Below are 120,165 nucleotides of genomic sequence, written 5' to 3'. Positions count from 1 at the left end.
ACTGATAACATATAACCCAGTACAATCTGCTTCATGTCCTGCTGCCTTGTAGGATACGCCTTTTTAGGCAAAGGCTAGGAGATGCCAACTCCGACTTAAAACACCCCCTGCCTTGAGGCTTTTGGCTGAGTAAAGGCTAGAGATGTTAAATGCATCTGGCTACTGTTTTGTAGAAGGCCTCCTAGTCAAAGACTTAAGGAGTAAACAGATTCTATCTATTGATCACCCCCGCACCCCTTTTTCATCTATTAGGCTGGCACAGATGTATTATTAATACATGGCGGAGGTCACATTTGGAGCCCTTTGTTATGGCTTAGGGTTTATTAATAGTAATGAGGCAATTGCTTGGGCTATTAAACAGTGTTCTGAGTACTATCTATGCTTTGAATCATGTTCTTAAACAAATTTAAAAATGAATAAAGTACCAAAAATTATAAAACACAAAAAACCATCATCACCAAGTTCTCTAAACCCATCATTCACTAATAATCGAAGTAACTTTTCTTCTGTTGAGTCTTATCTCTTGCAAAGTTCACCAGACCTACTTGCTTTTCGTGAGACTATTTTGAGTTCAGCTGTCTTATCTTGCGATCTTAGTGTTGATGATTATCTTCCTTTATTTCATTATAAGACTCCAATAGTCATATGCTTGGCCTGGGCATTTAATTCGTAAAAATTCACCCCTTTGTTGTGAAACTAGGTTTGAATCCAAAGACTATTCTTTCACGTGCCTTCGTTTAGCACCACTTTACTCTATCGCCTTTCTCTTTGTTATATATCGCTCTCCTTCATCTCAAAACTGCACTCTTTTTGATGTTATTTCTGATCTTATTGATCAAGCCCTCACTCTTTATCCATCAGCTAATATAGTTTTTGTTGGTGACTTTAAGGCTCACCACTCTGAATGGCTTGGGTCTAGTGTCAGTGATTCTGCAGGCATTAAAGCCCACAACCTTTGCCTCAAACCCTAACTCAAATAATCAACTTTCCAACTCGCTTTACAGACAACCCGAATCATTTACTTTCTCCACTCGACTTATGTCTTGTTTCTGATCCAAGTCAGTGCTCAGTTTCTCCACATTCACCCTTAGGTGCTTCTGATCACAGTTTGACCTCTCTAACTAATATCTCATTCTTCTTCATCACCTGAATCCCCCTATTATCGTACCTCTTACAACTACCTTAAAGCTGACTGGGATTCTTTTCATGATTTTCTTCCTGATGGCATTTGGGTAAAAATCTTTATTCTTCCTGTCGACAAATGTGCTTCTAACATAACTTCGTGGATTCAAGCTGACATGGAATATTTTGTTTCCTCTCAACAATTCCAGGTCAAGCCTCACCCTCCTCCATGGTTTTCCTGTGCTGCTTCAATTGCCACTGTGCTGCTGCAATTGCCACTGTGCTGTTGCCACTGTGCAATTGCCACTGTGCTGCTGCAATTGCCACTGTGCTGCTGCAATTGCCAATCGAAACCGTAACTTCTATATCTATCAGCAGAACAATTCTCTAGAAAACAGATGCCTGTTAATTACTGCAAGAAACCATTGTAAAAAGGTTTTGTCTAACACCAAAGCCCGCTATTCTCAGGTCATGAAATCTTGTATTTCATCTCAAAAATTAGGCTCTCGTGACTTCTGGAGAATCTTTAATAGTATTAATAATAAGGGAAAATCTTTAATTCCACCTCTCTTGTATGGTTAAGACTTCGTCACCTCACCTAAAGACAAAGCTGAATTGTTTGCTAAAAACTTTTCATCAATATTATCTCTTGATTCCACTAGTTGCGTTCTACATATTATTGACAACAAACAGGTTGATCCATTGCTTGACATTCATATCACTCCAGCTTCTGTATCTAAAGTGATTTCCTGACTAGATTCTTCTACAGATTGTGGCCCGGACAAAATACCTGTTATTGTCTAACAGAAGTGTTCTCCGGAGCTGTCGTGTATACTAAAAACTATTCAACAAGTGCTTATCTGAGTCTTGTTTTTCAGCCTGCTGGAAAGCGGCATCTGTTATCCTTATCTTCAAAAATTCTGGAGAGCGACCTGATTCGTCTAACTACCGTCCCATTAGTCTTCTTCTTATCATAAGCAAGGTTTTTGAAACTTTAATTAGCAAACACTTAATTTCTCATCTTGAATCTCATAACTTACTTTCTGACCATCAATATGGATTTCGATCATCTCGTTCTACAGCTGATTTGCTAACAGTAATAACCGATAGGTTTTATCGTGCATTAGATGAAGGTGGAGAGGTTAAGGTCATCGCTCTTGACATTTTAAAAGCTTTTGATAAAGTTTGGAATGCTGGTCTCCTCCATAAACTTTCTTCTTATGGTGTATCTGGCAACATCTTTAAGATTATTGAATCCCTCCTTTCTGATTGTAGTATAAAACTTGTCCTCCATAGACAGCACTCTTTTTCTTATTCTATAATTTCAGGGGTTCCTCAAGGTTCTATCCTTGGCCCTATATTCTTTTTAATTTACATTAACGATCTTCCAGATATTCTCACATCTAAGATGGCATTGTTTGCTGATGACAATTCATTTTTGTTTTGATAAGAAGCCAACACTCTCTGATTGCTTGGAGGGGGGCATTTGAGCTTGAAAAGGATCTCACTTCTGCGACAGCATGGGGCTCACAGTGGCTGGTGAACTTCAATACAGATAAAAGACAATTTTTTTTCAGCCAATCGTTATTGCAATAAGTTAGATCTTCCTATATTTATGAATGGTGATATACTTGATGAGTCATCTACTCTTCATCTTCTAGGATTAACTCTTACTTCCGATCTTTCTTGGAAACCATATATCAAATCAGTTGCAAAATTAGCATCTGCTAAGGTTGCATTTCTTTATCAAGCTCGATACTTTCTTACTTTGGATTTCTATTCTCTATCTCTATAAATGTCTACCATATCTGGGGTGGATCTTCTATTGATGCCCTTTCTCTTTTAGACAAGGTGCAAAAACGCATTGTAAACATAGTTTACAATAGAGTGGATCTGCTCTTTCAACCAACCTCCAACCATTATCACATCGTCGTAATGTTGCTTCTCTTTCTCTTTTCTACAAATTCTATAATGGGCACTTCTCTAAAGAGCTAGCGTCTCTTGTGCCATCTACTGAAATTTATTCTCGTGTTCCAAAAACGCTTATTCGTCTAGTTTTTTTCCTCGAACATCAGTTCTTAGGAATTTGCTTCCTTCATCTTGCTTTCCTGATTCATATAATTTGCAATCCTTTAAGTCGTCTGTCAATTGTTATCTTGCTCTACAATCTTCATCTTTTCTCTTCCAGTAACTTCCATCTTTAATTAGTGGTTGCTTGCAGGCTTGTTGGAAGCGAAGATGTTTAAAAAAAAAAACAAAAAAAAATTCACACTAAAGCTGATTGACAGTTATTTAAAAAGATTTTAAAAACATGTATTTAAATAAAATTATAACAAAAGATATCGAAAAGCCATAAAACCACAGAACTTTTGATTTTTATGTTTGGACTCGAACTATAATAGTTTTTTAATAAAGACCTAACACTTTTTTTAAAAAATAGTGTCTCAGTTTTAAATATTAAAATGATTACACAACTTTCATATTTCCATGCTTGAATAGTTAAACTAAAACCCAGTTATCACAATAAAACTTGTTTTGATAAGCAAAATCTTATAGTGATAACTGTTCTGCCACTCTTTAAGTTTTTCTTTTACTGTTTTTTACTTTCTTTTTTTTCAAAAATTTAAGTTTGTTCCCAATGCTAATAATCAAACTAATATTTTTTACGTTATTTTGAAATAAAAATTATTTATAAGTGATACAGTTTAAAATAACAAAGATTTCTTCTTGTGTTGCTGATTAGTCAGCTATTTAGCTCAGAACATTTCTGCTTTTCTACTTTTTGTGTCTTTTTACAAAAAGTAGAAACGCAGAAATGTTCTGACTCACTTTTGAGCCATCTTTTAATCACAATCTGTTCAGCAGCGTAACAACCAACTTGGAATATATGGAAAAATACTTCATTAAAGTCTTTGAAAACATGAAAGACTTGATAGTAATGAATTTGTATAATAAAAAGTAAATAAACAAACAGAAAAAAATTTAAAGGTAATAAAAAATATATGTTGAAGGTGGGATGTTCGACGCTTGCCTACTCATCCCGTTTATCGTCTTGGTGATAGATGTAATAATCACCCCGACGGATCTGCTTTGAGGATTCTAGGTTATTGAAAAAAAACCAGCGAACATTGGCAAAAAAAGAAACAACAAATAAAAACCTAGATCCTCTATTCGGCTTAGCATTTTAAGACCTAAGTTAGTACCACCAACTCAACACATTGGCTCACTTCATTGGTCACCAATATTCGAAGTGCCTTACAATACTACACTTGATCTTAGCCATTAGGCTGAGAAGCGCAAGTAGGTCAATTTAAGCTAAAAATGCTCCATGGTATTTTGCAAATAACTAAAGAAAAGTAATCAAATTCATCAATTATTTGTATTTTGTGGCGAGTAAACGAATCGAAGAAAATTTCAAGAAAAGAAAGCAATCACATTTTCAATGCATTGATCATGTAAAAATTTTTAAAATTTATTCTATGCTTAGCTAAAACTCAAAAAATGAAAGTTATAAACCAATATTTTTTAATTTTAGCAATTAATACTCATACCCTAGTGATAAGGAATCCACCTTTTTTTTTCATATTTCAGTTCTGTTTTGATCGTGTAATTTCATTTTAAAATGATATGCATATAAATATAATTAGCAGATATATATTTACATTTATTGACACAAGTGAAAAAATAATAATATTGGAATGAAAACCTATTCTATCTTTTTATTGATATAATATTACAGCAGATTAATATTATATATAGCATATATATTATTATATTTAATACAACAAATATTAGTGTAACAGATTATATTTCCTCTTGTATTATTAATAATTCAATTTTGCAATTATGCTAATAGAGTTTTTTTATTGTGAAACATTGACTTCCAAAATCATTCTGTTAGTTTATAAGTGCAACAAAAAATGATAGTGAGAGTGAGAGTGGAGGAATATAACGACAAGAGGCTAGTGAAAAAAAATAAGCTAAACCTAAAAACCTAATTTTACTATTAATTTTATTATTATTATTTTCATTATTACTATTATTGTTATTATTATCATTATTAGCTAAATATCGAGTTAGCTGGATGATGAAGTTGACAGACTTCTAAGAACAGACTGTTGATTTGATAATAGCACAAAAGATCTTCATGTTGGAATGAAAAAAAAGGAGCTGCATCTAAACTAAAATTAATATCTACAACTAAAAGACAAGCTGGTGATGAAAAGTTAATCCATTAAAATATGTCAAATGTCACCTTACTAAGTGATTTATTTTATCTTTACACATCTAGAGAATTTTTAATACTTTAACGGAGGATAAATTACTTAAGTTTTATGAGTTAGCAGTGAAAAAAGTTAAATGTTAAGTTTAATTAGCTAATTAATTGTTAATTAAGCTTCAACTAGCTATTAATTTTTTTAATATATGAAGACTTTCAAATAACAAAACCATAAAGTAACAGTTTACTCATTTCAAACACTTTGTTCAACAGCTTTCAATGTATTTAGTTAAAAAAATATATTTAAATATATCTAATAGTTGATATGTAAAAAATGGTGATTGCTCTATTAAATTTTTTATCAAACATTTTTAAAAATGTATATTGATAGCTTTTCGAGAAAAGTAAAAGCTTCCAGAAATATTGAACTGAAGAAAGAAAAAAGTATTTGAAGATTTCACATAAAACGTAAAATAAAGAACAAAATTTTAAGGGATTTAAATCGAACTCTTTTAGTACAAAATTTTACAACTCATTTAATTTAATTGTTACTCAAACTATGTTGATTTCTGTTTCAAAACTAAATTACAAATTTGATTGCAAGTTGTATAACAAAAATCGCATACATTTTTAATTATATTGAATCAATATAATAATTAATTAAAATGATTATTAAATGCTAAATCATATTGTTGTTTTATAAAATCTTGCTGCTTTTCAATTAATTATTTAAAAATCGTAGATTCAAAAAGTTCACATAAAAAATAAGGGCAAAAAAATTAATAAAAAAATAAAAGACAAGAAACGAAAATGGAAAAATAGTTGATCAAATAAAAAATAAAAACCTCTTAACCAATAAATCTTGTTAAAGAATTTTTTTTTCTAAACTAAACAAAGGAAAATATTATTGATTGAACTTCGATATACTGAAATTCAATGCCTTTTAAAAAAAATTAGCGTGATAGTAGTAGACACTAAGCAATAACTTAAAATATGATTCAAACAATATGACGCCCATTCACATTTCTAACGGTTGCTCCATCTAAATAGAAACAATTGTTGATTACATTTATTGCTTCAATTTTGGTTACTCCGCTCCAATTACTAATATCAGTTTTTACAGCTTCAGGATAAAACTTATCTAGGTTTTGCATAACGTGATAAGTGATATATTTCCAATACAAACAGTGATCACTAGCCATTACATCAATTTCCCAGCTCAAATAGTTTGGTCCAACAGATTTGTAATCTTCGTATCTAACATATTCGTACTTCGTATCAATATTTTTGAATAATCTACTAGAAATGACAAGGTCGTTACAAAATTCGATTACAAAAACAGTACTATGTTCCACAATCCAATGTCCGAAGCCTTGAGGGCGATGGCATCTACTCGAATGATCATTACTTTCATCCGCATGTGTTTGATTGCAAGGTGCTCTGCAAAACGGACACTTAGTTGTACATTGAAATAAATGATTTTTAATATCATTCTTGAGTTGCTTTTTCAAATTTAATTCTTCTTTAAATGAAAGTTTGACTTCGTTGTTATCTGCAGATTCAAATAATGAAGCTAATTTTTCGATCAGTTCTTTTTCATCCTCCATTCTTTCTTCAAAATTTGGCGTAAAAATATTATCAAAATCTACCTCTCCAATTCCTAATGTTTTTATTACTGAATATTCGCAAATATTTACTTTAAGGGTTTTGTTTCTATCGGGTTCAAACTTATTCAGGCATTCTGTTTTCAGTTTTTCAATAATTGCGTTTAATATCAAATTGAATTCTTTACTAATGTTTGATTCTTCATTATCATCAATTACTTGAGAAATTTTATCTTCAAAAGAGACGAATGGCTCATTGAAATAAGTTTTAAGGAACGATATTTCTTCGTCACTTGTTGGGTTTTTTGATACAACTTCTATTACATCACGAAGTACCAAGCCATGCACATGGAGCTTTTGTGTGATCCTCTTCAAAACTAGTTCTTTCAACACGCCTCTAATTGAAACTAAAGCTTGTTTCTTTGCTGCTGTTAGAAGAAGCGATCTTATTTGCCGAGCAGCGATTGTTATATCTTTTTCCTTTCGTAAAATTGATAAGAATAGCTCTTTGAATGACTTTTTCTCTTTTTTAATTTTTTCCATAGTATCAACATGCGCCAAATAACTTTCTTGTACCTTACTAAAATTTTCAACAGCAATTTGTGCTGCGTAACAAGCAAATACCGCTATGAAAGAGTTATTCAAGTTAAACTTTTCACTGGATTTTACTTCAGAGTGAGTGATCTTCAAAATATCAACTGCTTTTCTCAAATACTGTTGAACTAACACAATACAATCAAATTGTGGATAAGTTTGGAATTTCATTTGTTTAACGTCTCCTATATCTACCAAGGAAAGCAAAGTTGTTTGTATTCGATGAACAGCTGATGAAATCATGTTCTCAACTTCACATCTTAAATATTTTTCATTGGATTGAATAAACGACTTTATATTAAAACATATAACTTTAAAAAGAGATAAAAACGACTTGTTCCACTGGAGATGTTCTAATAAATTAATCCATTCGATTTTGAACTTGTTTTCGAGCATATCACCAAATCTTTTAATAGTACTGTTAAACTTTGCAGATTGCCCATAACTATTATAAAGTTCTTGCCTGAATACATTCCTAACATCAACGGAAAGACACTTTTTTTTTTCCTGCTTTTGCATTTTGTCAATGACATCATTCCAAAACTTTTTAAATTCACTCTCGCATTCCTACTCGTTGAATTCCACGTTACTGACATCTTGGCCTTCTCTCTTCTCCAAAAGGTCTTGCGCCACTGTTTTTGTGTAAAATTGCAAAGTAACCATTCTATTCTTTAGTTCTTTTTCAAATTCTAAACAGTTCAGTTGATCAGTGAAACATTTTTCAATGCATCCTTCACAATTTTTAACGAAATTGAAGTGAATTTGTTCCATTCTATTAATATAGCGTTGTTTCCATTTTTGAAAAATGGTTTGGTTTACTGTTTTTTTGTCGATAAATTTCGCGAACGCTTCTGCTTGTGCATTGTTTAATTCGATAGATTTAGCCCGAAAATCATAACTTTTTAACAATAAATATTCTTTACAAGCGGTTTCTTCGAAGTTAGACCTAAAAAAGGATTTAATTTCATTGTAAACAATTTCAAGATTTTCATTTAAACTACATTCTAATTTTGATCTCCATATGCTTATTTCGTTTTCAATTTCATATTTGACTTGAATCTCCGCATTGTTATTTAGACTTAAAACAAAATTTTCTTCTAAAATTCCATTCAAGACCAATTCTATTTTAATGCAAAAATCTTCTAAACTTTTACTTTTTGTCTTGCTTGAGAGTATTTTAGTTAAAATATGATCTCTTAATTCCGAGCAAGCTTCGCTATAAAATTCACTTGGTGGTGCCATTGAGCCAGATCCTTCCATTAGTTGTGGAAAATAAAAAATATCATTTTCTAGTGAAATGTCAACGATATCTTGAAAGTATCGATATCTCTTCTGCATTATATCAGCTTGTGCTACAACAACCTCATCCATTTGTTTCATAAAAGTATTTCGACCAGATATGTTTTTTTCTTACGCAGATGGATCACAGTTTTGATGAACAAACACGACATTCGGATGAAAATCTACCATATCCATTCTCATAAGCGCGCAAATACTTACTTCTAAAAAGTTCTCTATGTCATTTGGTAACTCTCCGCGCACATTAAGTATTGCAATATCTGAAATCCCAAGAACGAAGGTTGCTATTTCGTTATCGTGGGTATTGTTATTTTTGTACTCAGGAGCGCCTAATCCTTCTGTATCAACAACAAGGATTGCATTATTCTTGTCGTTTTCCAAAGAAACTGGAATTAATTGTAAATAAGCTCCTTTTGTGCAGCGCCCAGCACTCACAGGAAACTGTATTCCAAACATGGTGTTCAGTAAAGTTGATTTACCAGAGCTTTGAGTTCCAAGCACTGTTAATACAAAGATTCTTGGTTCATGCTTTAGGCCATAAAACTTCTTATAGGATTTTTTGAACACCTTAAATACATCTTTCAGCCAAAATACTGGGACTGATAATCCGTCACCATCTAATAGTTCCAACGCAACTCCATTTAAAAGCAAGGACGCTGCTAATTCAGGAAGCATGTTCATGCAATTGGTGAGTTCTTTGTTTAAATTGTGACGGTTTCTAGATAGTGTTTCATATATCCCACCAATCTCACGAATAATAGTTTCAACTCCTATAGATATATCCAATAAAATATTGCTTAGGTTATCGCAGAGCATTTGCAGATCCCGTTGATCTTTGGAAAATGATAATTCGTCGTTTATATTTTTGGTTTCCTTTTTCTTTAGTAAATTTAACTTCTTATTGGCAATTGAGTATTGATTGCGAACATCAGAAAGGTGCGTAAAAGACCAATCATCTAAATAACTTTTAACATCACTTAAATATCTGATCCTCATCATGTAATTACTTTTATATATCTTTCTCAGGAATAACGACGTAAGATCAGGAAGACCTTCTTTTATTATTTCGAACTGCTCCTTTCTAACAGTAAAGATTTCATCTCTGTACTTATATTTCTGATCAAGATTCCGAGTTCTACTTTCTTTTTTTTGTGCTTCTGCGTATCGTTTTATTGTAGACTGTATCGGAAATAATTTCTTTCTAATTTGTGCTCTCTCTTGAGTGTTTGACTTTTTCATTAGATCTACTTCATTAAGAAAGGAGTCACTGACAACTTTTGCTTTATTTTTTGAAACATATTCTGGAGTTACTTTGGAAAACCTTTCGTTTAGACTGAGTTTTTGTAAATTTTTTTCAAGAGTTTCTTCTATTTCAACTGTCAACGATTGTAATAGTTTATGATAGTTTTCATCAATTATCTTCCATTTAACATTGCGACAGATATTTTCAAACATAGCACGATTACTTCTTACATGTCCAGCTGATTCTTTTGTCATCAAAATTACCAGTTTTTTCAAAGATGATTGGCTGTTGTCATTAGTTAAAGCCTTTAGAAGAGCTAAATGTTGCTCATCTTTGAACATATCTATGCCACAAAGTGCGAATAACACATCCGAAGCTGAAGCAAGTAATGCGGCCAAGTGAATGTGGTGAAGAGCATTTCCTCTTAGGTTTAGCAAAGAAAAAGCTTCGGAAAATTCCTTTTTTTTGTGTGTTAACTTATGATACCATAGTCCTTCAACTGCTCCCTCTGATGTTTTTCTGTTCATATTACTTGAAAGAGCGTTTCTTGAGTAAAAACCACAACTCCCTAATTTTGGAATATTATTGAAACCTATTAAATCGTTACAGAGTTTTGATTTAGACCAGCTACTAATTGCCTGTTGACCAATACGCAACATTGAAATTACGCAAAGCGGAGATTTAGTAACATTTTCCTCAATTAACATATCGTTTTCGCGCCTCGCTACTATTATACTTTTAAGAGACAAATTCATGTATAGGTCTTGAGGGGACGGAAATATCACGGGGACAGAAAGGTGAAAAAAGGCAAGCTTTTGGTAAAGCTTGCTTCTTAACGAGAAGTCAGCTTTAAGAATTACATCATGTAAGATATCCATTGGGTGGTTAACTGCGGTATGCGTTCCAAGTTTTTCTTGCCATTGTAATGGTATATTGAAAGATTGATATTTCATCCTTGTAATATCCTGTAGCAATCTCATTGCTGCAATACTTTTACTTTTTGCTGGTACTGATGAGTTAGTTTCTATAATCCAGCCATAACTTTTTAATGCCCAAAGTATATCACTATCAGTGATTATGTCATTCATGTGGTAGAAGTTTTTAATGTCGTGATTATCACACTGACCATCAATATCTGGAAAATCTTCATCCTAAACAAAGATCTAAATTAATGAATAACTTATTAAGAAGTATTATGCACTTAAATAGTTTATTAACAATATATTGGATAAAAATGTAAAAAAAATTTTGTTACACAAACTTTAGTGGAAAAGACAGTTTGCTAAAAACATAGCTGTTTTTATACGCGTACACGTATTTCTACTTAAGCATTGTGTAAAATTTTTTAGTAATATTTTTTCTTTTTTGAATTTAATTAAGCTGTTAAACAAACGTATTTCTTAATTTCATGTAGCTATTAGTTACCAGTATGTTTTTAACTTTCAGATAAGCAAATTTATCTTTGTAATTTTTAAACGGCACAATGGGTTTGTCTGTTGCAAAAGAAACCCTGCAAGCTTTAAGCAATAAGATGAATGAGTAACTAAGAAGCCTATGCTCCTGCCATCTTCATTCCCAATACTTTACTGCTTATAGTAACGCCTTAATCTGCAGAGAAACTAAATCCATTATAATTTATCCTTTATTTAATTTTATATTTATGATAAAATTCAAATAAGTTTTTCAATACAAAAAATTTGTTTGAGGTTGCCATTGAGATTGCATTATGAAGGTCTTGTTCTAACAACGAGTTAAAAAATTTTATAGCTTGTTGCCCAAACGCTATAGAACTTAGACTCAGTAGGGGGCTCAGTATCACATTCGCTGAAATATCTTGAGACAAAGCTCGAAAAGTTAACAAGGCATAGGGGGATCAAAAACTTAGTAAACTTTTAGACTTGAGCTTTCTGCACATGCAAAATAGACATTTTTAGGCAGGATGATGCCCCATGCAAGGAATCTATTGATCAAGAACTTTCCTAAGATTTTGAAGAAACTGCTTAGCTGAAAATATAATTTAACTGACCAAGTACGGTTTAATTGACAGCGTGAAGAAACTTTAAAAGCATCCGGCAGCTGCAACCAGTGATCAATGTCAAGTTCGATACTGGTATTCTCAGGTTTGGTGTTGTCACTGCTGCTATCATCAGTAGACTTTTAGGTAATCTACCGATGTATTTTTTTTTTGTCTTCACCGAGAAGGCATCTTGAGGAAGATTAAATACTTCAAATTTAATAACAAGAAGGCAATTTGTTTCAAAGAGCATGCCATTAAGCATTCGAGAGCAGAGGAGAATTCCAGTTTCGCAAAAAGTACCATTAAAGGAATTTTTGTTCAATTTGCACAATGAGATCATACCTTTAGGAAACTCACCATCAAGGAAAATTAAATAAACGTGACAAGAGAGCCTGTAGCCTGTAAATTATATCTTTAATATGGCTTCCTGCATATTCAACTCATAAGTTGGAAGCAATGGTTGGAGTAAATGAGGTGGAATCAGAGTGTGATTGGGCCAAGAGAGATGGCTATATACAAACAGTTACGTTTTTGGAAAGTGAAACCTTCTTTAAAATCAATGAAAGAGTTTAAAAAGAGTTCCAAACATAAATAATAAGTCTATGAATGGACTGTCTGGAGTTTTTCTTTTGTCCGCTCAAAACGCAGATATATTTTTGCAATCCAGTGTTTAATCGCATAAATGTTGTTCTTATACCTCTTTGGCCTTATGTTTGATTTCTAAAACTTACTGTTATATTACTACCTGTGGGCTAAGTTGGTTTTATTTTCCCCTAATCTTGTGTTTTTATTTTTTAATAAATGAAGGCTAAAGGGGAAGTCCCACAGTTGTCCTATATTTTTATTAACAATAAAAATGAATTTTTGTGTTTAAAGAATTAGTAGCCCTTGTTTTTAAGCATGTTTATATACCTCGATAGTGCCTGACAACGATTTTCACTTGAGTATTGTCAATAGTAGTAAGTATTCACCATTACATGATGAAAGGGACATAAACGCGAAAATTTTTAATTGATATTAATTGTCTCAAAACTGTCATACAAAAAATGTTAATACCCTCATAAAGTTGAATTGAAAATGTTTAAATTGAATTGAAAATGTTTGAAATGAATTGAAAATGTTTGAAATTAATTGAAAATGTTTGAAATGAATTGAAAATGTTTGAAATGAATTGAAAATGTTTAAAATGCATAAATATTTAACATGTACATTTTGACGTTGAGGTAAATATTTTTTAAAAATTATACCAGAAACTAGTCCCCCATGTTCAAATACAAATAAAATCCATATGTATGCAAAAACACGATTTTTACTCACACATGACATAGCCTAATACTTATTATAACGAGTAACATTTTGCCAGAAAAAATGTTAGTTTACTTAAAGATTAAAACAAAGTCTTATGACGTAATCATCCCAGTGACAACTTTTTCTAATTTCACTTAAGTTAAAATTTATTTTTATTTATCTTTTATTATCCCGGTTGCTAAATAGCAGGTGTTCTTTGGGAAAAATAATTTGTAGTAAGCATCGGAGCGTTTTGTTGTTTCCAAATAACGATCCAAAAATCCTCATGCAAGATGAAGCTCCATTTCACACAGCAATATTATTAAGCAAATCTTGTCTAATTGAAAGTTTTTAGGATTTGTAGAAAAATGGAATTTCAGAAGGGATTTAAAAGAGGTCTGAGATAAGATCCAAGTAAAGAATAAAATATTTGGTACTGCAATCATAACCACACATTGAAAGAAATGCCTCTCAAATCCATTATTAGTATGTCACACAGTTCGAAAGTGCCATAAAAAATAAAGAATCATCCACAAATACAAATTTCTCTTCAATTTTCTTTTCTTTCTTTTCTTTCTCAATATTTTATTTTTATTATAATATGATTATGTTCAAAAAGAAATTTTATAAAATAAAAGAACTTTTATTTCTTATGCGTAAAATTTACGTTATCCTTTAAGTTTACATCTCTTTTTAATATTGAATATTTTTAAAAGCGAGTTCATGAGAACAGGAATTACACTTAAGAACTTCCATTTCTTTTATTTAAGATAAAGAGGAATTCCTTTTTCTGTCCGTGATGAATGGCAAACCATTCATTTGCTAGATAAATGCTAGCACTAGCTTGCAGCCGGGTAAAAACTACTGTTAGCGCTTATCAAGGTAAATAAACTTTTTAAAAACAATTTAAACTATATCACATTAAAAAATTTGACTGTTTTCAAAGGATAACTAATCGAGAGAAATGATTTTAATCATAAGAATTTTAAACCTGTTGATTGCCTTTAATCAAAAGAAGTTTAAAACTATTGATTGTCTTTAGTTATAAGAAGTTTGGACGTACGCAGCTTGCAAATGATTGCCTTGGAAGCTCTGTTCAAAATTATTTTCAGCTAACAATTGATTAAAGACTTTTATAATCTCTGAAGCATTTTTATAGACATCAGTCAGATCCATAAGATTTAAAATTTTAAAAAATTTGCTCATAAAAGAGCATCAAAATATTTAATTTTTTTCTATACAACCCCATTCATTATAAATTTAAACACACCTCTGTACTTTTTAAGTAAAAGTATTCCTTGCTCCATTTACTTTCACCAAACTTACAAACGGATTGAATTTGAAAACAGTATTTTCCTGGTTTGTCACAACATATCTTCGCCTCGTAAAGAAGTTTGTCATTTTTATAACTCATGAGAACATTTTCTAACTCAATGGAACATATTGACCAATCATCATCCAGCTTATAACAGAGACAATATTTCGAAACTTCATATTTCAGTACATTCCATATTAAGGTAACACTTTCTATTTTGAGAGATACCTGTAAAGAAAAAAGCATTTTAACTTTATATGGGTAAATTGTGCGTCAGAAAAGTATCTATTCATTTAATAGAAAACAAACTCAATAGTTAAATGATTAATTAGTTTTAGCAGGACTTTGGAGAGGAGGTTGAATCTTTAGAGTTTTTATTGCTTTGTTTGCAAATAATTTATTATTTACATTAATCTATAAAAAAAAGTCACAAGTATTTTAAATTTTCATGTAAATTTTTGGATAATCAGCAAAAATAAACATTTCTAGGAAACCTCATTTTGAATAAAATCACACAAGTTTTGCATTATTCACAAAATAAAAAAAATCAATTTTCAGCAAATAAAAAATTCAGTTTTAAAGAATCTCAAATTCATTAATGTCGACATTTTATTAAAAGTTTTTCTTTTTTTGCTTTTTAGTTCAACAGTCAAATATAAAATATATAATATTGTATATATTTATAAATATTTATATACAAGATTAAAAACTGATTCGCATATCCTCTAGAGAATATTAATAGAAACATTTCCTAAAAATTTGAAGTGAATTTATAAATTTTTGACTTTTTAAGTCCTCTTATGACTTGTCAGCGTTGTTTTTTTGCGCGAAATTATAGCTCTAGAAGTATCTCTGCGACAAGAATTTTTATCATAAGGTAGACCATAGAAAATTCAATATTGGTTAAAGACAGAGTTAACTTCAAAAAGTTTTTCATTAAACTTAAGTATTGCTGAAAAAACTCCAAGTTCTAAAATCGTTCTCCCAATATATATATTTTTTGCATATTTTTTTTTTTTTTTTTTTTTGTTATTTACCTCCCCAAGGCCGAGAAGGCCACTACAGATGAGGAGGCTACTTGTGGTTATATAACCCTCTCTCAACTTTATAACTCCGAAACACGAACCTTGACGAACAAGGCCGCTGCGCGGAGAAACAAGTTGAGCGCGGTACTACCAGGGACGTGGTGGGAATCGAACTCGGAACCTCTCGCTTATGAAGCGAGCGCTCTACCACTACACCACTACCGTGTGTATATATATTATTTTTTTTTTCTTTTTAATTTCAAAATCAGGGTGGGGGGGGGGGGAGAGGGTAATTTTGGTGAAGGCTTTTATGGGGAATTTAAATCTGAAAAAAAAATTTTTTAAAAACGATGTCTTGCTGGGCGGGCCAGCGTTGTTTTGATTAGGAAAATGACTAAAATGTGACTAATTAAAGGTAAAAAGTTTTAATTAAAAAAGAAATTTTAATTTTTGATAAACTCAATATTTATTATGATGAATTTTAAGAGAATTTCATATTTGGTTAAAAAACTCATATAAATGATCATATAAAGTGAGATTTTTTGAAGGTTGTTTTTAGAAAATTTATGCAAATTTTTCTTTATTTAGGCAGGAATGTTACCGTAGGGTGCCGTAGTCTTTTTTTCCTGCTTTGAGGGGGTATCGTCATCTCTAAGGTATTGGTTATAAATCAAGCCGTGCTTTTCCACTATACGTCGAAAACATTCAACTGTGTTTATTGTTTTATTGAGCAGAAGACTTAGTGTGATTTAATCTATCTATGATTTTGATTATTATCAATTTAAATAATTCCTGACTCATTTATGTAAAGTTTAAAATGAAAAAGTTATGTTTGATATGAACCCAAGATAAATGAGCCACGAACTAGAAAAATACAAATCTGTCTTTTTTGACCATCTCGAGCTTAAAGATACAGCTGATCAATCTCTTTTAGGAAAGAATATATTACTTGTGAGTGGAATTTACTTTTATAAATAAATTTCCAATCAAAAGAAATGCATTCAAGATGTGGGATACATTTTTAAAAATAGATTTGTTACATTTACGTTCCTAAACTAAATTAATTAAATTTTGTTAAATAGTTTGTAAACACTGCTAGCAATTGCACCCTCAGTTTTGTACTAATAACCTTCAATATATCAGGTTTTATTTATAATTGTACTCACTGAAAGTTTGTATTTATTTTAGAAATGCTTTTGCTTAATAAAATTTATTTGAATTAATGTAATCATGTTTCTTGGTTGGATAAACATAGCAACTTTCGCATAAATTATGGGTTTCTTTATTTGAATTGGTTTTTTACATACCGATATAATTTGCGGAACATCTAACTCAACGGTTTTCTGGAATATTGTTTCTGTGAGTAAATATTTTCTGTATCTATCATAAACCCCTAATATTTTGAAGGAATACTCCGTGCCAAACAAAAGTTGATCAAATACATAACTGTTTTCCTCTTTAGAAAGAGATATGCTCATCCATTTAACTTCCTTTTTTGATTTTTTGTATTTCAAAATGTAACTTTCTAAATTGCTTCTTTTTGATGTCCTGTTAGGGGGTTTCCATGTTAGCGTGACAACTCTACCATTAATTACAGTTGAACATAGTTTAATCAGTCCATCTTCCAAAGAGTCTTTAGCGTACGCTTCTTTAGTTTCTAAAAAGATATGAAAATTAAATACTGCTGTTTTAAAAATGTAGACGATTGGTTTATTATTATACTTGTTTTCTGCTGCGTAAATTCAAGCTCAAATATTTAAAAGGTTTAACTTTTAAAAAATTAATAACTGTTCTTATTAAATGTTGAATGTCGGCAGAGATTTTTTAATACGCGGATTTCATTTGATAAAGAGAAAGATAGAATTGAATAGTGAAATAATTTGTAAATATTTAAGAGAAAAAAGATATTTACTTTGCCCAAAGTAATGTGTTTAAAGTTTGCTTTGTTTTTCATTTTGCTTATAAGGCTCATTGGTATCATATGTAGATTTTGAAAAAAAAAATACGCTTTACTAAAAGTATTAGAGAAAAGGTTGCATCAGTACCCTATCTTTTTTTTTTTTTTTTTTTATATGTAACTTCAATTAACCTCATTACTTGTATTTAATGTGCTGATTATTTTAAAAATTATTCATTGATAGTTCAAGACAAAAATAAGTTATTGTTTTAAACCAATCTCCAATATTTGTATATTTGCTACAATATATTGTTGTAACATAGAATATGCTTTATTGAAGCTAAAACATCGCGTTTTGTTCACAGTGATAAACATGCAGTTTGAAGAGTAATTACTAAATTAATCAAACACATTAACTTACTTTGAAGAAAATTAAGAGCTATAAAAAATAATTGGGTGCTATCGATTGTGCAACTATATTCTTTACTTTCTGTCTGAAGTATGAAGTTCTTTAACATACCATCGCCAGATATGCTTTTCTAATTACTAATGAACTCTTGATAATTACTTATTTTGTGAGTTAAAATTCTGATAATTTGTATAATTTTCTGAAATGAAAAAATAAAAAAGCCACTACAAATGTAAGTTATTGGAACGTACTGTTTTCCTGGAGTAGAATTTTTAGGAAGAGAGTAACGAATAACGGAAAAATCCAAAAAATTTAGAATAATAAATTGAACTTCCACATGTGTCAGATCAAATAATACAACAAAGTATAACAAGCTGAATGTTTAAGATGAATGTCCCAGGTGAGAAAAATATTATGCTCTGAATAAAATTTTCAATGTTGTAAAAGTTAATGGCTAATGGTTATCCACTGAAGGCAAAAGGTTTAATATTTAAAAGTGAAAAGGAGAAGTGTTCTTGAAAAGTATAACCCGAAAAAGTGCTTGAAAAAATAACACAAAAAAGTTTCTTGTCTAAACTTCGTAAAAAGTTGATACCCGGGTTTCCCATTTTTCGATGAAGAAAACTGATAAACGAGATATCGTGTAAATACATCAATTAACACTAGTTTTAAGATTATTTCTATATAGAGGAAAGTTGATATATTTAAGAGTTGGAAAAGTAGAGACTTTCTATGGATTTTTAAGGAGTTTAACTTTTGAAAAAACATGATTTTTTTCAAATTAGCATTTCAAGAATCAAAATGTCGTTTTTTGGAAAAAACAAAAAGTTGAACTTTTTTAAAAGCTTCTATCATGTCTTTTCAAAAAAACTTAGCTTTTTCATACTTCGTTTTTCAAAAAGTCCAATTGTCATCATTTGAATATGTTTGACTTTTATAGCTTACTTGTTAAAAATATTACATTATGCTAATTAAAAAAAAAGACTTTTTATTGATGACGAAGTCTAAATATCATTTATTTGTCTATAGACAAAGTCTAAATATCATTTATTTGAAAAAGTTTTACTTTTATAGAAAAGTAAAACTTTTTCAAATAAATGATAGACTTTGTAAAAAGTCCGGCTTTTTGATATGCTGACCTTCAAAAATGCTTAGCTTTTTTCAAAAAATAACATTTAGACTTTTATAGTTTTGACTTTTTAAAAGTCAAAACTATAAAAATGTTTTACTTTTTCTAAAATTTCATAATCGGAGTTTGAAAAAGTTGAGTTTTTTCAAACGAGAAACTTTTCAAAATATAAATAGGTTTCGGAGCTTTGAAAAGACTAAAATAAAACGAAATTTATTTGTGAGCCTGCTAAAGTGAGTTCACAGAAGACGTTTATTATACCAATACTGCAGGATGTTGAATTGTTCTATTTCATATCCACAATCTCCATCACATTCGACTTCACACTCACGCCTCAGAAAAGAAATGACATTTATCTAACAATTGTTGTTCTTTTGCAGTAGAGATTTTTCAAAGCAACTATGCTTGCATCTTCTTCATCAGAAAATCATAATGAATCTTATTCAGATGAGGAGCTGTATATCGGGGGCTTATTAAGGGTGCGCAGTTAAAGTATGGATGCATTGTAGAATCCTTTATCATGTCAAAATTCTAACTTCGGGAAAGTTGCATCCCTTAATTCTTGGATCAAGGAGAAGACCCATTACATATTTTGTAATGCGTGCTTCACAATGTGGAAAACTGTCCTCAAACCTGTTAATTGTTTGTTCTGCCACCTGCCACTTGAACAACCACTGAAAATGCAAAGAGTTTTTGAAGCTGTTGCTATTTGTCTCGCAGAGTTTAGAGTTTTATCACATAAAAATAAACAATTACATTCTTTGTCTGAACCAACTTATGACGAAAATACTGAGATAATCTTTGGAACTTCTATATGGTTTTAATAATTTTAATTTCATCTTGGCTTTGCTTCAGGTTATAAACTGAGCTATCACTGGGTGACATTATTTCTAAGAAACCTTCTAAGTCAAGAACTGATTGCGACTGTCTTAAATCTGAGTTCAATCATTTTGCTTTTGAAAATCGCTAAAATGTTCAACTAAACCGATCAGCTTCTTAGACATTTGGGAATTGCTTTCATTGGTTGTATGACAGCCAAGTAAATTTGAAGATCAATGCACCATAATTTTGATCTCTTTGATGATGAACATTTTTTTTCACAATATTATAAAAGTTATCAGTCGCACCATTTGTTTACTTATCTGGTATTTGCAATTCCTGTTTAAATGAATCAATTTTTTTGCAATTATTTCTCCTGTGTGTTTTTCACTAAAAGATTCCATACTTATTAGAAACCTTTTAAGTTGAAAGCTTTAGTTGGTACAATCACAAGTAAATGATTGGAAACCAATTTTGCTTCTTGATGCCCATAAGTCACTTGTAAAGCCTACTCTATCCATAGTCCTTTTACCCATGTCAAAAAATTTTTTCAGCCTGTCTTATCTTGCTTTATACATCTTTCGTATTAACGAGCACGATATTGTTTGTGTGCAGAAATTGAATTACACCTTCCCTTTGTCACATATTGAATGATTTCATGGAAATTTTGATTTTTAACAATTCTAAATTTTATTCAAGAATAAAAAAGCATGTCCATACAGATTTTATTAGTATTAGACTTTGGTTTTTAGGGCTTTTCCAAATCTTGATAGGATGAATTGGTGTATATTTAAAAGGTTTTGCCATGGAGATTTCTGTTTTGTCATGGAGGGAAATACAAAAGCCTAAGTTTGATTACAGCTATACTTAGTTTGTTAGTAAGGAATATAAATTGTAATGAATATAATTTGATATGCTAGGAATGAATATAAATTGATAATTTCTACTGATATGTACTAAACTGGTGCTCCTCTAGAAATAAAAAATAATTTTTAGCTGGAATTTGGGATAGCTTTACAGCTACCAGATTTCTGTCAGTAACAGTTCAAGAACCTTATTTATGCAGGCCTCATTCATTCCACAGTATTCAGCGGCATCAAAAATTATATTTGGTGGAAAACAATTCTCTCCGCATTTCTTTTGCTTCATTTAGATCCTATGACATGTCATTATGGTTATCCTGACATGGACAAAACAATGTTTTTATAATGCGTAAAGAATATGTTTTGCTAGATAACTGCATCCATGATGTCATTAATATCTCCCAAGAGATATTTAGTATTCAAGATGTGTGTGAATGTTTAATTCCTTAGTTTTGTGAGGCGGGCGTTTTTAGTTTATTTATGTTCCAATTAGTTAGGTTTAGGGTTATGAGGATCATAACTTTCTTACTCTGTCTTCTTTTCTTTTGTGGTCTTTTATCTAATGTAACCACCTATAAATCTCCCTACCCCTGAATGCCTACCCTTATATCGCTAATGACGGTAACTAGCATTCCCCACTTCCAAGTATTCTCGTAACCTTCTCTTAACCCGACCCTTAGGCTTTAACTTTCATAGAAAACCAAATAAGAATGTAATACTCTGAGTTAGCTCTAAAGAATTTTTAAAAATTAATTTAGTTTCAACATTTGGCTAATACTCAAGAAAATAATATGGCTTCAATAATTTAAATATTTAATTAATAATTTTAATATCTAGTTTTTTATAATATTTTATGTTTTTAATTATAATAGTATGTTAACATTTCTAGTTTTAATTTCATGGAAAGGAAATAATAAAATGATAATAAAAATTCAAGCATACACTCTCTCATCTCTCAAGCAACCATACACTCTTATACGCATACTCACACACATACCCACACCGTAAATAAAGCAGTAGCGGACATCATAAGAGGCTTTGCTTCTGCTGGTTGATTTCCTCTAAGAATTTTTAAAGAAACTTTTGCAGTTTGTTTTTACACTTAGGCTTCTTCACGTTCTGCTAAATAAGATTGACTTCACTTTCAAAGCCATTTTTAATAACATCAATGGAGTTTACAAACTCCTGGTACTTGATGTTGGAAAGAAAACCAAAACTGCTCCGTTAGTTCCGGTCCGGCTGATCTATCCTTAACACAACTATTAGCTTCTCCTTCCATCCAGTTTAAAAATCAGCATTTTTCTTTCTCTCTAGAAAAAAAATTTGGTTGCATTATCTATATTTTTCCAATCTCAATAAATAATAAAGGGAAACATGAATAAATTTAATATGTTTATGTGAGGAGGGGTATTTTAATCTTATCTTTGAACTCAAATTTTTTTTCCATTGATATCTAAAACTAAATAAAGCAAACTTAAAAGTTTTTCTCTTTAAAGATTTAAATATTTATTAAATATTTTTTAGATATTATTTTCTTTTTTTAATATTACATATTTAAATATTATAACCTATTCTATTGTTAGGATATGTTATAATATCTAAATATGTAATATTAAAAAAAAAAAAATAATATCGCTGTTTTTAATTTTTCATCCTAGTATTACGAAGAAAAATTACAAACAGCGAACCCTACCCATGTGAGCGAAGAGTATTATGCAACTGTGTATACATGCAAATAAAAGAAATTATTCCAAAAAGACTTCGCTGAAATCCAACCAGAAAGCTGGCAAACCAGCGGAAAACAAAGTTTTGATAAATAAAAATTATGATGAAGATGATAAAATGAAAATTATGACGAAGATGACAAAATGAAAATGATGATAAATGATGATTCAGTTTTTGGAGAAGTTTTTTTTTAGTTATACGATTTATTAAAGGATTTAATTTTAATTTGTTGTGATGAACCAACAGTATATGTAATTTATAAAACGGAATTTTTGAAGAATATTTACTAAATCTTTTTGAAGAATATTTACTAAATCTTTTTGAAGAATATCTACTAAATCTTTTTGAAGAACATTTACTAAATATTTTTGAAGAATATTTACTAAATATTTGTGATTTTATGATTAACTATGATATTACGAAAATTTTTTCAATTGATTTTATATGATTTATTTAATTTTTATTAGGGTTCGGAAAATGTGTCTGCGCAGATCTGTGCAGACAAAATATGCGCATATCTGCGCAGACGTCGGCGCCGACGTCTGCTCAGACACTTTAACGGAAACGAAAAATTTAAATTATCTGAATCAAATGTTTGAAATTATTTTTGCATAACTTAATTATGCAAAATTAATTCTGTCTGAAAAAATTCATGGAAAACATCAAAATTTCGAATTATTTGACAACTCTTGATCGAGAGAAGCGTTCTGGCACTTATTTAGCATGTAACAAAACTGTTCAATGGTCGAAGGAGCGCCTTGCAGCGCATAAAAGATCAATATTTCCAAACGCCAGTATCGAGGAAAAAAGATTGTTTTCTAAGCGTAATTATGAATCGTCACATCTAGTCAATGATTCCCAGCAACTTCCGTCTACGTCTGATTCACCGACGCAGCGTATACATCCACCAATTAATGAAGAGCTCAAAAATGATATCAACACGAAGCTTGCTAACTTCTTTTACTGTACGGGTATATCATTTTGTTTAGTTGAATTGGAGGCCTTTAAGGATTTCGTTAAGTCGCTCAATTCATTGTACGCATCTGTCATCCCGAATGCTAAAGCCTTATCAGGATCTCTGCTCGACAAACAATACAAAAAATGTTCTACATCTGTAAATGAAATTTTGAATTCTGAAACAAACTTAACACTGACTGTCTGACGGCTGGCCGAATATAAGAGGCGGTCACATAGTGAATTTTTGTATTAAAGCCTTTTTTTTACACCTCAATAAATACATCCGGAATCATTCAAAGTTCATCTGCAGTTGCCGCGGCAATCTTACAAGTTATTGAGAAGATTGGCTCACAAAAATTTACCAGTTTCATAAGCGACAACGCTCCTGTTATGAAATCAGCGTGGAGGATCATCGAGGAGAAATATCCACACATCTCGGCTTGCGGATGCGGAGCTCATGGAGTCAACTTGCTTGTGAAGGGCATAGTTTCTACAACTGAAGCCACAAAAACAGTCAAAGATGCAGAGAAAATCATCAAATATGTGAAAAGTCATCACATCGTGGAAGCAAAGTTTGATGAAAGACGAATTGCAGCAAATATTTTTCTTTCATTGTCCATGCCTGTATCTACACGATGGTTTAGTTATTATAAATCAATGAGCAGTCTCCAGCTATCAAAATACGTTCTTATTAAGTTGGTAGACGAAGAAAGTACATTACTGAAGGAAATTCAACCAAAGAATGCACTTGCTGATGTTATGGCGTTGATAAAATCTAACCCATTTTGGGACCGTCTCTCTAAGCTTGTCAAAAGCATTCAATTTCCTTCCAACGTGATCGGAAAGCTAGAAAATGATGAAGCTCCATTGTCTCTCGTATATGATTACTTAGGTCAAATGTACAATTCATATATGGACGATAAAGAAATACAACAAAAAGTGCAATCTCGCCTCAATTTTCTCTTTACACCAGGTATTGGAATTGCTTTCGTATTATTGCCCAAAAATGCCGCAAAAGATTTATATTTGAATGAAGATAAAACCGATTTTATCACTGCTACAGTTAAATATGCCAAAAAGATCATCAGCACGCTATTGGTATTTTTGTATACCAATAGCGTACTGATGGACACAAATGACAAGACTGATTACATTCTTGAAGAAGGCGCAATTCTCAATGAAATTGAATATCAAGAAATCAGCGAATAGGCGCCAGCACTTTTTTATTACTGTAAGAATCTTTAAAAACTCCTATTGTTACTAATCACTAAATTTATAATAAAGTTAAAATATTACTTTAAACATTTTTTAAGTTTCAAACTTTTTTTTTTGATTTCATTAAAATTGTCTGCAAAGCAGTAAATTTTGTCGGCGCCGATGTCTGCGCAGACGTCTGCGCAGACAAATTACACTGCGCATATCTGCGCAGATCTGCGCAGACAGTCCGAACCCTAATTTTTATTATGTAACAGTATGAGACTTAATTTATTAAAACACTGCAAGAACTTCTCTACAAAAGACAAACAAACCAACATCAACAATCGAATATTACAATCAAGTCTAACGAAATATTCCTCGCCAATCTAAAAACAACAAAACGCTCAAGACTTCTTATCTTAGTTAAAATCAAGGGACGATTTTCTTCGGAAATGGGAGATATGTGAGGAAGAAAAATTAAAAACAGCGATTTGAAAAGACATACACACGGAGACTTATTTACCTGGCATTTAAATAAATGATAAAAAGACATGATGCAAGAAAGAAAAATTAAAAAGAGCGATTAGGGAAAAACGCACACACGGAGACTTATTTACCTGAAGATATAGTAACAAAAAACAAACAATAGAAAAGGATAAAAAGGTTAAAAATAGAAAATTATGGAGGAAAGTTGATAGAGAATAAAAAAGAGTTGAGGGGGTCATAGAGAAGAAGAAATTTTATTGTCAAAGGATTATTGATAACATTGTTAAAACGTAAGCATCAAAAAAAATAATTAATAAAAACAAATGCACATATATATAGTATTAGATAAAGAAAGAAGTGTGAGAGATATTTTTTGTATTTTCTAATTATAATGAATAAAAGAGTGCTAACACCATTACACATTAAGTAGAAATTTATATTGAGAACCATTGTAGTTAGAACCTACTGAGGAGGAACAACTTTAAACCCATAACAATTATTACCCATTGCCCTTGCCCTTCCCTAACCAAACAGTCCCTAGACTCTTAACCTCAAACTCCTACCTCCGTATTCCTTCCATTTAACCCTCGAATCTTTACCTCCGTTGCCCCCCATCCCACATATCTAATCGCCCCTCTATCAAACAAAAACCCACACACTCACAAGCATAATCTTCAGAACCTCACACTCACAAAAAAAACATATTCTTCAGCAACTTCGCAATACAATGAATATATATATTACGTATCACTGTGTCTAGAAAAATAGTATTAACAAATGCAACCTCTCAATTTTAAATTTATATTTTACGGCACAGAAAAATTCAGATAAGAAGTTTTAAATAAGTCAAGTTACTGTAGACACTTCACAAGATTTTAATTTCTTTATTATCTTTGGCTATAATTATTACCAAAGTATATAAAAAATATAGACGCTTTCAGAATGAGTTCATTTTTTAAATTTGGATAACTGTTTCCCGAGTTATGACGATTTATGTGCTGCCCAGTAATACCTATTTTGGCTTCAAATTTGTGGAGTTTTTCTTAGGATTTATGGCATTAAACTTAAAATTAAAATTTTTATTTACTTTTAATTGACATCGACGAGAAGACTTATAGTTGAGCACAAATGATAAAGTATATTCATTTTTTTTTTTTTAACAAAGGAATCAATGCATTAAATTACGCAAATTGTCTTTGTGATATAGTTGGCCCAAGGGTTTTTTTTTCCCTTTTAGGGCATATGTGTCCAAAGCTTTAAAATCACGGTAAAAGTAATAAAAATTAACTTTAGTTGAGGAAAAAGAGCTTTTTAAGTTGTCAGAGTGAGCAAGTTCATACCAATTTATAAATATCTAGAAACTATATTGGAATCACAGGGCCCGTTTTCCCCATTTGGGGCAATTGGGTGAAAAGTAACAATTCCTCTGTAAAAAGCATAAAAATTACTTTTTGTCAAAAAAAAATGTTTTTTTCGTACTATAAGAATGAACAAATTCATATAAATTTATGAAAATTTTAAAAATATCTAAGAATCTTATATCTCGTTTCACCATTTCGGGCAATTGGGTAAAACAAAATATAATTTCTGCGAAAGCCGTAAAAAACAACTAGTTAAAAAACAAGAGTTTTTTCAAATTATTACCGTGAACATACTCATATACACTTATGAAAATCAAGAAAATATCTAAGAACCCTTCAAAATTTTCTTGATTTTCAGTGTCCCATTTAGGGCAATTGTCCCATTTAGGGCAAAGTGTCCCATTTAGGGCAATTGAATCAAATGCAACAAAATCTCTGTGAAAACCATAAAAAAACAAGAGCTTTTTCAATCTTCAAAGGATTTCATAGTATTCATATGTTCCTGAAAGTAATATAATAAGAAATGTCAATAATAAATTTGACTATCATTAAAAAAATATGATAGATTTATCTTTGTTTACTTTAAATAGTAGGATCTGATATAACTATGACAGGATTATAAATTAATAAATACTGAAAAAAAATTCAGTAATTGTACCTTTAATAACAAGATCATATCTCCTTTATTAAAGTCAGATAACAATGGTAATGTGTAAAGTTCTTAAAACCAGTGTCATTTATTATATAGGAAACATTTAGGGGGGTGAGAGCTGACATTTTAAAAAAATATTGTTTTATTGTTTTGTGTATTATAAAATAAATATTTTGAGAAAATACTTTTTTTTATTTTAACTAAATGTTTTTGAAGAAACTTTCCATAAAAAAAAAATACTGGATTGGTGGAGAACTCGGCCAATCAGAGTATTTGTTCTACTGAGATATAAATAGTCAATATAAGCTGGTGCCATACTGAACATTGCGTCAAAAATTGTATGGTAAAGAGTTAGGTTTTTTATTGTAAAAATCTTGTTGTTAAAAAACTATTATGATCAATAATGGCACATGAACGAGGTAAGTTTGGAATTTGCATGGTAAAACGATCGATTTACACCTAAAAACTAATATTTTTACGAAAAACTTGATGTGACTTTCTTTTTTCCTCCTTTTTACCGTATACAAAAGAAAGTCCTAGCTTTACAAAAATAAATTAATTTGTTGTTTTAGGCCCAAAAAGATCTTACAAGCCATATTCACAACAGGATATGGATGAAGCATTGGATAAAATAAAAAAGAAGACTATGAGAATATATGCAGCATCTAAATTTTATAAAATACTTAAGACAACCCTTGTTCAACGAACACAAGGTCGAGCAAAGAGTTAAATAGGGCGTCCAACAATTTTTGATAAAACCGTAGAGGTTAAAATTAAAAATTAGCTAATTGATATGGCCAATATTGGTATGCCAGTCACAAAGAAACTTCTTCTTAAGGATGTATCTATTTTAGCACATAAAATGAATTTTGACCAAAAAGTAATTTGCACTCGTTGGGCACGCAATTTTTTCAAGAGACATTCAACACTTTTGATTCGAAAGGCTCAGATGATTCATCACTCATCAAGGTTCCAAATTCGATTAGGATCCTGACACACAGACAATAAATCATTTTTATCCATACACTCTGTTATTTTTTGGAACCACGTTTTAATATCTTGTTTGGAAACAAGTGTTTTGCCTTTTTTCAAAAGATGTTTTGATCTGTGTCCATCTATTAAAAATGCAACTGGACAAAAAAAACAATCAATTGTATAACATCACTGCAAATAGTGATTTGTATAACATCACTGCAAATAGTCAATTGTATTGCAAATCATCATTTGTATAACATCACTGCAAATAGTGAAGAAAGTTTTTCAGTTATGATAACAGTAAATGCAAGTAATTTATTTGCACCACCTTTGGTTTTGTATCCATATGAAGGGCGAATTCAACCAGAAATTGCAGCTGACTTACCTAAAGATTGGGTTATGGGTAAATTAGCCAAAGGTTACCAGATGTCCCAAACATTTTTCGATTATATATCTGGACCTTTCATTGAATTTTTAAGGAAAAATAATGTCCTATTGCCAATAATTCTTTTTTTAGATGACCACAAATCACATTTGACCTTAGATTTGGGACAATTTTGCAGGGAAAATGGTAGTGTCATCATTTGTTTGCCACCTAATTGCACCCATTTTGCACAACCATTGGGCCGAGTTTACTTTCATCTTGCAAAAGATATTTGGATCGACAAAGTCACAGAATGGGGAATGCAAAACCTTGGAGTTGCTCTACCAAAAAGGACATTTGCGCCCCTTCTCCAGATTGCAATTGCTAAAACACAGGAAAATCCAACTTTAATACCAAATGGATTTAAATGCTGTGATTTGTATTCTTTTTTACTAGAAAATTTGGATATTACAAAAGTCCCGTTAAGTGTACAAGAAAATAAAATTTGAGCATGTAGTCACAGAGGTCGCCTCGTTTTTTTTGAATAAAATATAGCTACTGCAAATTGACTGCAAACTGCCATGCAAAAAATTTGAGGCGGCCTCTGTGACCTGATGCTTAAAAATCATTTTTACTACTGTGAGTTTTATTCAAAGACCGACTAAATTCTGTGAAGAAAATGAAAATTCCGTAGTTCAATAACTTCTGGTAAGTTTTTATTTGATTCAATTTTACCGTACGATGGTTTTTATTAATTATCAAAATGGCAACATACACTCTTCGTCAACTTTTAACACATACATTTCCCACATGGCCTATATTCTTAAGAAAAAATTTTAAAGCCTGTGCCAAATCTTTTCAGTCTAAGTTTATTGCACTAAATAATGCTGGTTGTATGGTTAGTTTCAAAATTTTTCGAAGACCAGCTTTTTAGTTAATAAAAAACATTAACAAATGTGGAAAAAAAAGGAGTTTGCTCTTCACTAAATAGAAAGATTTTCTGGATAAAAAATAGAATGAAAATCAAATGTCTGGTAAGCTTGTTATTACTTTTAAAATAAAATGTCACATATGTATATATATATATATATATATATATATATATATATATATATATATATATATATATATATATATATATATATATATATATATATATATATATATATATATATATATTAATGTATATATATAAATATATAAATATATATATATATATATATATATATATATATATATATATATATATATATATATATATATATATATACACATTTAAAGTTAAAAGTTGTACACACATTTTATACATGTTTTAGGAGAAATACTGTAACAATGGGAACACCTGAAGCACCAAAACCTAGAAAATCTTTTTTAAACTTATGAGTAGGATGAAACGTAAAAGAACTGATAAATTCAGGGAAAAGAACTGGAAGAACTTCAACATGCTGTTAAAAGGTTTGCATCTAATCCCTCTTCTGCATCCAGGTCTAATTTATATGGTCCAAATTTATTATTGCATACTTTTTGCAATTTGAGACTAACAGACAGAACATGGGCTGAATTTAAAATAGTTGTTACACAAAATCATCATCTTCTTCCTCCAGGTTTAACCAAGTTAAAAGAATACAAAAAATTGACATATCCATATACAGAATATATACACAAACTGAAGTAAAATATAGTCTCTTTAAAATGATCAAACATTCAGTTTCTAGAGTGTTTGAGTATCTTTTGGAGGATGTAGATAATTCTATTAAATTTTTAGCACAGGAGGAATTTGATAAAATATATGTTATTTGCAAAGTAGGTGGTGATGGTCAGAGTGACCAATCTGAGTTTCAGAATGCAGCAACTATGAAGAGAGGTGTGGATCCACTGGGTATAGTTTAGTGTTTGTACTGTTGGAGATTTGAAGTGGAAAAAAGATACTAAGGAAAAATTGTAATACAAATAGTCCAAATGCAACCCGTCATCTTATGTTTTGTTTTGCCAAAGAGACTGCTAGTTTTATTCATGAGAAGTTTGAACATTTAAAAAATGAAATTTTGTCTTTAGAGAATATTAAGTTTACACTTCTTGACTATACTTTTGTTATAAATTCAAGTTTGTCAACTATTTATACCACAATGAATGGTGGTAAAACACTTAATGCTGTGGTATCAAAAATGCTTAAAAAATATATAGCATCTCAGTGCTGTCATGTATGTCAAACAAGTCCTAAGGAGTTTAATTTGGAAACCATTTGGAATAAAGATAAAAATGTAGACAAGAATATATTGAAACTTGGAATTTGCAGTCTTCATTTGTGGATATGCAGCATGGAGTGGGTTTTCAATAGTGCTTGCAAACTCTCAGCAGTGAAACAAGGAAGAAAATTCCAGCAAAAAACAGCCAAGAATTAATTGAAAACAAAAAAAAATTCCAGCACTTATTATAATTAAAAATAAGGGTATCTTTTGTCAGGAAGGGAAGTGGTACATCCAACACTGGCAATGTTGCACGAAAATTCTTTAATAATCCATCTGTTACTGGAAGAATTTTAAATTTAAATACCACTATGATCAAGCTATTTAGGGACCTGCTCATTGATATGAATTGTACAATCGCAAGACCGGATGTGAAAATTTTTAAGCAGAAATCTGTATGTCTGTTTGATCTCATTTCTAATGATCAGTTTTTAAAAGCCATTCGAATGTCACAGTCTGTGCATAGAATGGTAGTTCATGGTGTTTTGTTTATTAAATATTTTAAGTATCCAATAGGTTCTTTGCCTGAGAGTGCCATCGAAGCCAGGAACAAAGCCAACATAACTGCACGAGTAGGTCATGCACAATTAACTTCTTTTGCCGAAAATACTAGGGATATAGCTAATTATTTATTTATGACATCTGACATGTACCTATACTGTAAGAAGAACAAAATACAAGAAGTATAAAAGCTATACTGCCAGAAAATTAAGCTGATAACTGTTCTTAAGGTAAACATTGGAGAAAGCTATGTGTATCTTTAAATTTAAATATTTAATGTAATCGTTTAATTTTATTAATGATACATTTTAGGTGCTGGTGGTAGCCAATCTGATATTTCTGAGGTCTTTTCACATAATCAACACAGTATGTTTTTTTTATGCTTGCAAAAAAAAACAAAAAACTAATTGTTAGAAAAGTTGAAACATAAGAATCCCAAACTTTTAAGTTTGAGGAAAATTTGCATTAATGGGGCTCAAATAGACTCAATTTTGCCATGTTTTTGTTTTCCTCAAAGATGTGCCTAAAGTCCTATTTCTACTTAGTGATGCATAGTGCATTTCTTGAAGGCTAGATAAAAGTATGATATGTTGCTTCATAAAAGGGTTGCTGAGACATGTTTAGAGTAAAATTTTAATTATATCTATATATTACAGTGAGTAGAGTATTTTCTTAAATGTATAATTTTCTTGAATGTATAATTTTCTTGAATGTATAATTTTCTTGAATGTATAATTTTCTTGAATGTATAATTTTCTTGAATGTATAATTTTCTTGAATGTATAATTTTCTTGAATGTATAATTTTCTTGAATGTATAATTTTCTTGAATGTATAATTTTCTTGAATGTATAATTTTCTTGAATGTATAATTTTCTTGAATGTATAATTTTCTTGAATGTATAATTTTCTTGAATGTATAATTTTATTGAATGTATAATTTTCTTGAATGTATAATTTTCTTGAATGTATAATTAATAGATAATTTCTATAATAAATAGTTTATATCTTAAACTATACTATTTATTACAATAACAAAACTTTTTTAAATTTTAATGTTTGTTGTTAAATAATTTTAGGAAGTCAAAGAGTAATGGTTCGTATTAAGAAAAGAAATCAAGGAAGCATCATTAAACCATGCAACTGTAACCGATAAGGAACTTTTAAAAAACGGCTATTTTCATAGCCACATATTGTTAAAAACCTATTTTAGCATCAGAACCTTTATTCTGCATTTGAGGGGAATGGAACTTCTGGAGTATTTATTTTACTTTAATTTATAATAAAATACTTATGTTATTTCCTTTTTTATTTAACATGAAAATATAAGTTGGAGACTAAAAATGCCTGTAACCCCTTAAAAAGATAAACTGATATATTAGACTGATATATTAGACTTAGAGTTTTAAATATCAAAAACTATCGGTTTTATATCTTTTTAATCAAAAATCGAATTAGTCCGGATAAACCAACTAAAAAACCGGAATGAAACCGGTTTTAAATAAGACCGGACTTTTTTATAAATATAAATATAAACAAAAAATATCTCATAATTGATGCTTTGTTAATAAAATTACTTCAAAATGTTAAACAGTTCTCTAATAGTTATAAGGCTTTTTCCTTTTTTTCTATCAGCGCGACGCATAGTGCCCCGTTTGACGGTATATTATAATACAAGTCTTATGTAATTAAATAACAATGGTTAAAAAAAACATCACTACACTTAAAGAAAACATTTGAAATCAGTTGGATGACAAAATACAATTCCCCTGAAATTGTTGCCACCCTAAATATAATTTTATATTTCTAAAAGCTTGAAAGTGTTAAGTTATAAAAAAATATATATAAATCAACTAGTAACAATATTGCAATCAGATTTAAATGGCACCAAAAACATTAAATCGTCAAAAATTAACAAAATTGATAAGGTGGGCTAATAATTTGATCAGGGACTGTAATGTGGGTTATCTCAATAACCATTCTCAACATATAACCAAAAGAGGTTTTCCTAAACAAAACAGGAGAGAAGTGGAACCGAGATAAAAAACAAAACATGGAAGAGTGTGAGCTCGCTTACACAAATCTTCATCTAATGCCAATTTATTGAAAGAAGGTGTGTTCCGAAAAAAACCCGAGAAAATGATTTAGTTTCCATTGAATTCTGAGAAAAATTATTTGGAATTATAATTATAATAAAAGAATAAATTAATTCAAAAATGAATTTTGTAAATTTTCTTATATAAATAATTTAACATACCTTTGATCGAGAATCTTTTTCCGATATAATTCTCTATTTCTTTTACTATCCTCTTCATATTTTCTTCCTTATTTTCATATAGTTGATAGTATATCTTCCCTGCGATAATTAGACTTAATCCGGAACCACGAGGAGGTAGGTAATCTTTGACTTGTATAGGTATGACATTTTTATTGCACGATTTCGCATATGTGTATTCACTTATACAGTTTTCTGATTTCTCGTATTCTTCTGAAATTAGTAATAAAATAATTTCGGAGTTTGCAACACCTTTCGCCATTTCACTATATAAATTACCAGTCACGTTTTTTTTATCGATTCAAACCTTATAATCACATTTAGTCAAAAATTCATCTAACTCATCGGCACATTCTTTACCCGTTGTCCAATTATATGACACCATTATGTCCCATTTTTCGTTTTCTGCAGACATTTTGAGTTACCAAAGTACGAGAAAGCGATTATATTTCAGTTAACCCTCTTTAAGTAAAGGTTTTAAACCCTAAAAAAACATGTGAAAAGTTTAAACACGTTCAAGACAAAGCGTTGTTTACAAAAAGACTTAAATCAGCAACACAATAAGCAACATAACGAATATAATAATCATAAATCTAAAAAGTTTCATTTACACAAAATAAATGAGATTAAATAAAATTTTAACTGATAAGAAAGAAGATGTTAAATTGAAAATTAATTGCAACAAATTTCATCGAACATATTCAACTTTTACATATTAATTGCACTATAATTAATATATAGAAGTTGCAAATTTAAAGTGACATCCAAAATCATACCCTAACCACGTTTGAACTTTTTTTCAACTTTTGATAAAATACTTCATTCGTGATAAATAAGATCACAACATATTTAAAAGTCCATGAAAACAAACGTGATGAAAAAATAAACGTGACAAAAGTTGGTTGAACGAGAACTAAATGTTACAATGCAACTTTTTGTGTTGATAACAACTCCGTGGACTTTGATTGGTTAAATACAGCCCACAATGCATTTTGAAAGTTAACAACCAAATATTGTTAAAAACCAAACAACCAAATAACCAATCTAAAACATGTATAAGAAACAACCCCCTACTCGCATGTGACATGCTTTATTTGCCAGCAAAACAATGTTTTACTATCGCAATAGTGTTTAAATTTAATAATGCTTCGAAACATTGTAATAATTCAAATTTAATTTGATTGGTCAATAAGCGTTCCAATTTATATTTTCTTAACGTCGGTAAAAATGTTTAACAATAAATAGGATGAAAACTTCGTTCTATTAAAATGAGCATCAAATCTTTTTGTTCAATGATCGCTAATCTGGATGAAACATTGTATTGAATGGTGAGAAAATGAAGTGAGGTTGAGTTTTTTCTAAAACTGACGCAATTCCGATATCTTCAGCATAAGCTCACGTGAATAAACTCAAAAGAAAAAAAGTTAACATAAGCAAGAGTTTATAAAATTTAATCAATATATTGGGAAACCTTGTTGTACGTTTGACCACGCTTTAATTTCAGGGATTTTTTTTCAAGGCAAATATTTACACTATTCAAAGATTATTTTAATCTCACGTCTTACATAATATACATTGCTGACTTTTGTCTAATTCGACTAAAACATGTAAATATTAAGATTAGAAAAAGTCATTTGGGTGTACTCGAAAGATTTAATAGAAAAATATTTTAAAGTGCGCTTAAACTCGTAACTGGTCAAATTTTGCTTTGAAGCAGTCGACACCAATAGCTCTGACTTTTTTAAGTAGTAATTGGCCGTAGAGTATTAGTATCACAATATACTTTGAGCATTGAGCAGAGCGCACGTGTAAACGAAGAAAGTTAGAGATATTTTAATATATTTGACTTTTATATTTTTTTGATTATTGTTATAGAGAATGAAAAGATAATTACTATGGTAATGCTAAGGGAATTAATGTCAATTCAATCTGACATAATTTTAAAGTGCTTTAAAGAAACTTTCAGATGCTTCCAAGCAAAAATTGATCGCTTAGAAAGAGATGTTGAAGACCTTAAACCTGGCCTAAATTTTAACGGTGATCAACTTGAGACAAAGATAAGCAAAGTTGACAAAAAAATGGACGAAATTAAAACTTCGTTAATCGGAATCAAATCTTTTCAAGGAAAATTAGTCAGCGAATCTACCGAGAATAAAAGAAAAACAGTTGACTTAGAAGATCGAAATCGCCGAATCAATTTGCGAACTGTGGGTGTTGAAGAGGGACCCAATGAGACAAGCGAGAAGGTTTTAAAAAAACTGAAAACGCTTATTAATGAGGATCTTCAAATAAATGAACCAATAACCATAGAAAGAGCCCATCGGGTTGGAAAATTTGAAAACAAGCCGAGGACAATTATTTGCAAATTATTAAACTGGCAGGAAAAAGAAAACGTTCTGGCTAGGGCAAGAAATCTTAAGGGGAAAAATATTTTTATTAATGAAGACTTTAGTGAAGAAACTATGAGAATCCGCAAAGAATTATTTGCACAGAATTCAATGAAAATATGCAAAGGTAGTATACAACCGCCTGATCGTAAGAGAAATGCCGAGTATAAGCAATGCGACGTCAAACATAGATAAGTGAAAACAAATTTATTTTTATTGTTTTTTTTTTTTATATTACTTATTGACTTTGATTAAAAATTATTAAACGAGCTAATAAGAAATGAGTTCAACTAACAAGAATAATATAACAATTAATATTGAAAACATAGAGTCTCCAGTTTTAAGCTTTTGAGAGCTAACAAAAATGAATATAGTTTTTTGACTGAAATAAATATTAGTTGTCTCGACAACTCATACTATAAACCTGACAAGTTTAATAGAGAAAAAAAACAATAAAGATTTTAGTATCCTAAGTATAAACATAAGATCAATGAATAAAAACTTTGAGACTTTTAAACATTTTTATTACTCTATAAACTATCTTTTTGATGTTATATGTATCTCAGAAACTTGAAATTCTAAATAAAACTGGTAAGCCTTTTTTAATCTCCTCGCTTTATCGACCACCGTGCGGTAAGCAAATTAACTTTCATAATAGCCTTAGAGCAATTATATCGCAAATGAGCATTCAGAATAAGCATATTTTTTTCGCTGGTGATTTAAACTTGGATGCTATGTGTTATGCAAAGTTTGTAAATACAAAAAACTTTTTTAATTCACTACTTGAATTTATCATTATATCTACCATTTTTAAGCCAACGCGTATTACAAAAACTACTTCGTCCTCAATAGACGTATCCCGCATTCCAATGACGTAATGATGTAATGACATCAGGCAATGATAAAGCGTAAACATTAGAATATTGTAGTTTTAATTATTTCAAATTAACATGAGTGATTTTGCCTGTTGTACATTAAATAAAGGAGGAGGAAGTGGAGCTTATTGCTGTATTCCACAATGCAAAAGTTCATTTTACGATTTTCAAAAAAAAAAGTCAGGAATTGGATTTTTTAAAATACCCAAGAATACTGCTCTTCAAAATAAGTGGGCAAAAATTATTTCTCAATTTAGAAGAAAAGGTGGTAATGATAATTTTGTTATTAAGGACACGACTCTAGTATGCGAGCTTCATTTTAAAAATGAAGAAATTCAATTTTTATCCATTATTGGCAGAAAATCTTTAAAAAAAGAAGCATTTCCATCTATTTTTGAATTTAAAAAACAAGTTGATGTCCAAAAGCGTTGTTCGCCTAAAAAAAGAAAATTTATCGAAAACTATGATATTAAAAACGTTTCTAGAAATAAAGACAATTTTAAAACTAACGATAGAAAACTACTAATTGATTATGAGGTTGAGAAAGTTTGCTTATGTTGTGTTGAACTACAAAACAAAATTGATCTACTGGAAAAAGAAAAACACGAGTTGAAATCTCAAATAAGCATTTTAGAATCTAAAAATAAAAAAATAAAAAATCAACTGAATCAATATAAAAGTAAATATATACTTAGTTATGAAAATATGTCAACAGACAAAAAACTGTTTCAAAAATATACTGGCATTGAACATGAACAGTATATTAATTTGTACAACTTTTTAAAACCAGGAAAAAATGGTGAAAATGTACCACAGCATAGGATTATCTGAAAATTTGAATTGTGTAAAAATACCACAACTCAATTGTGTAAAAATACCACAACTGAAATTGTAAAATATAGTGTAAAAATACCACAACTGAAAATACCACAACACAATTGTGTAAAAATACCACAACTGAAAATTTGATTATGTAAAAATACCACAACTCAGGATTATCTGAAAATTTGCACAGGTTAGGTAATCAGGCAAAAACTGGTCCAAAAACAAAATTAAACACAGAAAATCAGTTAATAATGTTTTTAGTGTGGCTAAAAAATGGATTTACAATTTTGCACACATCTTGCTTATTTAAAATTTCAAAATCAACATCATCTCGTTATTTAATAAAATGGACAAACTTTCTATATTTTTCTTTGGAAAGTGTACCTATTTGTCCTTCACGCAAACAAGTTAATAAGTTTATGCCAGAAAGCTTTAAGATGACATTTCCATCAACAAGATGCATTATTAATTGTACTGAACTGTTTTGTCAGAAACCTTCATCACTGAGACACCAGAGTTCTTTATTCTCTAGTTATAAACATCATGTAACTTACAAAGGGTTGTTAGGTATTTCTCCTTCAGGAGCAATAACTTTTATAAATCAACTTTATGATGGAGCTATTTCTGACAAAGAAATTGTTGTAAGATCAGGTTTCCTTAATAAAGAACTCTGGAACAAAAATGATTCAGTTATGGCTGATCGTGGGTTTACCATTTCAGACCATTTAAACACAATCAATGTTAAATTAAATATACCATCTTTTTTAAACGGACAACTACAGCTAAGTAAAGAAGATGCTACAGAAAGTCAAACCATTGCATCATTGAGAATTCATGTAGAACCTGCTATTCGTAGAATTAAAGTATTTTGCCAAATAAGTAATGAAATTCCTTTGGTGTTTCATGGTTCAATTAACCAACTATGGACAGTAACTTGTCTTTTATGTAACTTTTTGCCACCACTTATCAAAAATCAAAAGTAAAAACATTTATTTACATATAGAGGGTAATATACTTTCTTTGGTATTTACATTATTGTCCAATACTTGTGGTAAAAAATAGTTAATGTAAAAATTATTTAACTTTGTAATTAATTCAAAAAAGAACTGATGGTCGAAAGGTGTTCTTATAATAGCAATTCCTTTAAATGTGTACACAACAAAGTCACAAAACTGGGAATTACTTAACCCCATAGCCATTTGTATTTGTGTATAATAACCAGTATAATGATCTTTTTTTAAATATGGGTGTCCATTGTCTAGTCCAATATAAAAATCATTGTCATTCAAACATTTGGAAATAGACAAGTGCTTTTTCATTCTAGGACATTTAATTTCAATTAAACCATAAGAATATTTAGCTCTTCATCATATACAAGACCATCCGGACTCGCAGATAACCAAAATAAATTAGGTTGTATTACAATTCCAGTTGTCCTAACTAAAACATTGCGATTTAATCTATTTTTCAAAACATCAAATATATTTCTCTCGTGCATGCGGCTCATAAGCAAGCCTGTGGTCTAAAGACTCTTGAATAAATTTAGGCAAATCAACTTTTTGTGAGTTATTAATTAACTGTTGAGCAAGAGTTTCAAATTTTCTTTTGCGTATATAAATTTTATGAGAAATACTTGAAGTTAAGCGATGTTTTCTTAAATTAAACCACAGCTGATTTTTATTTTGTGTAACTGTATTAGCTTCATACTATCTGCTTTGTTCAGAAGATACTTTTATTGATAACAAAAAGTCTTTTTCTTTCTCATTAAGCTCCCAATTGCAAGATATATAGCAATGATTTTTATTATAAAAGCCAAGAGGTAAAGGAGGTAGGGTATTAGACACATTAAAAGAAATTTTTTTTTTTTTTAATATATATTTGCTGTTTATATAATAAGAAAATATAGTTACAAAGAAACATTTACATACAAAAAAAGTTGATTTATAAAAAACAGGCAGGGGCTCAAAGAAGATATGGATGACTAAAGTCACCACAATCTTTTCATAGAGCCCCTATGTGGGCTTTACAAGTTTAAAATAGTATAAGATTGTTAAAAATACTATGTACAGTTCCAATATAATAAAAAGATAAAAACTTTCATAAATATTTACATTTAAAGAAAGAAAGTAAATAGTATCAATATAATTTTAACGATAGTCATTTAAAATACTGACAAATTATTTTAAAGATAAAAATAAGAGACAATCAAACAAAAAAAATAAAAATAGAAAAAACTAAGAATAATGGAATTCGATGTTCATTAAGAAAAATAAAAAAATTATTTATAATGTTAAAAAATTTCATTTTTTATTAGAAACTTAAAGGAGTTTAGTGATTTTACCGTATTTAAATGTTTAGTTTTTTGAAATGTGTTCCATAGTTTCGGTCCACGGTATGCTATTCCATATTCAGAATACTTGCTCCTAATTCTAGGCAATTTATAAGTATTCCATTGATTTATTCTAAGAGAGTAATTATTGTTAACATTTTTTGTAAATTTATTTTTAAAGGTTTTTGGAATCAGGCTGTTATTATATTTATACATAAAAATTAAGTGTTGGTAAATATTAACTTCATATATACTCATCCTTTGCATGTCTTTCATTAGTGGTTTTGCATGTTCATATTTTTTTTTTGTTATATATAAGTCTGCATGCATGTTTTTGTAGAGAAAATATTTTTTTAAGTTTTGTTGGTTGAGTACTAGCCCATGTAATATTGGAATAGTAAATAAAACAATGTATTAGGCCAAAATATACTAGTTTCAGACTTTCTGATGTTACATATGGGCGAATACGGTACATCAAACCAATTGTTTTACTAATTTTTGATTGGATATAATTTATGTGAGGAAGCCATGATAAATTTTCATCAATAAGAATTCCTAAGAATTTTATTGACTCATTTTTTTCGATTAGTTTATCATCTAAAATTAAATTTGGTAATTTTAAGGGAAGGTTTTCCTGTTGTGATTTTTTATGGAATAGAGTATACTTTGTTTTATCTACATTGAGTGACAGTTTATTAGCCTTAAACCATTCACTGACATTCCCTAATTCATAGTTCATGTCAGAGTAAAGTTGCCTAATGTCACTGTTCGATAAGAAAAGATTTGTGTCGTCAGCAAACATTATCGCGTAAAGTTTTGCTGAAGCATTATGCAAATCGTTTACATAGATCAAGAACAGCAAGGGACCAAGAATTGACCCTTGCGGAACTCCACACATAATTTTTAGTTCACCTGATTCCTTATTAATAACATATTGTTTTCTTTCAGTGAGATAGCTTTTTAACCAATCATAGATTTTATTTATTACTCCATAGTGTTTAATTTTTTCTAAAAAAATGAGGTGATCAACCGTATCAAATGCTTTTGATAGATCAATAAATAATCCTAGAGTAAAGTTATTGTTTTCGAATCCTTTAGTAATTTGGTCTACTATTTCAATTATTGCGTGTTCAGTTGAATGGGTTTTTCGAAAACCAAACTGTTTTGTGTAAAATAAATTATTTTCATTAAAATGGTTATAAACTTTATTATAGATTACACGTTCGAATATTTTGGAAAATACAGAAAGTACTGATACAGGTCTATAATTAGAGATTTCTGATTGATCATTGTTTTTGTAAATTGGGCATACTTTTGCCAACTTTAGTGCTTCAGGGAAAATACCTTCATTAATTAAAAATGTAATTTTTGTTTAAAATAACTATATTACTAGAGACGTCATCAAAGCCAGGTGATTTATTTTTTTTAAGAAAAGAAAAGGCTGTTTCATATTCTTTAAGAGAAAAGTCGCAATTGTGAGGTATTACGTCATTTAACGATTTAAGATATAATTGAAATGAGTTGGGTGTGGTTATAACTCTTTTAGCAAGGTTCGAGCCAATGTTTGTAAAGTATTTGTTTAACTCATTCGAGATTTTTAAAGGACAATAAATAACAGTTTTATTGATATTTATTCCTTGAGGCAGTTAAGCCGTAGTTATTTTGTTTCTTCCCATTACATTGTTAATTACATCCCATGTTTTTTTTACATCGAATTTGTTTTTTGTAAGTTCTTCACTATAATAGTTTTTTTTAGCTTTCATTAGAAGATTTTTGTAAAACCGTTTATATTTTTTGTTTATTTTTTCATTACCTTCACTTCTGTTTTTCAAAAATTTATTGTAAAGTTTTTGTTTATTTTTTGAACATTTTATTAGAGTTTTATTCATCCAAGGATTTAGTATTGTTTTTTTTTTAATTATTTTAAATTCATATGGGCAGGTTTTGTTATATATATCAAGAAATGTTTGTAGAAAAATATTAAAAGTTTTATCTGTATTATCACATTTAAAAACTTGATTCCACGTCTCTTGCTTTAGTTTATTAGAAAGATTATTCTTATTAATTGTTGATAGGTTGCGTTTTTTTAGAGTTATAATTTTGGAATCCCCTTTGGATGTAACATTTAAAAGATTTATTTTAATGTATATTGGGAAGTGATCACTAATGTCAGTTTTTAAAATACCTGTCTCAAATGAGGTTTCTATATAATTATTAATAAAAATATTCTCGATTGCAGTTGCAGAGCTTTTTGTTACCCTAGTTGGTTTATTTAAAACTGGTAAAATATTATATTTAAAAAGCATATCAAAAAAAGATTTTGTTTTTGGAAATTTTTTATAAGTCAAAGCGTTCAAATTTATGTCACCAGCAATATACAAACTTTTTTTTTCTTTATTTGTTTTTAGGACCGTATTTTTAATAAATTCTTCAAAACATTCAATTTTACCACTCAGCGGTCGGTATTCGCACCAAATAATTAATTAGGTAATTTGTAATTAGAATTAGAATCAAGTGTATTTTCATGCCAAGTCTCTAAGGGATATGACATCAAACGTGTAATTTATAATTTAAAATTAATTTATAATTTATATTTAAAAATTCTTTAAACTTGTCAAAGTTTTGATTTATGCTCCTAATATTTACATGTAATATAGAAAATGAAATTGTTTCTTTTTCCCCCTTAAATTCATAAGGATCAAAATACGGTGTTTTCATTAAATTCCTTTGAATTTCTTGAAAAATATTTGTGTTATTTAATAAATTGTCTTCAGAAGGGTCAAATTTTATATTTTCAAAACCTTGTTCAAAAACATTATTCGAATCCATTTTTAAATATAGTAAATATGAAAGAATTTAACTATTAATATATTAATAAATAAACTTTTCATCTTGAAATATTAAATTTTCTGTTCTTTCAGAGTTTTTATGTTGAAATTCACGGACAAATGGTTTTTATACACAACTTTAGCATAATAACCATTTTGTCTATGAATTTTCGCCTTAGCGAATAACTCTTTTCAAACTTTTCTAGTTGTACTACAATAATCTTCATTATTAAAAATATTGGTACCTTTTAGCTTTGATGCGTTATCAGTGATCGTTTTTTTGTCCTCGTAGTAGTGCAGTTTCAAAACAATTGTTCGTTCGTGATTCTCGTTCGAAACTCCCACTCTATGCGCTCGTTCTATTTTGATTTCTCTTTTGATATTAAGATTTTCAGCAAATAATTTCCTTATTTTTTTTTTTGGTTTTTTCCCAATCTTTTTCATCTTTACTCTCAGGCAAACCATCAATACGCAAATTGTTCCTTCGATTTCGATTTTCTGCATCAACAGATTTTAGCTTGAGGTCGTTGTTGTCTGTCGAAATTTTTCCCTGTATTATCTTTACGCTGGACAACTCTTTTTTAACTTTAATAATTTTTTCATTTACACTTTTTTACCTTATCGTCGCATCACCAACGAATGCCAAGCCAGCTTTGATATCGTCGAGATCCTTTCTCACTTCTTGAAGGCTTTTTTGAACTGAATCAAACTTTATATTAATCATTTTAACTGTTTCTGTAATGAACGACAATATGGTCTCTTTTTGTAAGTTCAGTAGTTCTCTCACCATTACCATTGAAACAACATCAGCATTGCTCATTTTAATTTAATTTTGATAAAAAAATTCCAATTTTAAAGATAATTAAATTATAAAAACTTAAAAATGGAATAAGAATACCTATCTTATTAACACAAATACTGTCTAAAGTTTAGATGTGTTTTTTTCCGTTTATTGTTATACATGTAACAAGGAATGTATCCATATCAAAATTTTTATTATTGGTCTTCAGGATACTGAATAATGAAGCTTCAAAGTTAAGTATTCTATCATAGGCGCTTTTCCTCTGCTTTAAATGAGAAATAGCAATTGTCAAATCTTTCTAGCTGGAGTGTAGCGTTTGGAAAACCGTTGCATATTTTTTAAACTATTGCAACATTTACACAAATAAAAGATAAAGATAGATAATTTACACAAATAAAACATTAAAGATAATTTAAACAAATAAAACAATTAAAACATTAAAGATTAAAACATTAAAAATAATTTAAACAAATAAAACATAAAAAGATAATTTACACAAATAAAACATTCAGCCTAAAATGTGATAAAAATATTTCTGCTATAATTTTTCTACAAGATGATTGTAATTTTATGTATATTGTTTCAAGTCTCAGTTCTAATTGTAAAAAGAATGAAAAAAAAAATCACGTAGTAAAATCGAAACCAACATTAGGTTTAAAAACAATCTATTAAACTCTGACGTAAGATGCTCGCAATAGAAATATTTAACACTTCGTCAAAATACTTTTTAGTTTTCACATGCTATAAAGCATAATATTGTTCAATTTCCAAATTATATGAAACATGTTATTATCAAAAATAAAAAAAGTTTATGTATAATAGGAGATATAAAAATAAATATTTTATAAAACAACGAACATGTGATAACAAAAACTTTTTTGACGGCATATTTTAGGTTTCTCCTATATTTTTTTTCTTGTATATATGTATGTTGATTATTTTTGATGATTAGTTACTTAAAGATATCTCACTGCTCCTTAAACATATATAAAAGTATAAAATTTATAAAAGAATGCAGCAGTACTCACAAATCAAAGTAAAAACAGTTAAAAAAACATCAAAAACAAGCTTTGAGACAAATGTACGACAAAGAAAAAGTTACTTATGCTCAATCTTTATTATTGAAACAAATGAAAGCACAAAATGTTTTTGAATAAATATTTACAAAAATATACTTTTTATGTCTAAATACAAAAAATATACTTTTTTTGTCTAAATACAAACTAGATGTGGTGTTATTGCATTTTACGACGAATGTATAATACATGAGTATTACATAATGCAAGAGTGAAGTTTGCCATAATACTTTCTCTGTTAAATCAATCATAATTTACTTCCTTTAAAATATTCGACAATAAATTAATATAATAAAAATTTGAGTATAGTCTAGCAGAGGCATTTTAATTTCTCTGATAATGAGGTATTAAAACGCCTCTGGTCTGGTAGTTTGTTAGAAACATAGTAAGTGAACTTTATCAAAAAAAGGTAATGACGATAAAAAAAGAAAGCGTTGAAAATAAAAGATGATGATGACGATGGTAAACATAGCAATACAATGATTTTATCAAGACTGTGTAAGGGGCGAATTACGTGAACGCGAATTGAAAATTCCGTAAAAAATTCTGGTCTTTAAATTTTTAGTTTCTTAAAAAACCGTGAACTCATTTTTTATGAATCTTAAAAATCAACAATTACTAATTTTATTAAGACTCTCACAACTTAATTTTAAAATTTAGAAAAAGGGTCCCTAATTTTGCTGTCGTTCCCCTCCCCCCTTACCGGATTTAGGGAGCGGTGAGGGCAGCTGTATCTAAAAAATTTCTACAATTAAAACATTCCAACGTTTTCAGGTAACTATTTTTATAAATGTTATAGACTAAATAACGTCTTCAGGTAATTATTTTTACATGCGTCACTCGTTTTTCTCACTGTTAGAATCCAACTTACTTTAGCAACAACTCACTTTAGCTTCCAAATAATTATTCTACGAATAATGTTACACATAGGTGACGGGGGGCCATGGTGGCTCAAAAAAGGGGCATGGGCATTTTTTTGCGGATCCTACCTTGGCTGAAAATACGCACCATATAATGCTGAATTGGCTCAAATTTTTGTTCTACTTCTTTATTTTCACGGGCCCTAAAACATTGCCGGGTCTCGGGACAATATACCCCTAGCGACCCCCCTCCCCCCACTCTCTACGTCCATGTTGTATACTTACACCAGTAAGTATCATATAATAAAAAAATAATAATAATAAAAATTAAAAATATATTTAAAAAAAAATTTATTGGAATGAAAAAATCGATACCTAAAAACAAGATATTAAAATATATATATATATATATATATATATATATATATATATATATATATATATATATATATATATATATATATATATATATATATATATATATATATATATATATATATATATATATATATATATAATATTATAACGCTTATAATACAAAACACTGCCAGAATATTCCAGCGTGGTATTATTTGTTTTGTTAGTGGTGGTTAGTTATTATGAATCTGCAAAAATTTTATGATGGTAGTAAAGGGTTGAAGAATAAAAGAAACTCATTATTTCATAACTATGGCTTTTAGACTTTATTGGGTTTAATAGACCAGTTCAATCGAAGTTCTGCCATTATTAATATCGCAAGAAAAAGTCCTGGAACGAACTTAGAAGGGTAAATATTTATTTTTTCAGTTGCGAATAAACCAATCAAAACCTTTGACTTAATTTTTATTTCCCTTCTAAACTCGATCCAGTTTTTTTTTAATTTTCCGTAACGCGGCTCGAATTGGTGAATTTGCAAAATGACGTTCTAATTTACAATCATTTTGAGCAAATTAAAAAAGTTTAAAAACTTTGAAAATTAAAGATCTAAAATATATTAATTTGAAAGCGTATTAGATCAAGTGAACTAAATATTTAAAACTACGGCATCATCTTACCCAAAACTAAAGATAACCATTGTAAATTAGACACTTTTTTGAAATGGCAAAAAGAATTTACTTTAAAGTTCTATTATGATATCGAGAGAAATGATGTAGTAAGATTACGTTGCTTGCTTTGCAAGCAATGTTATTCTCGTATTAAAAACATAAAAAAATTTTCTATTTCGTGGATTCGCCTTTGAGCTCCGTCAATTAAAAAAGACAGGGTAAGAAGCCATTGCAACAGTAAACAACATAAGGATGCCCATCTCACCGATTATCGGAGTATATCGGCTTCGGAAGGTTTTAAAGAATATATAAATAAAAACACTGATATTAAAAAAGGGCTACGAGAAATGGGTAAAAAAGATTGTGACTCACTTAAAAAGAAATTCAATGCAGTTTACTACTTAGCAAAAAAAGAACGTTCATTTTCCGATTTCCCTGATTTGCTAGAGCTAATTAAAAAAAACGGCGTTGATCTTAGCAATAGTTTTTCAACTAATCAAGCTGTTGGTATTTTTACAGATTACATTGGTAAAATTGCTAAAGATTGATTCAGAGAGGGTTTCATAAAGTCAAGATTTTATTCAATATTAAGTGATGGCAGTTGTGCTTTTGCTACACTCGAACAGGAAATATTATATGTGTTGTATTTGTTTGAGGGCAGACAAAGCGTTAAACTTTTGTCGGTTAAAAGCCCTGACAATGGTAATGCCTGTGGTTTACAAATCTGTCTAGAACAAGCATTTGCAAGATTTGGAATAAATGACAGGGCTAAAAAACTGTTACGGTTAAATGTAAAAGAAGCTAAAAAATCTACATGGCTTAAAAAATCTAATACATTGTTTTAACCATTGTCTTGAGCTTGAATTAAAAGATGCTTTGAAAAATGTACTGTATTTACAAATTGTAAAAACTTCTTACTAAAGTTACATTGTCTTTATGAACAATCGCAAAAACGTTTACGAGAATTGAAACTTATATCAGAAGCTTAGGAAAAATTCGTTCTTAAACCAGCAAAATTATAGGTACTCGTTGGCTAAACCACAAGTGAAATGCAATAAAAATAGCGTTGGATAATTATGGTGCGAAAAATTTCTCATATAAAGTCTCTTAGCCAAACAGATTCTCAGCCGTCGAAAAAAGAAAAACTAAAGGGGATTTTTTAAAGTTTGGAAAAATTCATCCCTTGTAGTACATTTATCTGTTTATCTAAAATATTTTAGCGTTCAAAAAATATGACCATATAAAGTTTAAACCCCCCTTAATTTGAGGGGGTTGCAAATTTTTTTTTGTCGTACTTTTTAAACTCTGAGAGATAATATTATGAAACTTAAAGTTTATCTTTAAATATAAGTCTAGTTGAAAATAATACAAAAAATATTTCATCAACTTTTTGCTCTCACGTTTGTTCCAGGTGGGCTAAATTTTTGCTTTTTTGTTCCCAAGCTCCAATCATCGCAATTTTTTGCAAAGCAACCTTATTTGACATAAGTATAAACATACAAATGTTTGGAGTTTGCTCCATGTCTGGAAGTTAGCTATCTCAAAGAGCAAAAAGTGCTTTGGGTGCCCCTGTGTTTTGGGTACAATAAGTTGTTTGTGAAATATTCAACAATTATAAATTACGCATTCAAACAATTTTGAAAATAAAAAAAGTATACTTTTTGTATATGTATAAGTATAAGTATATTTATAACAATACTTTTTGTATACCATATCATTACTTAAGTAATGATGTGAGTAAAAATAAATAAAAATAAGTTAAATAAATTAAGAAAATTAAATTAATTAATTAATTAAAATTATTTAATTAAAATTAATTAATTAAAATTAATTAATTAAAATTAATTAATTAAAATTAATTAATAAATTAATTAATTAATTAAAATTAATTAATTAATCAATTAATTAATTAAAAAAAAATAATTTATTTTTATTTTTAATTTCAAAAATTAATTAATTGAAATTAATTAATTAATAAATTTTAATTAATTAAAATTAATTAATTAAAATTAATTAATTAAAATTAATTAATTAAAATTAATTAATTAAAATTAATTAATTAAAATTAATTAATTAAAATTAATTAATTAAAATTAATTAATTAAAATTAATTAATTAAAATTAATTAATTAAAATTAATTAATTAATTAAAATTAATTAATTAATTGAAATTAATTAATTAAAATTAATTAAATTAAATAAATGAAAAAACAAATAAGTAAAAACAAATAAAAAAAAATTATTAAAAAATCGACCTCATTCATATCACAGTTTTACACATTTAGAATAGTTTTGCAAAGTTTCATTTTTTTTTTTTTTTTTTTTTTGGTTTAAATTTTTTAATCGTTGTACAGCTTAAAATAAAAATAGTAAAAATAATAATATAAACTTACAATGATAAAAAATAACAAATATAAACAAGGTATCTGAAAGAAGATCACAAGGATCTTGTCGTCAGAACCTCAAATAAGCATTTAACAAAGAAAAGATAAAAAAAAAAGTTAATAAACTTTTACAAAACTACAAGGTAAATAATCTGATCTGAAGAAAAATCAAGATGATCTTGTCATCAGAATTGTATACAAGAGTAAACCAATGTGGAAGTTAAAAAGTAAAAAGTATATGAACAATAAATAAAATTAGTAGGAATAAAATTCTATAAACGTAAACATGTATATAAACAATAAAAAAGTAGACCAAAAAATATTTTTAACTTTTACTACTAATAATAACTCTAAATATTATCTAATGAAAGAATGAGATTTTTCAGTTTTTTTTTAAAAAGGCAAAAAGTGATAGGTACTTCAAAATTAAAATTCGGCAAAACAAGTTTATTCCAAAGGTGTGGCGCTCGATAGGTAATACAAATTGGTTAAAGTTTGTTTGACAAAAAGGTTTATTTAAAAAGTTATTATTTCTCAAAGTATATTTACTGATTGGTTTAAGAGAAAAAAGATCTTTGAAAACGGCTACGGATAAGTTATTTATCCACATATATACAAAACATAAAGTACTAAATACATTTAACTCGTATATATTTAAAATTCTCATAAAATAATGCTTCGAATGAGAGAAGCGATTTGCAAAATTGATTATACGGATTGCGCGTTTCTGACGGAGATAAAGACGTTGCAACTTACTTTTTTCAGTACTTCCCCAAGCAATATTGGCATAATTTAAATAACTATGTATAAATGAGTAATAAAGTTGTATTAAGACTTTCTTATTGAGAAAGATTCGTAATTTATATAGGATCCCCATGTTTTTAGAAATTTTTGTGCTTATATAATCAATATGGTGATTCCAAGTAATATTTTCATAAAGATAAACACCTAAAAATTTTGTAACAGAAACTCTTTTGATTTCCTTTTGATCGATAAAAATTTGAGGTAAATTTGTAGGGAGAAATTGTTTTTTTGTAATCGAATGAAATAAAACCCATTTTGTTTTATTAATATTTAAGGTTAACTTATTACACTTAAACCAATTAGATATATGTCTGAGTTCTTCGTTCATTGTTTTAAAAAGTTCAGCGATATCATAGTTAGAAAGGAATAGGTTTGTATCATCTGCATACATAATGCTCATTAGTTTTGAAGCTTTATTTAAGTCATTTATATAAATTAAAAAAAGGAGAGGTCCAAGAATTGAACCTTGTGGAACTCCACAAGTATTAAGAAAAGTGGATTGATAATCATTGTTAAATATTACAAACTGTTTTCGATTAGATAGATAACTTTTAAACCATTTTAAAATTTTATTTTTTATTCCGTAGTATTTGAGTTTATGAATCAAAATATGGTGATCGACCGTATCAAAAGCTTTTGATAGGTCAATAAAAATTCCTAGTGTATATTGTGATTTATCAAATGATTTTGAGATTTCACGTGCAAATGGGATAATAGCATGTTCAGTTGAGTTATCTTTCTTGAAACCAAATTGATTAATGTAAAGTATATTATTATTATGAAAGTATTTGTATAATCTGTTGAACATAATTTTTTCTAGGATTTTCGAAAATGTGGAGAGAACAGAGATGGGGCGATAATTACTGATTTCAGATTTGTCCCCTTCTTTAAAAATAGGAATAATTTTGGCAATTTTTAATTGTTCTGGGAATACTCCTTGATGGATAGAAGCTTTAAAGATTTTAAATAGAACATCTTTAATTTGTTCAAAGCAATCTATAATCACGTTTCCATTAATTTGATCTGCTCCAATTGCCTTATTTTTTTTAACAGATTTGAAGGCTCTTTCGAACTCATCAAAACTTAATTCGGAAGATAACTCATCTGAACAAATGCAATTATCCAGGGATTCTAAACAATCAGTAAACAAAGATTTGGTTTTAGGGATTTTTTCAGACAGTGTTGGTCCTATTTGAGTGAAGTATTTGTTAAATTCTTGAGCTATAATTTTTGGTTCATGTAACCTTTTGTTATCGACTCCAACCATTTGTGGCAGGAAACCGGAGCATGATTTTTTTTTGCCAATAATTTCCTTCATTATTTGCCACGTGCGCTTTGTGTCGTTTTTAAATGTATTGAATAATTGGGAGTAATAATTTTTCTTCAAGTTTTTGCGAATTTTTTCAAATAGGTTTTTGTAGTTCTCATAAATTTTTTTGCTTGAGGCTGTTTTTGTTTTTAAAAAATTTATATATAATTTTTATTTTATTCTGGATGATTTTTTAAAACTTTTAGTAATCCAGGGTGTATTGATATTCTTTGTTGTTATTGCTTTTTCTATGATTGGGAAATTAACTTCATAAACAGAAAAAAAAGTTTTGAAAAAAGTTTCATAAATATTATTAGCGTTATCATCAAAATTTATATTTTTCCAATGCAGTAATGATAGTTGGTCTTTAAATAACTTAATATTTGTCTCATTATAAATGCGTTTTCTTATTACTTTTTTGGTATTGATGTTTCTTTCTGAGTTTGTTTTATTAAGTTTCAGAAATAGAGGGAAATGATCTGATATATCAGTTTTTATGATACCTAATTGTATATTATTATTGAGAATATCAGTAGTTATAATATTATCTATAAGTGTCGCTGTATTTATTGTAACTCTTGTGGGTCGATTTATTAATATTATCATCATTTCTTTAATCATTTTTTTTTTATTCTTTTACAGCGAAAACCCAGTTTTTTTAGGTATTTTGAGCTTCTTTTATTAGTTACCATAGCAACAAGCTACCATTTTTATATATCATTTTTTTATCATCAGTAAAATATTTATTGTTTGAATCAAGAAAAGTTAGTCTATTTGTGTTTTTATTAAGCTTGCAAGACTCTGCTTCAAATATTATTCTAATTTAGCATTAAGCAGAACTTTGTGTTCAATACTCGTTGAGATATATTTCTTGCTGAATTAAATATCCAAATATCCATCTAAGAGTAATTTTACGCATTATGATTGCACACATTATTAGTTTTCTTTTTTGTCGAGTATATCAAGTTTCATCTCAAAACAGGATTTGCCAAAGAACTTTTTTGAAAGAATAGAAGTAACAAACTTGTTTTTTTTATATATATATGCTTTTTCGCCTTCTACAGTAAATACAATTTTCATATATATATATAACAAAATAAATAATGTCTGGAACAAGAAGGAGACATAATTCTGTCTTATCACCGAGCCCCATTTTTATAAAATTGTGATTTATAAATACCATATAATATTGGCGTAAATATACAAAGTAGTAATTAGTAATTGCAACAATGTTTACATTTTCTGCACTTGCAAAAAGTAAAAGAAGGCATCTGCAGTTGATTGTGATAATAACAATCTTTCAAAAGAATTTTTTTTTTTAATTTTTTAACTATATCTTGGGACAAAACTATATCTTGGAACAAAAAAAGTTGTTGATTGAGAACCTTGTGCTATATTTATGGCAGGTTTCAATGAAATAGGATTCAAATATTTTTGGCGACATTCCAAGCTTAGTTCTATACATAAAAGCTAAAATTTCATGTGAATTTATTTTATAAATTTTTAATCTCCAAGTAGACACAATAAAGTTTCACAAGGTTCAATATAGTTCGACACGCATGTTTTTGTTTACAATAAAGCCTTTTTTAAATTTGTACGATTGGTGACTTGCCCACTCAATATTACAGTGTGTTAGGTAACTTTGGATAAAAGCAAAGTATGAACCTTTTAGTGATTTAAAATTAAAAAATGGTTTCGCTCTATAAATCATTCCTAAATTTCTAAGAATTTTTTTTAAGATTGTTTATACGAAAATTCCATCATAAATTTTTGTCCAATTCAACGCCTAAAAAGTTTACCGATGATTTTCTTTTAATTATTGTTTTATTTATTAAAAGGTTTGGTAATTTTTATGGGACGTTATAAGTTTTGTTCAATTTTTAAAAAAAATGAATTTAGTTTTATTAGCTTTCAGAGAAAGTTTGTTACTTACAAACCACTCGTTAACATTATCTAATTGTTCATGTTTAAAAAGCGTTTTTATATCACTGTGAATAAAAGAGATTTGAGTCATCTGCAAATAACATAAATTTTATAAGATTTGATGATAAATAAAAATCATTTATGTACAGCAGAAACAACAATGTCCTTAGAATAGAGCATTTTGGAACCCTAGAAGTTATTAAGTGTTTAAATGTTTCTTTTGAATCGTAGCATAGGAATTATTTTCTGTTTGTTAAACAGTCATTAAACCAAAGTAAATTTTTATCTCTAATACCATAGTGTTCAACCTTACTTAGAAGTATATCATGGTTTCTTCTATAGACTTTTGTATAGAATACTGTAAGGCTTTGGACAGGTCAATGAAAACTTCTAATGTAATAAAATCTTTGTTTAGAGCGTTCCACATCTCGTTTACAAGCTCGACTACTGCGTGTTTGGTTGTATACCTTTTTTTGAACTTGGACAGTTTTTTATACAACATGTCGTTTTTTGTCAGCTTATCGTAGAGCTTGTTGTACATTAGGAGTATGACAATTTCTCAACCCTGTATCCCCATACTCAATTTAATGGAGTTTTTATGCAAAAATCAAGAAAATATCAAACAGTTACACTACATCTAAAAAAAGTTAACCCCCCATTTAAAATTTCTGGAATATAAAAAATGTAATTTAACGACACATGTTCCAGTATTTATAAAAAACTAATAAAACGTGAATAATTAAAATAATTTTACAGTGTATTTGACAATAAGTATTTAATGTTAAGTTTTTCTATGCTATGACATAAAGGCACTAAATCTTGCATCACTTTTACAGCACGTTCTGCACATATATATGACCGTTGTGTTGGAATCGGTGTTAGCTCTGTGGACCCAAATGTCTTTAACAATTTTTATGCTTTTGGATGCTCATTGTATGCTTCTAATAGATTCAAAAAATCTGCAGAACTGAATTAGTGATCACCAAACCATATATTACTTCATGAACCACAGATGAAGTCTGGACACTAGTCTGGTATTAGAATGTAAGCAAGTAGAACAAAAGTTGCTCTCAAGTTCCATCTTGAATTGCTTATAGCAGGAATTGATTTAAAATTCACTTTTGGAAAGGTACCTTTGATTTTAAACTTTCTATAACAAGCTATTAAGGAATGCAGGAAGAGTATGTTATCTCACCAGTGTGTCCAATTCACTTTCGTCATAGGATTTCCATTATTCTGAAATAGTAACTTCAGGTTCTCGTATTCTTGCAGTATCGTGTGACGAAAGGGAATAAAGAATTTGCGATGATTTTGATCTTTCAAAAAGATCATTCATGATACGTTTTTATAGGATGCTAACAATATCTAAAATACATTGTTAGCATCCTATAAAAAAAAAGCTTTTCTAGTTCAATAGTTTTGAAATGTTTCTGTAAAGGTGTTGCTACGCCAATTCTTGTTCCGGTGTTTGTGGATGTTGTATTAGATACAGTCATTTTTATGGCTGGACACATCTCATGGATTGTTTAGCTTTCTCCATAGTAGTTCAGTTTCTTTAGCCGAAATTGCAACTCTCTCCTCTCTGCTTTTTACATTTAATGACAATTTTTTAAATTGATCAATTATATGATGTTCTGTTGGCATTTTATTCATTTTACCAACACTTTTAACAATAACACATCTTCTTGAAGTCTTAGCTTTTTTAAACCTCACTAAATTTGATTCTTTCTTATTCTTGTCTAAATCTTTCTTATTCTTTTTGATTCTTTCTTGTTCTTGTCGAAATCTTTCTTATTCTTGTCTAAAGCAAGACCATTTTTAGCCATTTTTGTATGTCTAAAACGTTATTTATAATTCAATAGGATAACACAAAAAAGATACGAGAAATTATTTTTATCTTGGGGAGTGATCTTTTTCAAAAATTGACATTAAAAATTCATATTTTCTGTTTGTCTAAATATTAATACGCTAATAAATATTAGTGCGCATAGTTACGCATAGTTTCGCCTATTGTTCGTATTGTTACTTACGGTTCCGTATTCTGTAAAATACACTATTTCTTAGTTTTTAAGTAGTAACTAGACTATTTTTATGCGCGGTTATATGTTCCATGCGGTCTTTCGAGTAAGGTCAGCAAGCGAATTAGAGCAGATGTACTTTTATTCTCAAGAAGAATTGATGTTGATCATTGTTTAAAACAAAAATTTAAATATTCGTTTGTTTGTTGTTGGTTGTTTTTATTTTTCTAATTTTTATAGCCTGTTTTCATTTTTTAGAAGAAGTTAGAAATAAAATGTCTGGCAAAATAGATTTTTTAGTATTATCTAAACATGAATACTGTAATTTATCTAATCTTCTAAATATGAATACTGTAATTTAATAGTGTTAGTGTCGTTTCACTTTCTTTTTTAATAAAGAACTTTCTAGGCTTTTCTAAAAGCGTTTTTTACTCCACGCGGTCTTTCAAGCAAGGTCTTCCAGCCGATTAGAGCTGATAAATTTTTAGTTTCAAGTGGAACTAATGTTGATGATTGTTTAAAAACTAAAATTTGTTTGTTGTTCGTTGTTTTTATTTTTCCGTTTTTTTTTAAGAAGAAGTTAAAAATAAAATGACTGGTAAAAAATTTTTTTTTAGTACAATTTTTCTTTTTTAGTAAGTGTTTCAGTTTTGTCTTCAGTCTTTTTAGATCATTTTAAGCAAGTATTTTTCATTTTTTAGAGCAGTTAAAAGGAGCTGAAGGCCTTTTTAGTAAGTATATAGTGTATAGCAGTTTACCTAGAGTTTATATTAGTAACATAGTTATATTAGTTTATTTATAGTTTATATTAGTTTATATAATATATAGTAGTTTATTTATAGTTTATATTAGTAAGTTTATTTATAGTTTATATTAGTTCAAGTTTATTTATCGTTTATATTAGTAAGTTTATTTATAGATTATAGATTAGGATTAATGAGAATACACATTTTTTTTTGGCGACTTAAGTAAGTTTTATCATTAGATTTTATTTGAGTACGAATGAAGCAATAGCAATTTTATTGTATATAATTTTATCTCAATTTTTATTTTTAGACAGACAGGTAGAATTCAGTTAGGACTTTGATTTTGTAGATTTAAAAACTTCTTTTGAATATTCTTTTAAAGCATTGAATATATTTTATATATTTTAACAAATTTTGTCATTTAGGTGTGGTAGCATCATCAGTTGGTGCAAATAGTAATGTCTTTTATTTTATTTTACAGCAAATAGTAATGTCTTTTATCTTATTTTAAAAAGAATCAATAAATATTGTTTATTTAAACATAATCATCAAGATAAAATAGATAAGATAGATAAAATAGCTTTTTTATTTAATATTTTTTTTTATTTAGTTGTAACTTCAGTGCACCAGCCACAACAGGTAACTTAGTAAATTTATTTTAATATACTTGAATTACATTTGTTACTTAACTTTTCCAGCAATAAATATTGTTTATTTTAACATTATCGTCAAGATTATATAAATAAACTTTTTATTTGAAAATTTATTTTAGTTGCTTCTGGATCAAAGTTAAATAATGGTAACTCATTAATTCATAATTTTATTATAGATAAATGTAGATAAAAAAATGTAAGTTGGAAATTTTTGTAGATTTAAAAGTTGTTTGTTGTTTGTTTGTTTTTCTGTTTAGTTGACAACAATGAAGAGTGAGGTAGTATGTTTAAAAGGATTTTTATTTTTTTTATAAAGTAACAAAAATGTTTTTAAAATATTTTTGTTGACTTAAAGTAAAACAGTAGGTTTTTATAATTTTATACAATAAGCCCAAGAACTTAGGTAATACTTAAAATTATATTGTCAATAATAGAGAAGAAATTTAAAATTCTCAGTAAGACAGCTTCTTATTATTTTACATCAAGTTAGTTTAATTAAAATTTATTTTCTTTAGTTGATCAAGAGAGAGCTAATAAAGATATTAGTTACATTAGTTAAGTGAATTTATTTTTTAAAAGTTAAGTAGATATTTTAACATCTATACATTTAAGTGCTTTTATTGTTTAGATACAGAATGGAAGACTGAAATAAGTCAGTGTTTTTGCTAGAGATAATTGTTAATAGGAATTTATTTATTTGTACTGTAACTGGAATTTTAAAACTTTAGGTACTTAAGTTTTCTTTTCTTTTTTCTTTTATAGTTAAATAAATAAAGCATTTATATCTATACACTCAGTAGTCCAAGTCAGTTGTCACATTTTAGAAATTGTCCAGGAGAGAGTAAATAGTAAAATAGTTAGTCTTCATTGGCTTTTTTATTCTTGATGGTTAATTTTATGTTTTATTTAATTTGTCTTGAGGCACATGAAATATAATTTTGGCAAAAATAAAAAGTTAAATAAAAAAAAGTGAAAAGTCATTTCTGAACTACAGACGTTTTTCCTTTGAACATTGTGGGGACACCAGACCCTTTATATTGACCAAACTTTGTTTCACATTGTTGCAGGAAAACAGTCTTTATACGTATGTAGATACTGAAAAAACTAAAAAGGTCTCATACATAACTTATTTTCACAAAAAACTGGATAACCGACCTTTGTCTTCTGAGGTACAGGTATTGAAATTTAAAGTTTATTTTAGTTTTTTAGCTTTGGTTTAGTTTATAGTTAATTTTAGTTTAGTTTTTATTAGTTTTAGCTTCATTTACCTTTTTTCTTACTTTAGACAACTTCATGGAAGAAATGAGGGGGATTTTTAAAAAAATTATAGTTATATATTTATATGTAAACATAATTCTATCAAATATTCTGAGGTATATTTTTTGTCTTTAGTGTCTGGTAGAAGCATAACTGGTAGGGCTGTGTTTTAAATTTAGATTTTTACGGAGAAATATGTGCAATAGGTGAAAGAATTATTTAATATAAATATGACATTTTTAAACTGTTTGCATTTTACTCATATTTTTATTAAAATTAAATTTCTCACTAGTTTAACTCTTTTTGATTTACTTTTTTTTAATTTTTTTTTTGGAATCCTCTTCATCCTGTGAAAATGGTGAGGTTATGCTTTATATTTTGATTAAAAAAAATTGTAAATATTTTTAAATCTTATTATATCCTTCTCTTCGTAATTTTAGAGTCGTTAACATTTGAGGAATATCAAAGATATTGCTCCCAACACCCATGGCCTCTCTCGGAGAAGTCCTTCAATAAGTGGCAAAGTAATGGCGGTATGGATGAGCCATCCTTCAAATGGAGGGCTCATCCATACCGGGGTGTTAGGAGACACCGAAGAAAAAACAGCAACCAAAAGGTTGTAAATGTCTTCTATCGGTGAAGATATTTATAACTTTTTTGTTGCCGTTTTTTCTTCGGTGACTTATTTTTATTTTTTTCAATTTTGTAATTTTTTTTAATTTGCAATTTTTTATAACATACTGTTGTATATTTGGTTTGTTTATGTCTTTTTTAATTGAAATTTTATTTGTTTTTCACCAATCACACTTAAATATAGTTAAATTGATTCACTACCCAATCAACATAACATCCCAGTGGGCACGCGACGTTGGAATAACCTTGAAATAACGTTGATCAACGTCGATTAACGTCAATCAACGTTATTTCAACGTTATTCCAACGTCGTGTGCCCGCTGGGATGATGCTACATTCTATTTGTTAAAAATAACTAAACGGTAGTTTAATTTATTGAAAACACTGCTTTTAAAATTTACTATAAGCCAAGACTATTTAGCTATATATGTGCAATTTATTTATATCTATTTGATTTCTTATCTTTAATGTTTTTAGTTTGGCTCCTTGAAGCATTTGTTTTTTTGCTTTTTAATTAAAATATTTTAAATCTATTGTAATGTCTTTTAAATTTAACTAAAGTTTACTAAAAACCAACGTGAAATAACGTCATAAAACAACACCGACAAGCTGCATCATGACAGCAGTTTAAGTATGACAACAGGCTACCGAAAAGCTGATAAATTGTATTCCAGTTGTTTTTTCTTTTTTTGTTTTGTTTTTCTTTTATGTCTACTTGTCTGTTACAATTTTTATTTTAGGTTTGTCATATGACGCATTAATGCAATATAAAAGATCAAAGTTAACATATTTTTTACAATTTGTTATACACACGTTTGATTGTAAATCGACTTTTTTTTTGTTTGAAACGTATTTGTAGTCAATTACTTAGTTATTTATAATAAATTTATTTAGTTGTGTGCATTTATCGTTTTAAAGACAATTTCCTTTTTTAAAGAAACGTGTATTAAGGGGATACCAAAAAATTAATAATTCATAAATAATTTACGTTCAATTCATATTAATCTTATGAATTAAAGTTCATGTTATAAAAACTATAACAAGATTTTAGATTTAATCTTTCGTCAATTTAAGGCATGATGAAGTGTTATTATTTGTGTCAGTAACTAAAAACGTATTGTGTTGAACTTAGTAATGTCTAGGAAAATGGTTCTGCCATACACTGATATGACCTGTGTCAGTTGTAAATTACTCAAATAACGTTAAATAATTGGTAAATTAATTTATTTTAATTTTACAGATGGTTTAATTATTTAATTTGAAGGCGTTTTACTTACAGGGTATTAGTTAAGGTTTCGCAACTTTAAATTGCGGAAAACAGTCACTATAAATTAAGCAACAGATCGACCGTAACCCGTATTACGGGTTGCTTTCTGCTAGTTAATATAATTTTTCCTATCATGGTGACCTAGGGAATCAAAAATTCTTAAAAAAATTTTTTTCTTATACTAGAGATGGGCCGATTCCGATTCTCAAGGAATCGTAAGAATCGCGATTCTCAACTTTTTTAACGATTCCGATTCTTTTTTAAAAGACTTTTTAACGACTTCACTTCATTTATTATTACTTCCTTGATAATTTAAGTTAATATATACACTCTTTGCCGTTGAAATTTTTTTTTGTTTAATTTACGTTAAATCTTCACTTTCGCATTTCATATCATTGTTGAAGTTAAGTAACTGTGAAGGAAGACCTTAACAACAGTAAACGTTGAAAATAAAAGTAAAAGTTTATACTCGAAATTTCAATTGATTTATTTTTTTCAATTTTAATCAATTTACCGACAGTAAGTATTATCATAAAAATCTTATTTGCTTGTTTTATTATAATAATTATTATTGTTAGTATTATTATTTTGTATCTTTATAAATGCTGTTTTAATTTCGGAATATAAACATATATATATATATATATATATAGTGTCATTGTCATGCCGAAACGTAAATAAAGCGAGGTATGGGACTATTTTGTGATCAGTTCAAATGACACTAACTCTGCAATATGCAACTTTTGCAAAACTGTTATATCCAGGAGTGGTGGCAGAGTTTGTCAGTCATACACAACATTGAACATGCTAAAGCATTTAAAAACCTTCCATAAATCTGAAATCATAAATCAGAAACATGATAAAGCTAGCGTTTCGATTTTAATCTATGCGAGGATAGCTCTACCGCAGGACCATCTTGTAAATCCAATCCTAACCCTGCTTTTGAAACTCCTATGCCAAGGTAACCTCAATCTTCTACACTTGCATCCGCATTCACAAGTCTCAACCCTAAGGTTGATGATGCGGAGATCAATACTAGAAGCTCTTCTTCCACAATTAGTTCTATAAAAATGAAGCCTAGATCTCCATCTACTAAACAACCAACAATACACCAAGTGTTTGCAAAGACCAGGCCTCTCACATCTACAAATCCGAAGGCAATAAAAATTACAAGGCTTATTGCTGAAATGATATGCACAGATAACCAACCTGTTAGTATCGTAGAAAATCCCGGTTTCAAGAGGTTACTACAGTTTTTGGAGCCAAGGTATACGATACCAAGCAGAAAATACTTCTCGACTATTGAAATTCCTAGCATTTATCAGAAGGTATCAAGTAAAATTCAGTTCTTGGCAAAAAAAAGCTAATCATGTTAGTATAACTACCGACATGTAGAGCTCAACAGCCAATGTTGATTACATGAGCCTAACAGCACATTTCCTCACAGAAGATATGAAACAAATTCACATTTGTCTTGACGTGGTACCTTTTCCTTGTGAGTCCAACACCGCAACCAATCTTGTTAACTTTATGAATGAATCACTTAAGCGTTGGGGACTACTTGAAAAAATCAATGTAGTAATAAGAAATAATGCCAGAAATATTGTTTCTGCTATGGAAGTCGGGAAGTTTACAATTATTCCTTGTTTTGCCCATACACTTCAGTTGGTTGTGAAAGACGGCTGCCTCGCCAATGAACGCATATCTTTACTAACTGCTACCTGTAGAAGAATAGTAGGATACTTTAAACATTCGGTTAAGTCATACAAACTTTTGAGACAATCTCAGGAGACTCTAGGACTGCCTTAATACAGCATTATTCAAGATGAGCCAACTAAATGGAATAGCACCTTCTACATGCAGAACCGTTTAATTGAACAAAAAGATGCGATTCTATTGGTAACGCCACATTTCCCAAAAGCTACTCGACAAAACAAGGAGTTGTCAAACGGAGAATTGGACAGTGTGGTTCCTCTCGTTGCTGCTTTAAAAGTGTTTGAAGAGGTCACGCTTACTGCAAGTTCATCGAAAGTGACCACATCAGAAGTTATCCCAATAATAAATGCAGTTAACATGTCAATTGATCGCATCAAGGACTACGGAAATATTAAAGAATCTCTGTGTCAATCTTTGCATCGACGTTACGGAGACTGCGAGAACGAACCTATATATACTTTTGCAACAATACTAGATCCCAGATTTGAAAACAAGATTTTTAGGAGCAGGACGATGGCTGAGAAAGCTGTTACTTTATTAATTGGCGAGTTAAATGCATTGGACATAGACAAGGGTCATGAAATTAAAGCTGCTGAAAATCAAGAACCTACCACACCTGCTCCAGGTGCTGTCTGGTCATTATATAACCAATTAATCAACACAAATTCTGTAGTAAGTATTGTGCTTCTATATTAGTATTGTACTTTAAATTTTTCAAGCCTATAAATTGTTTTAATGTTTTAGATTTATACTGCGCATTGCACAATGTCAGACGAAGTAGCAGTGTACTTGAAAGAACCTCTACTTGAAAGTCACGAGGACGTCTTTGAATACTGGAGGAAATCCAAATTTCTTAACATGAAAAAACTAGCACAGAAATATTGAGGGACGCCTCTATGTACAGTGATTTCGGAGCGGGTGTTTAGTACTGCAAGTCATATCTGCGACCAGAAAAGAAGCCGGTTAACTCCGGAACGAGTGCAAATGCTTGTGTTTTTGAGTAAGAATCTCCCGTTTCTTAACTAACAGTACTAACGGTACTAATATCATATGTAAAAGCTGATTGAAAAGACAAAATTCTGTGTATCTGATCACTTTTACCATTACTTATGACTATATTATTTGTTTCTTAATAATAATAAGTTCAATACAAACATATATATTGTTTAATATTATGTTACTTGTTTTGTTGCTATTATTTCACAGGGCCGACGACACGGTTTTTAAAATAGAGGAGGAACATTCCCTTATTTCGAAAAAAAAAGTCTATTTATGGGTCAATTTTTTTAAAAAGGGGAATGCCCCTGGGCCTTGGTGTCTTTGGTCCTGTTTCACCTGTACCAATATAGCTAATTTTGATATTTTCACTTTTAAAATCTGCATAAGTATTAAATTAACATGATATAATGGTCTTGATAATACTGACTGATTGACTTCCATATACTGACTGAATTACATGTCGATTTACATGTCTCTTATATAGTAAAATGAACCTGTGTGAACCTGTTCTGGAAGATTCTAGATGCTTCTTTTCAATGCTTCTGGAAGCTTCTGAAAGCTTCTGGATGCGTCTGGATGCTTCTGAATGTTTCTGGATATTTCTGGATGCTACTGGATGCTTCCAGATGCTTCTTCTGAAAACTTTTGGAAGCTTCTGAAGGCTTCTGGAAACTTCTGGATACTTCCTTTAATTATTAAAAAAACTTCCGTGACGTTGACATGGACCAGACTTAAGAAAATGAAACAAACCAAAAAAGTTGCACTTGTTTTGTCCGCTGCAAAATGGCACTTGTCAATGAAATTCTGCCTGTGTGCTGTCACCAGTCAGCTGATTGCTTATGTCATGGCATGCTATGACTCTAGACTCCTGAACTGTTTGCTGTGGTAGTATAGTTCTTTTTGTTTTTAAGACATGTAGAATTAGGAACACTTTTTAGCATTGTTCGATGTCGGTTGCAAATGTTTTGTCCAATGCTGTAAAAACATAACACTTACTAACTAAGTTATCGGACAAAACAAAAACGTCAATAACTTATTTATAAATAAAAAAAACAAACTACTATTATATTTTTTTTAAATAAAGCATTTATCTTTTAATAAAAATATATTATTTTTTGTATATGAAAAAACACCACCATCTGCAATTGATCTCAACTTTGCTCTGACGCCTTTCATATGCGACTGTAAAAAGTTTAAATCAGTTTCTTGTAGTTTTAGTTTAATGCGATCAATCAAAACTTGCTCTGTTGAAGCTTGCCGATCTCCCTCGTAAACCTTCTGTGCCAAATGTCCCCAAAAATTTTCAATTGGTCGTGCTTGAGGCACATTTGGGGATTGGATTCAGCGAAATAGACATATTGGTCCATCCAATTTAGAGAATCTTTAGAATAATGAGAACTTGCTAAATCTGGCCAAAATAAATAGTTAAAGTCTCCATGATACTTGTGAATAAATGGAAGAAGTCGTTTTTCTAAACATTCATTAATATAGATTGATGAATTGATCGCTACAGGTCTTGGAAGTGCGAAACAATGGCTCAGACATACTATGGTCAGTTATGGCTATCCACATTAATAATTTTTTTGGAAATTTCTCTTTTCCTATAAAACGAACACTTTCTGAGCATGTCTTTTTGTTGTTTGTGTAGTATCTAGAATTTCTAGGCATGTTGTTCCCTGCAAAACAAAAGTATTTTTCGTCATCGATGACTAGAAGCGATTTTGTGTTATAGAGTTGGTTAACTAGTTTCTTGTTTCTTTTCTTTGCCTTTATTTGTTGTTCTCTAGTGTATTTTGGAGTCTTTTCACGTTTTCTATATTTAATATTCACTTTTTTTTAACTGACGACCAATTTGCGATTGATTTACACCGAATTTAATACCTTTTTTTCTCTGACTGACCCCTTTTCGATTGTTGACAAGTCTCGGTAATTCGGCTTTCTTTTCTCAAGTCCAGGATGTCGGACGACCAGGGTGCTTTCTATCAGAAAACGATGGAACAGTTTCAAGTCTCTTTAGGTTATCATATATTGAACTTCGAGCAAATCCTTCCTTTTCAAAATGATTTACGATTTTTTTTTTTTATATTAGGTTTATTTACAAAAAACATTTTTAGTCGCTTTCGAAAAGATTCTCGTTCAGCTGCATTTAACCTCATTTTAAATAATTGTGTTTCAAATAATAAAGTTTATATATTATAGAACGTTTATGCCTACGCATAAAACCACAAAAACTAATTATTATGCTCAAATAATGAAATTAGGATTTGCCCGATAACTTCCGCATGACCCGTTACTTACGTTTTTAAAATATTTTTTGCATTGCCTAATTTATGGACGATCCCTTATAGAATATTATATTTACTTTTTATAAAGCGTAATATTTAAGGTGACCAATATCCTCGCGTTTAGTGCAAGAGCTTATTAAAATAAAATTTAAGGCGAACTTCTGCATATAAAGGAGACATAGCTTGCCGTTTAAATATACTTATTTTTTATTTAAACAATGAGTATTTTTTTATTTCAACAAAGAGATTTAATTTTCAAATTTTACAATGATAAAAAAGGTACCTAAAACATTTTTAGAAAGTTAAAAAGGGCAATAAAAATAAATATAAACATTGTTAAAAAAACATATTAGCTAAAATAGTTTGATTTTTTTCAATTATTTTTTAACTCAATAATTAAAACTTATTAATTTTTTATTAAATGTCAGAAAGAGCAAAAAATAAAAGAGTACTAAAGAATTAACAAACAATTTGTAACATCAACTGTTTTTTTAAAAAAATTTTAGGCATCTCTTCAATAATGTAACATAAAATCAATAGACACTGATTCACCTTCAGATGCTGTTTCTGATTCACTATCGTATTCTACAGAAATAGATTTTCCTTGTTCAATTTTAAGTTTTTATTGGATATATTTTTTTTATTCTTATATTTACTTTGTGTAACAACTTTCTTATCACCAATTTCATTTTTTTCTCATTCAATATGTCTAAAAGGCTCTGGTCTAAAGCTTTACGAGGATTCAAGACGTTTTCACTTGGTAATTTGATATACACGTTTGGATTAAATGGCACTAAACAAAAAACTCTTAATCCAATTATAAAAATTTTTCTCGAACATTCATTAATGGATGTCATTAAATCATTCAGCAACTTAGAGAAATCTTCGTTGGTAAAGTCGCAAGTTTTTTACCACGAAAAGTAAGTTTCCAATCCAGAAGTATACTTCTCCATGCTTTTTTTAATGGTGCAAAGAATGCAACACCAAGAGGTTTAAGCAAATGTGTTGAATTGGGCACAAGGCATAAGAATCTAATGTTTTGCTTTTCACAAGAATGAATAACTTTATGACTTAAATGGAAAGAGAGATTTTCACCTACTAATACTTTTTTCCCAAATTGTTTCTTAACGCATGGCAATAATGTTCGAAAAAACCAATCCTCATCAAACCAGCCAGATTTAGTTCTATTAAGGTGAGAACTTTTTGGACCATGTTTTATCCATAAATTGTATAAATGTGTGCTTTAAAAAATTGTGTATGGTGGAAGAAATTCTCCCACACCATTTTGACAAAACATTATAGAGAAACAAGCCTTATTGCTATTCATTTTTCTCTCAGGGTATTTAGTTCCACGTTTCATAACAACTTTTTTATTTCCAGGGTCATCACACAAATTTGTTTCATCATAATTCCAAGTATTACAAGGTGGAAATCCGTCAACTCAAGTCTAATATTGTCAAAATAAATTTTTAATTGGTCTTTGTTTATAGCTACACGGTTTCTTTTTGATGCAATTTATGGGCTGATTGACGCAAATTATGGGCATTTGATGCAGTTCTATGGGCTAACTGTGAACGTTTTATAAAACCTGAAACCCAATCATCACTAGGAACATTATTTTTAAACATTTTTACAGTACGATTTTGCGATTTTAAATAACCAGCTACTAACATTTTAATATCAAGTTTATTTAATGGAAATCCTCAATTACACATAACCTTGATTCTAGATGAAAATAACTGCTTCTCATCATAAGTAAACATGGTTGGTGCACCAATGCATTTTTTATGCTTTGACTTCATTTTATTATGTATAGTGCTTCTTGGTATACTAAAATTTTTTGAGGCTTGACGAATAGACATACCTTCATTAATTGCACCCATACGATCTTTCAAAAGAATGGTATTAGAATTAGTGTTGTATGCACGTTTTCCAACACTATGCTTGTTATATTTGTGAGGCATTATGCTTTAAACAAAAGCAAATATAAATAATACAAGCAAACTGTAGGTTAGTAATTTATTAAATTGTTACATAATTTTATCAAATTGCAATTAAATTTAAAACTATATTAAATTGCAATTAAATTCAATAATATAATGTAGATTATGTACTTACATAAATCTTCATTTGTTTTTACATCAGGCCAACGAACACAAACTTTGAAAAAATAATAATGTTACGAGTATACATCTGTGTATTCTCGTAACACTATTATTTTTTGTGTGCTCATTTTGTTCTGTACGTGTTCGGTATTTTTAAAGTACAACACGGTTTGAAAAAAGTAGAATATAGAAAATGTCATTAAAATACTAAAGACTGGGTAAGTATGTAACGCAAGACTACAAACGCTGCCTAATTTTCCTTTTTTTAAATTTAGTTTAGCTTATTTTAGTGGTCAATAATTTAAATTATTTACAACAACCCGTAATAAATTTAAAGACTGTTTAGGGTTTTTCATTACTATCTAACAGTAACAGTAAAACAGCTGTTTTTTGGTCAAAAATGAAAAACAGTAAACAGCTGTTTTTTCAGAACTGTTTTTACTGTTTTTAACGACTTTTTCATGACAAAAAATATTACGTATTGGTGATAAGTTAGTGTTTTTCCTTGTGTTTTTTAAAGAGAAGAAAGTAAAATCTCGGGTGTTTTTAAATGTAACACATTTAACAGTACGTAATAAATCATTTTAATTTGATTTAAGAATACAATAACAATGCTTATATATTTCAGCAATGTCGTCAGTATGGGATTTTGCTACAAAACGAAAAAATCCAAAAACAAAATCTCTCGAAGGACAATGCTCGCGATGCAACAAAATCATTGTCTGTTCTGGAAATTCTACTACTACATTGAAAGCACATCTTGAGACACATGGAATTGATTTTGAAAGGTCAGCAGCTGGCACATCCAATGAAGAACCAACAGCAGAGAAAAGAATAAAATTAATTTTTGAATTTTTCAATCGAAAATCCCTCAAAGAAATAGTTTCAGATATGGCAGCTGATGGTATTTCAATTAGAGCAATAACTAGAAACAATTATATTCGTCAATCTATATCACGAGATGGTTACAAACTTCCAGCTAATGAACGTGATGTCATGAAATTAATTATTGAAGATTTTAACGAGAAAAAAGCAAAAGTTGTTGAAATAATTACGGAAAAACTTGCTAATGGAGCAAAATTCAGTATGTGCGTAGACGAATATACAACAATAAGAGGAAGACGATTCTTTGGAATTAATATACACAGCAGCGATGATAAAGTCACTATTAAAACTGGTTTTGTTTGCAATGTTGGATCTTGTTCTGCTGAAGACATGGTTGTCGCTATAAAACAACATTTAACTGAATTTGGAATTGACATGAACAAAGATATTGTTGGCTCAACTCAGGATGGAGCAGCAGTGAATAAAAAATTCATTAGACTTGTGGATATAATTGGCCAGTTTTGCCTAAACAGATTTGCTAAATGATGACGACATTGAACAATCTGAAATTAGTTATCACGATTTGCTTAAAAATTCTCGAAAGCTTGTCAAATTCATAAAAAATTCAACAGTTCGCAACAACATTTTTTTGAGTAAAGTGAAAGCTTTAACAGGACGTGAAATTGAACTACATCTTGATGTAAAAACTCGCTGGAATTCAATTCCAACCATGTTGGACTCGATTATTAAGACTGAAATGGCAATTCGAGAGACTTTATTTGAGTTCAATGCGACACACATTTTGGATTCAATTGATTTTATTGCTCTTCGTAATCTTTATGATGCTATGGAACCGATAAAACTTCCAGTTCAACGTTTAAGTCAGGGAGATGCAACATTAGCAAGTGCTGAAATAATTTTGGAGTTTATGTTTAAAAAATTGTCAATGATCAATAGCAAAATCAGTGAAGAATTTTACAATAACTTGAAAATCCGTACTGATAACAGATTGAACAAGGATGTTATGAATCTTTTAAAGAGTTTAAAAGATCCTTCAAACACTCCAACAAAAACAACATTGATATTTGCCGGTCGTTTTGCTTCTCGATTGTTTGGATTTGATGAAGAAACTGAAATAGATGAGTCGATACAATCCGAATCTGAAAATGTTAGTCTATCACTAAACGACGAATTAAACTTGCTTCTTCGTAATGAACATACAACAACAACAACTGGATCAAATTTCAAATGGGTAAAATCGGAATTCACTCTTTATAAGAACACTGAACAACGTACAGAAAACCTTCAAAAATTATTCAATGCACTTTTAAGTATTTAACCAACATCAACTGACGTTGAGCGTGTTTTTTCAGTTTGCACAAATTTTTGCACAAAAATTAGATCGCGTTTGTCCGACGAGTCACTTAAAGCTCTTGTCTTTTTAAAATTTTATTATAAAAAATGAAGAAAAAATTGTAGTTTGTATTCGAATAGCTAAATAGTTAAAGTTTTTTATCCTTTAATAAAATTCAAAAATTGCGTTTTTTAATAGCTTTATTTATTTAGTCTTCTTCAAGTAAAGCTTCTAAATTTATTTTTGTAAACGACATTGACAAATATAAGGACATTGACGTTTTTTGCTCCTTAACTTGTGTCATTATTTTAATTTCTTATAAAATTTTAAAAAACAGTAAAAACAGCTGTTAACTGTTTTTTTTGAAATTGAAAAACAGTAACAGCTGTTTTTTCAAAACCACTGTTTTTGAAAAACCCTAACTATGTTTAAATTACCAACAAGGATGTGCTGCATCAGACATCTTTATACTAGCAGTCTTTAGATACTTGTGCAAATCTGCGACGCAAGTACCATACTTTTAGAACACAATAGATTACTTGAAACAAATGTGAAGAGAGTTTATTTCCAGTTATCGTTTAAATGTTCTTTTTGACTAATTTAAATGTTTATCTAGTCGATTTATTGAAAATGTTGTATTTTCAATAAATACAAATTATGTTGTGCAGGGTATTTTACTGCAACCCAACACGATCTCAATAAAGCTCAGTTTTTTACTGCTAATAATTATTTACCTTAGCATGCACCTTAGCAGATGCTAACTTAGCAATGGATTATATGCAAGGTTTTCATGAGAGGCTAATACTAAATAAAAAATCTGTCAAGACGTAAAGTAGAAGACTCAGTAAGAGCGTTGTTATTCATAAATATAAAAATATCAATAGCATCGCTATATTGCAATAATTTTTTGCTGTAATCTACTTTTTGTTTGGATTTAATTTGGTGAGGATTTTTTGTCAAGACTGGAGTTTTATTGTTATCAAATAAATTTGTCAGCTGTGTTGTTAACAAAAAAGGCCAAACTAGGTGTAAGGTTGTCAGTAAGCTCATTATAATACAATAGAAAAATGCAGGACTAAGGTTGGAATCTTGTGGTATCAAAGAAGTTCCCGGATTAAGTCATTATAAGTATTAAATTAACAACTTTACTGTATCTATACCTGTTTACATGTGCATATGTAAACTGGCCGTTTGAATTCTTAAAAAGATTCCATTTCTAACAATAATAATTTAATGATAAGTAAAGTAAAGAAAAGAATGGTTAAAAGTTAAATTTTCAACTTTAACAACATAATAATGGTTATGCTCTTATGACGTCACTTTAACACTTCTTTGATTTATTTGTTAATTTATATTCAATAATTTTCAACTGAGATTTCTTGTGGTTTTGGTTATATATTTGGTTATAAATGGTTATATTGGTTTGCAGCCGTGGCGCAGTGGTAGCGCACTTGTCTCCGAAATAAAGGATCCGTGGTTCAAACCCCACTTTTCTTTTTTTTTTTTTTGCTGTTTAACAATAAATAATCAACATATATATATACAAGAAAAAAATAAAAAAATGTCCGTAGAAACAAAGAAGACAGTAAAATCTTGTCAACAACCACCGTTTTTGTATATACAATAAAAAATAAAAACTGTTCTTTTTTAAAATGATCTTTATAAAATAAAGAGTTAAACAGACAGGGGCTCAAAGAAGATGAAAATGACAATACGTCATCGCAATCATTTCATAGAGCCCCTTTATACATTTTTAATAGAATATAGATATTAAATTAAAAACCCTACTGGGCATAAAACTGCTGCGCAGTAAATCAAACTGCTGCGCAGTAAATCAAAAAAAATAAATACTAAAATAATTAAAATTACTTGGTGATCCGTTTAAGCACAATTGATTCTCAAATTTTAAAAATTCCTTTTTTTATTAGAAACTTAAATGAACTTAATGACTTTGCCATACATTTGGATCTTTTTTGATAACTATTCCATATATTTGGTCCTCGGTATGCAATGCCATATTCAGCATATTTATTGAAGTTTTGAGGCATTTTTAATGAGTTACTAATATTTGCACTTAGATAATAGTTTTCTTTTATGTTTATTTCAAACTTGTTATTAAAGTTTGCAGGAGAGAGACTATTATTAAATTGATACATAAAAAAAAACCTCTGGGCAAGTTTTGCGACATCCGTTAGGAAGGTGAGTTTCAATTAAATGCTCATCCGTGATGCTCTGTGATAAGACCGTAAGGTCTTATCACAGAGCATCACATTTAAGGACCTCTTGGGGCACCTAAAAAATATATATGTATTAGTAATATAGTATTTTAAAGTTTTGTTTGCTGGTTATTTAAATATTAAACATGAAAAAAAACTTCAAGTTGAGGTTTTTAAGATTATATCTAAGTTATTTTGATCTATTAGTAGCAAAAGTTTAATTTAAAGAAAATTTATTTTTAATATACATGTGTAGGTTGATTAATTTTATTATGTAGAATTGTATTCAATAGTATTTATGTTTTTATTTTTAGAAAATGCTAAAGAACATTAGAAGGTTCTGAAAGCTCTGCTATTATCATTTATCTGGTATTAACTACTTTTATACCATTTGGATTAAAATATGTGTGGCACTTAAGATCTATAAAGTATGTGTTATTTTCTATCTATATCACATGTGGCTTTTACCCTATAAAAACCACCGTTACAAAATAAACCCCCAACCACCCCACCCTACCCCCATAAGTTACATACAGGGAAAATATTTCATGTAGAATTTGCCACATATAACCCATGTGAGATTTACCACCTTAAAATTCATATAGGATTTACCGTAGGAAACCCACGTGGATAAAAATAATAATCCTCACATGGGTTACATGCAAGAAACCACGTGTACCCCATGTGCAATTTTTTACTGGGTTTTAGATCAAATGGTAATTACCTTTTGATCTCAAACAACTTAGAAAATCAGAAATTTAAAAAGAACTTGATAAAGTTTATTAAATAGTTAAAATGTTAAATTGTAGTTTTGATACTTGCCGCAAAAGTGGTTTACTATTAAGTTAGCATATGCTCACCTTAGCAAACAAATAAATTAATAAATAGTTGATAATTATTAAGTGTAAAACTTTAATTATCATATTTATTTTCTACTAATGCATAGTGATTGCTAAAGAATGTTAAATAAAGAATTTTATAGTAAAAGAAAAGAACAATAACCATTTATAAATAAAACAATTATCAAATTTTTTCTTGTTTCGTGTAACGTAATATGATAAAAACCCTGCGAAATTGTTTCAGCTTTAATAATAAAATAAAAGTTGGAATAAATTAGCAAAATATATCAAATCACTTAAAAAGTCACTAAGAATATAGGAGACCTGCTTTTTGTGTTTCTACAGGAGCAGACGGAGGAGGAGACGTTTATTAACTAGCTCCATGATAAAGAAAAGTTTTTTTTTCAAATTTCAAAGTAACCAACGGACTTTACTGATCCAAACCTCCCTACTGGAATTTCTACTTAAAGCCGTTCCATCAGTGGCTTGAAATGGGAAAACTTCAAGCTTTGCTAAAACTTTTTGACTTCTCACGCATCAAAGTCTGCGCCCTTAAATAGATTCCGCCTTTGACTGTTAAATTTCCTGTGTCTGGCAAAGCAAAGCACAGTTCTTCAAATCTAGTCCGCCCAACCCAAACATTTGAGGGAAACCAAAACAAGGTTAAGCAAAAATGTTTTTAACAGTTTTTACAAAACTTCTAAATGAGCGAAAGATTTTAGCAGAATACATTTAAAAGTACTATGTTACAGTTGAAAAAGTTGCAACATTAATCATTGCCAACAGCATAACCTGTTAGAGTTTATCTAAGTAAACCGGAGGGATTTGAAGCAAAACAATTTAATAATTTACTTAAACAAATAATAGTTTTATTTTATAGTTAATATTTTGCATTATAAAAAAATGTGAATCGCGTTTATTATTTTAAAGATTCATTATCAAGAGATTGAGTTATGAGTTACGAGCTACGAGTCTTTAAAACACAATAATAAAAGACTAAAATTACCAACTAAAAATTTTTTTTTATGTGCAACACATTACAAAGCTATCTAATTTTAGTTTGAAAAGCAGGTATCAGATTCAGTTTTTCCGAGACAGATTTGTAAAAAATATTTTACACACGTTTGATCAATCAAACAAACAAAAACTTTTTTAAAAAGTTTGTTTTGGAATTTACAAAAAATATGGATCAATGATGAAGTTGATGAGAGGAAAAATCCTATAGATAAACTTGTTATTCACCACAAAGACTTACAATTGATTTTTCAAGAAGTATATGAAAGCAGAAACATTTTACTGGCATATTTGCATAAGTGCAAACCAGCATAAATGCAAATTTGCACTAATGCCAGTTAGCACTTACGCTACTTCGCTTTAATGCCAATGTTTACAAATTCATTCGGTGCACTTATGCCAATTTGCATTTATGCCAGTTTGCACTTATACCAGTTTTTGCAACTGCTTTGCGCTTATGCTAACTCGTACTAAAGTCAATGTTTGTAAATTCTTTTGGCGCATTTATGCCAACTTGCATTTTTGCCAGTTTACACTTATGCTAGTTTTTGAAACTGCTGCGCACTTGTGAAATTTGCACTAATGACAGTTTGCACTTATGCCAATTTGCACTTATGCAAATGTTTGAAGATTCTTTTAGCACCCTTATGACATTTTGTACTTATGCAATTCGCACTTATGCCAATGTTTGTAAACTCCTTTTAGTGCACTTATGCCAGTTTGCAGTTATGCCAGTTTGTACTTGTTCAGTCGCCTCATCAATGTCTCTTATAAATCTTTTGTCCTTGTTATGTTTGCTTTTGAAAACTCTGCTTACAAAATGGATAATATTTTTTTATATTCAGCAACAGTCATTTTATGGTTGAACATTTACTTGAAATGACTGCAAAAAGTTTTTAAAAAGCATTCCTTCTTTTAAACTGTTTCCTTTATTAACACTATATTGACAATTCCTTTGATAAAGATTATGCTGATAAAATTGAGTCGTCAACCGCATCCTACAACACATCTCACAACTCATTTATCAATATAGAACTAACTTCGTTTTACGTTACTATATTGTTTATATAGATCTTTGTATTACGTAATGTCAAAAAATGTCAAATCAAAATTTTATTTTTTATGAAAATTTTTATTTTCATGACTATTTTTTACTTTATTGTGCTTAATACAGCAGAGGGGGCGAATAAAGTATTGAGGGGGAGGGATTTGATTCTAGATCTAATAAACGGGGGGTCTCAATAAATAGGTGGGTTGAAATTTTTTCATAAATTAAATTTCAATTTAATGTTGATCTTAAAAATCAAAACTTCATAAATCTCAACTAAAGTTGTTTACAGAACACATACAAAGCAATTTAATTCTAGCGCGGCTTGCGGTCACATGGCCATTTGTGAACGGCTGTTTTATTATAATTTCATTTAATATTTAATATTTTGATAAGTGATTATAGTTTTTATTTTGATCTGTGTTTGATATATATTTTCAAATATTTTAATGTTTAAGCTAGTTTATACAAATACATAATTTTTTTTTTTTTTGTGTTTTTTTAAAAGAGTTTTTTTTAGTAACAGTTACTAAACGAGGGAGTCTTAACAAACTTTGAGTAATTAGAAAAATTTCCCTTTTATGTATTAAGCAAGCAAGAGTACATTTTTTTATGACACATATCATTTATCTAAGTTTTCCATTAGCATATTATCGTCGCAGATTGGGCGAAAATTATGGAGCTTTTTTCTCCAAATAAAATACGCTCTTATTAACCATTGTTCAAAATTGATATAAATAAACTAACATATTTATACAAGAACATTAAGAAAGTGTCAAAACTGAATGACAAACACAAGTGTTTATTGTTTCTTAAAGTATACCAATTCTAATTTCTCAAAATTGTTAAGTTATGTAACGATTCATAAAATTAAAAATGTGCTATTATCACGAGCTCTTGTATCAATCAAGTTAGGTTAAATAACATTGAAACTACCTTACTTTGCGATTGAGTTACATAATATAATAAATTGATAATAATTTACAAATAAAAGATCATTTCCAATTTAATTGGGCTCTATAATTATAAATCTAAACTTAATAATTATGTAACAATTGCATAGATGCATTACAAAAACGTGAAACTAGATCTTTATTTGAATTACTGGATTGGGTAATGCGCTTACATATTAGGTACGCCACCTAAATTTATACGGTTTTAAACTAAGCATTCGGCTGGGGTGAAAATTTACTTTAAAAAAAATTTCCCTCATTACACCCCTAGATTTGATCTATATAATAATATAACATTGGATTTCAAAAGGTTATGAATTAAAAATAACTTTAGAGGTGAATATTTTACGGATCCCAAATATTACCTAAACAAATTTCTTCAAAATTATGTCAATCTGGTACTTAAAAATTTTAAGAATTGTAACCATTTTATATTTCAGTAGTTTTATTTACAAAATGTTTGTCATTTATATTATATTTATATACATGCAATTATTTTCGATAAGATGATTTTACTCATCAGGTTATAACATTTATTTTTCACATTTGCCATTTAAAAATATTCCCTTTGTTAAACGCTTTTAAATTTCTAATTTTAAGTGATTTAGTATATCTCATAATTTTTTACAGAGTATAGCAGAAATTTGCATCAAGAGGTTTTATCCTTTTTGTGTAACAATTGCATTTTTTTTTTATTTTAAAGAATTTTTAGTTATGTATATCTTACTTTAGGTAATATTTGTTTGTTAAATTGTTAAATTCGTTTGTTAAATTGGTAGATAAGGATGAATAAAAGTACTCGCAACGTCATCGCTTATAACGGAAGTTTAAGTATAAAGTTATTTTCCAAAAGATTTCCATTAAATCAAAATTTATATAAAACAAAATGTTATAGGTTACATAATAAACCAATTTTATATAAACTTAGAAACAAAATAAAGTACAGATTCATTAGTTTTTGATCGTACACCATTTATATTCTATTTTTACTATTTTTGTGATTTAAGGGGGAAGATCCCTCAAAAAATTATTTTCTAAAGTAAAGCATTTACAAAGTTGTTATATATTTTAAATAAAACTATAATAGTAATCAAAAGATTCTATCATAAAATATAGCACCCTGTTGCTATGGTAACCTGGTAACTAAGGATAAAAGGGAAATTTGCTCCTTCACCCTGGCAAAGATTTCAGTCGATCAGAAAGGCATTAATAGGTATTTTTTTCCGAGTATTTTGATGAAAGATAGATCTACGCAATAAGCAGACAGTTTTTGCTAACAACTTTTCTGTCAGGTGGTAGCCATGTTTAACTCTTGCTACCATTTTAAGCACAAAAATTATAAACGTTTTCTAATTTTTTTTCTGTTTAAAAAACGTTTTAAAAAAGTTGTCTGCTTATTGTTTACATCTTTATGAGGAACATATCCTGAAAATTTCATATAAAATCGGTTAAGCGGTTTTCAAAATACTTCTGCCGGGAGGTTAAAAATTCGCGTTCTGAGAAAAATGACAAATAAGAGAAAGTTCGGATGAAAAACATTATAAATTAACAGTAATAAAAGAAATATAATATAAAACAGCATATTGTTGATAATTTTTAATCATAAACACCAGCCCCATACATACTTCCTTCTTTCTGTTCAAATTTGTCAGATTTTTTATGTTTGCGGCCTCTTAAAATCATTCTTCGTTTCTTGATCGTGTCTTTGTTTTTATATACTGACAGGCTGACTCTTCTCTGGTTCAAGTAACTGCATCCAGAAATGGTATGCAGTCCTGGTATCATACAAAGTTTTTCAAATACAAGGATACTAGACTTTAATCCTATATTAAAGACTCCAATAGCATCGTAAAGTCCAAATTTTAGTTGTGCAAGCGAAATATATTTGGACTTTCGTATATCTGGACCATATCATTGCGTTGAAGCTTTCACTCTGGTTCTGTGTTTTTCCATGAAGTAATCGATTCAAGTAAGCATCTGAAGTTAATTCTACATATATAGGCTTCAATCTAAGTACAATATCCATAGGAAGACCAAGTCCTGGTTTATACTCATTCGTACCATTAGCTTTATCACGATTGTATTTACACCAACTGTCTGTACCTGTGGGACAATGCGGGTAATGCCAATTATTTTTTCTGGAAGATGCTACATGAAATAAACTTGCTAAAGCAGATGATCTCATACCTTCAAGATTTCCAGAATTTTTCCTAATAGCAATTCCAAAATAATTTTGCAGGCGATCAATTAAAGCGTTTGTTAAACGACCTTTACCATTTAAGCCCTTGACTTGTTTTTTTAATTGTCGACAACGAAATCCAAGACGCTTTTGAAAATGCCCAATACAGTCCAGTTTAATTGTTTGAACATCCTTGTATGTTCCTTTGACAGTAGTGTAGCTTTTGCTATCACCATCACCTAAGTATTCTGTGTATCGCAAGTTATATTTCTCTAGAGAGCGATTAAATATCTTTATCGCACCAGCAGTTTCCATCCCACCAGCTGATCTTTCATAGTTTTTATTGCAAATGTGTTCTTTTTTTTCTGCTGGTTGCTGGTTTGAATTAGCTGTATTTTGAATTTTTTCACATATTTTACATTTTCTAGATAATGGTTCAACATCTAAAACCTTCCCATTTGTTATGGACAATGCTGCGGTAACACCATTATTTGAACTATATCCCCTTTTTTGCCATGTTCCATCAACCGAAACTCCAGTATCTACTATTTCATTAAGAAATTTGCCATCTCTGAGTTCTTGTGCAGCTTCATGCATAGTATCATTAGCAACTGTTTGTGCTGCGCTTGTCAATTTCTGAACAATAACATTGTAGTTTTTTTTACATAATCTTTTTGGCATATTCATTAGCATGGCAAACCGATGTCGACCCAGATAGGCCTTGACCGAGTGTTCTCATTGCATATACTACTCTTTTATTAATATCATACCCTGCTACATTTTTTGACGTTTCAAAGTCTAATTTAAAACCACAAATGCAGCTTAATAATAAATTTGATGCAAATCCTTTACAAGACTTTTCACTCTCGCTTAACGATAATAGAGACGGTTGCAAACATTCTGGACATGCAAGTCTCATAAATATGGAGGCAAGAATTTTCATGTCAATAAATCTGTAGCCACAAACACAATCTAATTTTCTACTTGGTAGCATTACTGGCTTAACTTTCCTTTCTGATGCACTTTCATATACATATTGACTTTCAGTATTTACATAGTTTGTCATATTTACATCATTACTATATACACTATTTAAACCAATATTTACATTTTTTTCTTGCTTTCTCATTCAATAAAAAGAACTTTTACGTTTTCTAAGACGTTTAGTAGAAAATTTTACTCTATCAGTAACACTTTCATCACATTTTGCTATTATAGATTTGTTCATTTTAACTCAATTACAGTTTTTTAGCTTAAAAAGATGACTTAAAATCATACCCTGCTACATATGGCACGGATTTTCAATTAGGAGGTTTTGAAATATGACTTTAAAGCTTGCATTTCTAACAAAACTGAAGAAATAAAGTGGTCCAGAATGTGTTTTATTTATAATTTTCATGTAACCAGGGACGTTGCTAGGGAAGAATGACACATAGATGACCATACAAAAACGTAATTTATTTAACAAAAAGTTTTGCTTTTTGAAAACTGTTTTGACCATTCAATTTCCTAATAATTTTATTTTTCAGTTAGCAATAAAAAAAAATTCAAAAAATTCCTAAATTTTGAGGGACTTTCCCTCTTAACGGGCTTTAGAAATAAAATAAATAGTGAAACCACTTATTGCGTGCTTTTTTATAGAAGAGTTCAACATTTTTTAAACGTCAAAAAAAATTCCCTTACTATAAAAGTTAAAATGCATTGTAAATGCGTTAAAATGCATTGTTAAAATGATTATTTATAATACAATGGAATTTAATTGAAATATTAGAGGGAATAAAAGAAGGATTAATGCAAAATATGTTTATAGTTTATAAATATGTTGTTATAAATTTAATGCGTTACAGAATTTTTTAAACATATGAAAGCAAATGCATTTATCGCTGAATTCCAATAATATTTTAACTGTATTTGATCTAAGTTTTACTGTTTTCCATAGCGCTACTACGTTACTTCTGTTACTACGTCCATGGTATAAGTGTAATAATACTTTTAACAGTTTTACTTTTGCCCCAAAACCACACACGCACTCACACACGCACACAGTTATAAAGCAATGTTTTATGAATTTTAAGAGCAAATACAACATTTTTTAATTAGTCTAATCGTTTGATGTTTTTCTTGGCAGGTAACAAATGGCAGAAGCAAAACTAAATGAGTTCTCTCTTCCAGATGCTTTGGATATGCTTTGTTTACCAACCTCAGTAATAACAAGCAGAAAATGTCTTTTGAGCGGAGGTTTTGTACTTGAAGCTGGAATGAACCTTACAGTCTTGCAACGACAATGCGTTAAGCTTTTGTTCGGAAAAGATTGGCATGGAAATATATTTCGATTAAATACGCAAGTAATAGCTGATCTTTACGTTGATATCGTGGATGAAATTTATCCTACAGATTTAAAAGAAGTTCAAGAACATCTTCCTAATATAAGTTACATTTTATCCAAAGTTTCTCAAGATGTAGAATTTTTTAAGTTGGATAGTGGGGAATTGTTTAAAGATCTCAACCGTATTAAAATAATAACGTCTGAAGGTCAAAATTTATATCTTTCTTTAGAGTCATTGTTAAGCAAAGACCTTTTTGTATTTGTGCATTGCAAAAAAACTATTTCCCTTGAAGAGCTCTTATCAACTGATATAACTCCAGGCACGATAATAAGGTTTATTAATAATATGGGTTTTCAGGTTCCTCCTGGAAACGTTGTTGTAGATGGTGTTCATGTGTACGAATCTATTTTAACTGTAAGCAAGCTTGTAGGGAATCAAAGTAAACTTCTTTATCAAATATTTCAACTTGATTCTGGTATCAAAGTTTTTATTTCAAATGAACCCATGTCTACATACGTATTAGAGTTAGGAAAATTTTCCTCAGATGAATACCAAAATAGAATAAAGGCAATAATGTTTTCAATTTATTACGACATATATTCTCCTTTATTTTACGGACAACTTCTAATAAACACTTCTTTTGAAAATCAGAAAGTAATTTTACAAAATAAAGAAAATGATTTTATAGAGTCACTTAAAGGTTTAACCAGTAAACCTGTAGAGAAAATTGAACATAAAGTAAAGGAAGTGGCTGCTCGACCAACGTCATTATTTTTACCTGTTTGGAACAGAATGTCATTGAACAAAAAAAATAGAAAAAAAAAAGTTACAAGTTTGCATTCTTCTCCGACAATTGAAGAATTCTCTCCAGTAAACTGTGTTTTTCAAATGTCAGATGACTTTGATGACTTTTCAAAAAGTCAAAGTGAGTTGATTGAGCGGGCCGTACAAAGAAAAATACGTAACATTAACAAGCCAATACAAAAGTTGAATTTTAAAAGTGAAGACAAATCAGATGCTTTGAACATACACACCGTAACAGAAAAAAGCGCAGAAAACATTTATTATGACTGGTAAAACGTTTCTAACAAAATAAACATACCATAATAAGATTAGTAGTCTTATGCGTCGTCAAAAAACGCATTAAAATTCAGCAAAAGTTTTGAAGAAAAAAGCTTTCGATCTTTTTTTTTCATGAATACCCCGTAAAAAAACTGAATCAAATTTAAAATGCTGATTTGTAAAAAATATAGATTCTGGAATTGACTCGCCTGATATTAAAGAACGCGAAATAAAATCATTTGAACAATATCTGAATAGTTCAACAAAAAATAATTCTTTTACAATAGAACACTGCACTGAATCTAAAGAATATAACAACGAATCATTAAAAACGTTAGTTGATGGAAAAAAAGAAGCTTTAAAAAAAAGCTTTCAAAAAGTGACACATCTTTAGCTGAAAGTATTGGGAGTGGAGAAGAGAACTTACACGAATACATCAACAGTTCAAGATCTACTAAAGAACTTAGTTCGGACTACATGAGTGTAGCCTACTCTTGTGTCAAACCTAGAAAATGCACTAATGATTTACAGAAGAGAGAACTTGAAAGTTTAGAAGAGATACATTCATGCTCTATTGAAGATATAGTAAGAAGGTTACATGGATTACAACTCGGTAAATTTGAAAAAGTGTTTAAATCCCAAATGATAAATGGCAGACTGTTAAGTAACCTATCTGAAGATGCATTACATGAAATTGGTTTATCTCACTTTGAAGCCCGAAAGTTATACAAGTATGTACATGGGTGGAGAGTAAACACGGTAAATTGTTGTAAAAGTTTGGAAGATGCGCTTGTTACAGAGTGGTCAGTAAACGACGTCAAAAAAATTATGAGAAATATAAAAATAAATCAATTAGGGATTTTTGCCGTTGAAAATCAAATTGACGGCTATATGCTTGAAGATCTTATAAGAAATAATTATCTTAAAACACTAGAAAACGATCATGGCATACGATTGCAAATTGTAGAAATTGAACGATTGCGTGGTTACGTTTACAAAGAAATAAAATACAAGGAGCATGAGATTGCAAAACCAGGTTCAACGAGCAAAAAATAGAATAAATTTATGTTAAATTTATTTATGTTTTCAGCATGTTTTTGGTTTACATTTCTTTAAAATATATTTAAAATGTATCAACAAAATGCTGGTTCACCGAGTTGATTAAAAAAAAATTTATGCTTTTTTTTCTAAAGTCAAATTATTTTTATCATATAAAAACTTGATTTTGTTTTCTCATTTTTATTACTATTATTATAACTTTGACAAGATATCGTTCTTTTGTTCATATTTTTTATTGAGCAATTGCAACATACTGTTTTATAAAAGAAGATTTTAACTAGTTTTACTTTTGTGTTTTTATTTAAAAATTTAAACAAGTTTTGGTGACGTAAAAAATCTTGTAACACGTGTTATAAGAACTAAAGGTTAATTCTAATGTTGTTCGTTGGATGGCAAGACTTGCATCAAAGTTTTGCTTTTTTTATCTACTGTATTTTAAGTTGATATTCCGGAGGTTACCAAATATCAACTTACATAATGCAGTGTGCGAAAAAAAATGCGGAAGAATGACTTGCGAATATATTACAGAAAAAATGCACTTACTGAAAAAACATTTATTAAACTGGTACACAAAAAAAAAAAATAAAACAATGTTGTAAAAAAATTTATAGTAAATATATATATATATATATATATATATATATATATATATATATATATATATATATATATATATATATATATATATATATATATATATATATATTAGGGTGGAGCGATTTTCATAGCAAAAAAAAAAGAGTTTAAAAACCAATATTACTGAGACACGAATCAATGTAATTATAAGATAAAAGTAAAAAAATAATTTTTGATTTTGATGAGATCTTGAGGGTCCTCTTTGGAATTTAAATTCTTGACAGGTCCTAATATTTTTGAATTTTTTTTTTCTAAACCATATCAACCTTGGACTCAAAAAAAGCAGAAAAAAAATGCTTGTTTCATAAATAATAATTTTATTAAAAAAAATTTTTAGTGAAAAAAATACTTGCAAAAATATACCTTGAAACCCCCGTTTTGTTGATGACGGGGGTTTTTAATAAAAAAACAACTCTACTTTTTTAATTTTTTTAATAAAAACAAATATTATTTTCAAAATCTGCATATTATTTTGCTTCTTTTAAGTATCAAGTTGATATAGTTTAGAAAAAACAAAATTTAAACAATATTAGGACCCATCAAAATATTTAGAATCCAAAGAGGAACCTCAAGAACTCATCTAAACTAAAAAAAAAAGAGTAAGGTTCTTTTTTCACCAAAAGATATTGATTTGCTGCTCAATCAAATCAAATTTCAAAAATTTTCAAAATCGCTCCACCCTAATATATATTTATATATATTTATGCCAAATATATTTTGACAGTATAGTCTCTTTTCTGTATTTTTTTATCTTTAAAAGATTGTTTGTGGTTGACATAACGTTTTTTCCATTCGCCCTCGGTTTAGCGAATATACTGTTCATCTGGGTTGTTTTTTGAGGAAATAATGCATTTTTAAATAATATTTTTTGATTAGCATTTGCCATTCATAGGGCAGTCAATTTTTTGCTTGCAGTTACAATTTTCAGTATTTTTTTCTTTTAGGAAATTTATTTTAATTAATCAATGCAAAATTGTGGACTTTTATGGTTCTTTCAATATTTTCTGTACTGGTTAGTAAAGCTAAAGTGTTTCTGTTAAAAATTTTGTGAAATTTATTAAAGGGAGGGAAATGCTTGTCTATTAATTTTAAAAATGCTTTTCCAATATTTGTTGAAACATTTTTGCTGTACGGAGGGTTGAACCAAATTACATTTCTATTTCTATTTTGCTTTTTTGCATTTTTTGTTTCAAATTTTAGCTCGAAATTTTTTAATCCGCTTTAATTAAGAGCAACTTCATACGCGCGTTTGGAAGAGTTCAAAATATTTTCATTAGAAGAGTTTTGATTAGGCCTATTGTTAATTAAAATAGGAATTTGTTTTAAAATTTGAGGATGATGATTTGAATTTATATGAATATTCGACAATTCATTATTAGTTTTTTTATAAGGTCAATAAGAATTTTCCGAGAGGCTAAATGTGACATCAAGAAAATTCACGATTTTTAAATTATTGTTTATTTCAAATATATATATATATATATATATATACATATATATATATATATATATATATATATATATATATATATATATATATATATATATATATATATATATATATATATATATATATATATGCATATATATTGGCCTGTTTGTCATACTGACGGTGTTTGCCATTGCAATCTTGCTTTATTGCTGTTTCATAGAGTTTGCAACATTAAAAGCATAAAACGCGTTTAAAATAAAATATGTTTCTTTGTCAGTGTGAACGGAAATTCATACATATATTATATCCAATTTATTTAAAACATACAGGCCATTTCCGTCAAAAACGATTTTTAACAAACAAGTCTTACATTGTTCATTTACACCGAGTCCTCTATACGTCTTATTAAATCTTTTTTAAACCAATAACACTAATTTTACGAGCTTTCAGTTCATTTCTGTGTTAGCAAATAGTTAATTTGTGAGGAATAAGTTTTGTTATAACTTGATTGCATTCAATTTTTGCTGTGTGTCTATTTAATTAACATTCATCTGCAAATCTTTTGATATATGTTTTTCATTTCACAGGCTTCATTATAAATAAAATATCTTTATTCAGGTATTTCTTATGGACACAGTCTAGAATTGAAATTCAATGCAAATAGAGCGTTTCCAAAAAACCACGCACGGAAACTTTTGAAAAATCACGTACGGAATCTCTCAAAAAATCAGGCGCGGAAACTAGTATGTCTAACAATAAAAATCTCCGACTTACTCTTATTTAATTTTAACCTGTTTTAATATTTTATAAACAAAGAATAGTGTTCATTAGTAATGTTAACAAAGAATGAATTAAGTTTGAAGCGGAATCACGCATGAAACGTTTTTAAAAAAAGAATTTACAGTCGTAACTTATAAAAGATAATTAATGATCTATAAGAAGATAAATTTAGTCTTCTTTATAACTTTTATTCTCTGTCAAAAACAAATGACAAAAAAAGGTGTATTAAAAACAAATATATCGTTGTATAATTAAACCTATTACTTTGAACTTCTGTTGGTTACTAAATAATATTTCTTACCCAGTGTCTCTTTGCTGTTTTTTTGATTTAATAGAATTAATAATGTCGCTACCCAGCTTGCACTGTGATTGCACTTTTGATTTAATAGAATTAATAATGTCACTACCCAGCTTCCACGTTGATAAAACGTTAGAACAATGTTGCGCGTTGCGTTAGCCAAACATCAACCGCCAACATTATATTATTTTGGCTACAAATACTACAACGCCAACAACCAAAAAATAACGTTGGCCCATTTTAAGTCGATATTACGTAATATTTTACGTTGATTCAATGTGTATCTTACGTTACCAGAACGTTTTTTTTTTACGTTTTCATAACTTTGTATTTTAAGTTGATTCAAAGTTAAAATTTAGTTGTAAAAAACGTTATATTTATTTTTATATAAATCCAGTTTTTTATTTAATTTAAAGAACACCTGCATTTATTTTTGAAAAAAAACGAATTATGGTTATATTTTTCATTCTTTAAAACGCCTTGTTTTCTAAGTTTTGACACATTTTGAAAGTTATTCCTCGAAAAATCTATGTGCACTATTGGTTAAAAGTTTTTTAGCGTCATTTTTTTTTTGGTAATCTAATTTTGTGTTCACACTATATTGATTACGCAACAGCGCGATCAATATAGGTATTATAACCCGCTTATTCAAAATTACCTATGGGGGAAAATTACGGTTTTTTGTGTTTAATCCAATGGGATTTAAAAAGCAAAATAACAATATAAAATTGACTCAAAAGTTGCTGCAAGTATGATACTGCAGCAATATAACAAAACAGTCCAAAGTTTCCTTAATTGGAACTATAACATTTTCCTTACTTAATCAGTAATAAAATCAAAGAGTTGTAGAAATAGTTCAAGCGCAATTCAAAAATACTTAGTAACAACTGTAAATCTTAAAAATATTTACTTCATTTAGTGATTTTTAATCAATAAATTAAGAGAACGTCGTAACAGTTAAACCTTTTATACAAATTTTTGTTTGTAGAATTTTAGTTTGTCAGAGTAATATTATTCCTATTATAAGTTTTGAATGAACTGTTTAAATTTTCACTGTAAAGAAAAAAATCACTGTTAATCAATTTTTGTTGACTTTACTGGGTTTTTTTTTTTTAAAAAAAATCACCTGTTCTGATTAAGAAATCAAAGTTTTCCAATTTAGAGAACCAGTTGCCTTCGTTGGAATAAAATGGTATCTTTGCAAAAAAAAATTTATTTTGAATAACAGTGCAATTAATTAAGTCAAATTTTGGTTAAAATTATACTAGGGTTATCTGTTTGTATTAATCAAATCATAAATTTTTTCATACTGAAGCTGGTAAAAGATTACTACATCAGTCCAACAATATCTATGGAGTAGTCTTATATCGTCTGTATTCTTTTCGTGATCATCTGTACTTTTTTTTTCACTCTAACAACATCTGTTTATTATCATCTGAAAACTCAACAACCCTTAATAAACTAAATCTGGTTAAAAAAATGCATTATTAGTTAATATTTTTTTCCAGATGCTGTTACATCTGAAAAAATTCCTTTATGCAACTGCATCTGGTAAAGATAGTCCATTATTAGCTGATCCCATTTTTGGTCAATAAATATTCGTTTCTACAGTATTCCACTCTCCGCTATATTTGTCCTTTTTCGGTGAGTTAGCATTGCTGATGATTTATGAATAAGCTTATGTAACATCTGATTAAAGAACCATTGTTCATGTTTGTTTTACTTGTGGCTTGATATTTCGTTAAGTAAGAGAAAATGTATATTAGCAAAATATGTTTCCATAATCAATTGAAATATTTGGATGAAAAATAATTCTTATGAATTATTCAAGTATATATTCATAAATCTAGCTTTTCTCGATGCAAACACAACGTTGATCCATTGTATATAATCTAAAGTTCTTTCTATGTACGTATATGGGTCAACGTTGATCCAATGTATATAATCCAACGTTAATTTATACACATTGGATTATCGTTGCGTTATAAACATTGGATCAACGTTAATAGATACACATTGGATCAATGTGGGGTTTTACACATTTGGTCAACGTTGATCCATTTACATTGGATCAACCTTGGGTTTAGATTGGGAAAACAATTAACTTTTGCGATGTTTTTACTCACGTTGGACCAATGCAACTTTGCTTACTATTTTCAATTACGTCACTTTACGGTTTTTAATAATATAAATACAGTACAACTAATATTTGATCAACGTTGTATTTGTATAGGAAAAAACAGCCGGCTTTCGCGATACATTTAGTTTATAATGTTTGTAAAAGCTTGGAAATAGTTAAAAATTAACAAAATAAAAAATAAAAAGGAAACATATTGGTAAATTATAATAACTCCGGAAAACCTGAAAAAATAACACGTTTTTTATTCATTCATGAAAGTTACTTTTCATGAAAGATACATTTACTAGCTTATTAAAACAAAATAAGAAAAATCTTTAGTTGAATAGTTTTTTTATGTAATTTTGTACTTACCTAAAAAAACTATTTACTTCTTTATTTTTAAAAACGTTTATAGTTTGACCACATGCATTGTTTGCGCTTTAATTTAAAGCTGATTTTACCCTATGTGTGGAAGTCCTTTAAGTTCATTTATTTAAAAATTAGAGACTCTATAACTCAAAACCAAAGACATTTATAAATTGGGTCCTATTCTTTATCAATTTGTATAGTTTTTGAAAGCCATTTTGCCAAGTTTCATTTTTGTATCACAATTTAAACTACCTTTACACTTTTTCCCTCCACTATTAACTTTAATGTTCTGTTTGAATCCATTTTGGTTTTTAGAAATTTTCCTAATTTCTAGTATTGGGGTATGTTTAAATATAACTTTTTTTAAAACGATTCGACTATTATATTATTATCCCATACATAAAGGTTTAATATTTTCAAAGGTTTACCCGGGAAATGGGTAATTTTAACTTTAGTTACGCGGCTAATTTTATCAATTAGTAAAGGTTCTAATTGATCATTTTAACTTGTGAACTCTATAAATTCTTTGCAGCATTTTAAAAAAGGCTATTTTATTGCGTTTCGCAATTTAAAAAAGAAGTTATTTCATAAAAATGGACAAAATATTTTGCGGTTAAAGGTTGCGATCATTCTTCACTGGCAAAAACATAACTTGACGATTTTAACAGTTTTACAAATCTTATGTTATCCTTATCTAAAGTTATGCATAATAAATTATATAACTTCCTAAACCAAAATCAATGTTTATATGAACACCAGTTTGGATTTTGTAAAAAGCATTCTACAGCTCACGCTTTAATCAAAACTACAGGAAGTATAAGAGTTGGTATTGACAATGGAAACTTTGCTTGTGGGGTTTTCATTGGTTTAAAAAAAGCCTTTGACACCGTAGGCTATGACATATCGAGGCTCAACTATTATGGCTTTTGCGGCATATCCTTGCAGTGGTTTTAATCGTATTTTACTAATTGTCAACAGTTTGTAAACTTAAATGGCACCTACTCAGATATTAAAAGCGTTTACATTGGTATCTCTCAGGGATCCATATTAGGTCCTCTTCTATTTATTATCTATATCAATAATCTTCATCTTTCTATCACACAATCAAATACGTATCATTTTGCTGACAATACTAATCTTTAATTAATAACAAGCTCTCTTGAAAAACTAAATAAATATATTGACTAGGATATGGCCAGTGTTGTTAAATGGCTTCAAGCAAATAAAATCTCATTGAATACTAAAAAGACAGAAGAAACATTAAGAAATAGTAATAGACGCAACATATTAACTTTTCTAACAAAACTAACAAGAATCTTCCAAAATACTTGAACTTTACAATTTTTATCTAATAATATAACTTATCTTAGTGTTGTGAAGATGAATTTTTAACTTATCTTGGTGTTGCGAAGATGAATTTTTCATTCAAAACACGTAACTGACCTAACTCTCAAATTAAGCCGTTCTAACGGCTTGTTAGCTAAAGTTCGACATTACGTTAACTTTGAAACGTTACTATCTATATAGCTCAATATCCTCTTGGAAAAAAAATCCAAAACAAATTTATGCTAACATTAACAGTAGACTCAAAGCTAAAGACAATAACGAATAAGAGCAATTTCAATTGAAAACGACGAAATATCGACTGACAATTAAGTTATTGCTAATCAATTAAATCGATTTTTCAGTTCTGTATTTATAAACGTAAGTCTATCTTATATGTCTATATGAGAAAGTATAACAGAAAAAATTTGCCCTACCCCAATGTTTAATGAAAGAGATATAAAAAAACGATTATTAAATTTAAATATGCACAAGTCTCCAGGTGTTGATAAAGTTCATCCAATATTTTTAAGTAAGTGTGCTGACAGTTTAGCTAGGCTACACTGTATGTGATCTTAACCACTCTTATTTAACTGGAATATTGCCTACAAGCTGGTTAAAAGCCAATTTTACACCAATTTTTTAAAAAAAGGGGTAGGCTGCATGCAGGCAACTACCGCCTAATTTCATTGACCTCTGTTGTTTGTATCAAAAAATTGTGTGGCAAATCTTCTTGAGACATTAGACATAATAACAGAAGCAATAAATAAAGGAAAACGTGTTGATGTTGTCTTTTTGGATTTTTAAAAGGCATTTGATTCAGTTCCGCATTTCAGACTCCTCTTGAAACTTAAGTTGTTTGGTATTGTTGAAAAATTAGTTGCAATGGTGTAAAGGTTTTTTGGCAAGTCGAAAACAGAGAATTGTTTAATTGCAGTTATAGAAAATAATAAAACAAATCACTCTCTACAGTTTGATCTTGACATTTTATTTAACTGGGAAAAAAAGTGGCTAATTAGTTTTAATAAATATTAATGCAAAATCATGCATTTTGGTTGTGATAATCCGAAAATAAATTATAAATAAAATGCCTCAGAAACAGAGATCATCCAACATGAACTAATAATAACATCATTGAAAAGAAATCTTGTTTTGGACAATTTAAAGTAGGAATACCACATTGAAAAAATGGTAAAGCGAATCAAAAATTGGATATGTTAAAGCACGCAGTTCTCTATCCAGATAAAACATAAACAAAAGTATTATATATGTCTCTTGTTTGGCCGCACTTAGAATATGCTTTTCAAATATAGAACCCATATTTTATTAAAGATATCAACTTAATTGAAAAAAATTAATGAAAAACTACAAAAATTGGCTACAAAAAAGGAGACAGTTACGAGCAAAGATTGGAGAAAATGGACTTACAAAACCTAACTAATAGAAGAGAAAACGTTGGTCTTATCCAAATGTAAAAAGCCATAAACAAACATGAAGTATTGAGTAGACTAACTAGAGGACACAAAGGTTGAGAAGGTAGAACGTTCAAAACTTTTTGTCGAGGTATCATTTCTTCACGAGCCGTATAATTGAAAATTGGAATCGCTTGGACAGTAAAGTTGTCAATGCTAAATCAGTGATTGATTTTAATAATAAACTTAAAAAATTTAGCGAAAAACAGTTGTTAAAATCTAAGATCTTCATTATTTCTGCAGATTCTTACTTGACACTCCCAAGAACACACCTTTTGTTATTATTGTTGTTATTATTGTTGTTATTATATATCACTCAATTTTCGATTCACGTTTACGATATGCATGTCAAGTTTTGGTACAATCCAAAACCGTCTGTCTAAAATCATTTTACTTTAAAATAAAGCAATACGAATAATCATTACAAAATTCTCAAGTAAATGTTTGTATACTTACATCCAAAATTCTTCGGTATTATCACTTAATTCAGTATATAAATTGTTCATTTGCCTGGTTACTCCATACCTTCTACCTAAAAAGTTACATTTAACTTCATCCTTTACCTCTAAAACTATTTTTTGTGTATATATTTATCTTATAATTTTTTATTTGTGCATGTAAATATGTGAACACATTATATTTTTTTTTTTCTATATCTTACCTCTTGATATATAAGTTTTATGAAACCTTTATTATGTTGTTAATTTATTTCTAATATTCTTTTTTTTGGTCTTTTCTTTATCACTATTTGCAATGACCTGTGATTTTTTTTAACATTCTTATAAACACGATATTATATATATATATTGATATTGATTGAATTTTTCTAAAAAAAATAAGTATACAGTTTTAAATGTTGACATCTTCAAAACAGTTTAATTGTATAATTATTTTAAAATAAATCTTTTTTTAATGGATTTAATTCTATTTGTTAAAAATATATTTAATTCTACGATACTTTGAGGGAATATTGGTACCCTTTTATCAAAAAGGGGTATCAATATTCCTATTAAAAAACGGTTATAAAAAATAAAACCGCTATATTATCCAAAACCGTTAACGAAATTTTTTCAAAGATTGCGGGTTAAAGATGGCGTCTTAGTTGAGCACGTGTCTTAAAATCTGTATATTCTATGATATGTTTCCGAGGTTCCGAAAATTGCAAAATGATTAAAATAAACAATTTATGTGTATATGAACCAAATGAAATAGCGGAAGAATTTAATAAATACTTTACTGATGTCGGAAGTAGGCTGGCTGATAGGATTCCTTCTACGAATACTTCCTTTAATGATTTTTTGACAACTTCTAATAATTTACTTTCTCCCCATGACTTATTCCTAGATTTATCAATTGAAGAGTTTGAAAGAGCCTTCAAATCTCTAAAAAGACACAAAGCAATCGGTGCCGATGGAATAAACGGTAACATAATTATAGATTGCTTTGAAAGTTTGAAAAATATTCTATTTAAAGTTTTTAAAACATCTATACAACAAGGGGTTTTCCCTGACCTATTAAAAATTGCTAAAGTTATCCCGATTTATAAAGACGGTGAAAAATCAAACGTCAATAATTATCGCCCTATTTCTATCCTTCCTACGTTTTCAAAAATTTTAGAAAAAATCATCTTTGAAAAGACATACAACTACCTGATTTCAAATAATTTACTATATAAAAATCAATTCGGCTTTAAAAAAAATAGTTCAACTGAACAAGCCATTATTCAGTTTACACGTGAAGTCTCAAATTCTTTTGCTAAATCACAATATACACTTGGTGTTTTTGTCGATTTATCAAAGGCTTTTGATACAGTCAATCATGATATCCTACTTAAAAAACTTTCCGAGTTCTACGGAATAACTGGTAAATTGATCAAATGGTATAAAAGCTACTTGTCAAATAGAAAGCAATTCGTCTACCACGGAGAAGATATGCTTCCTATTGATTTTCAAAATAAAACATTAATTGAAATAAAATGTGGTGTTCCACAGGGTTCTATACTTGGTCCACTTCTCTTTTTAGTATACATCAACGATCTAAGTAAGGCCTCGAACCTTATGAGCATCATGTTTGCAGACGATACAAATTTATTTTTATCAAACAAAGACATTAACAAACTTTTTTTAAATATGAACGAAGAACTTATAAAAATTTCGACTTGGTTTAAATGCAACAAACTAACCTTAAATATTGACAAAACAAAGTGGATCCTTTTCCACTCCTCAACAAAAAAGCGTTTTTTGCCCAATGATTTACCAAAACTCTATATTGATGAAGTAGAAATAAAAAAAGATTCCGTTTTAAAATTCCTAGGTATTTATCTTGACGAAAATATGACATGGAAAACTCATATTGATTATATATCAACAAAAGTTAGAAAAGTATTGGAATCCTCTATAAGGCCAGAAATTATTTAAATAAAAATAATTTAAAACAACTATACTACTCATTTATTCATAGCTATATAAACTATGCAAATATTGCCTGGGGAAGTACAGGTAAAAGTAAATTGCAATGTCTTTACCGCCATCAGAAACATGCAATGCGAATAATACATTTTTTAAATCGTTTTTCAAATACAAAACCTTTATTCAAAGAAATGAATGTATTAAACGTATTTGAACTTAAACTGTATAAGCAAATAATGCTTATCCTTCTTTACGTTTTGTTGTATGAACAACCCTTTATTACATGTTTTTAAAGATCTATTTACCTTTAAAGAAAAGAATAAATATAGTTTGCGAAATAAAAACTACTTAAAAGAACCCTTTTGTCAAACAAAGTTTAATCAATTTTGTATAGATTATCGAGCACCTTATCTCTGGAATAAAATTGTCCAGCCTAATTTTGATTCATCTATCTCTTTTTCTGTTTTTAAAAACAAATTAAAGAATATTATTTTCTCAACGGATAATATATTGAAATATTTTTGAGATGTTATTTTAACGATTTATTATTTGAAATGTTTTGGATTGTTATTTTGTCATAATCTACTTGTATTACTTTATATTATATTTATATTGTAATTTTTATATGGTTCTGGCGACAAGATCGTTGTGATCTTCTTCCAGATTCCAAGTTTATATATTTATATATTACAAGTAAATTACGACATGTAAATAATGTAAACTAAAATAAAAAAATAAAAAAATAAAAAAAAAAAATATTTCGTTCCTTGTGATATTGATTGAATTTTTCTAAAAAAAATAAGTATACAGTTTTAAATGTTGACATCTTCAAAACAGTTTAATTGTATAATTATTTTAAAATAAATCTTTTTTAATGGATTTAATTCTATTTGTTAAAAATATATTTAATTCTACGATACTTTGAGGGAATATTGGTACCCTTTTATCAAAAAGGGGTATCAATATTCCTATTATAGTAAAAAACGGTTATAAAAAATAAAACCGCTATATTATCCAAAACCGTTTAGGAAATTTTTTCAAAGATTGCGGGTTAAAGATGGCGTCTAGTTGAGCACGTGTCTTAAAATCTGTATATTCTATGATATATTTCGTTCCTTGTGAATTGTATTATAAAAAATAGGGCTGCAACAGTATCAGAAATAAAGAAAATGCTGACTCAAATGTTCAATGAATACAAAAAAGAAATTGAAAAAATACTAAAACAACAAGAAAAAAACTTTGTTGACATTCTGAGTTCGAATTTGAAAATAATAAACGATCGATTGGGATTGATTGAAAACAAATCTGCTGATAATTAAACAAAATAAACAAACTAGAAAAAGAATTAAATGAGTTAAAGGAAAGTCTAAACTTTCACGAACATTTAATTGAACAGAAAGTCAAAACGGTAAGTAACAACTTAGAGAAAGAAAGCCCAATACAAAATATTAATGAGAAAAATAGAATACTAGAAGATCGCTCAAGACAAAATAATCTTAGAATTGAAGGGATTACGGAAAGTGTTAACGAAACCTGGGATGAGACCGAAGATAAAGTTTTAAAATTATTTTCTAAAACTTTGGAAGCGAATGAAGTAGAGATCCAACAAGCCCATCGCATAGGGTATAAAAAAGACGGAAAAACAAGAACAATAATTCTAAAATTACTAAGATTTAAATACAAAACAAAAATCCTGAAAGAAGCCCACCGACTCAAAGAACTAAACATTTATATAAACGAAGATTATTCTCGAGAGACTTCAATTATTAGAAAGAAGCTATTTTCAGAGGCGAAGCTAAGGAGAGAAAACGGAGAGAACGTCGCTGTAAGGTACGACAAAATGATTAAATTCAAAAGTGATTTTACCAAGAAAGATCTAAGTAAGTAAAAATTTAAATTTTCGTTTTCAAAAATATATTTTTATTTTTTATAATATAAATGGCTGACAAAACAAATAAAACAAAAACTTTTAAGTTTTTTGATAAAAATAATTCACTGCTTTTGAATAAAAATAAAGATCCTGATATAAATCTTTTTAATGAAATTGAAATTGACTCTTGTTACTTTAATGTTGAGGAAGTATCTTGTTATTTTAACTCATCGCAACCATTATTTTCGACATTAACCCTAAACATTAGAAGTCTTAAAAAAAACTTTGAAAATCTTAAAGCTATGTTACGAAACATAAACCATGAATTCAAGGTAATATGTCTTTTAGAAACTTGGTGTCAAATTGAAGATTCCGTTAACTCGATTCTTCAATTACCAGGATACAAATCAATTCATCAAACCCGAGTTGGTGGCAGAGGAGGCGGAATATGTTTTTTAATTCATACTTCAATTTATTTTGAAAAATCAGAAAATCTTAGTAATTGTAATGCGGAATGTGAGTCGTTAACTATAGAACTACCGATTCATAACAAAAAAAGTGTTTATTTAACCGCAACGTATCAACCACCTAGCGGAAATATAACAACGTTTGAAAACTATTTAGAACAGTATTTAGTAAGCGTTACGAGAAAAATAAACAAATATACTTAATGGGGGATTTTAATATAAACCTTTAAAACCTAAAAAATGATAATAAAGCCTAACGCTTTCTAAATCTCCTCTATCAGCACAATATTTTACCATTAATTAATAAACCAACTCGCATAACTCGTCAAACTGAAACTCTTATAGACAATATTTTTATTAAAAACTTCTCGAAATATCACACTCAAAGCGGAATCATAAGAACTGATATAAGTGATCATTTCCCAATATTTTTCACATCAAATTCAATATACAAAGAAAAATAAATCAAGGAATCAAACAAATTAATAAGCGTTACGAAAAAAGAAAGATAGATAAAAATACCATTGAAACCTTTCGCAACTATCTATCACTGGTAGATTGGGATCAACTCATCAACTACAAAGACGCAAATAACGCTTATGAATATTTTAACTTAGAGTTCAGTGATGCGTATGAAAAAGCGTTTCCAAAGCAAGAAAAAATAATTAAACTTAAAAGCTTACAAAGTCCTTGGATTTCTAAAGGTCTTATTAAATCTTCCAAAAAAAAAACAAAGACTCTATAAAAAATACTTTAAAAAAAAAAAAAAATTACTAAAATGAAAACAAATACAAAAATTAAAAAAACTTGTTTGATAAAATAAAAAAACATGGAATGTTATAAAAAAAATAATAGGAAAAAAAAAGATTGACACTGGTAATACACTGCCTAAACGTTTAAATACTAATGATAAAAACATATTTATCAGTGATAAAAAAGAAATTGCTGAAGAGCTTAACAATTATTTTATAAACATTGGTAAGACGTTAGCAAATAAAATAACTCAAAGTAAAAAACTATTTAAATCACACTTAAAAAAAGTAGACTTTACAATGGATGAGTATGACTTATCTCCTGATGAGCCTTTGAATGCTTTTGAAACCATACAGTCCAGAAAAAGATTCTGGTCTTGAAAAGCGGAGATGACTCGACTTTATCTAACTACAGACCCATCTCCATACTCCCATGCTTCTCAAAAATATTGGAGCGCATAATGTATAATAGACTCTTTACATACCTTCAAAATCATAACATCCTCTACAATAACCAATACGGATTTTAAAAAGGCCTCTCAACTGAACATGCTGTAATAAAATTAGTTAACGAAATTTTAAGTGGCTTCGACAAAAACAAACACACCCTTGGAGTATTTATCGACCTTTCAAAGGCTTTCGATACAGTGGACCACGAGATCCTTCTATACAAACTTTATAATTATGGTATAAAAATAAAAATGTAAAATGGTTCAGTTGCTATCTAAACAACCGTAAACAAGCCTTATTTTATAATCAAACATACACTCCCCTTTAAATTGTCACATGTGGTGTTTCCCAGGGGTCTATTCTAGGACCTCTGCTTTTCCTAATCTATCTAAATGACATATTTTTATCTTCTAGTATATTGAACTTCATTCTTTTTGCAGATGACACTCAAGCTTTCTATACCCACTCTAACATTACTACACTTTTTAATACAGTAAATCAGGAACTTGAAGAGTTGAGCGATTGGTTTAAAGCAAACAAACTTTCTGTTAACATTGAGAAAATCAATTATATCTTTTTCACAAAACCATACAATTCAGACAAACTACCATTAAAACTTCCAGATATTCTATTAGACAAAGTTAGGCTAAATCGAGCGTTCTCAGTTAAACTTCTCGGGGTATTCTTAGATGAACATATTAGCTGGAAAGACCACATTAATAAATTAAAAAACAAAATATCTAAAAACATTGGAATTATGCATAAAACCAGATATATTTTAAATAATGCATACCTTAAAAATTTCATTTTGCATATATACATAGCTATATTAACTACTGCAATATTACTGGGCTAGTACCTACCAATCAAAACTAGGCCTAATATATAAAAAACAGAAACAAGCATGCCGTATATTAACAAACGCAAATAGAAATGCCAATTCTAAACATTTAATGAAGGAACTTAGAGTTCTTAATATCTACGAACAAAATATCTATTGCATTCTTCAGTTCATGTTTAAACTCAAAAATGATCTGGTCCCTGAAGTCTTCCAAAACTTTTTTCGCCTTATTAATCACAAATATCAAACAAAATACTCTATCAAGAACTACTATATTCTGAAAACCTCTTTAAATGCGGTAGTGGTGTAGTGGTAAAGCGCTTACTTCATAAGCGAGAGGTTCGGAGTTCGATCCCCACCACGTCCCTGGTAGTACCGCGCTCAACTTGTTTCTCCGCGCAGCGGCCTTGTTCCTCAAGGTTCGTGTTCGGAGTTATAGAGTTAAGAGAGGGTTATAACCACTATTAAGTAGCCTCCTCATCTGTAGTGGCCTTCTCGGCCTTGAGGAGGTGAATAAAAAAAAAAAAAAAAAAAGACAATCTAAATTCTCAATATCCAGCAGAGGACCCCAATTGTGGAACTCATTTCTAACAAACAAAATCAAAAAACGATAAACTCATTCCAACATTTTAAATGCGTTGTAAAGCAACAGCTACTAGACCTCAACATTAATGAAACAATCTCTTATTTTTAAAATTTTTTCTTTTTTAAAATTTTTCCTTTTTCAATTTAAATCTACACTTTTTCTAGAAATTCTATTAATTACTTGCTTGGTTATTTAATGATGTTCATTGTAAAAGAAGTAAAAAATAAAAAAAATTATATGTATTATAAATATTTTATTATATTTGTATTTGGTTTATATTTTGTTATATTTTGTCAACAATAAAAATGGGGCAAGATGATAAGACTATTGTCTTCTACTTGCTCCAGTCATATATTTCACGGTAAAATGTTGTACAAACTTATATTAATAATGACGAATATATATTCAAAATAAAAAAATAAAAAATGATTATATCTTATGAATAATACAAATTTTTAACCTTCAATCATCGTTTTTGTAAATTATACTATTTTACTATTTCCTGACATTAATTTATCTTCTGTTATGTTTTTGATACTATTGTCGTGTATATTTCTTTCTGATTCTATTTAAAGTATATTTAAAAGGTTTTCTTTAAAAGAATAACATAAAAAAGATCTACTCAACTTCGATATAAAAAATCAAAGAAAAAATGTACAAATAAAAGTGCTGACAAAATAAATGCCAATCAAATTTAATTAGTAATAGGCCTGTTACAAGGAACTCTATTATCCATCTTGGGTTATATCATGTAACTCAAGGAGTACATTTAGATGCAATCGGTTATAAATAAATTGACGGAAAGTTGTTACATAAAAAACTTAAAGATGTTTCACTGGGTAAAAACTGGGTCTTTGTAAAAAATCTTCTCTTTTAGTCTTTTAGAAAAGCCGTCACACAAATACGGACTTGCTGAAACCTTCTTTTTTAAATGCTCAAGCTGTTTAAAAGAAAGTTCATTTGAAACTAGTTCACGTGTCAAATTGTACCTTTCAAAATCTGAAAAACCACTTGATGTCAATGTTCGCTCTGTATATGCCAGTTTAACTATTGGTCATGCTGGTCTTAAAAAATTTTGTGCTGATATGGATTTATTATCTCCTATAAATAATTTATTATCTCCTATAAATAATTCACCGTACAACAAAAGTTTTAAAATACCTCCATGTTAATTCAAGAGATAAAGCGGAGGAAATAATGAATCAAGCACGTCAACATTTGCTAAAAAATACACAACTTGAAGATCCTGAAAAAATTGAGCTAATAAACGATGTTTTAGGTGTTACAGTTGATGGAACATGGCAACGTCGCGAACATGCTTCAAAAATTGGTGTTGTTTTTGTTATTTCTGTATGGACAGGCAAAGTCCTTGATGCTATTGTCAAGAGTTTGGTATGTTATACATATATGAAACAAAAAACAAACTTGGTTTTGGTACTGAATTGTTTAATGAGTGACATGTATTACACCGAAAGTGTTTCCTTGTTTAACCACAAAGGTTCAGCAGATAGCATGGAGAGCGATAGTGCTTGTGAGATTTTTTAGCGGTCAGTGGAATTAGGAGCACTTAAGTATGTTAAGTTTGTTGGAGACGGAGACGCAGTTTTGTAAAAGTTAGAAATCGATGTAGTGAAGTTTTCAGAAATGGATATGAAGTTGAAAATGAGGAATGTGTAGGACATGTTCAGAAGAGGATGGGTGCTGGTCCTAGGGAATTAAAAAGGAAGAACAAAGGCCTCGAGTTGTTAGATGTAAAGACTGTTGGAGGTCGCAAAAGGTTTACAGATAAGATAATTGATAAAATGCAAAATTATTATGGGGAAGCTATCCGTAACAACGGTGGGAATCTTGATTTAATGAAAAAAGCTGTGTGGGCTATTTTATAAATATATGATTCAGGATAATTCAAAATCTTTAGATGAACAACATTCTCTCTGTCCAAAGCATATTGATCTTGGTGTTCATATTGGAGAAACAGATCACAATTTTGTAGTGTTAAATAAATTCCATATAGTATTAAACAACTCCCAAATTCATTTGTTAACTTTTTAAGACCACTGTTCACAAATCTTACAAACAGTGAGCTTCTTAATCGCTGTTTGCTAGGTCTGACACAAAATCAAAATGAATCTGTTAATGGGGTTCTTAGGTCCAAATGTTCTAAAACTAAGTTTTGCGGGCGAATAAAAGTTGAAACTGCAGTTTTTAGAAACACTCGGAGCAGTTTAATGCTGGTGCAAAGTAAAATTAGAACCTTTAAAATCTATTGGATTACCAATTTCCAGAAATATGGCTACTGCTGCCCGGCAACAACGTAGTATTCGGATTAAATTTGAAGCAAAAAGTAATACTTGAAAAAACTAGGCGGTGTAATAAAAGCGGTGGCGGCGGTGTAAGCTGCAAACTAAAAAAAATCTGAGATTGATGCAGCAGTTTCTTGTCAAATTATTCGTTTCTTTTCAAATTTTGCAGGTAATTTTGGGTTGTCTACGGAGCCAGAAGATTTGTCAGTAACAACTAGTAAAAGAAAAGCTGTCAAAAGACAAGCAACCCCTTTGTTTTTATCAAGTGCTCCTGTTTTTACAGATTAAAATGTTAATGTAGTGTTTGTTGATAAAAATGCCATCGAGTTTGTTTTGAAAGGCATTTAGCATTTTTAATTTTTTATTTTGCTTTAATCAAGATAAAGTGCTTATATACAAATGTTATATAGTGCATATATACAAAGTTTAAATTTCTTTATTTATCCTTTAAAAAGATGCTAAGATAAAATTTGTTTTGCAAATTTATTTTAATTCGTACCTTGATAATTTTATAAATATTTTTGGTGGTAATAATATATTCAAAAAGAAATTAATAATATATATCTTTTATATAACATATATACATCTCTATTTCAATATACTTTTTTTTATGTAGAAATTATAAAAAAAAAAAATTATTATTTTAAAAAAATTATATGCTATTACATACTAAAGGTATATGCCAAACTCTATATTTTTGAGCAGTTGATCATATATATTATGTTCTTGATTGCTTTTTTAAAGAAGCATGCATCAATAAGTATTCCGTCAAAATTTAAATTAAGTTTCAGTGGAGGAAGGATGTTTTTGCAAGTTTTGAAAAATAAAACAAAAATGTTTAAACTGTTTTTCTCAGTTTAAACATTTTTGTGGGTAGCATCACTGTGCAGAAGACCCTGACTAAAGTATTTTCCCCATTTTTTTGAAATTTTGAAAATACATCCGCATAGATATTTAGCATGGGATGTAGGAAGCAGATTTTAATATTTTTTTTAATAAATAATATTTATTTATAAAAAACTTGTTTTTAAGATACTACCCCCTGAAACATATATATAAAATAAAAAAAAAAGTCCTACATCCCCTAAAGATCTTTTGAAAACAAGAATTTATTGAACCCTAGTAATTTTATACTCCGTTACAACCGCCATAGCAACGGCAATATTTTTTTCATTTACCAACAATTCCTTCTATACCCGTTTTTTTTTCATTCAGAAAACATGATACATATCAAATAACAGTTTTTCCCATTACTCAAAACAACCTTAAAAAAAAAACAATAACTGTATTACTGATTATTTATATTAAAAAAAGAGTTAACTTAGCTGACTTTTGAGTTTGCTGAACAACGAAATAAAACAAGGCCAATGATTTTTTTTATAATAAATAACTTGTTAATTGGATAATATTAATACGAATATAGATAAATAAAGAACTAAGAAACACAGACAAGTAATTTGTGGGAAATAGAAAAGTAGATATGACAAGTCCCTTGAAAAAGATTGAAATCTAACTGGTGTATACTATGACTTAACTCTTTTAGTTTATGAATATTTATTTACATCGGTTTCCTTAGGAATTCAAACTTCTCAAATGCTTTTCTGCGGTGTTTGTTCGTTTATACCATAAACAGGTTGCAGGTAAAAACACACTTAATGGGGCTAAATCTTTAAATCTTTTTACGGAAAAAACTGAGAGTTTTAAGGATAAGCACAGCCTTCGTTTTTTTTGTTATAACCTTGGGTCCAGGGTCATAAATGGTTAATTTAATAAGATGAAGACAAAATATTATTTTGAATTAAATATTTATTGCATTCATTATCTTGGTTGAGAAACATGACTTCCTTTTTAGAATAATTAAAATAATGAAAGTGAGGGTGCAATACCGAACTGTGATAACAGATTTATACAAAAAACTTGCATCATATGGCGCCAATATTTGCTGTTAGCTAAAAATAAGAAATAAATTTTTTTATGGTATTGCAGTACAATAGACGTTGCGACATAGTAATACAGTTTATTACTAACAGTGCAAGTCGATCATGATGTCCATATAGTATAGTCTCAGGTTTTTAATACTCGGGAGGGGACGTTTATTAATTTTTTTTTAAATATTTCACTATCACTGACCTTATTTATGCGACGGTATTAAATAATTTTCACTTAGTAAAAACAAATAAACTGCATGCCTAAATCTAAAACTAAATTCCAATTTTAAGCAAAAACTAACTTTCAATGAAGCTTGCATATTAAATCCAATTGAAATTATTACAACCACAGTAATGCAATTCAGATGTAACTCAATCCAAACCCCATTTATTGGAACTAAAAAGAAATACAACCCCTGTTGGATTTTGTATAACATTTTCCACCCCTTTCATTATAAGCATTATTTCGTCACCCTCTTTCATTTCTACTTCAATATGTATTAAGCACTTGAGAGTACCACTTCAAATATAGATAAAAAATATTTAAAAAAAAACTTACCAGTGCTATTAAAAAGTTAGCTATGTGCATTTCCAGTAACAACAATTGGATTGCTGGTATCATCACCAAGCTGTATGCATTTCCGATAACAACAACTGGATTGCTAGTATCATGACCAAGCTATATGCATTTCCAATAACAACAAATGGATTGCTGGTATCATTACCAAGCTATATGCATATCCAATAACAACAATCGGATTACTGATATTATTACCAAACTATATGCATATTCAATATTGGTGTTATTTCCCAGCTTTATGTATTACTATAACAACAACAGGAATGCAAGAATGGAGCTATTTCATTTAATTTCAGTGATAAAGAAGACACATTGAATACTAAAAACCTAAACTGCAATTAATACGTGCAATTAATAAATTAAATTTAAATTTTTTTTATTAATAAACAATTTACTGTGTGCTTGTCAATTTAAAACTGAGATTTTGAAAATATAAAATGCAATAACAAAAATTTATATAAAAAAGCATATCTCAATATGTATTATAATACTTTCAATAATAATAACCTTCGTAACAATAAGCAACTATAATTTTTACAGTTTAGTATATTGGGTTACCTTAACGACTTATGACATTTATTAACAGAGCAAACCTCTGTTTTATGCTGCGTGCATCTGGCAATTATAACAGTTCCATATTACATCTTCCTTTTCATAAGCACACAGTGGAATTTTTTGACACTCACGATGAAACCATTTTTTACAAAGACAGCATTGAGCCATTTGCCTGCAAAAACAAATTCATTAGACGTAATAAATAGAAAAATAGATTTCAATTATATCTTAAAATGTATGGTAAAAAATTTATAGGGAAACAATCACTAAGAACATTGCCATGCTAAGTTATTGTGTTCACTCAACCAATATTAAAGTTAAATATAAATGATAACGTACCTATTAAAAATGTGCTTATCTTCAAGGATCCAAAACATGCGACAATGTAGAGGAATGTGGAAATTCTTTGCTACACATCTTCTAAACAAAGAAGGAGTAATGGCACTTGGGAAAACATCTTACCGGGTGTTTAGCATACAGTTAAGAAGATGAATCCTCATTTTACTTTGCTCAAACATAAGAGTACTTGGTGGTATTTTATTTGCTTCAAATACCTGTAGAGCCCATGCAATAGCATAGAGACCACAATCTACACCATTTGTTTGCTGTGGAAATGGTAAAACTTTAATAATAATCTTTTTTTGTGGACAGTGCAAAATAGAACATATTTGCCTTTTTGTCTCAATACTTATTGAACCACGAAAAAGGCTGTCAAAAGCATATATCATGATGGTAATCTACATTGGGTGTGGTAACACACCCAATGTAGATTACCATCATGAAGAATTTGCACAAATGGATTGCTTGGACATATATCAAAAGACATAACTTTTCTTTTAATTGGATTCTGCAGGCCAATGTTAATGTTAAACTGAATTAGCATCATTTGTTGAAAAAAGTGAATGACCTTATCATTTATCATTTTTCCTTTTCCTATGTCATCCCTTTCTAAATCTCCAATCAATGAGCATTTCATTTGCTGAATAGAGTGCACATCCCTTTTAAGTTGGAAATTATCATTAGCAATGTTGTCTTTGTCTAACTCTTGGCAAAGATTAGATCTTACTTTACATACACTATCGACAATTGTTTTGATGGATTCATTGGGTACTCTAGACATTTCACAATTTTCATCAATTACATAATTAGTTAAAATCTCAGTCATACAAGATTCATCTTTTGCTTTTAACAGCACATCGATATTTGAGGCTGCCTTGATCTTTTCATGTTTCAAACCAACTCTTTTGAACATTTTCCTTCTGTGTCAAACAGGAAGATTAAAAAGATCTGGTAATTTTGAATCTGACTTGGGCCAAGTTCCTGTTTCTTTAATTGGACGGAGGATAACCCCTTGCTCGCTTTTAATAGTTTTTGCAAAGCTTGTTTTAAGTTTAGAAAGTTCATCAAACAGATTGTCCGTAGCTATTTGAGAGTCACATAAATATGTCATTTTTATTATTGCCTTTAGGAGCTCGCGACATGCTGCTGGTGTGTGTCTTGCGTGTGAGAAACCATCTGCTACAATTTGATCAAGGTTTAAGACTTTACTGTTAATACAATGAATACTATGTATTGGCTGATTATGTTCAGATGGCACAGATTCCTCCAGTGGTTTTGCATCTTTAGGGCTATTCAGACTTATATAATATATAATATAATATAATCCATTTATTTAACCATAAAATATGAAAATTTACAATAATATTTAAAAACTCACATAAATAAGGTTAGGTGTCACTCATATAGTTAAAAACTAGTCAATGGAGTGACACCTGAAAAAAAAAAAAAAAAAAAAAAAAAAAAAAAAAATAAAACACAGAAAGAAATATAAATAAGAAAAACAAAATTAAAAAGAAAAAAATAAAAAATAAAAAAAATAAAAGAAAGAAAGGAAAATAAAGCTCTAATAAATAAAGATGATATTAATAATTGCAATAATAAATAATAATAATAATAATAATAATATGAATAAAAAAACAAATAGTAACTATATCATTATAACTTTACTAAAAAGTATAACTAATGGTAAAAATAATTATTGTAAAGTTTATAACTACGACAGAAATTAATAAAATAAACATAACAATTGCAAAAATTAGGACAATAACCATAAAAACTATTACTACAATTGAATCACTATCACTCTCATTATAAATAATATTTATAATATTTAAAAGACAAAGATAAATTAATGATAATAGTAATATTAGTAGAGTTAAAAAAGACAGTATAAAATAAAAGTAATAATAGTTTTATAAATACAGTAATATAAAAAAAGCAATAATAGTAAAAGATAAAATTAATATTCATTAAATATATATTCAAATATAAATTTCTTAATTTGGTTTTGATTGAGATGAAGAATGTTAGTAATAAAAGGGTATGTAGTTAAAATCTCTTTTTTTATAAATGGTATTATTTGGTTCCAGTGAGAAATACATTGCTTTTTAATAGAGAGCTTGCCAAATTTGATAGTGCTGAAAAAGGAAGTGTGCAAGTTAAAGTTTTCAGTATTTCGAGTTTAATATTTGTGTGTGTCACTTGTTTTAATAAAAAAATTATTGAACGAATTTGGTTGGTTATTTTGAAGAAAATCTTTTCAAGATCTTGAAATTTTAGAATTTCAATTCAGAAAACCTATTTTCGATATTAGATCGTAAGAGAGAAAATATCATAATTCCTAAGGAAGTGCGTTGTAAACTGTTTATACGATGTAATAGAAAACTACCTTTTTGACCCCAAACAGTGCAACAATAACTTAGATGTGAGAAGAACAAGGAATAGTAAATTGATATTAAAACATATTGGGGAACATAGTGTCGTATTAATGACAGCATACTATTGGCACGTGAGAGTTTTTTATTTAATTGAATTAGTTGATAATACCATGATAGGTTTTTGTCAAGAAATATCCCGAGGTATTTTATATATTTAGATGGGAAAAGTCTTTTACCATTAATTATAATTTTCACATTATTACTATCAATCTTTTTTTTTGGAGGGTGAAAAATAATAAATTCAGATTTATTGATATTTAGGAAAGACGTTTACTATTTAACCAATGACACAAATGATGGAGATCTGATTTATCTTTTTTACAAAGCTGCGCGAGTGATTTATTTATGCATAGAAGATTAGTGTCGTCAGCGAAATGATGAACAATCGAATTGTTTATAGAGTGAGGCAAAGAAAAGGTCCAAGAACAGAACCCAGTGGTACACCATACTTAATAACTTTACATGTTGATTGAAATCCATTAATCGAGACAAACTAAGTGCGATTGTTAATATAGGATGAAAACCAATCATTAGCGATATCCCGTATACCATAGTGATACAATTTTTCAGTTAAAATCTTATAGTCAACTGTATCAAATGCTTTTTGGAGATCAATAAAGACGCCACAGGCAAAAAAACCACTATCAATCGCACCACGAATCATTTCAGTAATGCTAATAAGTGCATGGGAAGTAGAGTGTTTTAAACGAAATCCAAACTGACGGCCGTAGAGAAACTTAGAATTATCAAGAAAGTGGTAGATACGAGAATACATTAATTTTTCAAGAATTTTGCTGATATTTGATAATAATAATATTGGTCTATAGTTATTTCAGTCAAGTTTTGAGTCCTTCTTATGTATTGGTTTAACAGATGCAGTTTTTAAAATATTAGGGAATATACCAGTAGCGAATTAGAGATCAAATAGTTTAGCAAGTACTGAGGAAATATCATTTGCAAGATGTTTTAGAATAAAGGTTGGAATGCTGTTTGGACCAGAAGCCTTGCCATCATTTAGAGAAAGAATAACTGATATTATTTCATTTTTTTCAGTAGGTTTAATGAAAAAAGTCAGTATGAGAGGAATGAATATTTTTGTGAGATGAATGAATAAAAGTGTTACAAGTAAATTTCTATAGGTTTTATAAGTTTTCTCAAGAATTAGTTTGTCATGAAGATTTTTTGTTTTAAGGGAACTTCTTAAATATATTGCTTTGCTTTTTATCGAGGTTAAAATTGCTGAAGTAACCATGGTTTAAGGCTTCGAGTTAAGCCATGGTTACTTAGTTTTTTTAACTTATTATATCAAATATATTGTTTGAAGCCAAATCTATAAAAACACTAACATCTGACAATGGGTCAAGCAAAAAATATGCTGATTCTCCATAAGAGGGATCAAAATCAGACCATGACAGATTTTTTTTAATAAAAATGGCAAAAAAATGTTTGGACGGATATGCACCATATAACCAAGCAGAATACAAACAACTTGGCAATTGGTTTGCATCACCAAGATTGCATTCGTAAGTTTCTCTACTATTACTCTGAAATGAAGCAACATTGTATAACCTGTCTGTTACTGCACTACCTCTGACTAAATTTAGGCTTATTACTTTGTCTATCACTTTCATGCAATGTTTTACTAAAGGTTGTGGACGATTTGTCAAATATGCTGGAATGTTAGCCTTATATTTTCTGTAAGATGAATGGGCTCTCCTATTTTTATCAGCATACCTAAATGAAAGGAGATTGTCTAGTTAGACAAGATTTAATCAAATCCAATTTTACGACACAGTAATGGCAACAGCTACATTAGTTATACATTTATTACTATTTATTTTTAAAATAAAATCACCACTACTATTATATAGAGGGTTGTAGCACAATTAACATAAAAATTACAAGCTTTTTATAGTTGTGAGGTAGGAAGTCTTCTATTCACATACTAAGCATAGCTGTCAAAGAAGAATTTTTTCTTCTTTCCAAAAAAACTGTATTTTAAAGATTGGTTTTGTCTTTCAGTGCCATTGTTAGTATTAATATTTCGCAAGAAGCGTTGTCGCCGAAAAGCAAATACCCATCTCTAAACGACAATATTAATACTAAAAGCAATGGAAATGCTGTAATAAAATTAATAATAAAAGAATCAAAAAGCACTTTATAAATAATCATTTTTATGAAGTCCTGCTAAAGGATGGATATAAAATAAAACCAAAATTGTTTTTATATTTTTTGACATGTATTTAGTTTACATTTTATAAAAAAAAAAACAATTTTGTTTTTATTTTTCACTATTATTTAACCTTTTGGTTACATAACCATGTACTGTTTAAATATTCTGCTAATTTTGGGTTATATTTCCACACGTCAGAATATTTTAACGCTTCTACAGCATTTTGGCAAATTTCTTCTGTAGTTGCATGAGCATCTTTATGCAGTTTTGACTTAACTGCATCTTAAGCAGTACAACATCCATTACCAGTTTTGGAAAGCCATCTCTCCCAAGCTTGCTCTTGATGAAAGTCACAAATTAAAATATTACAGCCTAAATAAAAAGAGTTTTGTTTATACAACAATTGAGTTAACACTAAAAAAACAAACAAAACATGATTATTAAGCAACACTCCTTACCTGGAAAGACCGATTCCAATAACCTTATTTCTTCATTTGAGTAATCAGTTAAACAAAACTTTGGTTGAAATGTAGGGTTCCATTTTTAAATGCATAATAGCACTTCTGTGATAGCTGATGTGGTTTCGTTTTCACAAACAAAAATGGCAACAACCTGATAATCAATGTTTGTTTTAACAACGAGAAAAAAAGTGGTGGAGCATACCTAGTTGTGCGGTATGTGGCATCAAGGAAAATTAACTCATTTCCATAACTCAAAAGTATTCTTTTCTGCCACATATCTTGATAGATAAATAACAATGAATCCTTAAGCTCAGGATCAATAACCGTATTTGCACCTTTTGGTGTAAACTTTATCACTGCTTCTTGGAAAGTTATTTGCCATTCATTTATTTTATCATGCAAACATTCTTGATCTATCAAAGATCTGCGAAGTTTTCTTCTCGCATTCAGCATATGATTTCGAATGGTCTTATCTATTGGAAAGTAACGTTTGTTTGCGCTCTGTAGATTATTATTGGCAGTAAATGTGCTGAACCATTTTTATAATATTTCTGTCTTTTCCATGCTGACAGTCGAGTGTTGCTCGTGTTGACACAATGAATGGTACTCCGGTGTAGGAAAAATCTTTGTCCTCGTAAAACAACTTGTGTTCTTACTTAAACAGTTCTAAATAAAATAAATTACACTTATCAAAGTTATTTCTATGTTTCAAGGGAAAAAAACATAAGAAATAGAGTTGAACATTTGCTACAGTTAGACAGAACTTTATCTACATCTTATTTAATTAATTTCCTAACCTTCAAAGTTCTTTTCCATGCTACCTGAACAAGTAAAAATATAATGTACAGTGTGCAACATTTCGTGCTCTCCAATTTTTGCACAAACATCTGCGTAAGTGGCAAAAACATGCTTGACAACAGGTACTGTAGATTCAACTGACGCCATTTTTACTGAAAATAGTAAAACTTAAATTTTGTAATTCTATAGGAATACTCTTGTATGATACAAGTTGTATCATAAGAGTAGGAATCACATAAGATAATAAAAAATCTTACCCACTAAATGTTTTAAATCAAGATAGCAACTATCTTCAAGAAATAGTAAACGATTTTAAAATAGGAGCTAAATAAATATTTTAACTGTTTAATAACCTTATCATAAAGAAAGACAATACAATGAATAGCACAAAACATCATTTAAAACAAAATTGTCCTTTTGAACAACATTATGCAGTTATTACACTAACTTTAAGAACATAAACATAAAGAAAAGCAATGTAATGAATAGCACCTAATACTATTATAGGTTTCATACTATTATTAATGTCATACTGTCGTTCAAAAGGACATTTTTGTTTTAAATGCATTTAAAACAAAAATGTCCTTTTGAACAACATTATGCAGTTGTTACACAAATTTTAAGAACATGGATTTAAAAATGAACTAAATATATATATGTATATTTTTTGTTGTTGAAGAACATAAAAATAAAGAAAAGCAACATAATGATTAGCACATAACAGCAATTAAAACGAAAATATCTTTTTGAAGGACATTAGGTGCCATTTACCTTGAGCTTTAAGTTGCCGCACAATTTTTATGTTTAATATCGTTTTAAATTAGACGAAAATAGCACATGCGTAAACTTTTTTCGAGGTCTGCGACTTTAGTGAAATCGAAACTGTACTTTTGAACGACAGGATATTGCACTAACCGAATCAAAACATCTAAAAAACTTAACCAGTTTCTTGACGAATTAGGGAAAAAAAAAGCACAAAGCAAATTTATAATTAGTTTGTTGGACAACAAAATTTGTTAAAAAGAGGCACAATCTTTACAGTAAATGCTACTGTTGCATGCTATAAAATTGTGCGGCCGTGGCGCAGTGGTTAGAGCACTTGCTTTAAATCAGGAGATCCAGGATCGAAGCAAGCTTTAGGCATATTTTTGCGTCACGGTAAGTAAAGAGGCGTGAACTTCCTGGTGAAATGCACTTCCGCGACGATCTGTTACAAGACCGTTAGGACTTCTTGGGGCACCTAGAAAAAAAAGCTATAAAATTAGTCTCTTTAGTTATAAATTCTAAACCATTCAGTGACGGGGAAAGATTACTTAAATATAAAATTATTCGCACCCCTTCCATTCCCTTCCCGGCAAATGTAGACCTTTTAGACCAGTCAAAAAGCAAGGACTTTATTTTTTTTTTAGCGAAAATTTTAATTGCACCCAACCACGTGACACCTACTAGCGTTTGCCGTGGTGAAAGCTCAATGACTGAATACTGGTGTTTTTTCCAGACAGGAAAAGAAAATAAAGACGGAAAAAAAAACAACTTGTCATTAATTAAGCTGTTTGTAAAAAAGCTCATCAGATAAAAAAAAAAAAAGAATACAAGTGTTTTAAGTTACAAAGAAATATAAGTGAAAACAAATTTCAGTTCAATTCCAACTCTTTTAACATTATTTGATAAAAAAATATTTTTAATTATTTGTTTTCTTTTATAAAAACTGACTACTTCAATGAGCTCGGCGCCAGCCGGTTCGGTGACTCCGTATCTATTAAACCGGTTGAACTAAATAAGCATTCTGATGGCACCGGTGTCGCTGAAACTGAAAATATTACCCGTGCAATTTGTGTCAAAACCGGGAACAATTTTTGATTAAGTTAGAAAAATTCGATGGCACTATTTTCCTAGCCCTAAAAGTATTGCAGACTGTAATCGTTTATTTCTTTTTCAAGTTTATCATTGTTTTCAATTAAATGGCAGCATGATTTATCTGTTACAAGTTCAATTAAGTTGATTGGCTTTCGTCCTTGTTGTTAACGAAAGTAGTAGTATTTGCAAATGGTGGCGTTGACGATTGCTGAAATGTTTTTAAGGTATTGTCAGTTGAGCTGTTTGATGAGTTTAAAATGTTAGTTAAACAATTTGTTTCAATTGTTATATCGATTTCTTCGGATTCTTTTAGATGCATTTCATAAAATATTTTTAGAAACATTTTTGCCTTTGTAATGCATTCATATCTATCGATATCATTTTTGATTTACTCAAATTTACGATATTTGAAATCAAGAAAAGTAGCTGCTAAGAAAAAATCATTAGCAAAAATGTTTATAAAACGCCCTTTTAGATCCTTAATAATTCCTTTTGAAAAGTCTTAACTAGTACTGTAAAAATGGGTTGCGATTCAAGTATTCCATTTAGAGGAGAATACAATGTTGGAAACGGAAATGTTACTGTAACATATTTCTTTCCGCTAAAAAGTTTTGTTCGCTCGTTAATTGGGTGTAACAAATCACATAAATCCTCCAGCACCTAAAATTCATTAGCAGTGGGAAGATAGCCTTTTATATTTTGGTATTCAATGCTTTTCATATCCATTGCAGTTTTATTAGTTAATACAGATTCAATCATATCGAATTGGCTATTCCAGCGAATAGCTATATCCTGTACTAACTTTATTTTAGTTTCATATCGAAGTGTTTCTTAAACTCGTCTTAACTTTTTTTGTAACATCTCCGAATGCTTAAATGAATCAACAATGTGCCTACAGTATGAAATTACCTTGGCGATTTCTAATTTACCTTCGTTAATTTTTTCAATTTCCTTAACTTCGCTTTCTGTAATTTCTTTATTAATTCAATCAACTTGTAATATATTGTAATATAATATCAAATTTTGTAATATAATATCAAATCAACTTATATCTTGTAATATTATATCAACTTATATCTTGTAATATTATATTAAATCAACAATCTTGTAATATAATATCAAATCAACAATATAATATCAACTTGTAATATAATATCAAATCAACTTTTTTTTCCGCGCAGCGGCCTTATTCGTCAAGTTTCGTGTTTCGGAATTATAGAGCTGAGAGAGGGTTATAACCACAATTAAGTAGCCTCCTCGTCTATAGTGGCCTTCTGGGCCTTGGGGAGGTGAATTAACAAAAAAAAAAAAAAAAAAAAAAAACTATTTTCCATTACCATCGTAATCTTTTACTTCGTAACGCTTTGAACCATTTTTTACTTTTTTTTACTTTTATATCTCTCGTGTTTAGAAGATCGTTAACCACAAGATTTAAACGATGACTAGCACATGAAATCTTAAGAACATTATCATCAAATTTATTTACTGCAGAGAAAATTTTTGCACCTGAGTCAGTAACTAGTGCAAAAATCTTATTATTGATTGACCATTCACTTAAGATTTTGTTTAACGTATTAAATAGATATTCAGCTGTTTTCACTTGAGACATAAACCTAAGATCCAAGTTTCGGTCAACCAGAATCATATTATTGTCAATAAAATGACAAGTCACACCGAGCTAGCTGTTTTTACTCAATGATGACCAAACATCACAAGTAATTGTAATGAAATGACATCCTTTAAATTCTAGCATTAAAATTGATCTTAAATTGTCCGTAATTGATGGAATTAATTTTTTGCTCACTGTATTTATGCATGGCATTTTGTAGCTTTTGTTTAACTCACTAACTAAATTTATAAAATCTGGATGACGTACTATCGAAATCGGCTGATCAGTATCAACAATAAAATTCACCAATAACTTGTTAAATTTTTAATGACCAGTCTCTTCAAAACTATTTTCATTACCGCTCTCAATATACGTGCATTTCTAATATCTTTTTATTTGATTAAACATTATAAATCTTTTTAATTTTAACAAAGTTAAAATTAAAAAGATTTATAATTTGTTAACAAAGGCAAAAGATTTATAATTTGTTAACAAAGGCAAATATGACTGTTAAATAGAATGCAGTTGTTTCATAGCCAGAATAAAATATTTGCCCCCTTCCTTTCTTATTAAATTAAAAAATTAAAATATAGTATCTTCCTCCGTCCCAATGACCTCTCTCCTAATCCAGCATTATGTTATTTGTTTACTCTCTTGAAGTTCTATTAAGGGTTTGAGGATTTCAACAACTTCCAAAAAAATTACTATTAGTCACCGGTACCGGTATCTGCGGTCACTTGAGAACAACTAAAAGTACTCAAGAGCAACTTATAATATACTGAAAGTAGCTTCACAACGTCTTCTGGTAATTATGTATGGTAACTAGAATTAAATTCCGCCTTAGTTAACAATTTATAATGTTAACAGTAAGTAACTGCCAAATCTTAGTTCTAACATAGTATCTCAAAAATAATAAACAAACAACCAGGCCTGAAAAGAGGTTGGGAAAGATTCATTGGGTGTGTGTTTGTAAAAATAATATTATTCTCATCTTACACTATTTTTGTATACTTTTTCTCTATTTTTACTATATTAACATTTTATTTATATTATTTTTTCATTTCTTTAGTATTTTTATAAATATTAAATAATCAAAATTGCAAATTTCTTTTTTCGATATCCCAATTAATTTAAACTCAAAATATTGCTAGTTAGCTTCTGTATTTCTGGTTTTACGACTGATCATTTAACGAGGGCTCGCCAAAAAAGGTTTTTCTGCATGCTTTTTAGCATCTGCCTTTTTATGATCAAAAGATTTTTCCTGACGGCCCTGCATTATTAAACAACTTCATAACATATGACAATAATTGTTATATTATTTTTTTTTTTTTTTTTTTTATTTAGGTACCCCAAGAAGTCCTAACGGTCTTGTCACAGAGCACCGCGGAAGTGCATTTAACCAGGAAGTTCACGCCTCCTTCCTTACCGTGACCCGAAAATTTGTCCAGAGCTCGTTTCGAACCTATATCTCCTGCTTATAAAGCAAGCGTTCTAACCACTGCGCCACGGCCGCAAAATATTAAAAAACTTTAAATTTATGTACTGTTTTTTTTATTTTTTTTATTTTTAGCAATCTTTGCATGTGATTATTAAAAAGATTTTCATACAATATCGATCCGATATACAGTGCCAATCCGTTCCGTTCTTTAACTAGGGCTCTAAAGATAATTAAATTGTGAGATCCTTCATATCGAAATAGTTTATTTTGAAACTTATATTTACTTTTACTTTTCCTATTTTAGACTTATATTTGTTTTATATTTATCAAGAAATCAAAAGGACTTTTTTACAATATTAAATCATTTGGACCTAACAAAATTTATCCTGCGTGGCGTTCATATTGTTTTGTTTCATTAAGATTTAAATTATATAATTTAAAAATATATAAAGCAGACGTAAATTACTTGATTTCGTTTATTACTTCCCCCCTCCTCCCCTCACATTTTGACTAAATCAACTTTTAGTCGATTTCATAAAGTGTTAGTCATTCAAACTATAATTTCAAAATTATTTCAAAAATTTCAAAAATTTTAATATTAGTTCAAAAGTTGACTTTGGTTGACTTTTGAAAATATATTAGTCGATTTAGTCGACAGTCTAACTTTTTAATAGTCGTAAAAACACTACTTTAAATATAGTTTAAACAAATATAGTTTTCAATTTTATTTTGAATTAGAAGTTCAAATTTTTTTAATTCAATATTGAATGAAGATGCTTTTAAGCATCTTTATTCAACAATTAATTAGTAGAAACTCGAATAACCCAGTAAACACGCTTTAGTTGGTCCAACTGACGGACCAGTATTGGCTATAGTTGGCTAACTATTGGCATTTCGAGCCAACCATTAACCGACTGTATACCGCGTGTTTTTGAATCGTAAAAGTTTCCAGTAAGTTTTACAAATGTAATTATAGTTTATGTAAATGTAACGAGTTAATTCACTATTTATTACAGCAGCTGATATTATAAACTGCATATCACAACTAAATAGTAATAAGTCCCCAGATAGCTGTGGGGTAAGTGCTGAACACCTTAAACACTCTCATAATAACAATCTTTTTTTGTGGCTCGCTAATTTTTATAATAGCATTCTAACGTATGGAAAGGTTCCAAAATATTTATCAACTTCAACAATTATTCCACTTGTTAAGTCATATGAAAAATCTCTTAATAATCCGGATAATTACCGTGGAATTATCATTTTACCTATCTTTACCAAACTTCTAGAAAATCTAATCTTGCACTTATGTCCTAATATAATAGATAGCCACTCCCATCAGTTTGGTTTTAAAAAAAAGTTCTACACTCCACGCAGAATTGTTTTTGAGCGAAACCATTAAGCACTATAGTAACAATAGCACGCCACCATATATGTGCTGTTTAGATGCAAATAAAGCGTTTGATACTTGCAACTGGGATTTGCTATTTGAGAAGTTCTACTTCCAAAAAAAATTACCTTTATCTGTAGTACACACAATCTCATCGCTATATCTCTCTGGTACTGCTAACGTATCCTATCAGGGAGTTACCTCAAATAACTGTCACACGGGGTGCGTCAAGAGTCTATTCTATCGCCACATTTGTATTGCATTTATACTAAAAATATCTTAAATGAAATCGTCTCAGAATATAAAGTAGGTTCAACAATAAATGGTATCTATACTGGTGTCATTGCATACACAGAAGATGTAATTTTGCTAAGTCAACAATCTCTGGTCTGCAAGTACTGATTGACGGGTTTCAAACTTATGGAATATCAAACTTTATTAAGGTGGTAACCCTAGAAATAATTTATTTTTTGAGTTTAAGCTATTTATTGATATTTTGTAGTAAAACTTGATTCTATTTCAAAAAATTAAAATAAAAAATAATTCAAAATTTTTTTTGCTTTGATTATCCGAAAATAAATTAGTTAAACCTCAAACAATGGGGTAAATTTGAAAACATAATATCTCATTAAATAATAACTCTACAGCTTTGACATTTTGCAGAAATGCTTCTTATATATAATATTTTTATTTGTCATAGGATTTTTTGATTTCCCTCGATAACTACAAAGTTATGCAAAATGTTTCAGAGTTTATTTATTTAGTCACTCAAATAAGTACTACATTTCATATAAATCTGAAAATTGCTCTTTATATTACAAAATCCTATGAGAAATGATTTATCAATGTCTTATAAAAGTGTTCTGAAAATTTCAGTTCATAAATTCATACCATTTTTAAATAACCATGTTTTAAAATGTTTAATGTCTCGAAAATTATTAAACTGGGAAACGAGACTTTTAATAAAGTATTTTAAAAATAATGTTATATTAGGAGATTTGAGCTTCATATGTTTAACACGTTTATTATCAGCCTCCATTAGTTTCTTGGAAGTTATTTGTCCTTTAATTCCAAAACTTTCCAAAACAGATTTTACTCCTTCCCCGCCATCATTGAAATGAAGAACTGCAGAGTTAATTGCCAATTCAAACGTTCCTCTGGATAAGAATACATTTTTAGGACAGCGAGTCCATATTATTGCGTTAAATTCGTTAAATGCGTTTGCATTCTGCGTTTGTCCATAGAGGCATTTGGTTAGCAATTTATCATCAGATAAATCTTGAAATATTGGTTTCAGCTTTAAATAGATCCATATTGATAAATTAATTTTATCATTATGAAACTTAGTACCATTTAGTTGATCAAGTTGCCACTTACACCAAGAATTTTTATCTCTGGAACACATAGCATGGCGACCTGCAGGATCATTAAGTGCGGTGCAATGGTAGAGAATGGCTCCTATAGCTTTCTTCATTGCGTATACATTATCAGAGTTTCTCCGAATAGCAAAACCATAGTAGTTTTGCATGGAATTAATAATAGTATCAGTAAGTTTCCCTTTACCGTGTACTGGAGTTTTTGTCCCTTTAAAGTTTTTCACTAAATTTCGAACTCTAGTACCAATTCGCTTTTGCACAAGGCCAATACACTCTAATTTCTCAATGTTAATTCCGTTCTCCTTGTAAGGATTAGATTCAACAACTTCTTTAAAAGAAGAAGTATCTCCTGAAATTTACTTTATTAATCATTAGTCAACAGTTAGAGAGAAGCTGGAGCTTAATTAAGAAATGCTGGAAATTAAATTAAGGTAAATATAATTTTGTTTACTGGTGACATAATAAAATCAGTTACTACTATTTATTGCGTGTTTTTTTACTTTTTTTAACATGCTGCTTCGGAAACACTTTCTTTCTCTGCCACTCTCTATTAGATCAGAGAGAGAATTAATAAAACTTATGTAATTACTGAGCTCTTACGTATTTCTTAATAGCTCAATTGATAATGAACATTTATAAGAAATATTTTACGAGTTGCTTGCTATTTTATGGTATAATTGTTCAAATTGTTTAACTATAATTGCACTTCGATTGTTTAAATATTGTAATAAATAAAATCTTTTTAGTCCAAGTTTTTTATTTTATAAAATATCTTAAGGTGGAAAACCCCTGAAAAATTTTTTTTGAGTAAATATCGACATTTTATAAATTTAACTTCATATACATAAAGTAAATAACAAAATTAACTGAAAAAAACAAAAAAATTTTTTTGGGGTAAAATGGTAGCTGTAGCAGGTGCCAAAAACACCAAAATATTGAAAGACCCCGGCCAACGTATCTAAAAATGTACACAGTTTTAACAAAATCTTTTTTGCATACTTGATTTAACAAGGTAGTTTTGTGATATGAGCGAAGCAGATTTTTCATAATAATTTTTAATAGGCTTATATATTGGACCGAAGTACATGTAAAAAATTTAACCAAATTTTATGAATTTGTTGACCTATTTAAAGACTGGATTCAATTTTTAAAAAAATCTGTCAATTTTAAATCACAGAAGACAATCAAACAAATTCATACTTAAAATTTTAACTTAACACCACTTTTAGTTATTTAGATATGCTGGCCGGCGTCTTAAAAACTCTTCATCTGAGAAAAACAGCTTTTAAAAATGCTAACATAAAAAATTTCAAAATAGTGTAAATAAATATGCAAATCTATATATAATAAAAAAAGTTAAATCTTAAAATGCACCAGTTTGATATGGGTTTTGCTCTTTTTCAATAAATTTGTCATATCGACTCTTCTTTTTACCACGAATTACTTGTCTGCGTTACTTTGCTCGTTCTGTGTTTTTATATATGGCTAAGTATAATCGCTTTTGATTAATTTTTCTACATCCTTCTAACAAATACTTTCCAGGTCTTAAATTCATTTTTTCTAAAACTAAAACACTAGCTTGTCTACCAATGTTAAAATGGGCAACTGCATCAAAAGTGCCAAATTGAAGATGTGTAAGTGAGACATAATGGCCTTTTGGTATACGCTCCCATATTGTCATGTTAAAAGACTCATTGTTATTTTGGTTAAGGCCATGCAGACATTTTTTTAAAAGAATATCACTACTTAATTCATCATAAATTGGCTTAAGTTTCCAAATAATAGATATTGGTAAGCCAGGACCAGGTCTATATGTTGAGGTATGGTTTGCTTTGTCACGATTATACCGACACCAACTATTTGAACCTTCTGGACAGTGAGGAAAATGTAAATTTTCATTTTTTGGTGAAGCAACATGATAAAGTGTAGCTCTTACAGCAGATTTCATAGCATTTAAATTATTTTTGTTTTGGCGAATTGCAATGCCATAATAATTTTGGAGACGATCGATAGTTGTATCGGTCAATTTTCCACGACCACCAAGACCTTTTTCTTTTTTTTTTTAAATTAAGTAAACGTGTTCCAACTCTTTTTTGCACATGGCCAACACATTCAAGTTTATTTATAAGAACACCTTGATAAACATTTTTTACAGCATCATAACCTTTGCTATCTCCATCATCATAGAAATCAGTATATCTTAGATTATGTTTTTCAATAGATCTACTCCATATTCTGCGGGCTCCCTCTGGCTCCATTCCACCAGGTAGTCCTTGGTAATTAAAAGCACATTTATGTTTATCATGCCATTTTTCATAGGCTAATGGGTTTTCCTTCTTTAGATGTTCTTTATGAAAACATGCTTTACATACCTATATTTTGAGAAAAACATATTAAAATCTGAAGTATGTAACATCAAATAGATTTTAATATTTCAAAAAATACCAATCTTTTATAATATGTAATATATATATATATATATATATATATATATATATATATATATATATATATATATATATATATATATATATATATATATAATATAGTATGTAACAATATATATATATATATATATATATATATATATATATATAATATAGTATGTAACAATATATATATATATATATATAATGTATATATATATATATATATATATATAAATGTATATATATATTTATATATATATATATATATATATATATATATATATATAAGTATGTATGTATACATATATATATATATATATATATATATATATATATATATGTACTGTGTATACATATATATCAAATCAGGTGGGCGTTTATATACACACAGAAAAACATATATATGCATATAAGCATATAATATATATGCATATATGCAAATCTAAAAAAACAAACAAATTGTATACTTAAGAGCCGTTTTTTCTAAGAATCAGGCAAATTCCTGAAACTGTGGAAGTGACCTCCTCCAAATTGCTTGAATTTTTTATATATTGATCAGAATATAGAGAAAACCTGTTGGGGAAAAAAAAAATTTTCAAAAATGTTTCGTTCACTCGGAATCTGGGCTTAAATTTTTGAGATTTTTTTAAAAATTTTTAGAAATTTAGTTTTTGCCACCTTTGAACCCATTTTTTTGGCAAGGCAAAAAGTTGCACATAGCTTTTGTAGTTAATATCAGACGTAACCCAAAAGCTCTCTCCAAAAAATATAAAAAAGTTGCGTGACACTGTGCGGTTGGCTAATTATCATAGTTCAAAAGTACAAAATCAATCAGTTTTGTCAACTTTTAATCGGAGTTAATTCTAGCGGCGAAGTGTTGCACACAATTTTTCTTTTAGGATTTGAAATTATCAAAGGTATTGAGTCTAAAAATGCAAAGAAAGTTATGTGATACCTAAGGCCTATTAATATATTAAGGCTTGAAATTGGAAAAAAATGTTTTAGTATACTTACAAAATGAACCATTACGGCAGAGGCGCTTAGTTTTGTAAAAATGTAAACATATCAGCACTGTTTTGTAAAACAAAATAAAAACTTGAAACTAATATATACTTTGAATAATATT

The 120,165-nt window shown here is 29.1% G+C and overlaps 6 protein-coding genes and 1 long non-coding RNA gene across 8 annotated transcripts; 4 read left to right on the top strand and 3 right to left on the bottom strand.

Annotated features, from left to right (window-relative positions):
• Positions 1-8,949: 8,949 nt before the first annotated feature.
• On the bottom strand, positions 8,950-15,227 carry LOC136074047 (interferon-induced very large GTPase 1-like). Its single transcript, XM_065786346.1, has 3 exons — positions 15,195-15,227; positions 14,656-14,928; positions 8,950-11,232 (listed from the first exon to the last, which is right to left on the bottom strand). Exons 1-3 carry the CDS (start codon positions 15,225-15,227, stop codon positions 8,950-8,952), a joined length of 2,589 nt encoding a protein of 862 aa, XP_065642418.1.
• Positions 15,228-16,909: 1,682 nt separating this feature from the next.
• On the bottom strand, positions 16,910-39,896 carry LOC136074046 (uncharacterized). The gene is made up of 3 exons (XM_065786345.1): positions 34,357-39,896; positions 33,563-34,064; positions 16,910-17,382 (listed from the first exon to the last, which is right to left on the bottom strand). The coding sequence occupies exons 2-3, from the start codon at positions 33,840-33,842 to the stop codon at positions 16,910-16,912; spliced, it is 753 nt and encodes a 250-aa protein (XP_065642417.1). The 5' UTR covers positions 33,843-34,064; positions 34,357-39,896.
• Positions 35,476-36,162, top strand: LOC136074045 (uncharacterized). The gene has a single exon (XM_065786344.1). It carries the CDS (start codon positions 35,476-35,478, stop codon positions 36,160-36,162), a length of 687 nt encoding a protein of 228 aa, XP_065642416.1.
• Positions 37,919-38,650, top strand: LOC136074044 (uncharacterized). The gene has a single exon (XM_065786343.1). The coding sequence runs from the start codon at positions 37,919-37,921 to the stop codon at positions 38,648-38,650; it is 732 nt and encodes a 243-aa protein (XP_065642415.1).
• A 20,755-nt stretch (positions 39,897-60,651) lies between the features above and the next one.
• On the top strand, positions 60,652-61,390 carry LOC136074043 (E3 SUMO-protein ligase ZBED1-like). Its single transcript, XM_065786342.1, has 2 exons — positions 60,652-60,909; positions 60,977-61,390. Exons 1-2 carry the CDS (start codon positions 60,652-60,654, stop codon positions 61,388-61,390), a joined length of 672 nt encoding a protein of 223 aa, XP_065642414.1.
• A 10,023-nt stretch (positions 61,391-71,413) lies between these two features.
• On the top strand, positions 71,414-80,533 carry LOC136075074 (uncharacterized). 2 transcript variants are annotated; one of them, XM_065787313.1, is made up of 2 exons: positions 71,414-71,509; positions 79,243-80,533. In XM_065787313.1, the coding sequence occupies exon 2, from the start codon at positions 79,250-79,252 to the stop codon at positions 80,516-80,518; it is 1,269 nt and encodes a 422-aa protein (XP_065643385.1). In that variant the 5' UTR covers positions 71,414-71,509; positions 79,243-79,249; the 3' UTR covers positions 80,519-80,533. The 2 variants fall into 2 exon arrangements, with proteins under 2 accessions (XP_065643385.1, XP_065643384.1); XM_065787312.1 differs by lacking the exon at positions 71,414-71,509 and adding an exon at positions 78,974-79,086.
• Positions 80,534-107,517: 26,984 nt separating this feature from the next.
• LOC136074769 (uncharacterized) lies at positions 107,518-107,872 on the bottom strand. Its single transcript, XR_010635411.1, has 2 exons — positions 107,812-107,872; positions 107,518-107,591 (listed from the first exon to the last, which is right to left on the bottom strand). It is a non-coding gene; the product is annotated as an uncharacterized LOC136074769 (long non-coding RNA).
• Positions 107,873-120,165: the final 12,293 nt, after the last annotated feature.

The sequence above is a fragment of the Hydra vulgaris genome, chromosome 01, assembly GCF_038396675.1.
Source record: "Hydra vulgaris chromosome 01, alternate assembly HydraT2T_AEP".
In the NCBI taxonomy this organism is placed as follows: Eukaryota; Metazoa; Cnidaria; class Hydrozoa; order Anthoathecata; family Hydridae; genus Hydra; species Hydra vulgaris.
Note: the sequence above shows the minus strand (reverse complement) of the source record. Positions and strands in the feature narration are given on the sequence as shown.

What these genes read in the sequence shown, in the direction of transcription:
- LOC136074047 (XM_065786346.1), bottom strand. Translation starts at nt 15,227, where the DNA reads ATGCAAAACTTGTGTGATTTTATTCAAAATGAG. An exon ending in GTGATTTTATTCAAAATGAG is followed by an intron (nt 14,929 to 15,194) that starts GTTTCCTAGAAA and finishes TTTTCTTTACAG; the next exon opens with GTATCTCTCAAAATAGAAAG. An exon ending in TTTACTTAAAAAGTACAGAG is followed by an intron (nt 11,233 to 14,655) that starts GTGTGTTTAAAT and finishes ATCTTTGTTTAG; the next exon opens with GATGAAGATTTTCCAGATAT.
- LOC136074046 (XM_065786345.1), bottom strand. Translation starts at nt 33,842, where the DNA reads ATGGCGAAAGGTGTTGCAAACTCCGAAATTATTTTATTACTAATTTCA. An exon ending in AAAAAGATTCTCGATCAAAG is followed by an intron (nt 17,383 to 33,562) that starts GTATGTTAAATT and finishes ATATCTTTTTAG; the next exon opens with AAACTAAAGAAGCGTACGCT.
- LOC136074045 (XM_065786344.1), top strand. Translation starts at nt 35,476, where the DNA reads ATGGTAATGCTAAGGGAATTAATGTCAATTCAATCTGACATAATTTTA.
- LOC136074044 (XM_065786343.1), top strand. Translation starts at nt 37,919, where the DNA reads ATGTTTTTAGTGTGGCTAAAAAATGGATTTACAATTTTGCACACATCT.
- LOC136074043 (XM_065786342.1), top strand. Translation starts at nt 60,652, where the DNA reads ATGAAGCCTAGATCTCCATCTACTAAACAACCAACAATACACCAAGTG. An exon ending in TTCCTAGCATTTATCAGAAG is followed by an intron (nt 60,910 to 60,976) that starts GTATCAAGTAAA and finishes ACCGACATGTAG; the next exon opens with AGCTCAACAGCCAATGTTGA.
- LOC136075074 (XM_065787313.1), top strand. Translation starts at nt 79,250, where the DNA reads ATGGCAGAAGCAAAACTAAATGAGTTCTCTCTTCCAGATGCTTTGGAT.